Source organism: Saccopteryx bilineata, chromosome 4, assembly GCF_036850765.1.
Source record: "Saccopteryx bilineata isolate mSacBil1 chromosome 4, mSacBil1_pri_phased_curated, whole genome shotgun sequence".
NCBI lineage: Eukaryota > Metazoa > Chordata > Mammalia > Chiroptera > Emballonuridae > Saccopteryx > Saccopteryx bilineata.
The window spans coordinates 171510545-171654723 of record NC_089493.1 but is presented as its reverse complement, the minus strand read 5'-3'; the positions used below and the strand labels follow the sequence as shown (position 1 = coordinate 171654723).

Sequence of the window (144179 nt, the reverse complement as noted above, 5' to 3'; positions counted from 1 at the left end):
AGTGCACACACCCACACAGAGAAGTTACTTCTGCAGGACAACTGAGGGCTGAACCAAGGCGTCTGCCAACAAGGGGAAGAGATGACAGAGAAGGGTGAGGACCCACAGGAGCCCTCAGGAGCTGTGGGAACTCTCCTGGGCCTAAGAAGGCCTTGAGCACCAAGATACACACCCCCCAGGCCTAGTCTGGGCCTTTGTCTTCCCTGCAAGATCACAGCAGCTTGTTCCCGCTACACCACCTAGAGCCTTTTGCTTCCCGAACAAAGAGAGCAAGTGGGAACAAAGGTTGTCATCTCAGGGGCCTGGCCTCCCTGCCCAACAGGCCAGTGTCCTTGGGGCCCTAAGCCACTGCCCCGCTCCAAGTGGCTTCTCACACCTACCAGGCACAGAAAGCCTACACAGAGGTAACATCTAGACAGATCCGCTTTGTCTACAACAAACAGCAGAGACTTTACAGAGATGCCGGGGAACCACAGGAGCGCTCCGGGGCTGTGGGAGTTAGCCAGGGTGGAAGTTGCAGGTGTGTACCAGTTTTTATGTCCCCTTCGCCTACACAGGTGAGTTGGGGCTCTTTCCAGGTGCTCTGGCCTACCTGTGAGGTCTCAGTGTGTTCCCAGACACATCTCCTGAGTCCATTTTGGCCCTGAATAAAGGAGCAAGTAGCATCAATCAGGCATTACTACACCCACTCGGCGCTGCTGCAGGCTCTGTGGGCCAGTGTCCCGGATGCTTTAGGCCCTGCCTGGGCTCCTACTGGCCTGCCCACCACCAGGCATGCAGCGCCTGCACTGCAGCTGCTTGTACAGAAGGCACGCCTCCGAGGCTGGGAGACACAGGTATTTTGTCTAATTCATACAGATAAACTTAGAATGTCAAAATGAAAAGACCAGAAGAACATTTGTCAAACAAAGGAACAAGAAAAAATCTCCAGGAAAAAAACCCAAAAAACTAAGGAAATGGAGATAAGTAATTTGCCTGATAAAGAATTCAAAGAAATGTCTGCCCTGTGGTGGCACAATGGATAGAGCCTCGACCTGGAATGCTGAGGTCACCAGTTCAAAACCCTGGGCTTGCCTAGTCAAGGCCCATATGACAAAGCACCGGTGAACAACTGAAGTGAAGCAACTATGAGTTGATACTTCTCACTCCCCTTACCTTCTCTTCCCTCTATAAAATCAATAAATAAACTCTTTAAAAAAAAAAAAAAAAAAAAGAACCAAGCAGTCCTGAAGAAAACAATAACTGAAATGAAAAACAAATACATTAGAAGAAATCAACAGCACATAAGCTAATATGGAAGAATAGTGAATGGCTAAAGACTTTCCCAACCCGGGAACAGAAACAGACATCCAGGTCCAAGAAGCACAGAGAGTTCCAAACAAGGTGAATCCACAGAGACCCCCACCAGAACATACTGTAATTAAACTGGCAAAAATTAAAGACTAAGGGACAATTTTGAAGGCAGCAAGGGGGAAACAACAAATTGCATTCAACAGAAACCCCGTAAGTCCACCAGCTGATTCCTCAGCAGCACCTTTACAGGCCAGAGAAAGTGGCAGGACATCTTTAAAGTGCAGGAATCTACTACCTACAGTAATTTGCCCAACAAGATTATCATTCAGAATTAAAGAAGAGAGTTTCCCGGACAAGCAGAAACTAAAGGAGTTCCTCACCATTAAGCCAGCCTTACAAGTATTAAAGGGTCTTCTTTCAGCAGAACATGAAAGAAAATAACCAGAAAAAAAAAGTATGAAAAAGGAAAAACATCTCACAGGTAAAGCCAACTATTTAATAAATACAACAAATCTAACATATAAAAAGCTACTACAAGCCTTGGCTGAGTAGTTCAGATGGTCAGAGCATCTTTCCAATAAGTCAATATGGCAGATTTGATCCATGGTCAAGGCACAAACAAGAGTCAACCAATGAATGCATAAATAGGAGGAGCAACAGATCTATCTGTTTATCTCTCTCCCATCCTCTCTCTCTCTCAAATCACTAAATCAATCAATTAATCAAAAAAATTTAAAAGCTACTACAAAGGTCAGAAGAAAAAATAATCAAACTCAACTCAAACTACAATAAGTAGTTAAAGCCCTAAATGGGGTATACGCCTAAACAGAAGATGCAGGTTCTCGGAAATGGTGAGTTCAACCCAAGAAAGAAATCCCTGGATGATGGTGAAAGCAGATCCTAGGGTAACAGCTGCTGGGGGCCTTAGAAAGCACCTAGTACGGCCTGAAGCAGGTCAGAAGAGTTCAAGAGAGGTCTCTTCAAGATTAAACTGATAGAACATGCTGTGTGTTTGAAAGGTGGGAGAGGACGTTCATATAAGTGGGGAGAATTTGGGGCTCATTAATAAAAAAAGCAGAGTACACAAAACAAAGGAGGAAAGTAATCATTATCGATGCAAAGAAAAGTAAAATGTTGCAGAAAGGAAAAGTAACAATACTTTTTACATGGCTCAGCAATCAGTGTTTGAGAGTAAAATACATGAACACTGAATATTGATCTATCTACCCAAAATTATAATTGAACTATATTGGAATGATGAGGAGATGAAAACTAGTGTTGGGAATGAGCATCCTCATCTCATTACAGGGAAGTGAATACATAATGCCTACAATTGAGTGGTCAAGAGGTAGTAATATAAACGCGGTGTTTAGAGATAGTGAGGTAAACAGCCAAAGAATCAGCTAAAAGGGTTGAATATGGTTGTCCTGGAGAATCAGGGTCCGAGCCTGACCAGGTGGTGGCACAGTGGATAGAGCGTTGGACTGGGATGCGGAGGACCCAGGTTCGAGACCCCGAGGTCGCCGGATTGAGTGCCGGCTCATCTGGTTTGAGCAAAAAGCCCACCAGCTTGAACCCAAGGTTGCTGGCTCTGGCAGAGGGTTACTCGGTCTGCTGAAGGCCTGCGGCAGAGGCACATATGAGACGGCAGTCAATGAACAACTAAGGTGTTGCAATGCGCAATGAAAAACTAATGATTGATGCTTCTCATCTCTCTCCATTCCTGTCTGTCTGTCCCTGGCTATCCCTCTCTATCTCTGAAAACAAAACATAAAAAACAAAACAAAACAAACAAACAACAAAAAAGAATCAGGGTCCGAGCTGAGGAGAGATAGAGGACAGTTCTTTATCATACCAAGCCTTGCTAAACTATTTGACTCTAAATGGTGGACATACATAACTTTGGTTTTAAAAATAACCTGAAAAGAAAACGTAATCCTACTCTGATTCTTTAGAATAATGTAAGCATTGTCTACTTCCTAATTATCTAACTTGGTCAGTCCTAGAACACAATCTGTATCCCCTTGTTGGCATCAGATCTCTCATCATTCAGGAAGGAAGCAGCATTTCTTACACTACTCTCCCCCATCCTATGAAACCATTTAAACTGGGTTTACACTCTGAGGAGTCCAGCAACCTACAGGCCAGCAGTTGGTTTGTTCTGGAGAAGATGTGTCCACCTCAATAGATCATGTACAGAAAGAAGGGCTGTGTGCAAGCTGGATTCATGCAACTGGTGGCCCATGGGGAATCAGAGGGGGTAGTTCCATCAGTGTAGTAATCTAGGATGGTTGCCAGGAACACACACTTTTATCCCCAATGACTGTTTCTTCCTCCTGTCTTTAAAAAAAAAAAATTATGCTCAAGTTCCGTAACTTGGTGCTAACTGATATGAAGCTAAATCATAGGGCTTTGAAGGTTATTGTCTGCCTCTTCTTTTCAGCTTCCATGACTTTTCTCTCTGAAGAGGAAAAGGGGAGGAAAAGAACAGTATTCAGTCTGACCTGTGGTGGTGCAGTGGATAAAGCGTCAACCTGGAATGCCAAGGTCACCGGTTTGAAACCCCAGGCTTGCCCGGTCAAGGCACATACAAAAAACAACTACAAGTTGATGCTTCCCCCCCTCTCTCAATCTCTCTCTCTCTAAAAGTCAATAAATAAAGTCTTAAAAAAAATAATATTCATAGGTTATATAGTATGCTAACAGAGATATTCAGAGAGGTTGGGCCTGTCACTGAGTAATAACACCACAAAATTTGTTGAATGTACTCATTATATTTCCAGACCTCAGTTACTTTTCATGAAGCCAGGCATCTACACAGAAATCCGAAAAGATCCCATTTTATTTTCGTTTTTCAGTCAATTTGAGCTAGAGAAGGAAAAATAAATAAATAAGCCAAGTTCAGGCTATTTGTGATCATTTTTATAATTGTATTTATTTTGTATTGGGTCAAATGAAGATCTTGAGGGACATTAAACACTTGAATACTTTATGTGACTCCCTCTTCTCTTTGAAATTAAAAACACTATCTCATAAAGTATCTGGGAGGAAGCCCAGCACAACTCTGAACTTCATTACTAAGATGCTTTTTTATTGAATAAATCCCAAATATTGAAGTCTTCCAAAACACCGTTAGTTATTTTGGGGTGTCTTTGCATTGCAAGTACTCAAAGCACATGCATAGCCTGATTTTGGAAACTGAACTGTAACTCAGAGCTTGCTACACAGTTGCCTCTGAAACACTCAGGGGTTCAAATGAAAAACTTAACAACAGTAACCGGTCCTCCCAAACATGTTGACCCTGTGATCAGGCGAAAGGAGCCAGAGAGGTAAAGAACTGAAGGAACAAAGGAAAAGAAATTTGTTTTTGTTTTTTATTTAACCGCGGCAGTGGGCAAAAGGCAGTTTGGGTCCACAATCTAGTACCCACTCTGCGAAGAAACCATATTTAAATAACAATTCCCCCAGTAACATCCCCATTTGCTCCTGAAGTCTCCAGGGACTCTGACACTAACGCCATAGATAATGGAGTGCTGTTGAGTTCCTCTAATTTACTGCGGATAAACAAAGCAGAACTTAATGTTTTCCTTATTAGTTTCAAGTATGTTTCTAGGTATTCCAAAGGGCAAATGCCAAGATAAAAATATTAAAATAATATTTCTTTCCCAGGTTCCTTTAAGGAAGTTGTAAATTTTGGGGGTGAGATAGTTCCTTTGTGTTTTTCACCAGAGGGATCTAGACACGTGCGGTCATCTAGAGCAGCGCTAGCTCTCATGTTAGCACGTCTCTCCTTCAGCCACAGATCTGATGCTGAAATCCCCCCAGAGTCACTCACTAAAATCTCTGCTTGAATCCTCCAATACAAGGACTCTTAGCTTAGCCCACTCTTTGAGCCATGTTAACTGCCAGAGCCTTTTTTTTTTTTTTTTTTTTATAAAAAACTGAGTTTTTACCCTAGCTGGCTGGCTCAGTGGTAGAGTGTTAGCCCGGCATGTGAATGTCCCAGGTTCTATTCCTGGCCAGGGCACACTGGAGAAGCACCCATCTGCTTCTCCACCCTTCCCCCTCTCCTTTCTCTCTATCTCTCTCTTCCCCTCCCACAGCCAAGGCTTCACTGGAGCAAAGTTGGCCCAGGCGCTGAGGATGGCTTCATGACCTCCTCCTCAGGCACTAAAATGGCTCCAATTGCAATGGAGCAACACCCCATATGGGCAGAGCATCACCCCCTAGTGGGCTTGCCGGGTGGATCCCATTTGGGCACATATAGGGGTCTGTCTCTCTGCCTCCCTGCTTCTCACTTCAGAAAAATACAAAAAAAACCCAAAAACTGATTTTATTTTTTGTCTCTGTGACTTTTATTTCTCATCTAGTTATACCTTTCAGGCCCAATAGAACCAGAGGGAGGCTTCTTTCATGTAAAAGATTTCACCCCTAAAAAGTCCATTCTTTTCTGCAGGAGCAGGCCTGCCACAGTGCAATGAACACAGAGGCTGACAATCCTGGGTTTAACGCCTGGGGTCTATCATGTATTAGTTGTGTGACCTTGGACAAGATGTTTAACCTTCCTGATGTCTTATTTATAAATATGGATTATAATATATAAACTTCACTTAGGGTTATAAAACATCTTAGAAGGGACAGCATTTTGAATATAGGAACACTTAGCTTAAAATTCCCTCCTTCCGCCTGACCTGTGGTGGCGCAGTGGATAAAGCGTCGACCTGGAAATGCTGGGGTTGCCGGTTCGAAACCCTGGGCTTGCCTGGTCCAGGCACATATGGGAGTTGATGCTTTCAGCTCCTCCCCCCTGTCTCTCCTCTCTCTCTCCCCCTCCCTCTCTTCTCTCTAAAATGAATAAATAAAATAAATAAATAATAAAAAAAAAATTCCCTCCTTCCTCCCCTTCACATTTGAAGAGAGTGTGTGGTCAGGAGGATGATAAGCAAGAACAGCTCATTCAGAGACTCAATTTCAATTATTTTTAAATACCTACTATTCTAAAGTGATCGTAGAGGTGTTGCTTGTTTTACTGTTGTTTACTATTATTTACCAAATTGCTTTTAGGTCTCATTTCTGCCCTACGCTAAAGAGGCCACACGAGAATTGATTTCCAAACAAGGCTACTTGTATAGACCACGTATCAGTGAGCAGGGCGTGGTTGCAGCCAAATGTTCTGGGTGCTGTAACCATTGACTCCGTGATAAGTAAACTAGTATAGCAACAGCAGGGAGGGCAAAACACTCACAGATGTGTTGCGAAATGGAATGCAGAACTTACACCACCTTTAATGAACTAAGAATTGAAAAGAAAAACTGTGTTTCAGGCTATATACCCAAACTCCAGTGAGGAGCAGCTACCTGGGGAGGGGGAGGGCTGTAAGAAGCATCTTTCTAAATCTGGGCGAGACATCAGAGTCACGTGGAGAGATTATAAAAAATATAAATTCCTGAGCACCTAGAAATACAACTTCACGTTCTTCAGCCAGGGGACCTCTAAGATCTCTTCTCTGTTCACATTATTATTAAAACTTCCTTATGAAGGGAAACCACTATTGTGACAGTCAAGAGACACAAGTCTTCCTCACAATGAGCTAATAAAATGAGTAGAATAGATAGGCTATCCTATGTGAAGCCATAAGCAATATTAAAATACTATCATTGAAAATATCAAGAAGTCAAAACTATACAACAGGGGAATTAAGTTAGGCTGTTGAAAAGATGCAAACTAAAAAAAAATAAAAAAGAAAAGATGCAAACTTCCAGTTATAAGTGAGTTCTGGAGATGTTATATACAGTATGTGACTATAGTTAAAACAATACTGCATTGTATATCTGAAAGTTCTGAAGAGAGTAGATCTTAAAAGTTCTCACCACAAGGAAATAATTGTCACCACGTAGGATGATGAATGTTAACTAATTTTTTTTTGTATTTTTCTGAAGTTGGAAATGGGGAGGCAGTCAGACAGACTCCCACATGCGCCTGACCAGGATCCACCCAGCATGCCCACCAGGGGGCGATGCTCCGCCCATCTGGGGCACCACTCTGTTGCAACCAGAACCATTCTAGCACCTGAGGCAGAGGCCATAGAGCCATCCTCAGCGCCCGGGCCAACTTTGCTCCAATGGAGCCTTGGCTGCGGGAGGGGAAGAGAGAGACAGAGAGGAAGGAGAGGGGAAGGGGTGGAGAAGCAGATGGGCGCTTCTCCTGTGTGCCGTGGCCAAGAATTGGCCAGGACTCCCGCACGCCAGGCCAATGCTCTACCACTGAGCCAACCAGCCAGGGCTGAATGTTAACTAATTTCACTGTGATCATCACTTTGCAATATATACACATAGCAAATCATTATGTTGTATACCTTAAACTAATACAGTGCTATATATCAATTATATCTTAATGAACACTGAGAGGGGATACTATAAAATAGATAAGAGAAACTGGGAATCTGGAGACAGAAGACTTGAAAATCATCCATCTTCTAATCATTCTACCTGAGCCATGTGACCAGAAATACACAGCTTCAAAGGCTGAGTATTCACAAGCATAAGCCTAGGTCAGAAGGACAGAGAAATGAGCAGAGAACAAGCGATCTGGTCAGCATTCTCTTACCAGTGGATTCCAGCCAGAGCTGGGATCCGCTTGGGAGCCAGGTGCTTCCCAGCCCAGGCCATAGTGACCCCCAGTCCCTCTGCTCCCCACTGGGCTGGAGCTCCTCAGCCCTGCCAATGACCTGCCATGACTGAGCCAAGACTACTTAATCTAACAAAATGTTCTCACTCCCTCCTGTCCCCTAAACCCACCCTGCCTTTAATTTTTAAACTTACACACTGTCGGTGTTTTTATTTTTTCATTAGGAGGTGGGGTTGTGTTTCTGTCACATGGTTTTAGAACCTCCGACGCTGGAAACACAGGAGACATCACCCTCGGCAACCCCTTCTCCCAGATCTACTTTGACTATACAACTATCTGTTTGAAAACAAAATAGGAAAATGAAACAAGCCCTCAAAATATCAACTGTAAGATATGCTGATGTCAAATACGGAAGCTCTCATAATATCACAGCTGGCACCTTCAGAAGTCACCAGGTGCAACCCTCTCATTTTACTGATAAGGAAAGAGGAGGGAAGTCCCCAGATGAAAATCCCAATTCAAGTTGTTGGCAGACTGGTTAAAAAACAAACAAACTAGATTTTGACCCCTAATGTCATGTTTTGGGGTTTGTTTGTTTGTTTTTCACTCCACCACACTGTCTCTTGGGAGTCTGACTATTGATCTGTTAAATAATTAGGCCAAAGCTACTTGAAGTCTTTATTGACAACTGGCTCAAGTCCTTATTTTTTGTCTTTAGTAGAGTTCTTCCCAGTTTGCTAACTGGTTTTAGCGATGATAGGTATTTGACCATAAATTCAGATAGTCACATGAAAAAGAGCCTTTAGATGATGTAGTCCAGGAGGTCTTAACCTGGGACTTATAAACTTATGGGTTGAACCCAGGTAATCCCCGGTTGAACTTCAAAAATTTGGCAAAAATTTTGAATGCCCAGATGTGCTTTTTTTTTTTTCCTGGATGAGGAAAGCAGTTTCCTCAGATTCTCAAGGGAGTCCATGAATCCGCAATAAAATCTAATTCAATTTCCTCACCTCAGATTTGGGGAACTGAGGCAAAGGTGAATAGAGTTGCCCAGGCCACATAGAACAAAACGAGGCCGGAGCCCAGAACTCTGTGCATGTCCCAGGTTCTTCCCTGCTGCACCACGTGGTCTGTGCTGAGCAGAGATGATTCCAACTTTCCTGTCAACTCTCTTCCGATCCACGCTTTCACTGCAAAAGGAATTCACTGAGAGAGTATGCAGGACTCAATATGAGTCAGCCCCATCCCCGGAGCAATGTCTCCCTGTACATCTCATGGCAATCAGTCAGGATTTCCACCTTGAACCTGGCAGAGATACAGTTTACATTCTGAGACTCTCAGCTCCCTCACATGTGGGAGCTCAGCCGGAGTTTCTGTAATCTGGTGTTCAATACGCAACCGTGGGTGGCTTATTAAATATGTCACCCACGTCTTCCGCAGTCTCATCATAGCTATGTACACCAAGAAAAACTCATCCCACTGGAGAAATAGGTTCACTTAGACTAGAGTAAAGGAGCAAAAATCAATTTTTAACAAAGACCTTTTAAAACCAAGTGCTATAGGAACTGAAGTATCCAATACAGAAAGGTAGCTCCAGTAGAAATATAGTGTCTAATTCCATGGCAATAACAGATAGGCTGTCTTAAATTCTATTTGGAAGGAGGTGGGATAGAACTCAAAGCAACTCTTATGTTTATAAATGGGCAGTTTTTACATATTATGGTGCCTGCACTCTCAAATTAATTTTTGATTTAAAAAATTGAATTAGAGTTTTCTTTTTTTTTTTTAAAGATTTTATTTATTTATTATAGAGAGGGAGGAGAGAGAGAGAGAGAGAGAGAGAGAGAGAGAGAAGGGGGGAGGAGCAGAAAGCATCAACTCCCACACGTGCCTTGACCAGGCAAGCCCAGGGTTTTGAACCACGCGACCTCAGCGTTTCCAGGTTGACACTTTATCCACTGCGCCACCACAGGTCAGGCTGAATTAGAGTTTTCAACTGCCATTCAGTTAACATTCTTATATTATTTTTGATTTTTTAATTTTTTTTTTCAGGGACAGAGCGAGAGTCAGAGAGAGGGATAGATAGGGACAGACAGAAACAGAGAGAGATGAGAAGCATCAATCATCAGTTTTTGGTTGTAACACCTTAGTTGTTCATTGATTGCTTTTTTATATGTGCCTTGACCATGGGCCTTCAGCAGACCGAGTAACCCCTTGTTCACGCCAGTGACCTTGGGTCCAAGCTGGTGAGCTTTGCTCAAACCAGATGAGCCTACGCTCAAGCTGGCAACCAAGGGGTCTCCAACCTGGGTCCTCCGCATCCCAGTCCGACGTTTTATCCACTGCGCCACCGCCTGCCTGGTCAGGCTATTTTTGATTTTATACAACACTTTCTAGGGTTCTTGGTGTGAGAAGGTTATTCAAGAGCATAATATCTCTAGTCCTCCAATATCAGAGAAAGAAGTTAATACACAATGACTGAAAATGACAAATCACGTAACAGCAACCAGTAAAATGTCTCTGAAGTTACACAAGAAATTGATAATGCCATCTGCCTTCAACTAAGGGAACTGGGCAACTTGGGTCAAGGACAGGGAAAGACTTTTCACTGCATATTGTTTAGATCTTATGAATTCCAATCATGGTATTACTTAATCAAAATATTAAGAAATGCACCCTGAACTTTAAAAAGGTGCTGCACCAACCTGATCTGTAGTGGCACAGTGGCTAGAGTACTGACCTGGAATACTGAGGTCACCAGTTCAAATACTAAGGCTTGCCTGCTAGAAGCAACTACTATGAATTAATGCTTCCTGCTCACCCCCCACCACCACCGTCTCTCTCTCTTTCTCTTTCTCAAATCAAGAAATAAAACCTTAAAAAAAAGAAATGTACTGTACACCGAAAACTAACACAAAATAATACTGAATGAACTGTAATTGAAAACTAAAATTTTAAGGTCTTTTTGGTAAAAAAAAAAAAAGTGTCAAAAATATATTATTTAAACTGTAGTCAACGTGTATAATAAGAAACAGCTAAAAGTAGTTGAGGCTGGGGGTTGTTCAAGGCTTCCTTCTGTATTCAGTTTTTAACTGTATGTATGAATTACTTTGACAAAATATAAAACTAATGTAAAGAAAATGACCTCCAACCAACTTGTTTTACAAGAAGACACTGAGGCCCAATGATGGCAGAAACTAGTGGCAGAGCCTACATAGATACACACTCAGATTGCTGTGTCAGAGGCCAGAGCTGTCCTTGTCACAGACAAGCATTATTCCTGTGACCAGTGCCTAAATGCCTTCTAATTATTGTTATTATTATTATTAGATTAAGACATGTTTAGACTATTTGAATAAAATTGAGCTCCCCTCATTTTGATCCTCTGTGCTAATAATTGTACCCTTTTTTATTCATTCAATTACAAGCAAATTGACAGGAGACATTTATATGAGGCAGCTTAAACCCCAGCTAATGGAGTGCCTAATGACTAATTGATCAGATCCCAACCCGGAGAGCAGCTCTGAGTGGCCTAAAGGAATTTATGCAATTAGTTTAGGTTTGGTAGAAATTGAGTGCATATGAAAGTAAGCTTTTTATGGTCTTGATTTATGAGGGCTGGACATTAACTATAGCTGCCAAGAAGCTGAGCCGCCTAGCAAGCCCCAGGCATTAGGGGGCTCTTGTCTCAGGCCAGGATACTGGGTTCTGGAGCTAGGCTGGTGTGTGTGTGTGTGTGTGTGTGTGTGTGTGTGTCTAGAGGGGGGAGAGTGGTGAGTAAAGGGAAAAAAAATTGGGATTGAGAGTGGAATTCCACCAGAGACCTCTTGAAATTACGGTGGTTCTCCCTCCCCATGTAATTCAAAATAAAATCAATATTAAATCCTAAAAATATATAAAGAAGTCCCACAAAAGTCTGATTTTCCCAGGATAAACACTAGAATATTGTGTGTGTAAAATCCTAAAACTTAAATGAGAAAGAGAAAGAGAGAGAGAGAGAGAGAGAGAGAGAGAGCTGTTTTGGTGCCACTTTGCCTGCCGGCTGGACGGGGCTGAGCTGGGGGGGGGGGGGGGGGCAGAAAAGAAGCCACGAGTGGAAGGGATTCCGCGGAAGAGCCTGGGCCTAGCTCCGAAACGCTCCTCCCGAAGTCCAGGAAGCTCCCAATCCCGAGTGCAGCCCACGGTAAACCCCCTCCAGAGTCGCGGGGCGGAGCCAGGCGAACCCTGACCCTGCAGGGGAGCCCGGGAGCCCGGCTGGTGCGGAAGCGCCTCCCGGAGGGGCGGAGGGAAACCTGACCCGATCGGAAAAGAGCGATCGAAGGGAAGACTAATTCGTCCGCCGGGGTCCTCGCTGGCTCCGTCTGCCCGCCGGGGCGGGGTTACCGCGAGGGCTCCCGCAGCTCCGCGGAAGAGAGAAAGCGCGGAAGGGGGCTCTGCGCGCCCGGGGGACGTGACTCGCCTCGCTCCTGCACTTTGGAGTCAGAGTTCCGCACTTGTGAGGTTGGAGAGAAACTGAGAGAGGGTAGCGTGAGGACAAATAAACGAACCGAACAAATATGCACAGAGACGTGAGAGGCCCGCCGAGTTGGAGCGCCAGGGCAGGGCCCGAAACCCAGCGGGGACAGTGGGCATCCTGGGCCGCCGCCACCACCTCGGCTCGGCTTCTCCAGCTGCATCCGACCGCCGGCAGCCCCGCCACAGGCGGCCCCAGCCCTGCCCCTGCCGGGCTTCAGTTTCACTTGAGGAGGAGGCTGGGGTTTACCAGATCTCTCCACCGAATTGCTGCGTTTCACTACTTGACTTGGGCGAGTTACATTCATAATCTGTGCTTTCAAGTTCTCATCTGTAAAGTGGGGTTTCAAGTGGCACCTTCTTACTCATTAGATGTTTCGGGATGATCGCTTCGTAAGTTATATAAATGTCTAATTATTATATTGTACACCCGAAACTAATATAATAGTGTATTATCAACTGTAATTGAAAAATTAAAAATAAAAGTAAAATGGTACCCACTCATGGTGTTGTTTAAAGATGAATAAATTAATGCATATAAAGTGCCTGAAACAGTAGCCATGCAAGAAGCCCTCAATACAATACATGTTAGGTATCATTATTATTCATTTATTCGATATTTGTGAAGTCCTCACTCTGCGAGGCCCTGCCTGGGCTCAGAGAGTCAGGGAGTACTGGGAAGACGTGGTACTTGCTCGCCTGCCCCGAGTGCATTTACAGCTAAATAAATAAACAGGGTACTATCAGGGAGTAAGTAAGACTAACAAAGAGATAAAGTGGGGTAGTGTGATCGCGTGGCTGAGGAAAAGCAAATTTAGGTGGAAGGAGCCGCCCTCCTCTGCTCCTGTCTCTCCTTCAGTAATAGAAAGGGGGCTCTTAGACGCTCTGCCCTCCTGCTGACGCGATCTGGCGCCGGGGCGCCACTGAGCTGGACTGGGAAGAACTAGCGGGACACCCGATCCCTCACGCTTCTCTGCCCACTAAAGCTCCGCCCCTCCGGAGAGAGCTTGTGCTGTCTTCCACCCTAGGAGATGCTTGATGCTTGCCAGGTCTTCTGAGAGGGAAGACTCCAGTTGGAGGAGCCGTTTCTGAAGGGTCAGCTTCTCAGAGGGCTCTCTGCATTCGCGCCATAAACTCCTGGAGAGCGAATTCATCGTCCCTCCCATAGGTGGGACGCACAATGTCTTTTATGCTTTCCAGCTTGCCCCTGACAATTACTTCGGAGGCTGGTTGATAGGCACTGCTAACCACCCTTATTTTCTAGATGTACAGGCTGTGGGTCACAGAGGGAAAATGTTGACCCCACACCACTCCAAGCCCCAAATTTGCCCCTGCAACACTACATCTTTCTTTTTCTGAGCATAAATAGTGTTTTTTAATGAAAATTTTTTTGAGAAATTAAATTTAATGGGGTGGCATTGATCAATAAGAGTACATAGGTTTCAGGTAAATATCTGTATAGCATCTGAACTGTCGATTCTGTTCAGTACCCATCACCCCAAATCAAATCATTTTCTCTCACCGTATATTTGTCCCTCCTTACTTCCCACCACTAGTATTTTAAAGAGACCAATATCCATTAAGGCCTACTATGTGTCATGCCCTGGGCTTATGTGACTCCATCTGATCATCAGAGCAATCCTGAAAGTTAGTCTTTGTTCCAATTTTACAGATGAGGGTACTGAGGCTCAGAGCCATAAAGTCACTTACTCAAGTAAGAGATGGAGTGGGCGTCCCACCCCAGGTGTGTTTACTCCAGACCTGGAGCTGTTTCCTTCTCAACAGGAAAGTAAAAGGACTCAAGCACCAAAGCAGGGTCACAAGAAAATCAGGCACACTTAGCAGGGTAGAAGTCACCCCATCATCCTCTTCCCTGATTCTTCCTCTGGGTACCAAGGGCCTCTGTCACAGAGCACCCCTTCTGGACCCATGATCACCACAGAGTGAGGCAAGGTCTCTTCTCATTTAAACAGGAAGGTAACTGCTGCCTTTGAATGGCAGTTTGAGATGCGGACCACCTAGACCCTGACCCCACCCCCAGGAATACTTATCTGTTCTCGGTGGTCTTTGTTCTCCCATACACCTTAGAATATAAAGCAGATTGAGTTAGAAGGGGTCGTTTTATTTTTCATTCATTCATTCAACAGGTATCTATTGTCTGTTCCTCTGGGCCATACCTTGAGCTGGAAGCAGGGTTTGAAACTGAACAAAACTCACACTACCTTAGGCACAAAGAGGAAGCTACTGGCCAGAGATCGCCCTGCTCAGGCTCCAGAAGGGCTGGATTCCTGCCTTCAAGTGCTGCCTGACAAGCTTCAGCTATGTTGGCTTGTGTTCGTCTGGCTTATTGGGGTTCAGGCCTTGGTTCCAGCCAGGCAGATGACTAGAAGCCTTCCCCCTAGTCCACAGATGACTCTCTAAGTCCCGCCATGAGAGGTACAACACAGCTTTCTATTTAAACAGCTCTAAACATTGATCTCACTTTCTCTTGGTATAGTTTAAAGAAATTCCAAGCTGGCCCTTGGCTAGTAAATGCTGCAAGATTGCAAGATTGCAAGATTCCCCATTCCCTGGGGGGATGGGGAATCTGCTCTAGGGTGCTTTTCAATGAATTCATATAATTACAAAAAATGGTTTTACAGCCATCATCAGCAGAGGCTTAAAGAGGTGGTATGACTTGCCCAAGGTCACATGGTTAGGACATAGCCCACCAGGATGCACACCAAGCCTATGTAAACCCCAAACCCGCTAGTACCCCCACCTCATTCACCACCCTCTGTAGACGGGTGTCCTTCAACAGAAGAGTGGCAAAGGCGACTGCACAATTCCAGAGAAACCACAGCTCCCCTAGCTTCCTGAGCTAGCCCAAGTGGAGAGGCTGCGGCGCCGCCGGGCCGGCGCACTCGGGGGCTGGGAGAGGGTGGAGCGCGTCGTGGCCCAGCCGCAGCTCCTGCCCGAGTAGAAAATGGCCAAAATATTTGTGCGCGCCGACAGTCCCCGGCGCCTGGACCGGACCAGTTGCAGAGGCGTGGGTCCAACTCATAGCCCAACCGGGACGGTTCTGACGCAGGTCTTCCACTCAGGCGACTCATCGCGCCCTCTCCAAAAAAAAAAAAAAAAGTCTCCTAAACTTTTGAGGTTATTAATTTTTAAAATAAGTAAATAAATAACAGCAGGGAACTTTTCGAAAAGGAGATGGAGGCGGATATCCGGTTCTTTCCCGGGCCAGAAAAGCCGAAGGCTCTTACCTGCAGGAAATCTCGCAGCCCGCAAAGGCGCGCCTGTCTGGAGCGCTTCGCTTCGGCGCGGGACGCTCGCGGCCGCCTCCTCTGCAGCCCGGCTGGGCTCCGGCCCTGTGTTTTATACCACTATAGGCAATTAATATTGCATCAGCCGTATTTTAAATTTTCAAAACCCACAATATAATGTAATGGCATAAGGGCATTTATTATTAAAGGACACCCGATGGAGAGGGCGGTGGAGGAATCGCTAGGGCTGCTGCACAAGGCGGGAGCGAGGGGCTGAGGCCTCCGCGGTGAGGGCGATCCGCCGGCTGGCTTTTGCAGTGGGGGTTGGGGGCGCACTGCAGGGAGGGGAGTCCTGCTCTGCTCCGAATTTCAGGCTGAAGGTCTGATGACCCAGAGCTCTTTGAAGACACAGTGGGGGAGTGTGCAGACAACTTCTGACTCGGAGCATTAATTTTTAAATCATGAAGGTGTTTCTGCGGCTCACAAATAAAAAGGTTTCCTCCTCTTTGAGAGTGGGAGACAGAGAAGGGAACGAGCGTCTGTTGAGCACCTACTGTGGACTGGACACTACTCTAGGATCTTTGCAGCCAACATCTCATTTAGCGCCCCACACAGAAGCCGAGACAGACCATAGTGTGAGTAACCTCTTGGGTAACAATTTCAAATGAATTTCTGAAGAGACCACCAAGGAGTCCCAACGGACTTCGCCCTAGCAAAGAACATTTTCCTCCTACTTTGCATTCATCACTTCATTTCCTATGTAGCTGTTTGGATGTATTAAAATAATAATGTTTCCTATTAAGTGCCAACCACTACCAGACGCCTTAAATAAACGAACTTAGTCCCGACAATATCAGCATCTTCATCCAGTAGATAAACAATGGAGGCTCAGAGAAGTTAAGAAACTGGCTTTAGGGTCGTTCAGCCAATGAGTGGAGCCAGTGAGAGCTCAAAGAGCAGTCAGGGCTTCAAAGTTTGTGATCTGGGTCAAGTTGAGCAAACCGAGGCTGATAGATTCGCGCGCGGACGCGTGGAGGGAAGTGACTTGAAACATTGAGGTCTGGGCACCAGCGGCTGATCTCCCTGAAGGAGATGTGGGTGAGAAGAAGAGGCTGCGGGGGGAAAGGCGAGGAAACGGCAGAAGACTGGCCTGCCCGGAAGTGACTGCTCAGCCTTTCTGGGCTCTCACTTTTAAATCCTTTCCAAAATGAGTATTCTTTAGCCTCTGAGAAAGAAAACCACTGCGATTCGGGTTGAAAAATAAAGCATTTATTTTAGAAGTTAATTGAAGGGGTAAGGAGGGAAGGACTTAATATTTTATTTGTATCTATTCAGAGAACGAAACCAAAGATCACACAGCAACACGCAAATTACATGAAGCAACGAAAAATAAAATGTGATGGGGCTAACGGGAGTGAGGTGAGAAGGATCCAAGCCGATGGACTGGCCCCTCTTTCCACCCAAAACTATAAGTGAATCTCCACCAGGAGACGCTCATGAAAGGAGGATGGAAAGAGGCGACGTTAAATAAATAATAGGAAACAACGATGTTAACAATAACAACAATAAAAGAGCAACAAGGTTAGACGTGTTGGAAGGACTTGCATATGATTTGGAGAAGTTACAAATTACTTTCGAGCAGCCGCCTCTACAGTGTGCGCTGGGAGTCTGGCTGGAGCAGCGAGCTGGGGTCCGAGAGTTCTCAGTGGGCCCGGAACACTACCAATCCCTCGCTCCCCAGCAGGCGGTAATCATCGCTCCACTGCCCGCAGATAGGAGAGGATGGGCCGGAGCAGGTGTCCGTTGTTGCTGGCAGACACCTAAGCTATCCCAGTATGTGCAGAACCACTCGGAACCCGCAACTCCCGCACACTTTCCCTGAACCTAGCTCATGCTACCTTAGAGAACGTACAGCAAACCAAAGAATGAGATGGGTAAACTTTAGTCTGCGAAGGGAATATAAGGTTATCCTTTGGAAACATACATGATTTTATATACTCTAAATAAATCTCCAGTACATGTTTGTGCCCCAGTTAGACTCTGTAATATTATGTACCCCGTCCTTTTCATCCCTTCATTCCTTGTCAAATCGCTCTTAGCCAAGTGGCCCCTGCACCGCAAAGTCGTGTGGTCAGGACCAACTCTGCGTTTGGGCTCCTGGCCTGAGGTCGAGCAGTCCAGCGCGCAAAGGAGATATCAGCACCACGGACAGCGCCAGTCCCTCAGGGCCTGCCCTTCGTGAGTTTTTTCTTAGCGCCAAAACTTTTCTGGTATGGGAATAGAATGGAAAAGACAGAAAGAGAAGGCCGGGAGAGGACCAGGTGGGATAAAGGGGAGAGTCTGTGGCTTCGGGGAAGAGAGCCTGACCTGCCAGAAAACGTCTTGGAGTTCCCCATAACCGTCCCCCCCGGGACGTACACGGCTTTCCCGGCCCCGGACGCTGCGCCCCGCCGCAGTCAGTGAACAGCCGAATACTTCATTCGTTTCTGTTTCTGTCTCTGGTTGCAGAACCAGACCCTCACCACGTTCTTTTTAAGGTCCAGTTTCTCCGCGATGGCTGCGATCTTCTCGGATGAGGGCCGCGGCTGAATGGCAAAGTAGGCCTCGAGTGAGCGCTTCTCCGGGGCCGCGATGGATGTGCGCTTGCGCTTCCGCTCACTGCCGTTGAAGAGCTCCGGCTTGCTGTTTTTCTCGCGGTAGGCAGCCTCGGCTTCCTCCAGCCAGGCCTGGAGGACCGGTTTGAGCGCGATCATGTTGTTGTGCGAGAGAGTGAGAGACTCGAACCTGCAGATGGTGCTCTGGCTGAGCGAGCCTACGCCGGGGATCTTGAGGTTGGCTAGAGCCGCGCCCACGTCCGCCTGAGTCACCCCCAGCTTGATGCGCCGCTGCTTAAAGCGCTCCGCGAAGGCCTCCAGCTCTCGTGGGTCCGACTCCACGTCGCTGAGGCACGCGGGCATGGCGGTGTGAGGCGCCACGGCGTGTGGGTGACTCATGCCCATGGCCTGGTGCAGGTGGCCCATGGCGCCCAGGTGGTGCGGGTGGATCTGCGCGGGCATCACCGAGTGCTCGGGGGCGCCCAAGCCGCTGACGCTCAGCGTGGGCGAGATGTGCTCTAGCAGGTCGCCTTCGAGGCCCTGGTGCACCGCGTGGTGCGGGTGCGAGGTGAGCGCGGCCGGGTGGGAGATGGGCACTGTGGACGAAGTGGACGTGCAGGGCACGCTACTCATGGTATGGTAGGTGGCGTCGGGCTTGAACGGATGGTTCTTGCCGTGGGAGACGATATCCACCGCCGCCAGAGCTTCGGCGCGTGCCAGCAGGCTCTCATCAAAGCTTCCAAATATATTACCCTGCAGCTGCAAGCGGAAAGGCGCACAGCACGGTCAGTGGGGAATACTGTCAACTCAGGATTAAAACACATTTTCAAGCAACCGAGATGCCTCTCCTCAAAGCCCAGGTCATAAAAATTAATACGGAGACAGAGGCTCTGCTGGAACAGACGTGTGGATCAGAGACATGAATGAGAAAGAGAGAGGCGCGCCGGGAGAGAGCGCGGGGGAGACACGAGAGGGGTTCAGACAGCGGCGATTGTTCTGGGCGACATGAAAAAAACATGAAGCAAGTGCCTGTCAAAAAATGTGCCTTAGAGCGGTAATTATGCTCCACTACGTACCTGCGGGGCTGGGAGACAGACTCGGCGCATGGCCTCGGAGCCGGAGTGCAAGCTGGAGAATTTGGGTTCTTGAAGCACCGGGTGCATGCCGAAAGGCTGCTTAGTGTTCATGGCCATCATCTTCGCGCGCCTGGCAGGGAGGCAGCGAGGGGCATGGATCAGGCTCTTCTCGCTCGCTCGCCGCGCTCCAAGTGAGCGCTGCTCAGCGCCCGCGCTCCCCTCGCCCTCTCGCTCGCTGCCTCCCCTCTCCCCCACCTGCTTCTTCACTCATCTTACAAGCAGCTTGCCAGGAAGGGCCCGGGAGCGCGCAGGCGTGTTCACGCGCCCGGGACTCGCAGGGGCGGCCCGGGAGGCAAGGCTAGGCAGCAGCTCTCGGCTCTCGGCTCTGCGCGGGCCACGACCGCCCCCGCCCCGCCATTTATACCCCGGCCTGATCAGGCCTCTCCGGGTCTGCCCCGCCCCGCCTGGCTCCAGCCCCGCGGACCTTCCGGATTCTTTCTCTTTCTTCGTAGACTTTTTTCCTGCAAAGTCCCAAACCTCTCCATTCTGTTCCAACTCGCATTCCCAAATCGAAAGATAGCTCCGGTCTGAGCGGGACTCAGAAGCAGACCTTACTCCAACCCCCCAAAACACTCTCTCTCTCTCTCTCTCTCTCTCTCACACACACACACACACACACACACACACACACACACACTTGCGCGCAGAGTCCATGTCGGACCGGCTGCCGCCAAACTACCCATTTCCAGGGCACTCCTGGCCCCACGCCCGAGCCGGCCACTCGAGTCCGGCCCCGCCGCGCAGCGGAGAGGCGCCTCCAAGGACCCAGACGGGCTCCACGAAGGGTGAGGGGCTGCCCTGATGAGCCCCAGGTGACCCTCACCTCCCCAGTGCCAAGCGCTGTGGAGGTGGGGAAAGTAGCTGCTTGCCCAGTCCAGAAGGCTGGTGGCTTCCTCCCCACGCTGTCTCCCTTGCCTTTGCTTAAGAAAATTTGGCCCCTTGCCCCTCTCCTCAACTCGACAGCCTAAGGTAGCTTATTAAGTAATTTTTGAATAGCGAGTTCAGGACTGCCCAGCGACCTTGGGAGTCAGTGCACTTCTGCTGGGCTGCCAGCGCTGTAAGACCCATTTCCTATAAAAATAGCTACTATGTTTGAGCTCCTTAATATATGTACTAGGCGGCCTGACCTGTGGTGGCGCAGTGGATCAAGCGTCGACCTGGAATGCTGAGGTCGCAGGTTCAAAACCCTGGGCTTGCCCAGTCAAGGCACATATGGGGGTTGATGCTTCCTGCTCCTCCCTCCTTCTCTCTCTCTCTCTCTCTCTCTCTCTCTCTCTCTTTTCTAAAATAAATAAATAATATATATACTAGGCAACTTTGCTTGCGGTGTTCCCACACCCTGAGGAGTAGGTACTGTTACTCCATTTACAGATGAGGAAAACAAGAGTCAGAGGTGTTAAGTGATTGGCCCATGACTAACGTCGCTGGCTGGAAACAGACATTCTTTCACTGGCTCCTCCCGTTATCCATTTCCCAAATATTTACTGGTGGCCTACTGTGTGCCAGGCACCAACATGGGATTTGCCAGACTCTTAATCACTTAGCTACTTTGTCTTCCTAACCCAAGTTTCAGGCGGAAGTGCTCCGGAGTTGTCATACTGCCCCGCCCTTGCCTCCCCTCTGCTCTCATCCCCTCTCCTTCCCTCCTCTCCTCTCCCTTCCCTGCGCTAGTAAACATCGTGAATAATGGATAGGGAATCCTGGGACTGTGGCCGCGCTGCTCTCCGAAGAGAGCGAACCCAAGTTCTGAGAGAAGCCCTGGGCGCCCAGCTGAGCCCGAATCTAGGAGTTCCTGCCTCCACCCGGGGGAGGCCTTAGGGTTTCAAAGATCTGCCAGCCTATGGGTGTGAGCCGGGTTTCCCAGGTTTTAACACGGTCAGGGGCAGGGTGTTGGAGGGGGCTACCTCTCGGCCTAAGAGCGAGCCCTGAACACTAAGAGGAGATACGAGCACTTGCGGGTTGCAGGTGTGGGAGTCCGCCTAGCAACTATGTAAAAGGGCTCATTCAAGGTACTGGGGGTCAATCAAGGCCCTTTCACCAAACCTCTCTGAGCCTCGATTACTTGCGGTCTAAAATGGAAATTGCACTGGTGGGTGCCTTCTTGGGTTCTGGTGGAGACGTTTTGAGCTAAAGTAGGAAGGAAAGCATTGAGCCCAGACCATTAGTGCTCAGTACATCAGTACACCTCTTCACAACCTGGAGCTTTGGGGCAGAGGCCCTGCCCTCAGAGTCAAAACCCACCTCTGCCTCTTGCTGGCTGAGGCCATGGACCACTTCAACATCTCTGTATTACAGTTTCCGCATCTGTTAAGTGAAGATCATAGCTTCTCCTCCACTGGTGGTGGTGAAGAACACGCCGAAATAAGCATTTGGTGTAGTGCCTGGCACATTGAAATCACAGAATAAATGTTCCTCTCTTCTTCCTTCAATTTAAAGAGAAAGTGTTTGGGAGTGGAGTGGCCTGGGTCATCTCCCTGGAGAACAGCTGGCCTGAGGGTGCAAACTGGATACTTGGTCTCCTCCATTCATCCAGCACCTGCTTGGTGCCAGCTCCTATGCCGAGGGCTGGGGACAGAGCTGTGGACCAGACTCCTTCCCAACCCTCACAGAGTCACCAGCCTGAAGTCCACGGCAGGAAACTGACTGAGAACTTGCACTGCAGTAGAGGGATGCAGATTTGTGCACAAGGCACAGAGCAGGGCTGGTGGGATTCTTGAAATACAGAGTGTGCACCAGAACCAGAACCATGGGCCTCAGGAGGGCTGGGTTTCGGACAACACTCTAACGCTGGGTCTATCCCACAAGGAGAGGGCTGGACTAGATGACTGCTAAGTGCTTCAGCTCCAGCAAAAGATTATCATTCTGGTTAATTTAAGACACATTTTGAGCAAATCAGAGCTTCTCTCCAGGGATGCTCAACTCCCCAGAAACTGAATGCGGTGTTATTTTATCACTCAGCAGCATTCAGGACCACTCATTCTTGTTTTCTGCCCAAAACCAAAAGAGAAAAGGAGAAGGGAAGCTGGGAATATTACATCCTCCAGGGAGAAGAATCTGTAACTAGCCTGGCCCATGGGTGCCCTGAGACCCACACTCACTCCACAATACCCTAGTCATCTGTGAAGCTGGACCTCTGGCAACAGAAGGAAAGGCCCATGCACATCCATCCTTCCCTGCTTTTTCCCCTTGGGGGCCTGGGACATACTAGCCAGGGTTGAGGTCAGGCAGAGGTCAGAGACAGAGCAAAACCAACTGGCCCCTTTAGGCCTCCGATGCTGACCTTCAGCTCACCAGACACCACTCCAGTATCCCAAGGCATTAGGATCACAAATCACATCCCAAACCCGCATCTGGCAACTGTGTTCCCTTGGTTTTTCCCATTCCTCCTTTTAAGAAGGTCTGTGAGCAGCTCTGGGCAGCCTGCAGTAAGATGACACCCATCCTCGGGGACCAGTCTTTCTGAGAAGGCCCTAGAGATAAAGGGCTGGAGAAGAAAGGAGGAAAAGACCATACAGAAAGTGATTATAGCCCTGGCCGGTTGGCTCAGCGGTAGAGCGTCGGCCTAGCGTGCGGAGGACCCGGGTTCGATTCCCGGCCAGGGCACACAGGAGAAGCGCCCATTTGCTTCTCCACCCCTCCGCCGCGCTTTCCTCTCTGTCTCTCTCTTCCCCTCCCGCAGCCAAGGCTCCATTGGAGCAGAGATGGCCCGGGCGCTGGGCATGGCTCTGTGGCCTCTGCCTCAGGCGCTAGAGTGGCTCTGGTCGCAATATGGCGACGCCCAGGATGGGCAGAGCATCGCCCCCTGGGGGGCAGAGCACCGCCCCTGGTGGGCGTGCCGGGTGGATCCCGGTCAGGCGCATGCGGGAGTCTGTCTGACTGTCTCTCCCTGTTTCCAGCTTCAGAAAAATGAAAAAAAAAAAAAATAAGAAAAAAAAGAAAAAAAAAGAAAGTGATTATAAGGAAAGCCTTAGAATTCAGTTGATAACATTCTCTACCCTTTCCAGGATTTACAAACTTCAATTCTGTTAGGGGCAAGTCCAGCAAAATAAATTAGTTGGGTAGGTAAAAGGAAAGATTGGGATTGTGGTAAACTGGAGACTACCTGCCCCCACCTCACCCTTACCTTGAATGAATGAATGAATGAATGAATGAATGAATGAATGAATGAATGAATTTATCATAATTAAATTATAATTAAAACACAAACACCACACAGGCCAAACAAAATCTGTCTGAGGGTCCAAGTAAGAACCACATGGGCACTTATGCAAGGGACACTAAGGGGGCGTTTGTTTCATTCTACAATCATTTCAGAATACCTACTGGGTCTTGTAATCGGTTCTGCAGGTATAGTGCACACTGTTTCGGGGCTCAGAGTCTAGTGGGGACATACAATTGCCAAATGTAAGTCGAAATCAGGACACAGAGCACTATATCCTCCAGAAGGATCAGCCCTGTTGGAATGTTAGGGCAGGAGGCAGACATTTTCCTGGGGGCCAGTGGTTTTCAACTGAAGTATGAACAGGAATTATCTGCAGCCTCTTAAAATACAGCATTGCAGGACCACAGAGATTTTGACTGCAAGGACCAAAGTGATCTTTAATGGACAACCATGCCTTGCACACAGGTGATCTGGAAGCGAAGAGACAGTTTTCCTTCTTTGAGTTGTTTGTATCATTCTCTATTATCCCTTAGTAAGAATGTGCTGTTTTATGGTCTTTGCTACTTGAAAGACTCTGAGACTTCTTTGAGGATGAGTCTTATCAGTCCCTGTGTCTCCAGTGCCATGTCTACAGGCTTAGGCATCATGTAGGAGCTTAATATCATTTGTGTTGAATGAATGCTTGCATAAATAATACTGTCCTTAGGATTCTGACCTATGATGCTAGTGACAACAAGAAAAGCCATTTATGGAGTGGTTCCCAGGTGCCAAGCCCTGGGTTGTGTGCATTAAGAAGTATTATACTCTGATCCCTGCATCAGGCCTGTGAGGTTGATGGTATTATCTTCATTTTTCAGATGATGAAACTGAGGCACAGAGAGATTGACTTGCCCAAGGCCACACAGTTAAGCATGACAGAGTGAGGACTGGAACCCAGGTTTATCTTAACGTCCTGGACTACCATCGGTTTCAAGCCCCGGCCCCAGGTCAGAGGCCAACGAAGAGGGAGGAGCTGGGTTTTACCTCTCCCAGAAGGCCTCGCTCTGGGGAGCTCCGAGGCTGGTCCTGTTCCAGGCACACTTCCGGAGGAGGCCACTTGGAAAAGCCACCAACTACCCCCTGCCACCTCCACCCCTGGCCAAGCCCCACCTCCGACTGTAGGTAGGGGAGGGGAGGGGGGGTGGAATGGGAGATGGACCCGATAGGACAGCCGAACTCAAGATGCCATCGCGGGGAGGCAGCTGGCGGGGCTGCCCCGCCAGGTGTTCGCAGCCGCCTGCCTTGTCTTCCTCTCTCTTTCTCTCGTCTCCTTTCACAAACTTCTCACATGTACCAGCCGCCTGCGCAGCTGCTGCCGGACTCGCCTGTCGGCCGCTCGCCTTGCATTGTCTGCACGAACTCTGACGATCCGAGATGCCCAGAGGGACTCCGGAGCCTGAGGCCAAGGGCACAACAGGGATCAGCACGCGCCAGCAGCCCTCCCATTTCCCTGGGGGCCCTCCAAGGACCAGACGCAGGCATTGGGGCAGTAGGGCTCCAGGCAGGCCCCTAACCCCTCAGAGCCTCAGTGCCTCCTCGGCAAAATGAGGGGACCAAGCCAAGGGAACTCCCAGAGCCCTTCTCCACCGTGCCTAGTGACACACATTTATTGAGCGCCTGTTGTACAGCAGCCACTATGTCAGGATATAGGAATTCAGCTGCAAATAAAACAAACAACCCCCTACTCCCACTTACCCCTACCCACCCCCCACCCGTTGATGCACCCAGTCAACTGATGCTCTAGCTGAAGGTAATGAAAAAAATAAAGATGTCTTCCAGTAGTGGTAGCTGCCACAGAGAAAATAAACCAGGGTGTTGGAATAGAGAATGTGGGGGCAGAAAAGGAAGGAATGACCCTTGAGCCATGGCCTAAAGGACAGAATGGAAGACAAGGGGAGCAGGAAGAGTGAGCCCTGAGGGGGAGCAAGGGGGTGGGGCAGAGGAGACCAGGAAGGCTAGGGTAGTGGGACTATGGGGAGGAGACTGTGAACGTGGGAAGTGACCCAGTCAGAAGGCAGGCCTAGGATATTGCAGGGTGAGGTGTGCGAGGGGGGTTGCTCTATGGAGAGTAGAAAGCCACCCGAGTGTTTAATCAGGACAGCGATAGGATGTGAGACCTACTTATGGTGGCTGTGCAGGACTCGGGTGACAGTGGTCCAGCGTGGAAGAGAGAGACCCCAAGTGTTCTGCGTTTAATCTTCTGCTTCATGGAGAATCAGCGTCCATTGTTCGGGAGATGGCCCAATAACCTCCTACAGTCAGTGCTTGGCTTTTTCATACTCCGCACTCCACCAATGTCTTCATCTCTGAGTTCTGGACCTTAGAACATCTGTGTCCCCAGCAGCATGGCCAGCGCTGTGTTTATCCCCACAAGTCTGGACTCAGTAAATACATGGTCCTATTTCAGGCACCTGAGGACTGGTTTTGTCTTCCTCTGCTCCAGTTCATAGGCACCTTTGAACATAAAGTCATAAAGTCAATCCCTCTGGGGCCTAGTTGGTTGTCATCTCTTCCCTGGCCAAAGGATTCAACCATTTCTCTCACCAGCCAGCCTGGTTGGGAAGAGGCAGCAAGGAGGTGAACAGAGAGCACAGGAGGTCTGGATTCAAACACGGACATGTGGTTAACCTGCTATGTGACCCTGGACAAGTCACTCCAGGTCTCTGGGCCTCATTTTCCTCATCACTACAAGGTAGACAGTCCCCATGGGCCCCTTCATGTGGCCATGTCAGGGTTCTAAGCATAGACCTTGGGGAGGGGTAGAGGCCAAATCCCTCATTAGAGACGGAAACCAAGCTCTGCTGGTTCTGCAGCTGGCCCTGCCAGCGGACCAGGGGCCTCTACTGCTTCAGGGATTTATCGACTGCTTGCTGAGTCCTTCCTCGGTGCTGGGCACGTGCTGGGTCTGAAGGAACAAGATTAAACAGGGCTTCATGGCTCCTGCTTCCCGAAGTTGAGAATCTGTGTCATCTTATTCAGTTTTCACAGTAACTTCCTAGAAGTGTAGATGATCCCTCCACCTTTTCTTTCCAGACAGATAAGGAAACTGTGGCTCAGAGACCGGAGCACAGCTCATTGTTTCTTCAGCTCTCACTCTGCCTTTCTCTGTGCATCCTTACAGCCACCTGCTCTGTGAAATAGGTGCCATTATTACCTCTGTTTCACAGATGGGGGAGCTAAGGCTCAGAGAAGTTAAGTGTGTTCCTTGAGGCCACACAGGAATAAGTGGAAGGAATAGGATTTGAACTCAGGTCTGCAGCTGGAGACTACAAGCTCCTCCTCCATACACACACACACACACACACACACACACACACACACACACACACCAGGCGGCCCCCAGGAAAAGGGGCTGAAACTTCCTGCTACCTGTCCACTCACTCCCCCCTTAAGCTCTGGAGCAGCAAAGAAAAAGTCATTTAACCAGCCTCTGTAAATTTAAAACAACAACAACAACATAAAACAAACAAGCAAAAAGAAAAACAAGAAGAAAAGGAAAGGTAGAAAAGAAAAAGAAATAGGGAAAACACATGAAGGCTTTGCTCCCATCAGGGGGGAAATCGGCGTCTTGTCGCCTAGCTCCATGCCCTGATTTATGATAAAAAATTTAGAGGAAATCATTTATATTTTAAAGGATCTAAATAGCTGCATGAAAGTTTTATCTAAAGTGCCACTGTATTTATAGGCAGTCCTTCCATGCTGGAGGTAATTAATAGATGTATAAATCGCAGGGCTCCCGGCTCTCCTGCCCGCAGGGCTGGATGGCGGCGCAGGCCTGGGCACTTGGGGACCATCCCGGAAGGGGCAGCAGCAATGTGGAGATCTGCACCGTACCTCCGCCCTCCCAGCCCTGTGGTTTGTGAAGCCTTTGCTGGGTAGCCAGAGATAATAGTGGATGCAGCCCGAAGTCAGGCTGCGGTTCCCTGCTGCCCAACTTCTGGTCTCTTTCAGGAGAGGTCAAAGGAGAGCCAAGAGGCGGCTCCATTCCCTCTTTTCGGCCCTGCAGCCGGCACCAGGGAATTGACCGCTTTACTCTGTCGGGTTTATAACTCGGGGAGGTCGTCAGGAATGAAATCTTGAACTACTCTCATCCCCGACCCCAGTTTAGCCAACTCTCTTTCCCCTCTCTGTGGCCCCTGCGGACGGTGCCCACACTGGCCGCTGGGTGCTTGTTTTGGAAAAGGGACCCGTTGAGAGGCCGGCAGCTCTCGGCTTACTTTAATTAAAGCTGTGAAATATTGATGCCTTTGGCTCTCTCTGTGGCCGCCACACCTTCCAAGCAGGGAGAGAAGCCCAGGGATGAACACGTTAAGGAAGGCCAGATGGTTTCCCTTCAGAAACGCCACACAGACCTACGGAGGTGTCACTGCCTGAGATCCTCACCCAGTCCTAAATAATTGATGGAGCATCTGAATTTGAAAAGGAAAGAAATCCACCAAATTGGAAATAACCGTGATGACTCACTGGGGTTGAACCTTTAAGGATGAGGAGAGGGAGTGCTTACCCAGTGGGCTGATGGTGGGCAGGCTGGGGCACGAAGAGCAGCCACCTTGGCCCACCTCCGCCACTGGGTTCCTTCCAGCAGGGCCACGCTGAGCAGTTTTTTGTCAGGATCTAAGGCAGACAGAGCCTTTCCCATCCCGACACCCTCCTTTCTCTTCCTTGGGGGACCGGAGGCAGGCATTTCTTGCCGAGGAATAACTATCCACCTCCGTTTTTAAAGCTTTTTGATTTGCCACGTGCTGATAATGTAGCACCAAAAAGTGGGTTTAAAAGAAACTTACAGAGCCCTGGCTGGATAGCTCAGTTGGTTAGAACATTGTTCCAAAGTGTAGAGGTTGCCCGTTTGATCCCCAGTCAGGGCACATACAGGAGCAGACCAGTGTTCTCTCTCTCCCTCTCTCTTCCTAAAATCAATACAATAAACATTAAGAAACAAAAACAAAAACCTACAGAGTTTCCTATTTACTCCACCATTAAATTTAAGCTGGAGGATAAGTGTATGTGTATTTTTTTCATACTTATCCCTGTGGCCCCAAATACAGCACTACCGATAGAGCTGCCCTCCTGGGGCATCAAGATATTTTGACCTAGTGGATTCATTCACAGGACCTGGAAAAGGAGTAGTGTTGGTGGCAGCGTTAGTAGTGGTGATGTGGACTTCATATTCCAAGACCCAGGCCCTCAGTCTGGTCCAACCCCATTTGGATGAACTGGGGTAAAAGATTATTTCAGCTTTTGATATAAATTTGACCTGGTCATTGACATATTTTAATACATTAGTCTAGAAGAATTTTATAGGCAGTACCTTCTCTACTAAAATTCATCTCTTTACAAATGAAACAAAATACTACAGACAACATTACCTCATTCCATTTCTTCCCATGTATATTTATCTATAATAATTCTATTTACCACACAATTTTTTAAATAGAGCCAATGGGACAGAAAGGTCTGGTTCTATCATTGGTTTCGGCATTTAAGTTCTGGTTGGTTAGAAATACAGAGAACCATTGGACTTTGGGTGATGGGAATGCAGCATAATCAAATGTCAAAATAACCTAGAGCTGTTTTCTCTGAACATATGTACCCTGATTTATCAATGTCATGCCATTAAAATTAATAATAAAAAAATTCTTTAAAAAAATAAAATAAAATAAAAAAAGAAATTCAGAGAACCTGGAAGTTTCTCGACCTTTTTTTCAGATGTGTTTCCTTTCTGTGAGAATGGCAGTTCACCCATTTCTTCCACTCTTGCCTCCTACTTCTTGAGCAGTGTAGATAGTTCTGCATGCATTTGCAGCAGAGCCTTTTAAAATTTAACAGCAGATCTGGCGGTCAACAGAAGGACCTGGAAAGGAATGTCACACTCTAAAAGGCTGTGAGCCTCACAATATGGCAGGTGGGTACTCTGCTCTATTTCATTGAACATTCATGACCTCCTTTTTCGGTGCAGAAGGAAATTACTGCCTCCTTTGTGACCAAGTGGCAAGTCTTTCTCGTTGGTGACACTTTAATAGCTGCTGTGCGTGGGGAGGGGCTCTAAGGCAGGGAATGGCCAGAGGGCTTGAGGGAGTCAGAGAAGCCTTCTCTGAGTTGCTAAGACCCAAATGAGGAGAAGGAGCCAGCCATATGACTACCTCTAGGAAGAGTTTCTGGGCAGAGAGAACAGTAAGTGCTGTTCTCCAAGCTGGGAATCAGCGTATGCGTTCGAAGAGTAGGAACAAGGCTGCTGTGTCTGGAGCCAATGAAACAAGAGGAAAGGGAGATGAGTTCGGAGAGGTGAAGGCATCACGGAGGGCCTTATACTTATTTATTTCATGTCTATTTTGCTAATGAAACTTGAATTTGATGAGAGCAAGAATTTGGTTTTAGTCACTTCTATGCACCCATCATCACAAACCCTTCTTGGACCTCAATAAATATGGATAGAATAAGAGAATGAAGCTGAGCTGGGTTTTGACAACATCTGATTTGCAAATACAAAGCATGACACAAACTGTACTATTGATTTGGCATAGTTTGAAAAGTTTAGCTCTATCTATAGCCCTTCATTCAGACCCCCATGAAACAAGGGGAGGCCAACAGTTTTGGGTGTTCTTTGTTTCTGGTTTTTTTTGGTGGTCTTGGAAGGTCTCAAATTTGCATGTTCAATACAAGCATCGACCCCACTTTGCGCTGTGTTCCTCGTCATTCTGCTGTTGCCCCATGGCTCTCAAACATGCTAATCCCATTCCCATCTCAGAACCTTTGCCTTCCTGGTCCCCTATTTAGAATTTTCTTCTCTCATTTTTTTATTTACTGGCTCTTTCTTGTCTTTCAATTCTTAGCTCAAATGTCACCTCAACAGAGAGGACTTCTCTGGCCTTCCCTAACAACCCAATCAAAATTATTTCCATCTACCCCATTTCCGCATCAGTTACTTTCTATACCGTGGCCACATTTTAATTTTTCTACATCATACTTTCCCCTACTTGAAAATTACTTGTTCCTTTATGTGTTTATGTGGTGCTTGCGCACATGCTATCACTAGAAAATAATCTCCATGAAAGCAGACAAGATCAACCTTGCTTTCCGTGGACTCTCCCGTGCCTCAAACACAGAAAGTGCTCAAATGTGTGTTGAATGAATGCATAAATGAATACATAAGTTAGACAAGCCAAGGCTGGCCTGGAGCTTCAGAGTAAGTGATTGGCATTGCCCAGGTAATCCGATTCCCAGTTCCCTCCTCCCCTTTAGACCACATTGCCTTCCCGATGTATGTGGGAAAAGATACCTGAACAGATAAACACGAGCTGAAATTTCTCTAAGCCCCAAACTACAGGGGAAATGCTGAGCCCTTGTGGAGGAAAGAGGAAGCATGTCCCAGCTCTGGGAGGATCACTGCTTCCATTGTTCACCCGAGCCTTTGGGTCAAGAAAGCAGATTTCTGACATCATAAAACCAATGAATACAAAAAAACAAAAAACACTCGACACTGGCTATGACATGACTGTTCCACTGTACAATCTGATCGAGGAAATGTATCTAGGATTACCCAGACAGTCAATTATTCATGAGCTAAACGTCCAGGCATCAATTACCTGGCTTGATGCTCTTATTCATTAAGGAGATTGAACAGCCCAACTTAACAAAGCAGGAGAAAGTTGCTAAGTAACAGGAGTTACCTGACCAGCCCACAACACGGCAACCTCCACAATATGAGTCCTTTCATGGCAAGAGAGGGCTCAAGGATCACCAGCAGAACAGATCAGGTGGTAAACCCCACTGGGGCTAGTTTCAGCGTCAGCAGAGGAAAGGGGCTTGAAGGCAGAGGGTCTGGATCTAGAAACAGCAGAAGGAACAGGAACAGACAAGAGAGAAACTTAACTTTTTCCAAATGAGGGCGTGGGTGGGTATTTACCATAAGGAATAAGACTATTTCACAACACGTGTTAGTGAATATTTTAAATAAAAGTTAATTAACTATGCTTATCTAGCACATGATTGAGCAAAAGTAAACTAAAATTCCCCTGGGTGATGCAAAGCCCTGGATTTTTCTTTTTGGGTATCCCTCTGAGAGTGAGTCTAGAAATCATTCTAAGGATAGGGAAATTTACAAATCAGGCTACAAAAGTAACTATAGGGGACACAAGTTTTATGTCCTCAACACAATTAACTTTCTCCTTATAAAAGTTTGTTCTGCTATAGATAAAACTATAATCTCCTTGACTACTATGTTCAGTACATGTCTGTATTACTTTTTAAAAATTTATTTAGAAATTAAATGAATGGGGTGACATTGATCAATAGGTATTACTTTTATAATCAGAAAAAAAGATATGTATTCTCAGATTTGAACATACAGATCTCAGGGAAAAAGAATTTGTGTTCTGGGCTTTGGTGGACACAGCGGCTGACACAGATTTATCAAAAAATCAGGATCATACCATATCAAATGTATTGTAAGGGGGCATTGTGATCTAGCCAAGACCAGTTACATTATTTGCAGGGCCCAGTGTTAAATTAAAATGGGGATCCCTTGTTCAAAAATTATTAGAAATTGCAAGATGGTTACTAGCTGCACACTAAACCAAGCACTGCCTGCCCTGGGCCTATGCTAAGTATGGCACAGATGACATACCCAGGAGGCATGAGCCCTGGCTACACTTTTATAAGCCATGAGGCCTCAGTAAGTCTCCATCTTCTTGGAGATAAGAAGAGGAGCAGAGAACTGGCCATATGGCTCGGTTGGTTAGAGTATTGTCCTGATACGCAAAGGATGTGGGTTCGATCCCTCATCAGGGCACATACGGGAACAGGTCGATGTTTCTGTCTCTCTCTCTCTAAAATCAATTAAAAAAAAAAAGAATAGGAGCAGAAAAAGACCATGCCTGGTACATGCTAACCACTCCATGGGGGATAATTATCTTTAATACTGTGGAAATGTTAATGTCAAATATGTGACAATGAAACAGGGCTACTTCAGGCTCCGTACTAAGTGTCTGCCCCGGGTCATGCTACTCAAGCATGCGAATTCCAAAAGCAAGGCAAACCACTTTCTCTCTGCAGTGGGTATCACCTGGCTGCAGGGTCCGGTGGAATTCCTTTCTTCCTACAATTACTAGCACCTGAGTTTGGCCAGGGTGATGTATTTTGTGTGATGTGAGGCTGCTGCAAGTTGGATAACTGAGATTCATTCTAAGCCCACATAAGTGGGCTCATTCATTTATTCAAGAAATACTTTGATGGTCATTTGCTGACAATGGGGATGCAGGAAATTATAAGCAATTCCTAGCATCAGGGTAGGGGAGTGGGCATAGGGACATGCATTCTGGAAAGTAATGCCACAGCCTTTCAGGTGACTGGTTCACATCTTTCCGGTCTCAGCCCAAATGTCAGCTCCTAAGACCAAATTTCCTTCATGAACCTCCTTCAAGAAGACTGCCAATAACTCGGTCCCACCACCCCATGTATTGCCTTCATGGGTCCTGTTGACTTACTTGTAAACAACAGGGACCCCATCTTGTTCATTCTGCATCTCTAGAACACAGAGAAAGGCCTGGATCATCGTACAAGTGCAGCAAATGTTTTTCAATAAATGAATGAATAATGTACTAGAGAAATCTGATGATGCCGTGGGAGCCTAGAGGAGAAGCATTGCATTCTGCCTGAAATTGCTGCTGATGGCTTCCCAGAGGAGGTGCCATTTTAGATCAGTCTGAGGGATGAGAGGTACTTTGACAGCCAAACAAAGCTAGGGAGGGATGCCAGTTGTAGGGGTCAGAATGTGCAAAAGCAAGCAGCCCAAGAGACTTCGGGAACTGCAGATGTTTTAGTGGGACAAAACAGCAGGGCGCAGGAGGGCAGGAGTCAGGCCCGGATGTTGAAGTGAAAACCAGATCACTAAAGACATTGTCTGTAGTTGGAAGGAGGCTGAGTTTCATATACTGGAGGCAGTAAAGCACGGTCCAGTTATCTGCCTGCTCCATGCCAGGCACTGAACTCAGAGTAATGGATACAGCAATGAACAAGTCATACATGATCCCTGCCCTCAGGGCGCTTACCTTCCAGTGGGGAAGAAAAACAGAACTGAAATACACAATGATTTATCATTCAGTCATTACAAAAATAAATAAAAGCATAGTAATTAAATGTTACAGAGAAGAGCAGGGTATGAGAGCCCATCACAGGGACACCTAACCTGGTCTAGGGATTGGAGAAGGCTCCCCTCTCTGATCTCAGATTGATCCTAGAAAAATCCATTGCTTGATGTCAAAAATTAACCTCAACTGCATGTGCTGAATGGGGGAAAAAATCTCACATGTATATATACTCATGAGTGCTGGAATTCTATTCCCAGAACAATATATTTGGTTTGATGCCATTCATATAATATTTTAAAGCATGAAATGTACTATCATTGTCTATCGATGCAAACCTATAGCATAAAGACAGGCATGTGAACAGAAGACACAAGAGTATTGTGGATCCCGGGGGGGGGGGGGCGGGGAAAATAAGACTGACAATGACTGGGAGGTTGAACTGTATTCATGTTTTATTTCTACGCTGGGGATAGATACATGGGTTAACATTATTCTCTGTATCTTTTCATATTTTGGAAGTATTTCACTTTAAAAACAAAAAGTTGCCTGACCAGGTGGTAGCACAGTGGATAGAGTGTCAGCCTGGGGACCCAGGTTCAAAACCGCGAGGTCAACGGCTTGAGCGCAGGCTCACCCAACTTGAGTGTGAGCTCATCAGCTTGAGCGCAGGGTCGCTGGCTTGTCTGTGGGATCATAAGCATGACTCCATGGTTGTTGGCTTGAGCCCAGAGGTTGCTGGCTTAAGCCCAAGGTCGCTGGCTTAAGCCCAAGGTCGCTGGCTTGAGCTGAAGGTCACTAGCATGAGTAGGGGGTCACTGGCTCAGCTGGAACGCCCCAGTCAAAGCACATATGAGAAAGCGATCAATGAAAAACCAAGGTGCCACAACTAAGAATTGATGCTTCTCATCTCTCTTTCTTCCTGTCTGTCTTTCTCTCTGTCACTAAAAAAAATAAATAAAAAAGTTACCTGTAGTCTTTACTAAGTGTTTTTAATGAGTCATTATTATCATTAAAGAGATTATAACACATCTGCCCTCCCAGAGAGTCCAGGAAATGGAAATATGTATGTGGCACCAATTCGTTCCCATATTGCAGGGCAAGTAAACCCCAAGCCCATTAAAAATTTTATTATGTCAAAAACTTTCCCTAGTCCTATCATTTCTTCCCAGAAATTCTGTATATAAAATAAGAAGTAAGTAAAGAAAATAAGTGCTGTTTTTTTTCTGTTTCTTTCTTTTTGTTTAAGTGAGAGGAGAGGAGATAGAGAGACAGACTCCCACATGTGCTCCAACTGGGATCCACTTGGCAACCCCTGTCTGGGGTCAATGCTCAAATCAACCAAGCTATCCTCAGAGCCTGAGGCTGACACTTGAACCAATCAAGCCACTGGCTGTGAGAAATAAGAGAGGGAGAAGGGGGAGAGAAAGGAGAAGAGAGGCAAATGGTCGCTTCTCCTGTGTGCCCTGACCAGATCGAACCAGGGGTGTCCACACACCAGGCCAATGCTCTATCCAATTAGCCAACTGGCCAAGGCCTCTTCCTTTTCTTTTCAATCTGTCCTTGTAAAAGCAATTTATCTTACAAACTAGGACTCTCTGGTGACTGGCTGGACCTCTTGCAAATTCCTTTTATCTTTATTTGCGAAAGAGGCAAGTAAAATGAAAAGCAATCCAGGGGACGCAGAAATGGCTGGGACTTCCAACTCTCCCAGTGATGCCAAAGTCTGGGTGCCAGGGCACAACACCCTGATCAATGGCCAAGTGCATGGGAATGGCTGATTCTCTGCCCCATCATAGATGGTTTTCAGGGGTCCCCATGTGAAGGAACTCCTGGACTTTCGTGTATTCCTGGGCTCTGTGACCTGAGGCCAAAGCTAGTATCAGGGAGGAACAATGGGCTTCCTGTTTCCAAATATTTTCTCATGATTCCCTGGTGGATCTCTGGGGCCATCCTTAAAATAGGCAGGGAGGAGCAACTGAACTGGCAGCCAGTTATTGATCATTCAGCAGAGTGCTAGCAGCTGTCATCAGGCCAGAGTAATAGAGAGACCAGGCACCTGCCCTCCCCTGGCAGAATACATTTCCCCAAATCTTTTTCACAGACCCAGAACTAAAAGCCCTAACCCGTTTGCTACCTCAGCAGCACCATGTCTAATAATATCTTCTAATAAATGGAGATAGATAGGGTACGGAAGGTGGACAGTGCTTTCTCGATTGACAGCCCAATGCTAAGAGACAGAAAGGTGTCAAGCTGTTGTCTGAAGTGAAAGTCCGTACAACCATCAGCAGAAGAGGCTCTTGCCACCCTGGACCTGTTGCTCTGGAACTGCTAAATCCATCCATCCATCCATGCAAACACAGCTCAATGTCTCTCTGTGGCAAGTTCCATTCCAGGTGATGGGATATGAAGATGACCAGGATTCTGTCCAGGGGGAACATACAATTAATGTTAATCACATCCCCACTGGAAATAGGACCTAGCATAAAATTTCTAAGGAAAAGATCCTCCCTCCAGCTTTGATAATGCCAGTGGATTCAGTGATGAGATCAGTGATGATGGCTCGAGAGACTTGTCCAGGAATGGCCAATGAGTTTGTTTTATCCCTGTGTCTCTTATACTTAGCTATAATGGCTGTCTGGAACACTGTGATAAGAATGATTCTGAGCACAGGTTCAGGTTGGAGGAAGAAGATTGTGGCCGATTAGTGATGTCTGTTACAGCTGAAGAATGAGTGGTAGCACCCATCTGCTCTCCCTGGTGCAGTGAAAACCAGTGGGCTAGAAGCCTGTACACAGAGACTCTGATTTCACTTCCATCAGTAACTGTGTGCCTCAGGCAAGGTGGTTGCTTTCTCTCTCTCTCTGGTTCCGTACCCATAGAACAAGGATGACAATAAATGCTCTGCTCTACCTTCCTCCAAAGTTTGCTAGTATTGAATGAAATACAATGAGAAAATACTTCCATATCGTTATAATGACATTGTAGGTTAATGCTGCCCTCAAGGAATTGGGTAGGCTTTCAAGTGAGGGGGAAGAAGAACCAATCAGCTTGTTGCTATTTTCTTATGGATTTAATTTTCTTTTCTGTTCTGTCCATACTCATGTGAAGTAGGTCTTTTTGAAGGAATTTTCAAACTAGGAGAAGGGTAGCCCTGGCCGGTTGGCTCAGTGGTAGAGTGTTGGCCTGGCGTGCAGGAGTCCCAGGTTCGATTCCCGGCCAGGGCACACAGGAGAAGTGCCCATCTGCTTCTCCACCCTTCCCCCTCTCCTTCCTCTCTGTCTCTCTCTTGCCCTCCTGCAGCTGAGGCACCATTGGAGCAAAGATGGCCCAGGCACTGGGGATGGCTCTGTGGCCTCTGCCTCAGGCTCTAGAATGGCTCTGGATGCAACAGAGGGACACCCCAGATGGGCAGAGCATCGCTCCCTGGTGGGCATGCCGGGTGGATCCCGGTCCGGTGCGTGCGGGAGTCTGTCTGACTGCCTCCCCGTTTCCAACTTCAGAAAAATAAAAAAATAAAAAAAACTAGGAGAAGGGTATTGTAGACTTCCTTTAAAATGAAGGGAACAGCTGGACCAGGCAGTAGCTCAGTGGATAGAGCGTCAGACTGGGACATGGAGGACCCAGGTTCGAAACCCCAAAGTTGCTGGCTTGAGTACAGACTCACCAGCTTAAGCATGAGGTTGCTGGCTTGAGCCCAAGGTCACTGGCTTGAGCAAGGGGTCACTTGCTCTGCTGTAGCCTCCCAGTCAAGGCACATATGAGAAAGCAATCAATGAACAATTAAGGTGTCGCAGCGAAAAATTGATGCTTCTCATCTCTCTCCCTTCCTGTCTGTCTGTCCCTGTCTGGAACAGTGGCAGCTCATGGATGGTTCAAGATAAGGAGGTGGTTTGTGATGAAATGTTGCCCTGGGACCTTCCCTCTCTGTGTGTGCAGCAGCTCTGATCCCCCAATCATGAAAATGCTCTCATGGTTAGTGACTCCCCTATGAGATGTTGGTGACAATGGAGATGAAGACAGCTACTGATGCTGTGTCAGGCACTCTACCAAAAGCTCTCCTGAGATTTCTCCATTTAATCCTCCCAATGGTCCATGAGGCATTCATACATATTTTAGAGATGAGTTGAACAAAGTCTTAAGAGCACCCAATGTCACAGAGCTAGTGAGGACCATTTGACAGAAAAATCTCTTGAGGCCTCACTGACTGTGCTCTACTGTCACCCATCCTAGAAGTCCCCAAGAGAAATGATACAAGCACCCAACAAAGAGTAGCTTGTGCACTAGACTAGGAGCTGGATTAACAGCCCTGAGTCCTCAAGAGTTGGGAGTTTTGTGATTCTAGCCCTGTGAACACTGGTGGAAACGAACATTTTCTTAAGTAGGAAGGTTATTTTTCAGGAACAGGAAATCTGATGAGGCCTAAAAGGACACAATTAGCCCAGGAATGTTGTAATTCTATTATTCATGATTTTTTATAAAAATGTACTTTAGGTTAACTTCTAGCAATGCAGCAAAAATTAGAATTTTCTCCCATTTTACTCACATCACTTGCTTCTGTTCCCAGAACTCGTAAAATTTCCATTTTCTAATATCACATTTTACAGAAGCCTTGTCCATAATGCAGACAGACCACATCCTTTTACCATTTACATCCTAGAAGGTAAATAACATTAATTTTAAGACGTTCCCATTTATGCTTCTTAAGAACCAGCTAGAGTCTATATATAGTGTATGCCCAGGCCTGTCTGAACCACCAAAAGGAACTCATCTGCCCTAGAACATTGGGTAAAGCTTGTTGAATTGATAGTCTCCATATAGTCACTGGTTTCAAAATATCTTGTTGAAGCTTCACATCTTAAATTGTGTCCATTTTTCCCACAAAGTGATTACAAGGACTTACCGATGGACACAGTATGGCTGGGTTGAGCTCAGCTGTTCAGTCTCAAATTCAGCTCAAGCTCAGGGGTCAAAAAGTCCTATCCCTGGGTAAGAACGTTACAAAGAGTCATTTATCTGCATTGGTAGTTTACCATAGAATTGTTTCAAGGGATAAAAATAAATTAATGTGTACCAAGTGCTCTGAGTCTGAAACATTTAAGCCTCGTTAATGGTTAGCTGTTACCATTGTTGTGGTGGGGGCAATGGTTACCATGTCCACTTCTCCACATCAACATATAAATCTCTATCCTAACTTTGTCATCACTGTAGAGTAGTCATTCCACTGCAAGATATATGATTTCTTTATTCACCTGTATTTTCTGAATCTCTTAGAGGGATTATAATGTATCACATAAATAGTGAGAAATACACTGCTCACAAAAACTAGGGGATATTTCAAAATGAATATGAAGCTATAAAATATCCCCAATTTTTTTGTGAGCAGTGTATTTTTGGAGACTGATACTGGCAGTCACTCATTCTTGCTTCAAAATAATCAGATATGTAAAGTCCTCATTAAACACATGCATTTGTAGATAGAAGTGAAATACTATTCTAGGATTGTTGAAGAAAGACTCACATAGCTGATCTTGAAATAATAAACAAAAATTTCCCCCCATTATTACTAATTAAGAGAATTAGGTTTCCCAGGGAAACCTAGCACTTGGTGACACCCCTTTAAACCAAGAGAATTAGATCTCTTTATTCTTTCCACTGTTGAGCAGAATTCAGACTTCCAACTTTAATGTTTTTTTAGGCTAGTTAAACTATAATTTCATTAAAAGCCTGAATATAAAGTTTAGCCCCAATCTTTATAAGAAGCACAGTCCTCAACAATGTCTCCTTCTATTCTACAGGACTGGGCTGGGAACTGGGTAAAAATCCACACATACACATGCAAATAAGTACAACTACAGGCCCCCCCTCATTTCGGGAGTTATGGGAGCACTGAAGGGAAGTTCACAAAGTTTTTAAAGGCGGATAATAATTTCAGACCTATTGTAATGAATCTTTTTTCTCCCAATATATGTGTTGTTGTTTTTTAAGACATATAAAATGTATTACGTAGCTGGTTCCAAAATGAAGCAAAAGATTTAACTTTCTTATTGGTGGATTGAAAGCTTTCTCCAAAAATCACTGTGATTGGAACAAGGACACCTGCTTCTCCTCTAACGGTGTAACAACTTTGCTGTACAGTTTAGGGCGTCTTCCTGTTCCCGCTGCTGCAAGGTTTGCTTTGTTCTAATTCCATGGTCGCCCCAAAGCTCCTGGAAGGCAGGGCTGTGGGAGGAAGAGGGTTTATCAGGCAAGTTAACTGACACTTTGCAAAGGGCCATTTTAGTCCACCGAGAGGACCGTGAGGCCAGGAGAGGGGTTTGTGAAATCCATGATGCACCCATCCCAGCCCTTTCCCAAGGGACCAGTTCTAGTCTTCTCTGGATGGAAGCATAAATACACCTGGTCGTGGCCTGTTGGACTCGCATCTGTGAAACTCTGAGCATGACTTAGCTCCACCTGTGTCACGGCATGGCAGTCATGCGTGGTATGCCTCCAGTCTGATCCTTAAAAACAGGATGAAAAAAGACTGATATATCTAATTCCTGTAAAGAGCCTGTGATATGCTAATAACCTCCAAAGAGTCTTTAAATCCAGAGACTTGGAAAACAATGTTGGATAAACCACTCTCAGCAGTTACAGTTGGCCACTCAGGTACCCACTGACCCTGCTTAGCCCAACCGTAGGTACAGACAGGAAAGGAAGCCTTCTGTCAGACTCCAGTCAACAATCCTGGGGTTGGGACACGCCACATCAGGATGTGGGTGCAATAATCAGACCAGCAGATGAGCAGTAAACAACATGCCTCTCCCAGTGGGTGCGCACGAAAGACGCAGTACGCAGGGGAGGCACTGGCTCTGCTGGGAGGCGGTGTGAGGTACCGCTAAGGAGCACCGGGTCCAGGCTCGGAGGGGCTGGAGCTGAAATCCCCGCTTTATCTCTCTCTCATCTATGGGGACACTGAGAGCATCGAACAGGAATCTGACCCATATTTGTGGGAAAGGACGTTTGAGCTGACATCTGAGAGATGTACATCTACGGTGAAGGAAGATGTTTCAGAGACAGGGAACTTCTTGGACAGTGGGCCCGTGGTAGGGGGAGCCAAGGGCGAGAAGAGTTGAGACAGAGCAAGAGAGGTGGGCAGGACGAGAGCTCTGTGCACATTTGAATGAGGGTGTGTACACAAGTATTATTTCTTTTTATGAAGCCAGTATCCTTGGCCTTATAAACATGAATACAAGTTATTTCAAATGACAGCACAGAATACCGTTATATAACCAAATCATAATTCATTTAACCAATCTGCTATTGTTCGGCTCTGAAACAGCTTCATTCTTGTTACCACTGTAAGCAAATGACACTGCAGAGAAGCCCCTTGCCGTTCCATCTTTGCATTCTCCCACCGTTGTTCCCTTTGGATAAATCAAAGCACAATTGCTGGGCACTTGGACATGGGTATGCCCATTTTCTAAAGCTTTTTTTTTTTTTAATAAATCAACAAACCATCCTCTGAAAAGCTTCTGTATTCACATAACATGGCTTTCCTTTCAGCATGAAGGCATTTAAAAGTTATCTTATTTCACTATTTTTTTTTAGCATCACACATTATAGCCGAATCGAGGGAAAGAGTTGGGAGAGAGAGAACTCCGAGTACGCAGGGTTCTCTCATTGAGACAAAACAGCAAAACTCATCTATCAGGCAACAGTTTCCAGTAAGTACCCATCATCATGTCCACAGTATAGATCTCTCTGGCAGCAAACATTTAGGGGCCATATAATTCAGGAGTCCTTGTCGAAACAGATCAATGGGTCCTGCGCAGGATAACAAGCTTTCACCCGCAATTGAGAGCGGGGGAGTCTGCGTCTCTCCCGACCGAGCAACCTGGACGGTGAATGGCAAATCACCATTCAGCCCTCGGCGGAGGCAGCACTTTCCTTTGCAAGCCCAGCCCTGCAGCAGCGGAAGGGGAAGCAGTGTGGCTTTGTGGTTGATGGGGCTGGGCCATTAGAACTCGGAGTTCTCTGTGGGGCTCTGTCAATGACTTCTCTCGAAGCCTCCCTACAGCCTCTCTCCTTTTCGCAGCAGTAAAATGGAGAGAGCACCACTAGCTTCTTCTGCAGAAAGCTTACATCCAAGTGCTTAAAGACTCTTAACACGTTTGGGCATCCATAAGGGAAACTTGGTTGCTCAGAGCAATCAATTTTTTTTTTTTTACACCACCATTGTATCAGAAATTTTGTTGTACCATTTCAGAAAAATCTGGGTTTCATAGTCACCTTCAGAGGGCAAATCAAAATGAAGGCACCAATGAGAAACAAGAAATATGGTGAATTGTGGGTCCTAGAATTATCAAGAAGGAATCACTTTGTAAAATAAATAACTGTCTGACCACCGTGCTGTATATCTGAAACTAATATAGAATAATATTGAATGTCAACTGTAATTGAAAAATTTTTTAAAAATGTGGTAAATTGTCTTCGTCTTCACAAAGAACCAGTAAGCAAAAATAATGTTAAAATATGAAGCTTGCTGGAAGTATTAAAATGATGTAGAAGAAATATCTTTTATAATTATGGAAAATAACTTATTATTGAATGAAAAGGGTAAAATAAGCAACATGGACAACACGATCCCCTTTTTAAAAATTGTGAGCACAGATACTGAATATGTACATAATTACTTTAAACACAGAGGAAAACATCTGGAGGGATACACACAAAAATTATCATGTGGTCATTTGTGGATTCTCATTATCTTACACTTGACCAATCTCTGGTTTGTGATTTTTCTACAATGAACATAAGTTACTTGAGTGTTAAAAGTTACTTTAAAGTAAGTGATGAATATTTTAGAAGACAATGATCTTTGTGAACCTAAATAGAGAATAAACCGGGAAGCTTTCATAGTATGGACACCATCCAAAACCAAGTAAGATGAAATATTTGTTTTCATTGGAAAGAAGTAAATAAATCAAGGGGAAAAGGCACTTCCTGACTTGAAGTAGACAGAATCGGGGAACTGATTAGGAATTGTTACTGACTTTTATGTCACCATTTAGAAAACTGTGTCCAAATGATGTTTCAGATCGGGTTCTCCTTGTTCTCTTCAGATGATGTAGACTTCAGTCACAATCACAGAGCCAATCATCACTTCATATTACCAGCAGTCACAGCCCAACACCTAGCACCATGCAGTCTCATGTAAGTCTGGGGGGCTCTCATGGCACATCACACGTACTTACGTACACCAAGTACAAGCCTACTAAACCAAGTAATGTAGAGCTAAGCAGGGTTGATCGATGGCTATGGTGACAACAAGCCTATATATGGCAGCTCTTTTTATAGACTGCTTGCTCACAATACCACTCCAGGGGAGGGATCAAACACAATCTTGAATGAATAGAATGAACAACTATTTTTAACCTATCATCCATTCCCCTTTCTCCTGTTAATACACTCCAGTTTTGCTTTGGGGAACTAGCCCTTCCTGAGTGAATGCAATCTTGGTGGGACTGTCAATCAAGAGTCCTATCCTCTTCTGGAGGATGTTTTGGTACATGAATCAAGATAGGCCAGGCAGGCCTGACCTGTGGTGGCGCAGTGGATAAAGTGTCGACCTGGAATGCTGAGATTGCCAGTTCAAAACCCTGGGCTTGCCTGGTAAAGGCACATATGGGAGTTGATGCTTCCTGCTCCTCCCCACTCTCTCTCTCTGTCTCTCTCTCTCCTCTCTAAAATGAATAAATAAATTAAAAAAAAAAAAAGATAGGCCAGGCACGTGTTCCTGACAGGGACACTGAATCCTGAATGGACTGACAAGGACTGTAGGAACTCATTCACAACAATTGCTACTCCTGAAAGTATAGTCCCTTCGTTCTTGTTGCCTTGAATCTGGAGCCTGGTTCTTGACGCTCCTTGAGATTTTCAGCCTTTCCTTTGATCCTGTATGCTACTCTCTATTTTCTATTACATGTCTTTGTTGTTGTTTAAATTAGCCGGATTTAATTTTTATTGCTCACAGCCAAAGAGCCCAAAGAAATATAAAGCCTTCTTTCCATGGACCATATTCATATCTATCCCTCTGAGTCTCTGCAAAATCATAAAGTGATGCTGGATAATTACATGTGCACCTGGTGCCAAGAGGACAGAAAGTATCTATTATTTCCTGGAAATAAAAAGAATACAAACCAATACATCCATATCATAATTCAGTGCTCTGTAAATAGTGCCTTTTTGAGGTTAAGATGGGTCCCCACCACTACCATCTGCTATAAGAAGGAAAACACTGTGAACTATAATTAATGCAAAATAAACTGAAATCCTGGGAATCATAACCCAAAGCAATGATGACGTAGCAGCAAATGTTTTAGTGACACCCCCCACCTCCCCCGCACCAGGAAAGAGTTCAGAAAAGGGAGAGGGGAATGAAAGAAGCAAAGATGGAACAACAATATACACAAACTGCTCTAGGTTGACAATCAAGAGAGCACATCTTTAGGAAGCAATTGTGAAGCTGATGTGTCCAGGCATTTCTAAATGTCATCATCACTCAGGTGGCACAGTGGACGGCACAGTGGATGAAGCGTGGACCTGGAACACTGAGATCGCCAGTTCAAAACTCTGGGCTTGCCTGGTCAAGGCACATACAAGAAACAACTATGAGTTGATGCTTTCTGCTCCTCTCCCTGCCTTTCTCGCTCTCTCTCTCCTCTCTCTAAAATCAATAAATAAAATCTTAAAAAAAAGAAAGTAAATGACATCACTCAGATCTAGAAAGGAGACAGCATTATTCCTTGACTCTATTTTTGTCCAAACTTCCATTCTGGCTGATTGTGCCTGTGACTGCTTCCCCTACGTCAGATGTCCACCTCTGGTTCAATCCTTTGAGAGGTCACAGAAGCACTAGGTATGTCATCTTTTAAAAAATGCAGAAGCCAAGCCTTGGAGGGAGAGGAGAACAGTTACAAAAGTCAGGGGCAAGAGCCAGGAAAGGGTGCCACCCTCAGTAGGGCAATTTTAGCACAGGATGGGATTAGAAAACAGGTCCATAGTTCCCCAAACTAAGATTTCAAGTCCCAGATCACATCAGCACTTCAAATACAAGCTTTGTGATAGAAAGGTTCATGTTAGCTAATTTCCAAAGCTCTGCCAGCAACAGAGCACTGTAACAAAGTTGAAGGACAATTTGAAGATGACTTCGTTAGTAAACAAAGAATGCATACTCATGCATGTTTCCACGGGGCAGGCGTATTGCATAGGGGTAGAGCGTAGATTCAGGAGTCGGACTGCCTGTGTTCAATCCTGGCTCTCCAATGCACCTCCAGGTTCACAGCCGCTCTCCAATGCTGCCTTACACGTTTATTATGAGGGATACAGGAAACAACCAATGCAAAGGACTCATGCAATGCCGGGCATTTCATGTTTATGAGATATGCAAAGTCTACTGTTGTTAGAGCTGAAAGAAAATATCTGAACAGAAGCATTTCTCTCTCTCTGCCTCATTTCAGTTTTTAATCCATCCAACACTCATAATCTGATAGCAACCTTTTACAGTATTAATCAGACCTCAGAAATAATTCCTTCTTATAGATGACCTCCTAGGATGAAAGTGGAAGGAACAAAACAGAAATCGCTATTTTGTCATGTGAGCATTGGTGATGGACTTCTCTTTAAGTGATGAGAGAAAAGGCCATTTCTCACTAAACCCTGGTCCACACAGTGAATATTAACACTCACTGCCTCTCCCCTCAGCCCCTCCCCCGTAGCCTCTCCCTCCTTCATCCTTCCTGTTAGCATCTCCCTAACATTGTCCTAGGTCCTGTGATGTACCCTCCCAGGACTATCTTCAATAGAGGGGAAAAAATACACTCTTTATTGATTTCATTTCATATACATTTATGCTGTTGGATGGCTGCTTTTTATGTTACATCCACCCTTCAGAATTCAGGTAGAATATGTCATGCCCTGGCACGCAGGGGGCCTGCTGAGAGAGCGCCCCTGGACTTTAATGGGAGCCAAGTACATTCAAAGGAAGAATTTTGCTTTCAGTGTCTTTAACACTGTTTGCCTAGAGTTCTGTCTCCGCAGGGGCTAACATCTGGTTAAGACAGCAGGGAGAGGAGCTCCTGGCCTTGGCCCTGCTGAGAACAAAGCCAGAGTACCTGGGAATTAAAAGGCTCCCACCCTTCAAAGGCTCCTAAGAACTATCATCCCCTGCACATCCTGACCCTTTTACTAGCTACGCAGGCATCGCTGAACAGTTAGTTCACCAACAGCGGTGTTGTGCAAGTTTATACACAGGATGTAAACGGCATCACGCGGCACGCATCCTATTGTCACTTGCTCTTGGTGATCGGCATTGCATTTCTGAGACTTAGCCACATTTCTTGTGCTCATTCATTTTAATAACTGCCTTGCACTTTATTGCCCATAGTGTTATATTTCTTTTCTTTTCTTTTTGTGACACAGACAGAGACAGATAGGGACAGACAGACAGGAAGGGAGAGAGTCAAGAAGCATCAATTCTTTGCTGCAGCACCTTAGTTGTGCATTGATCGCTTTCTCATATGTGCCTTGATCGGGGGGCTACAGCAGAGTGAGTGACCCCTTGCTCAAGCCAGTGACCTTGGGCTTAAGCCAGCGACCTTGGGCTTCAAGCTAGCGACCTTTGGGCTCAAGACAGTGACCATGGAGTCACATCTATGACCCTATGCTCAAGCCAGTGACCCTATGCTCAAGCCAGTGACCCCACGCTCAAGCCGGTGAGTCCCCCCCGCTCAGGCCGGCGACCTCGGGGTTTCGAACCTGTGTCCTCTGCATCCCAGTCTGATGCTCTGTCCACTGCACCACTGCCAGATCAGGCCATAATGTTATATTTCTTAAGCTGAGTGATCAGTAGGTACCTTTGGGGTCTCTTACAATCTTTTCTAAACATTATAGGAAGTTTGAAATACAGTGATTTTAAAGCTAAAGAGAGTGCCGTCTTTCGGGTTTTTCTAGATATATAATGCTTCTTGCAGCAACACCTGGCCGTCCTGGTAGGTAGTCGAATTCAGCTCCCCACTTACCCATGTTCCTGGTTCTATGGGCTTGAGCTCAGCAGCTAATAGTTTTATGACGATACCTAGTTGTGTTTACTGAACATTTATGCTGCGCCAGGCCCTGTGCCAAGTGCTTTGAGAGAATGATCTCATTGAGTCCTCATAACAATACTACAGGGAGCAGGGGTGTCATTATTACCCTGCATTTATAGCTGAGAAAGCTGAGGCTCAGAACTTTGGTACCAAGGCCAACGTCTGACGGCGAGGGGCTGTGGAGCCAGTATCTGAAAGCAGGCCTGACACCAGGATTAATGTTCCTGCCACCGTCCCATTTTCTACCATGGCGGGAAGAGGAGGAGGGCAGGATACCATCTGCTGGGTCTGAACACTCCGTGTGCCTGTTTCTTCCACAAGACCCTCTCACCGGACACCCCCAGTGGGGAAAACACAAGTTAAGATGGTTTGATCTCCATATTAAAATGGTTCAAAACACCAGACATCCCCCTTGCCCACTTCCTCTGAAAACACAAAGGCTCAGGACCTCACATAGGGGTTGCCACAAGGCTCTTCTGGGTGGGGCCTTTCGGCCTCTGAGATTTTTCTCCAAATGAGTTATTATACCTAAAGTCATTGTAATTTTTCTTTTCCCTCCTCTTCACCTTTCTTTCTTATCTTCTTCCTCTTCTTTAAATGCTAGAAATGTTTATATTATTTCATGTGTAGATTTGTGTGTGTGTGTGTCACAGAGACAGAGAGAGACAGACAGGGATAGAAGACAGGAAGGGAGAGAGATGAGAAGCATCAATTCTTCGTTGCGACACCTTAGTTGTTCATTGATTGCTTTCTCATATGTGCCTTGATCGGGGTGGGGAGGGAGGCTACAGCAGACCGAGTGACCCCTTGCTCAAACCAGATGAGCCTGTGCTCAAGCTGGCAACCTCAAGGTTTCAAACCTGGGTCCTCTGCATCCCAGTCCAATGCTTTATCCACTGCGCCACCGCCTTTTCAGGCTTTATTGTGTGGATTTTAAATATGCCAGTTTCATACTCTCATTTTGTTTTTTTCTATGTATTCATTTTGGGTGTGTGTGTGTGTGTGTGTGTGTATCAGGAGTCTTTAAAACATGGCAGTGGCCTGGACTGCTGAGATGTCTTGCTTGTTCTCTGGGAGAGGGGAAGGGCCAGGGTCTCACAGGTCATTCCCCTGTGTGCTGGGAATTCCCTTGGGTGCCCCAGAGAACCCTGAAGCTATTACGACAGCCAGATAAAATGAAGCCTCTTCTGTATTCACTATGTGTAGCAGGCATCATAAAGGTAGTATGAAAGAGGTCAGGTTTTGTTTGTTTGTTTTTTTCTCATATGTTCAATCCAAACTAGCACTGACTGTGGCTGAATAGTTATTGCAAATTGTTGCTGTAGGTCCAAGCTGATAGGTGACCCCTCTCACCAAAACCTGTCCCCAAAACCTGCTCCCAAAGTCCCGCAGCTATTCATTCCATTCTGCAGCTCTGCTACCAAAATCAAAACCAGTGGGTGGGGGGGGAAAAAACCAAAAACCTTATGCCTCTGAAAACATCTGCATTTCATTCATCAATCATGATTGTTTGGCCAAGACTGCTCCTCGCCAGAGCTTGATCTGCTGTCTTAATAATTGTAAACATTCGGAGGAGGGCCGCTGCTCCTTCTAAAGGACCACGGTGACTTCAGGCGCTGGGGACAAACCCTGGGGTGAGTTATGAGACAACTTCATGCTGGGTTGCAGAGTGATTGAAACAAGTGGCCTTGAATGATAGCTTATGTTATAAAGAGATGGAGCCTTCCCGTTATAAAAGATGTATCAATGAAGGGGAATAAAATCCAAATTAAAGTTTGATGAGCAAGCGGATATTAATTGGTACTAACTCTGCTTTTTTTAATGTTATTTTGATGTGGAGTGGATCATAAACATGGTAAGTGATACCAATAATGTATATTTACTTCGATACAACTTTATGATGCCATTTATTAAAGAAACCAATACTGAGATCGAGCTGCGGGTGCACTGCTGGGCGCGCTTCCACCGCGAGTCTTCGCCTAACTCTCACCATGCATGTGCTCAAGCCTCGGCCTGGGGCACATCGACATCAGCTGGACATCTGAGAGTCATTGCCCACTGTTTTCTTTATGCATCGATTCTGAATTACAGTGGAAATGAATCTTACCACAAATTAGGGCTTCATACTTTTTTCCAGAGGGTTTTTAATTTTTTTTTTTTTTTTTTTTTTTTTTTTTGTATTTTTCTGGAGCTGGAAACGGGGAGAGACAGTCAGACAGACTCCCGCATGTGCCCGACCAGGATCCACCCGGCATGCCCACCAGGGGCAAAGCTCTGCCCACCAGGGGGCAATGCTCTGCCCCTCCGGGGCATCGCTCTGTTGTGACCAGAGCCACTCTAGTGCCTGGGGCAGTGGCCAAGGAGCCATCCCCAGCGCCCCGGCCATCTTTGCTCCAATGGAGCCTCGGCTGCGGGAGGGGAAGAGAGAGACAGAGAGGAAGGAGAGGGGGAGGGGTGGAGAAGCAGATGGGAGCTTCTCCTGTGTGCCCTGGCCGGAAATCGAACCCGGGACCTCTGCATGCCAGGTCGACGCTCTACCACTGAGCCAACCGGCCAGGGCGAGGGTTTTTTATTTTTTACAAGTGGCATGCTCTTTTCGGAAGTTAGCAAGCTCAAGGAAAGGAATGCCATCTGAATGCCATTGGGCAGATGTGAAACAGACATGGTAGTGTGGTCCTATTTAGCCAACGCTCTTACGTCCAATAGAACCCCCCAGATTTTATCTCAAATATAAAAGCAATCTTTTTTCCAGCTACAAAAATAAGACCATGATGCATGATCACTAGTCAAAGAAAAAAATAAAAACTGTCATTTAAAAATAAAAATGAGAGCATATTGGATCATCAGTTTCATGCCATCCTTTCTTTCCTCCTTTAGCAATAGATTGGGACACATATTTCCTCTTGCCTGGATTCATAGCCGACTCTGCCTTCCCTTCACTGTGGGACCCTGGGCAAGTTACTCCATCCCTCTGTGCTTTAGTATTCTCATCTGTAAAATGGGAATCCTAATATGCACCTTAAGGATTATTGTGAAACTTAATGAGACATTTTTAAAGACATTCTGTAAAACTGTTATTAAACATTCAGCACGATGTCTCAGTTATTCAAAAAGTTAGCTAGTTTTAAGAACTATATGAATCCATACATAGATGGGACATAAAAATGAGACTCAAAGACATGGACAAGAATGTGATGTAACGGGGGGGGGGGGGGGGGAGGAGGCAAGGAAGGAGAGAGAGGGGGCGGAGGGAGGGGAGGGGCACAAAGAAAACCAGATAGAAGGTGATGGAAGACAATTTGACTTTTGGTGAGGGGTATGCAGCATAATCAAATGTCAAAATAATCTGGAGATGTTTTCTCTCAACATATGTACCCTGATTTATCAATGTCACTGCATTAAATTTAATAATAAAAATAATTTTAAAAAAGTTAGTTTTATTTTGACTGTTATTTATAATGGGTGGAGTCTGTTCAGCTGTGCTGTCCAACTGTGATTTATTAGGTCAGTCTACTAATGCAGCGCCTTCAGGATGATACTAACATTTCTCATTCATACCTGACATTATTACCTTCGGATAAATCTCCAGGAGCCAGCGTGGCTAAGGAAACATCAAAGACATACAGCCTCCCTTTCCTGAAATGGTTGCATTATTTAGAATTTTAGCACAACCATGTAGGAAATATAATATATATGGCTGCATTTGAGGTACTTATTTCTGTATCATAAACTTATTCTACTAATTTTGTTGTTTTATTTTTGAAATCAACCACAATTTGTCTTTAGTTGGGTCCAGTGTAGGCCAGCTTAGAGCCAGGTTGAAAATGTCTTGAGATCCTTGGGAAGTCTACGAAGGTATTTTGTTGACATTTGGGGGGTTAGCATTGCCTACCCTGGGCACCAGAACCAGGCAAATACTGATGTGCGTATAATTTTTTTCATAGAAGGAAATCTATTAATTAAGCTAAAGCTCTTAAGGAAGCCTTTCACAGGACTACTTGCCTCAGAACCTATATTTTTTTATTGTCTCCCCATTAATTTGAACAGATTATTTAAAGGGGATGTGTATTAATCAACAGCAAGCAAGAGAACTCAAAACAAAACTGGGGCAAGGACTTCGCTGTCTGTATACCCCCAGTGGGTAATGAAACGGGCTATTTTACAAAACAGAAAGGGAGGCGGTCAAGTGCAGAGACAAGAGGGATCCTTGCGTTTTGGATTTGTCTGATTAAAAGGCTGGTTTTTTGTAATATTTTCTAAATCTGTCCACACATTAAATAGTTACTATTTGTGTGAAATTGGAGAGGATGGCAGGTTTGTGTGTAAAATTAAAAAAACAAAACAAAACAGACACCTTGTGATGGAAGACCCTTAGCAAACAAAAGACACGTGTCACATCAAATTAAAAGAGTTTTCCTCTGACTGCCATTGATGGACGTTGAAGTCAACATTTTTCCCTCAGAAGTAAATGGCCTATTTTCAAAATAGGCAGAGTCCGTGTTCCTTATATCTGCTTTTTTTTAGTTAATTTAAAAAATTTTTATTTTATTGTGTTGACATGCTTTCAAGTGTATCTGCTCTTAATTCAAGAAATATATCTAACTGTAGTCTAACAAGAGTCAGTTTCAGAAGAAATTAATGAGGAACATCCATTAATTATTTATGCTCTGAAACAGTAGGTCTGCTAATGTTTCTGCTAATCACCAAAGCTAAACAGATGTATCTTCATAAAGACAACCTTGAAGAATAAAATGAGTATAAAAGAGGTACAAATAAAAAAAAATACATGTATATACTGTGATGACAGGAAGCAGTAACAGTGGGTGGATCACTGCCCCCAAGACAGTGTTTGTTTAAACCACAAGGCACAAGACAATTGTCAGAGCAAATTCTAGTCACATTTTCCAATATTTAAGTATTTCTTTAAGAAATAATAACGTAAATATATAAGGGTTAAAACTAATGTCAGAGAATGAAAAGAATGAGGCGGTTAACATTTAAAACAACATTTAGCAAGTTGCCGGATTTCCACAAGCATTCCAAACTCGGCTTCTCTCCTGGGTGTCAAATGAGTGGTCAGGTGAAAATGTCTGGAATCATCATGTACAGATCTGAGATGATTCAAACCTTCATTTTCGCCTCATACAAATCTGGTCAGAATGAAATCTGTTGGTGCCTTTTTCGATTTGCAAGGTCGTGTTAAAACAGCGCCTGGCAGTCCTCTGACCTGCAGCATGGGGCAGCGGTCTAGCAGTTACAATGGGGCTGTTTCTGCGAGATGGACATTCTGAATTTAAATCCCGGCTCTTCCTCTTTGTAACATGAGCAAGTTAACATCTCAGAACTACAAAATGGGTAGAGGACCCATCTTAAAAGGTTATAAATGAGCTCTTGGGACAACCCAAAATATGTGCTAAGTTTTGTGAGTTACTACGTTATTTCCAAGAAAGCTTTGTGGTGGTCGATTTATAAGTATGACAGTGCTGGGTATCTTACATAGGGTACGCATCCTGTACCGCCGCAGTTTTCGTGACAGAATGACAGTGAAAGGCTTCATCTTGCTTAACTCATATGCTCAGTCATGATGATGGTTTTTCCTGCTCCTTTGAAAAGAACACAGTTCTCTTCATGTTCCAAGAAAGGTTTACAGGATGGTTGGTATCAACGTGTTGACTCAAGCAAGAGCTATCAGAGACCCATTTGCTAACCTTCCAGTCTCTTTCAAGTGCTTTCTCCTGACCCACACTGGAGACGGAGAAGTCGAGCCTTTCAAAGGCACTTGTAGCACTCAGACCTTTATCCACAGTCACAGGGGATGACCCATCTTTGGGAAAGTCACCAAGGTCCATAGTGATCCTAGGAAGCATTTCTCATGCTACATGCTAGAACTATTTGGGGTTTTAAAAATATATATTACACACACACACACACACACACACAATGTGTATGTGTCAGCATATATATTTATTTTTAGCGTGTATGTGTGTGCGTGTGTACACAAGCCCCTTGATAGGACTACTGAATTAGAATCTTCATAGCTGGGAACTTATAGCCCGTATTTGTTAAAGTTCCCTCGGAACTCTGGTGTGCAGTTGGATTTTGGATCTACTGTTCAAAGGCAGGGATTCTCCACATCCTGCATCATGGTGCGTTTGCTTGTCTTGCATCATTTTCTATGATTTAAAGTGTCAACGTTTATGAGAGACGTGTTGCAAGAACTAAGGGTGGGTTGGAGGCCATCCCCACGATGACGTCCCTGTCCCTCACTCTAATGCTTCCTTGCACGGAGAGCAGAGGGAGTTACACTGCTGGCTCCCAGAGCAGCATCCTGTCTGAACTCTGCAGGAGCCTGGAGGGAGGGAGTGCCAACTGGCGGGCCATTAGCACATGCAGTTGAAATACTGCTTTACTTACCAGAAAACAACCGGGGAAAGGGGCTATTTTCAGTAGCTGGTACAATATACTCAGGAGATATTACCCACCAAGTAGGCCAGTGCAGACCTTGCACTAGTCTATACCAGACACTAGGCATAGTCTGTGGGCCAGGATGACTGTCTTACCTTTGAAGCAAGAGCCTCTCACTGGCATGAACCCACTTGCATTCCACTGTCAAGGCCTCTTCAGTGCCCCCACAGGTGTTCCCTTCTGTGCCCGCTCAGCTGGGATGGCTTCAGGCAAGGACCCATAGGAGATCAGAGGAAATAGGCATGAAACAACACAAGAACAGTAGGTACCTGAGACCCTCCATCTTCCCCTACTTCCCACCATCCCCTGCCATACTTTTTTTGCATCGGCAATCCCTGGACCAGTCATTTGGGTGTGAAATTAAAATAGAAATACCAGAAAGGGAGGAGAGCCTGTTAACTAAAATCCAGCTCTTGGAAGTAGCTCGTTTGTCCAAATGTGGGGAACATAGAGAAGGGCTGAACAACGTGTCCAGCCGTTATCTCCAACATAATCAAATCCAACCCGAAGCCAAAGCTTCCTGGGTCCACTCTGTGTTGTAGTAAACGACACAACCTGTCAGGCCGTGGAACTGGCGCTGCTTCCTGTACAGAGACCAAGTGAATTCAAAGGGCCACTCAGGCATGTGGCAACGTTTTCTACCCACACTGGTCACATTTCTATGTCCCTTTCTACATATTTCTAACCCAAACGACATGCTTATTTGCTATGTGATCTGTAAAAACACAAACGCTCACAGAGCAGAATGTAATTAATCTAAAGTAGAATCACAAACACTTTATAAACCAAAAACAATGAAAAGTGGGGTGTGTGAAGAGATCAACTGCTGATGACCAAATCAGCTGTTTTGTGCTACGGTGCAGCAAAATTTCTAATTTGCCGATGAAGATACTCAGAATTACAATTTCCAGACCACTCTTTTATTTAACTGATCTGCACAAACTTTTGCTCAGGCATTTTAACTTTAGGACAGGTACTATTATCACTTTTAAAAAGCAACCTCTGTAATTGTAGCCATTACTAAAATATCTATAGTGTATTGCAGTAACAGGCCAGCTAGCAGAAGAAAATTTATTTTTAAAAAATCTTAAAAATTTGTTTCCTTAATTTGAGAAACATTTATTTATTACTCCACCTTTTATTGATGTATTCATTGGTTGACTCTTGCATGTGCCCAAGTGGAGATTGAACCCACACCTGGGCATTGGGACGACACTCTAACCAATTGAGCAACTCAGCCAGGACAGTAAAGGAAGAAAATTAAACAGCTATTCCAGACTCTCTCTTCTTCCCAGTGTTGTCAGTCTTTTATTGCTCAGGAGGAGGTAATTCTTTTTTTTTTTTTTTTTTTTTTTACATAGGCAGAGATAGACAGGGACAGACAGACAGGAACGGAGAGAGAGATGAGAAACATCAATCATTAGTTTTCTGTTGCGCGTTGCGACTTCCTAGTTGTTCGATTGCCCTCCCATATGTGCCCTGACCGCGGGCTTTCAGCAGACCGAGCAACCCCCTGCTGGAGCCAGCGACCCTGGGTCCAAGCTGGTGAGCTCTTCGCTCAAGCCAGACGAGCCCGCGCTCAAGCTGGCGACCTCGGGGTCTCGAACCTGGGTCCCTCCGCATCCCAGTCCGACGCTCCATCCACTGCGCCACTGCCTGGTCAGGCGAGGTAATTCTTATTAAAAAAAAAAATAGCCTGACCAGGCAGTGGCTCAGTGGATAGAGCGTCAGACTGGGATGTGGAAGACCCAGGTTCAAGACCTCGAGGTCGCCAGCTTGAGCATGGGCTTATCTGGTTTGAGCAAAGCTCACCAGCTTGAGCCCAAGGTCGCTGGCTCGAGCAAGAGGTTACTCAGTCTGCTGAAGGCCCACGGTCAAGGCACATATGAAAAAGCAATCAATGAACTAAGGTGTTGCAAGGAAAAACTGATGATTGATGCTTCTCATCTCTCTCCGTTCCTATCTGTCTGTCCCTATCTATCCCTCTCTCTGACTCTCTCTGTTCCTGTAAAAATAAATAAATAAATAAATAAACAAACAAACAAGCCTGAGCTTATTAGCCTTATTAGGTGATGCAAAATAAACTTGTATGGGGGGAAATGGCAAGGATATCTCCTCTGGGTTTATCACACAATATGCCCTGAAACAAACAGGCAAATAACACTCATTTGTTTCAGATGCAAAGCAGCCAAGTTCTTCAAATATTCTGTACATCGACTTTCCGTATTACTATCACTACACAGAGTGACAAGAGCAAACCTTTTCCTATATGAAAGCCCCAAACTCTCCTGCAAGCTAAGACCCCAGGTGGAAAGTACTGAAACATTGTAATAATGATTTGAATGATGCATGATTCTTGGGTTTGTTGCCTATAAAAAAGCACTGTGTTGGTTATAAAATAGGCTCCTTCTTTTTCCCTGTAGGTGTTGTCTTTAGGGTTACAGTATAGTGTTAGAATGGTATCCACAGATAATATTCAGTACAGTGGAAAAGTCCCCCTCACCTAATGTTCCAGATGTAGTCCAGATGAAGTCATTATCAAAAATTTCACACCTGCTGTTTCGATTTTAAATATGAAGTGCAACTTTGCCTCTGGCTTCTGGATAGTCACATTAAGTTAATCACTCCAATAGTAAGAGAATAAAGCAGAAAACAGAGGCCCAGTGCCTTAAGCATCGTGCCCTTGGCCATCCCTGAGGGAGTCTGCGGCCATAGCGTCCCTTCTCCTTAAGGGGAACCCTTTGCTACAGGGAATGGGTTTAAAAAAGGGAAAGTCTTGCTGTTTCTCAACCAGAAAGAGAATGTTTTATGGAATTGTAAAACAGAGATATAAAAACCTTCTGCAGAAGAGTCTCCCTCTGATCACTTCAATATGGGATGTTAGAAAAAACTGTGTATTTTTGAGTGTTTAAAATATTTTACCTTTCAGAATGTTAGATGAATACATACATTTGCTTAAATGGTTACGATAGAACCGACTAAAAGAAAGAAATGCTTAAGTTTTAAGAATATGATTCTTTTCATGGTATCTTTGAATGACAATTTTATAGAGATGGAGAAAATAACAGCTTGCCTTTTTTTTTTTTTTTTTGACAGCTTGCTTTTAAATATTTTCCTTTTTTCTAGGAACACAAAATCCATGCACAATTTGTGCAGTTACTTCACATACATGTTACTAATAATATATCTATTTAATAGCTCATTCTAGTGTCCCCCAAATAAATCCTATATGTAAAATAGTTTCATCAATTTTACTGGTTTCCTGATGGTCATACTCTATAAAGTGTTAATTCACTGACCACCATTTTACATACAAGTATATACACTGTACAGAATTTTTGGGTTTGTTTTTTAATTTATTTATTGACTTTAGAGAGAGAAGAAGCACGAGAGATAGAAACATCGATCTGTTTATGTATGTGCCCTGACCAGGAATCAAACTGGCAACCTTTGCCTATTGGGACCTGGCTCTAACCAACCAAACCATCCTCCAGCCAGTGCTACACTGTACAGAACTGTTAAAGCAAGGAAAAACCTCACTTTATAAAACTAAGAGATTCGCATCAAAGGACTTATCACACTAGAGCAAATCACACGGCAAATAACAGAACAGCCAGTGAGGGTGATTCTGAAATATGACTGATAAATTAATTCCCAGGTCAAAGAGCTTGAAACTTTGGGGAAATACTTAAGCTTTTCTGTAGTACCATATTTCCCCATGTATAAGATGCTCCTTAATTTTGAGGCCCAAAATTTGAAAAAAGATGTTACATAAAGTTATTGAATTCAAGTTTTATTCATCATAATATTCATACAACTCCTCATCCACACAAAAAAAGGGGAAAATGCAAGTTAAAAAAATCTACAACCACTGTCTAAGACGCACCCAATTTCCAGACCCCAAAATTTTTCTTTAAAATGTGCATCTTATACATGGGGAAATATGGTACATTACATCAGTATGTAAAAAAAATACTAATGTTCTTCTGTGGAAGACTGGAAAGGGGATGCTAGCCAGGAAGAAGTCCCCCTTAAACTGCAGTAAGTGACCTGATTCACCTCCTGGCTACATGTAATATATACACTTTCAATTGGTAAGAATTAGAAAATGTCATTACTGATAGTCTAGTTGTCTTTATCTAGTTGATTAATGTGGCATATTAAAGAAATATAGAAGTGCCAACTCAGGTATGAAGTATTTCCTTCTATTTCCTTCAACATTGCTAAACACTTTAAGGCAGTTCTATAAGATTTAATATCCAATGCAGAAAATTCAATTGTAAGAAAGAATGACTCTAGACAATTCAATGAAGATTAGAAGGTCTGCTAATAGTGGACTACATTTCACAAAGTACTTTCATAAACATTAACTCATTTAATGTTTATGAAATCCTGTGAACATTAAATAGGTGCTAATATTATACCCATTTTATGTGAGTAAACTGAGCATTCAAAAGACTACTTAATTCCAGTTCATACAGGTAGCAAGAACTGGGACATGAACACAGCATCAAACAATGGCTAAAAGCCTTACTTTGAAGTCAGATATAAGGGGGCTTCAAATGTTGGCTTTGCTTTGAGACTATAAGTGACACCCCTGTCTGTGCCTGTTTTCCCTTGCACACAAAAAAGGAAAATCGTAGTGTACCTCATAGAGTTGTTGAAAGGACTAAATTAGAACGTTTGAGCCTGACCTGTGGTGGCACAGTGGGTAAAATGTAGACCTAGAATGATGATGTTGCTAGTTTAAACCCCCGGGCTGGCCCAGTTAAGCCACATACGAGATCCAGCACAGCCGATCACATAAAGAGCACTGAAATGGAAGGCAATGCTATTCTGACCCTAAGGCTGGGGTTCTCCTGACCGCTCTGGCTGGAGAACACCCCAGCTGAGGCAGATGAGCTACCTGCGTCAGACCTGTGATTCTCCAGAGTTCTGCCTACCATCCTCTTTCCCAGACTGGGAATACTGACATTAAAAATATTACACAGAAACGGTACTATGCTTAAGGGAAGCAAGGCTGAAATTTAAAAAAATAAACTCACTGGAAACACACTAGGAAATAATAACAGTCTTCACAATTCCAGTCTCACAATAACTTCTCAGCACCATTGAAATTGACTACGCTGAATGAAATAAAAACTAACCAAATGAAAATCAGAGCTAGATTGTTTATTACCTCTGCTGGTTCTTTATTTACTCAAGTAATTCAAAGGCTTCTGTGTGTAGAATATTTTACCTTGTCTGATCTATGTTATCTTAATTTCTTATTTATGTATACACACCAAAGCCCTATCATGTTTCAGGGCAAAAAAGGTCAGTGATAGCCCAACTAAAATGTTGAACAGAATCAAAACTCTGTACTTTCCTCTTATGTTAAGCATGCAAATTTTTTGTGGATTCTGACTCACTCAGCCACAAATTAGAAAAATGAGTTGAAACCACCTACTGTAACCATTTCTCCCACCCTATGTCTATGAAGCATATAACCAACTATAACCAAGGTTTGAAGACAAACCTCAAAATGAATAATAAGTCAATCTTCCTGGGTTGTAAAAAAAGCAAAAGACGCCATGGACTGTTTCTACAGTGTTTAGTTTTCTGAACACGTCTGAACATACCAGTGAGACTTTTTCCCCAAGATTCAGCCATTTCTGAGGAATTGATAGGTGCCTATAACTCTCAGATAGCTTTCCAAAAACATTAAGAACTCAGCATAGAAGCTTACCATGAAAATAGAGTCCTTACATATGTTTTTGCTCCTAAGTCAATTTTAATCATTCACTTCAATCTTTAAATACTTCTTCTGATTTCTCTGACTTACCAATAATGGTCATTTGAAAATGTAAAACTAAGAGTGGCTAAACTTCTTTGACATACTTGGGGCCTCAGGAGACCACACAGCACCGTACTGTTGAGATGACCCGAAATAATTTTCACATGAATGGCTAAAGTGCAGAAATGTATAATTTATTAGGATTTAAATAAATCACAGGGAGAGAAGTGCTTTAAAGTTATTGGTAGAAAATTGCCAAAAAATAAAAAATTATGATTCTAAGAAATTTCGTTCTATGTATAAAATTCTCCATCTTTAATCTTTCAAAGGAAAACAGGTTGGTAATGCTTTAAAAACAGCACATATACTTGTTTAGCATGTGATGACAGCAAAGCATTTTTCAATGACACAATTAGGGGTAAATACCTTTCTAAAAACGTGCAGTCATTAGGAGAATGTTATAATCATTGTCTCAGCAATTTTCCTACTATAGTTACCACATTGGAAATATTGCCAATGGCTACTAAATTTGTCAAGAATAAAAAAATCTTTTTTTCTGTTGACTCTATTGGAACATGCCTAGTTTCCTCAGTGGTTGTCAAAGAACAAAAAGCCCCCTATCTCCCCAGGACCCTTACATCTTTTCCTTCTTTTTAATTTTTTTGCAGATGATTACTACCATACCATTAGTAGTCAATAAACATTACATAGTTGCAAAAATAGCTAAAATTAGAAGTCTAAACTGATTTAGAATGGCATTACTAAAATAAGAAACCTGAACATGTAAAAACCAAGTAATTCTACAAACAATACAACATGAACATCAGTTCTATTCACTGAGAATATATTCTTTTAAAAAAATCTATGGCATAAACATAACTATAAATGAACACTTGCTATTCTCAGCACTTTCTGCCTAGAAAACTCAGTATACTATATGAAAACATCATTAAGTTAAAGCATGTAACTTATTTATGTACAACCTGGTTTTTTAAATGCCCGGGTTAAAAGGAAGAAGGCACCAGAAATATTGAAAAACACAAAGAAACAAGGTAGAAGTACTGCAAGATTATCATAATTCAGTTTGCCACAGGGAAAATATTTAAGATAAAATTGAAAATAAAATAAACATAGGTTATGACAGAGCCAAATTACTGTGAAGTGTATCAAATTGGCTGGCTGTACATTACAGAGGTCACAAAAAATGACTTTAAAATGTTTCCCCACAAATTAGCATATATAAACACTGTTCACGACGGTTTCCAATATGCCACCTAAAAACACAGTTGCTTCCCTAGGGAGCCTGGTTCCAATCCCGGCAGATGAAACAGATGGAGCCAGAATGGCAATGTATGACAGACACTAATATAAAAGACCAGTGACATCCTACAAACCTGCAATATTCCGTTTATTAGAAGCAGTAAAGCGCAGAGGTTAAAAACAGTCTGGAGTCAGATCTGTGGTCAAATGCTAGTCCCGCCTCTGCAAGCTGCGTGGCCTCTAAGAACCTCGTAATCACTCCAAAACTCAGTTCAAAGCTGAGCAAGGGAGGTAAGAGCAAATATCTTACAAAACTGTCATTCATCAAACACTATTCCTCAAAGGGCTGCTGCAAACACAGGGTGCAGGCCACTGCTGGGCCAGTCCTAGGACTGTCTGCATTCAACACAAGCCAGTAGTCATTCTTAAAAAGTGAATAGTTTAAAATTATCATCCACTTTAGGTGAAAATATTATTTTTAAAAAGTGAATGCCTTGAAATGATCAAACAGTTCAGTTGAAAACATTTACTTGGTACACGGGTATTACAGATAAGTCAGGTTTTATTGCCTAAGGAATCCCAAGAGGAATGCACAAGGACAGGGGACAGAAATACTGAAATGTACAAATGACTTACATTTCCACAATTATGGCTGATTTCATTACCTTGCAGACTTAATGGCTTTCCTTCTGCAGATTTCTGAAGACACGGCGACATTCTCATCAACACATTCCTAGTCTCTTTAGATTTTATTTTATAGAAACTGGAAAAATTCAAGACATGTCAAGATACAACTGATACAAGATTAAGAAAAGAGGCAAACATTAGGTAATTCTTTTTTATACAGGGGTCTATCAGTATCTCTTTTTAAAAAAAAAAACTCCAGGAAAAATGTGTTTGAGAAGGGCTTAGTAATTCAATGACACAGGTTGGAATGTGTACAATTTTCTCACAGAGAAATCAAACTCGGTTTTTGTTTGGATGGCTGATAGCAGAGGTGACTCTACATGCAAAACACAAAGCCACATAATCTTTTATTGATTCAGACACTAAAAAGCTGTAGTCATATGGGCTTTATAAGCAGGTCTTTAAAAAAAAAGTAATTTCTGCAAAGTGACTTGAATTTCATAAAAAGTAGCACCAATAAACAATCCAGTATTGTTCCCTTCCTAGAACAAATACTGATAAAAACAAAACTGCAGACAAGTCCTGGTCAGGTGGTTCAGTGGGTAGAGAATCGTCCTGCACAATGAGGTCACACATGCAATCCACGTTCAGAGCTCATACAAGAAGCAACCAATGGGTTCACAACTAAATAGAACCAAGTAGAACAACAAATTGATGCTTCTCTTTCTCTCTTTGTCCCCCCCCCCCCCCGTCAAACCAATGGAAAAATTAAAAAACAAAAAACACTACGGACAAGTTTAAAGTCACTCACTGTTGCCTATTTAAAAAACTATAATTTCATGTTCAAGAACATCAAGCAATCAAAAGACACTGATGTACACATCTTCACCTTTAATTTCAGACTCTAGACTGCTTTTCCAAGCAAAATACAGAATGTTAAATTATATCATTTTATACTCAAAATAAGATTGATGTCACCGCAAGGAAAGGAGTGGTTTAAAAATCCAGTTTACCCTGTACCTCAATAGGCTAGTGTTTTCCAAACTGCAATTCTGAAAGCCAAATAGAGAATCCTAACAAGAATTAATAATCGGGTGCATACTGAGTACTAAGGGTATTGTTTGGTAACCTTTGTGTGGGGTGTGTGAGCATGTACACTGGATTGCAATGCAAAACATTTTTCACTGTGAGCTGCTGTCAAGATTCAGTCACTGCGCTAAGGCCAACCAAATTTTGCCTTCTAGAGCCCTCTACAGGCTCTAAAGGTTAAAAACTTGAATGCTACAGTAAATAAACCTTCTGTTGGAGGGTGGCTCAGGAGCTAGAACTCAGTAGTTCACATAAAAACAGATGTTTACACAGGCAGTGTTTGGTCTGAGTCAAACTGAACTTGTGCACAGCCTCAACCTTGGGGCCAAATCATCCTCAAGAAACCAAAATTGGGCAAGGTCTGTATTAGCACTTATCTAATTTAACTTAAAATCAGGAGAAATGTAACAATATCTCACACTAATAACTGTTTGGGGCAAACCAAGAAAAGATGAAATCAACAAGGACTCCAGAAAACCGTTAATAAGATACTCACTTTTAGGAGGTTCTTACAAAGCAATATTGAGAACAGAAACAGGGCGAGACAACTAAAAAGGCTAATTTCTATACCTCGACACTGACCAAGTAAAGAACAATTTCAAGTAATCAAATACTAAACCAGTACCTCTATATTAACTCCTTTATTAAATTACTAATGGACCACTCAAAGTAACAGAACTCTATGAAGTGGTTAGAAAACTGCAAATATCTTACAAAACTGTCATTCATCAAACACTATTCTGACCTTAATTTCACCTGTATCAAGTCGCTCATCTCAGAATGCTGGATGGTTTAGTTAACCTAAGGTTGATTGCAGAACCAGGTAAGAGGCCAAATGATAGATGATCCCGTAGAAAGGAGATCACTTGCCAAATAAGATCAACTGAACAGAAAGGAAAGTGATTCATAACACATGCAGTAGCAGTTGATGACCTTACATTTTCGAGTCTGTTCTTTGGCCCCTCAAATAGATCTTTGAGACAAAAATTATACAAAATGTGCAGGTCTGCCTTGCAAGATAATGCTGGTCCACTTGTTTACAGCAACACTGTCATCTAAAGTGATCCCAAGTGCTGACATAAATGCTCAAATCTTCTGTTTACTGCAACATAATTATTGATAGATCCAGAGTAGAAAGTATACTGGGGCTTATGAATCAAAATTTGGCTTTAGAATAACAGCAAAATCAGTAATAAAAAAAAAATCACATAAAACCAATAATTTGGTGAGAGGTCCACTTTAGTAAAATATTTGGCTTAATATTAAACAGATATAACTATGTTCAGAATTAGGCTTGTCCCCACTAAAGTTCCCAGACTAATGTTTATTATAGAGAATTATCTATTCAAAACAAATGGTCATAAAGCTATTTGAATTTGCCTAATTCATAAAATACTAATAAAATTTGAAAAGACTGAAAATAAAATTCACTCCCATTATTTAAGTATTTCCCTTACACTGTATAAGCTGAGTCTGAAGGAATGACTCTTCTTAGACAATGAATAATCCTTTGAAGGGGAATTTTATAAGAAAAGCAATTTTTAAAATAAGAAAATGTGAGTCCAAATGATAAGACTTCCCTTTCTCATCACCTCCCAGGTCTTAGGAGTGTAAGATCACTTCCTTCTCTTCTTCCTTACAAATATCCATCACAATTAGAGGTCACCTCTTCAAGGTATTTCCTCTCTCTGTATTCCAAAAGAAAATTAACCTTCCTATTGTTAGCAGGCATACTGAATATCCTCAAGATAACATGAAAATAATGGCTTTTATAAAATTGTGCTTTGTATCTCAGATACCAAGATCCATTATGAACAACAAATATGGCTATCAAAGCTTACTTACAAGCAATACTTTAATCCCCTTTTCTTTCATTTCCACCCTGTTGAAAGTTCTGAATATTTCACAGCCAGTGATTTCAGTACCCAAATTCAGAGTGGCATTCGCTCATGAACATGAACCCAACATAAAACACACATCCATACCCACTACTCATTCATGCTCACACACAAGCAAGCATACACACACATTTTCTTTCTTTCCAGAACAAGCCAGAATTACAGCTCTTTTGGTGATTGTTATAATTTTTGGAATGGTTCATAAATTTTCCAAATTCTTTTAAATTTGTAATACTTTCATCTTTTTTCTTTTTTTTCCAATTGTGAACCATTCCATATTGCATCTTTATTGCAAAAGTCAACATGCTTCTTAGAAATTCAGATTGTAATTGATAAAACAAACATTACATATATGAATTTAAATGTATAAACAGTTAGAAATCCAACAATATCTCCTATATACTATTACACAAGTTCACAATTTTGTAAAAACTATAATACAGGCATACTATACATAAAGAGGAACTACTATTCCTTTTCACATGATTTTTTTTCTTCTTTTTTGAAATAATGATCCATCACCAGGACCTTTTTCACCGTAACAACACTGTTTTCCAATTTATCATCTTACCTAGTGACAATGTTTTCCCACTGTTACAACATGAAGAAATTGGGGGAAATTCTGAATTCCCTGCGGGTGACCTTTTTTAAGCTTGGGCAGCAATCCACTAGTAAGCCAGGGTGACCTAGACAGATTGTTCATCAGCTACTTAGATGTCATACATATTCAAAAGAACAGAACTTGCCTCAGATGGTACATGTTGTTGCTATAACTGAAGACGCAAAGAAAGCAAGTCACGGTACTTACTCACTTTTAAGAGAAATACTAACGGTTGGGGATTTGAGGGTAGGGATACAAAATCCTAAAGGACAACAACATATTCAACTATTTTATGCTAACACTAACTTAAATTTTCTATTATTATATATATTTAACCCATACTTTGAATTCACTTTCGAGAGTCAAAATTGTTTTAGAAGTCTTAGAACATGTTAAAAGTATTTTAGTCCCATATAAGGTGTACTGAAAAAGTTTTTATACAAAGGATCTCAAATCTTATTCTCACTGTATAACCTTTTTCTTTCACACCATCTCTCCCAATAACTAAAAAGGCAAACAAATCCTCAATTTTCCCTGTACAGAGTATAATAAGATGTCAATTTTGAGGTTAAAAAAAATCATATGAAAAGGAATCTCATTCTGTTGAACTGTCAGTCTACTGAAAATTTTTTTACAGCTCCATTAATTTACTGCAATTTTCAGTTTCCAAATACAAAAATACAACAATTCTTATTGAAATCTATACGCTGGTAGTTTTAGTACACAAAAAAAACCAAACAAATTATTTACAAAATTATACAGTTTAAGAAAAAACTTTGTACAAAAAATATATAAATCCTTTGTTCCCTCTATCATGTTTAAACTGTCAGGACTCAAAATATTCACCACAATGAATCTTTCAAAATATATACCGACTGAGCCACAGACATCGAGAAAATTTCATTAGAGATGATGGAGGAGGAAGGAGCAAGATTGCCTATTCTACGTACCCCACTGTCATGTTTCCCATTCTTTCATAAGCTTATTTTAGTTTCAGTGTTATCAGAAATATAGTAACACCCTAGGAAGAGGAAGTCCTTATTATTATGGAGGGAAAGTTACACGAACATAAAAATGGTCCTGGTTTGACACACCATTCCAGGAAAGTAAATGGAAGAGGAAAGATAATCAGAACGTGGGATTTAACTTCTAGTAGCTAAGTAAATCTAGAATCCTGATGGTTTTAAGTTTCTTAGTGAATAGTTTCTATTTTGAGAAAGTCTTTACCTCAAAGAAACAAAATCCTTGATATAGTGATCACCAAGAACCTTCTGAAGCCAACAGGAAGTTTCAAATTTTCACACCACACATATATAAAAACATAGATGTACATATCCTTGAAAAAGTGACATCCTATGTACATTAATAATTTTATTTCCCCAGGGGTCAATACAGTGTAGTGTTGCTCCTCTGCTTTTCCATCTAACATTCAGGACACAAGGACATAAATTTACATATATATTGTACTTAACAGGTACTCTATACAGTGTACAGTAAAAATGCACACAGTGAAGGAAACTGTCTACTGAAGGATGCATATGTTCATGGATAGCAACAAACTACAAAATTATCAAAAAATAAGGTCATCTGATCAAAGTCAAGTTATGACTCCCATTTATTACTAGCATACCCATATTCCTACTCTATCCCACCCCCTCCCTATCCCATCACCTCACCATCATGGTTTAAATTTAGGGAAAGAATTTCAGACACTTTTTAACCCTTTTGTTTAACTATTAACTAAACTGAAGCATTAAAAAAGAAAAAGAAAAAGCTGGTGACTGGCTCTCCCTCATAAATCCTTCCATTATTCTCATCAAAACACATACTTATCAAGGTGCTGGTTTAAACCTTTTATTGGGGATTGACTTTTGGTGGCCCAAAAGAATCACTTATCTCAATAAGGAGTAAGTTAGGCCTATTAATAAAAAAGCAGGAGAAAGAAAATGGGGATGAGAAAGAGGCAAGAGGTGAAAACTTTTCATATTCTGAGAATTAAAAAAAAAAAAACCACAAAAAACTGAACCAATGTTCAGTAATTTCAAAGCAAAATAAGGATCAGCAGCAACACAAGTCCAGGAGAGTTAATATAATGACAGGATGAAAATCCCATAGAACTAACTACCATTACCTTACAGCATTTAAGAATTCAAAAGTCTGTTATGGTTGACACTAAAATAGTACTTACTACTGCACATAGCCCCCCTCAAAAAAGAAATTTAGACTGAATACAAATTGGACTCCTCTCCTCAGTAAAAAAAAATACAATAAATTTACTTTCCTTTCAAGACAAGGCTTGAAAACATAAGGGGATTTTTAATTACAAATGTCTCCTACTGTGATAACCCACCCACAGCTAAGAGTTAAGAGATTTCAGGCAATTTTGACATTTAATGAAATTTTATCAGCAGATTATAATCAAAAATAAAATTTTTGAACACCCTGTCATTTACATCATAATCCAACACCAACAGCAACAAAAACAGATGGTGTGGAAAATAAGGCTCTAGAGATCATCCATGTCATTCCCACGGGTCTTCACAACTGTGTCCAAGTCACTAGGCCTTTGGTGCTTTAGTATCACGAACAGTTATGAGATGTGTTTAAACAGCAAACTTGCTCTCCTTAAATCTACTGTGTTGAAAAGAAAAATAAAAAAAACTTTTTGGCTCATTGACTTCTTTAAATAATTTTAAAAAGTTGTTCTTCTAAACAATATTCCTAAAAATTATACAGCTTGCTTATACAGCTCGCTTCAGATTTCATCTTCGCCACGAACGCGACTCGTACTCGTCTTCATCTTCGTCGTCATCATCAGGCAAAAACAAATCTGGGGTTTCTGTTTCCTGAAGAGAGAGGGTCAAGTCAGCTCAGCGGTACAAGACAGTTAAATAGAATACTTTTAAGACAAAATCAAGCAAATTAAATATAAAGCCCATGCTGGTTTTAGACCAAAAAAAACCCTAAAACCTTTTGGTAAATGTACAGGGAGGGGCAGAAGCAGGTTTACAGTTGTTCATATGGAAAATAATACAACTAATAAATAAAAACGCAGGAATAAACCATGGGTAGTTAAGAGGAACAAACACAATATATGGTGACAGGTAATGATTTGACTTGGGGTGATGGGCACATACACAACCATTCAAATGCTATAGAAATGTTTACCTGAAACCTATGTACTCTTATTGATCAATATCATCCCATTAAATTTAATATCTAAATAAATAAGGAAGAAAACAAAACAAGAGAGTAAACTTTGTTTTGCGTACTCACAACTAGAAACCTACTTTTGCCTCACACCATATACAATCTACTCCTCTGTTAATTTTGTTTAGTTTTTTCCTTCCTTTTTTCTTTTTTAGTTTATCCACTTATTTTACAGAGAAAGGAAGGAAGAAAGAGACAGAGACAAACACTGATCTGTTCTGGTACATGCCCTCACCAGGCAATGAACCCACACCTTTACATATTGAGTTGACACTCTAACCAACCAAACTATCTAGCCAGGGCAAACTTTGCTTAGTTTTTTGTTGTTGTTTTTTTTAATTATGTGGGAGGCGGGGAGGCAGAAAGACAGACTCCTGCATGTGCCCTGATCAGGATCCACAAGAAAGCCCACTATGGGACAGTGCTCTGCCTATCTGGGGCTACTGCTCCATTGCTCAGCAACTGAGCTACTTTAGCGCCTGAGGTGAGGCCAGGGAGCCACCCTTAGCAGCCGGGGCCAACTTGCTTGAATCATTTGAGTCATGGCTGTGGGAGGGAAAAAGAGGGATAGAGTGGGGGGGGGGGGGGATGGAGAAGCAGATGGTCGCTTTTTCTGAGTGCCCTGACTGGGAATCAAACCTAAGACTTCCACACACCGGGCCTATGCTCTCTCGCTGAACCAACCAGCCAGGGCCTTCGCTTAATTTTAATTGGAAAAGATTTCCAGTCTAATTTCAAAAAAATAAAGTAAATAATATATGAATGTTTAGTAAGAAAAATAAAAAAATCCTATGAAATGGTTTTGATAAAATTAATTTTATTTCATTAACTTCAAAAATAAGGCAAGTAAATGACCATTCCAACTCCTCTAAACCTTTCCTTTAGTATCTGATTATTCATGAGAGAATATACATACTAACTTCCCTATATCACTGACATTTCAAATCTTATACAAAAAATGTAAAATGTTACATAATTAGAAGTGTCTACAAATATTTCCAAAATAGTAAAATTTTTCTTTCTTTTTTTTTTAAACACAGGAAATGTTTCTACTTTTCTTATATAAAATTACCCATATGACTAGAAGACTCTAAACCAGGGGTGGTCAACCTTTTTATACCTACCGCCCACTTTTGTATCTCTGTTAGTAGTAAAATTTTCTAACCGCCCACCTGTTCCACAGTAATGATGATTTATAAAGTAGGGAAGTAACTTTACTTTATAAAATTTATAAAGCAGAGTTACAGCAAGTTAAAGCATATAATAATAATTACTTACCAAGTATAAGTACTTTATGTGGAATTTTTGCTAAGTTTGGCAGAATACACTTGATCTTAGCCAAAAGGCAGAGAAGCGATGGCAGAATAAATCTTTATAAAACAACTTACTATAGTTAAATCTATCTTTTTATTTATATTTATACTTTGGTTGCTCCACCACCACCTACCATGAAAGCTGGAATGCCCACTAATGGGTGGTAGGGACTAGGTTGACTACCACTGCTCTAAACCATAAATGCTAGATACCTTTTAAACAGGGGTCCCCAAACTTTTTACACAGGGGGCCAGTTCACTGTCCCTCAGACCGTTGGAGGGCCAGACTATAAAAAAACTATGAACACTGCACATGTCTTATTTTAAAGTAAAAAAACAAAACAGGAATACAATATTTAAAATAAAGAACAAGTAAATTTAAATCAACAAACTGGGCCCTGGCCGGCTGGCTCAGTGGTAGAGCATCGGCCTGGCGTGCAGGAGTCCTGGGTTCGATTCCTGGCCAGGGCACATAGGAGAAGCGCCCATCTGCTTCTCCACCCCTCCCCCTCTCCTTCCTCTCTGTTTCTCTCTTCCCCTCCCGCAGCCGAGGCTCCATTAGAGCAAAAGATGGCCCGGGCGCTGGGGATGGCTCCTTGGCCTCTGCCCCAGGCGCTAGAGTGGCTCTGGTCGTGACAGAGCAATGCCCCGGATGGGCAGAGCATTGCCCCCTGGTGGGCGTGCCAGGTGGATCCCGGTCGGGCGCATACGGGAGTCTGTCTGACTGCCTCCCCGTTTCCAGCTTCAGAAAAAAAACACAACAACAAACTGACTAGTATTTGAATGGGAACTATAGGCCTGCTTTTGGCTTTGTGGCGTCGCCACATACAGTACTCACTGACCACCAATTAAAGAGGTGCCCCTTCCAGAAGTGCAATGGGGGCCAGATAAATGGCCTCAGGGGGCTGCAGTTTAGGGACCCCTGCTTTTAAACAATGTGATGACTCAGGAAGTCACAGGAGTAAAAGAGCAAAATCAATTCTCATATCTTCTTAGAGGCTAGTTATTTAGTACTTGTACTATTTAAGTCCTTGACTTTCTTAGTCTTCCCCCTCTATGTCTAACTTCCTTATACTATCACTTTAATCAACTATACAGAGAAGGAAAGTAAAAAACTAAAATCTATTATTTACTGAACTAGAATAAATGAAAAGCTAAAACAATCAGCAAAAATATAATTTTTTCATATAATCCGTGCCCTCATTTACCAGAAAAAATACCTATAGCCCAAATAAACACAAATAAAAAAAGAACAGTCTCTCTACAACAGAAAATAATCCTCCAAAGAGGATTATTTTTATATTTCTGTACCTGCTGATACTTTAGTAAACTTTTAATCTTCACTAATTGCATTCATGAAAGAATTCAATATTTATTTCATACAACTTAATATCAAGAAAAATATATAATTGGAAAACAATCTAATTCAAGTTACTTATGTTTTTCAACTCTTATTTTTAATTGTTTAATTTACCTCTTCCTTGACTTCTTCTTCCTCAGTCTCAGTGGATACGGAAGGCACCTTGGCCTTGTGCCATGGTATTTGTAGCCGACGGTCTTTGAATTTTGAGCCTTGGCTTGCAGCCTAAAATAGATTTTAGAAAAACAGGAAAGTTTATACTCACATTTACTAATGATTCTTTCAAATTGCATGCTACTTAAAAAGTATAATGATGAAGAAAAACCTGTTTAAGTAGATCTACCAACACTCTCAAATGAGAGCTAGAAAAAACGATTCTCTTAATTAGTGGACTATAAATTCTAGTTTGCCCAGGAAATGGCTTTGATAATCTACATATTTAGACTGAAACCTTAAAATTTTAAGAAATTATTTTAAAACACTGTCTATTCATCATACGGTATCTCTTAGAGCCCCACCCATATTTGACAAAGCTATTCCTTGCTTTCTGTACTGAAACGCTATACAACTATGACAATACTCCCTAGCTCATCTACACATTAAACAAACGTTAAATACCTATTATCCTAACTTAAGGTAAAGCTGCTCAACTTCAAATTATTCCTCAGTTACTACAGTATAAACATTTCTTCCCCTTCCCAGCAAATTTCAATCATAAGAGAAAGCCAAAGGTTTAATTTTAAAGACACAGAAACATAGGCAAAAGATTAGGAACCCCAAGTTTCACGAAGGGAAAGTTTAGGTGTTCTTATAGCTTTCCTATTAACCGTGCTGGATTGTAAACCCCAATGCTTGGTTCAGTCCTTGAAAATGCGATAGGAGAGGTTCTTCTAAATTTAAGGTTTCACTCTAGTTTTTCTAATAAAAATGTTGATTAGCTACATTGAAGCTTCTGCCAAATGTTTCCAAAGAACACTCAGATCATTGCATTGCAATAGTGAACATTACGCCAGACCCACAGCCAGTTAACTACTGTCTGTATAGATATTGATCTGTGATCTAAGAAAAATTCCCATGATTCCTTGTGGGGGTCCATTGCTTATAATCTGACACCAAATATTTGACTCATGGGACATACTAAACTGAAGTATCAAAGACACATCTTTTAAAAATCAGATACCTGGCAGCTAAGAGAGATCTTAAAAATTCTCATCACAAAAAATAACTATGTGAGGTGATGGATGTTAACTAAATGTATTTTAGTAATCATTTCATAATGATGTATATAATCAAATCATTATCTATACAGCTTAGATTAATACAAACTAATAGTATCTCAATGAACCTGGGGTAGGGGGCAAATCAGGTAATGTGTATAACATATCCCTTTCCCTTACATTCTCTCTTCTTTAACACATAGCCCAACTACAGAGACTGTTTCCGTTTATTTTTTATTTAATTAATAAATTTATTTTTTGTGTTTGACAGACAGAGAGAGGCAGAGAGAGGGACAGAGACAGAGACAGGAACAGAGAGAGGTGAGGAGCATCAATTCTTCACTGCGGCACCTTAGTTCTTCATTGATTGCTTTCTAATATGTGCCTTGACCGAGTGACCCCTTGCTCAAGCCAGCGACCTTGGGGCCAAGCTGGTGAGCCTTGCTCAAATCAGATGAGCCTGTGCTCAAGCCAGTGACCTCGGGGTTTCGAATCTGGGTCTTCTGCGTCCCAGTCTGACACTCTATCCACTGCACCACCGCCTGGTCAGGCTCAGTTTATTTTGTTCATCATTATATTATTTGAATTATTCTTTCCAGTTTTACTGAGATAACTTTGCTCCCCTGGGAGAACTCCTTAATAAAAGTGACAAAAAAGCTGTAAGATATTTAAAGTGTACAGCATGATGATCTGATATATACATCGTGAAAGGACTCCCCCCCATAAAGTTAATTACACATGCATCACCTCATATATTTACCTTTCTATGCTGTTGTGTTGGAGAAAACATTTAAGTTCTACTCTCTTAGCTAATTTCAATTATATAATTCATTGTTCTAAAGTACTGCTTCTATGTTATACATTCTATCCTTAGGCTTTATCTGTGATTTGAATTTTAAATAAAGACATTACTTTAATAAATCAGAAAAATATATAATTTTAACCTATACTAACTGTGTTACCCTCCAAAGAAGGTAGCAAGTTCTGTTCTCCAAAAGGATCTTTAGACATTAAATGCACTACATATCCACAGGTAGGAAAATAAGTTTACAGTTCTAATACAAACAAATAATAATACAAGAGTAAACTGTTTCATATGCAACTGTAAACCTTCTTTTGTCTCACCCTGTATATTACTAAAGAAACAAAAAATTGTATCTGTATGCAATCAGAAACTAAAAATATAAACTCCCACTACCTAATTTATAATTTAGCATACAAATGCACAATTGACACTTGAACAATGTGGGTTTGAACTGCATGGGTCCACTCATACACAGCTTTCAAGAGTCAACTGTATTTTCAAACCATGGCCGGGAACCCAAGTATTCAGAAGGCCAATTTAAATTATATGAGGATTTTTCAACTGTGCAGGTGTTTGGCGCCCCTAATCCTGGTGGTGTTCAAAGATCAAATGTACAGGGGTCCTCGGGTTACAACCCAGTTCTGTTCTTACGACAGTGACACAACCTGAATTTTAGTGTAAGTCGAAGAACACCCTAGCCTAGAGAAGTCACTTACCTATCCTAACACAGTTGTAAAATCATAATCCAGGACATAAAAACACAACTAAGCCACAGAAAAAGAATTCTGTGTATTCTTCTGCCACACACAATCAAAACTAGTTCATCCAGGTAGTCCATAAGTAGTACGATGCTAATGGTGTAAGCCAAAACATGTCTCGATTTTTTTAAGTTTTTATAGGTGAGCGTCATAAAGTCAAAACATTGTATGTCGATACTGTTGTATCCCCAGGACCCCTTGTATTTTAATACTAAGTCAGGAACCCTCACACTACTGGTGGAAATCTAAACTAATAAAAATCATGCAGTTCACTCGATAATTCCACATATATCCTACAGAAATGAGTATGCATACATACTAAAAGACTATAAAGTGTTTACAGCAAAAATGTTCATAAAAATAAAGTGAGATCAGATCCAAGGTGGTGGCAAAGTAAGTGGATGTTACACTCACCTCCTCCGAAGACCAAACTGGGATTACAACTAAAATACAGAGCAAGCAACCTGACTAACCAACTGAAGATGAGCTGAAGAGAAATCTTATACTATAGAGAAATCTTATACCAAGGATTCAGAGAAGCCACGTCGAGACTTGGAAGCAAGGGCTGACACATGAAGAGGGCTGGCCTTGATTCTGGTGGCAGCTGAGACTGCAGAGGGATATCACAACTGCAAAGGTCCCCTCTGGAAAGTGTGGGGTCGCAACCCCAAGCCAGGCTCCCCAGCCCAGAGTAACAGAGCCAGGAAAAGGTGCCCATATAACATCTGGTTGTGAAAAGCAGTGGAGATTCTGTCTGTCAGGTAGACAGTAATCTGCTAGAGACACAGGTGCCCTCTGAAAGGGCCAGAGCACATCTCATTCGCAGCCACTCACCCTGGGCTCCACCAGGAGGGCAGAGTAGACTAGAGCTGTATGAGGAAACTGGGGTTTGTGGCTCTGGGAAGAGACACATGGGGACACCACCAGGAGCCATGTTGAGTGAGTCCATCTTTCTTGGGTGGAGCACCAGCCAAGGGCACCAGCCTGGGAAAATGCAACAGACCCACTTTGGACTCCCTGTCGCCCCATCCTGTGGAGCTCATGCCCTGCTTGATGACCTGGCTGCCTGGGCCGGGGTAGAGAGGTCTAGGCAGACTCAGAGGTGTCAGGAACAAAGTTGTGTGGCTCTGAAGCAGGGGCCATTCCTCCCCCTCTCCTGTGAACTGCCCAGTACCCTCCCCTCATGGAAGATCCATTGGCCCTATCCTCCTGACTCCTGGCTGCCCTGCACTGCTGAGACGGGGCTCCTGGAAGAATCTGGGACAGGTGAGTTGTGTGACTGTAGGACAAGTGCCATTTTCCCCTCACATGCTCAACCCGTACAGAGCCCTCCTTCAAATAGCCAAATCTTGGCTCTGTTTGGTCCTGATAAACCCTGATGACTCCCTGATAACCCAACCCATCACAAAGGTATGCAAGCACCCAGCAGGTAGCAGCTAGACTTGGTATACCCTGAGACGTTTGCTGAGTGGCCTCAGACCCAAAACTGACACTGAGTTTGAAGCTGTATCAATCTGGTAAACATCCTTTGCCCCTAACTGCTGACTCACTGAGAACCTATGTCATGCACTGAGTACCACCAGAGGCTCGTTCAGCAACTGAGCCTTCCAGGCAGCAGGCAGACAGAGGTGGATTTTGGGGTGCCTTGGGCCTTTTGCTGACCTGCTCCCAGGCCCGTGGCTGGTAAAAGCCAGCCTTGGTCCACACCTTAGTCCTTCCCGCGCACATCCAGGCCCAGCAGAGGCAGCAGCAGACTGTAGATTGCTTTGTACCTCCAAACAGGTTGCCCAGGTCGGTCATACAGACAGCATCTGATACTGACCTAGGAAAGCTATCTCACTATTTTTTAAAATGTTGTAAGAAAGGTCCTAGTCCTTATCTGCCTTTGAACACTCTTGCCAGAGGCTGTGAGGTCCGTTGTTACTGCTGCCATCCTTACACCACGAAGCAAAAGGCCTAAGAACAAAAGTCACACTCAGGGAGAGCAGAGGAAAAACAAGAAGAAAACCTGTGTGGCTGAGTTTCTGAATTCATCGATCCTGAATCGATGTCTGTAGCTCTAGACTTCTTGGGGGAAAAAATAATAAATGTCCATATTCAGCAAGTTATTTATTACTTGCAGCCAAATGCATCCTGAGAAGCATGAATTAAATTACCTTCATAATTAGAAAAAAATAAATTTAGTTTCACTCTGTATCACTAACAGCTAAACCACACAACCACAGTTCAAAAATTTAGTAGTTAAATTGATACACATTGCTTGCAATTTTCCCAGTTAAAACCAGACAAACTTCTCTTTAACCAATGGTAAAGAAATGTACCTAAGCACTTGTCCCGTCTGTGCCATTAGGCAAGACTTTGTCACTTAAAATGTTTACCTTCTAGCCCTGGCCGGTTGGCTCAGCGGTAGAGCGTCGGCCTAGTGTGCGGAGGACCCAGGTTCGATTCCCAGCCAGGGCACACAGGAGAAGCGCACATTTGCTTCTCCACCCCTCCGCCGCGCCTTCCTCTCTGTCTCTCTCTCTTCCCCTCCTGCAGCCAAGGCTCCATTGGACCAAAGATGGCCCGGGCGCTGGGGATGGCTCTGTGGCCTCTGCCCCAGACGCTAGAGTGGCTCTGGTCGCAACATGGCGACGCCCAGGATGGGCAGAGCATCGCCCCCTGGTGGGCAGAGCATCGCCCCTGGTGGGCATGCCAGGTGGATCCCGGTCGGGCACATGCGGGAGTCTGTCTGACTGTCTCTCCCTGTTTCCAGCTTCAGAAAAATGCAAAAAAAAAAAAAAAAAAAAATGTTTAGCTTCTGACCTCAACTTTAATATTAAGATAAAGGGAATTCTTCAGGAACGACTTTAGTATTCTTAGACTTCTGTCAAATGAAAGACACATAAATAAGAATACTTTCTTTAAAAGTTCTTTCTAGACTCACTGATTTTAATGTGTAAATATATAAAATTCTATTTATAATTATATTGTTCCATACTTTTAAACTTAACTAACATATACAGTAAGGTAACAGCTTCTACATGTTTAAAGGGAAAAAGGAAAAGGAAGGGAGAGGTGGGGGCAGGGAAGGGGAAAGAAGGAGAAGGAAAAGAAAATGTGCCAAGACTGCATGTAGTCCTCAAAAGCCTAAAACATTTACTCTCTGGGGCCCTGGCTGGTTGGCTCAGTGGTAGAGCGTCGGCCTGGCGTGCAGAAGTCCCAGGTTCGATTCCCGGCTAGGGCACACAGGAGAAGCACCCATCTGCTTCTCCACCCCTCCCCCTCTCCTTCCTCTCTGTCTCTCTCTTCCCCTCCCGCAGCCAAGGCTCCATTGGAGCAAAGATGGTCCGGGCTTGGGGATGGCTCCTTGGCCTCTGCCCCAGGCGCTGGAGTGGCTCTGGTCGCGGCAGAGTGACGCCCCGGAGGGGCAGAGCATCGCCCCCTGGTGTGTGTGCCGGGTGGATCCCGGTCGGGCGCATGCGGGAGTCTGTCTGACTGTCTCTCCCCGTTTCTAGCTTCAGAAAAATACAAAAAAAAAACATTTACTCTCTGGTCCTTTACAGAAGTCTGCTGACCTCTGATATACACTACTTAAATATTTATATATTAGTACATGTTTTATGTTATTATATATAGCTTGCATTGTATATTAAATATTTCAACTTTATATATATTTTAACTTGCACATATTTTTATATCGGTACCTGGGACATAAAAGCCCAAAATGAACACAAATCCTCAAATTTGGTTTTAAAATTTACCATAAAAATGCTGACGCCTCACCTAAAAGTGAATGTGAGGTTAAGAAGTCTTCATTTAAAAAATAATATACATTCGTTTGGAAAACTGGAGGTGATATGAAAAAAATGAAAAACTAACTTGAATTCTGCCACCCACAACTTACTGCACTTTCATTTTTTTTGTTTAATCTTGCATCCCATTTTTTTAGCCTAAAGTTAACCCTGAGAATTTTATGTCACTATTCATTAAAAACATGTCTTTAACTGTAGCAAATACTCGTGAGCATCTAGATTATTTCCATGTTTCACTCACTATGAAGCACGCTATCCTGAGCATACTTACAGATGTTTGCACACAACCCTAACAATTAATTCCCTTGTGCTAAGTTCTCAGAAGTGGATTGCTGGATATAACAATAAACTTAAGGACTCCAGAATAAGGCCCTCATTCTTCAAAAATCCCATCCACCATCTTTCATACAGATGTGGATCATCCATGATCCTTCCAGAATTATTAAAGATAGCAAAGTATACATTTTTACCTTAGGCTTTGTGGGATATGAAAGACCTCAAAGAAGAGTTACCCTTTAAGCCTGCTAACTCTATTTCCACTGATATTATACAGAAAATGCATTTCTGTATTTCTTTCAAAAAAAGCATACTATACTGTCTAAGTCTCTGTTACTAGAGCATGTTTCTAGTACTCAAAACTGTGTGATAAGCACTTTACCAAAACAAAAAACAACAAAACACCATCAAAACTGATGACGGCCTGACCTGTGGAGGCGCAGTGGATAAAGCGTCGACCTGGAAATGCTGAGGTTGCCAGTTCAAAACCCTGGGCTTGCCTGGTCAAGGCACATATGGGAGTTGATGTTTACAGCTCCTCCCCCCTTCTCTCTCTCTCTCTCTCTCCTCTCTAAAAATGAATGAATAAAATTTTTTTAAAAAAACTGATGCCGATGTCTCCTTATCACCTGTCTGCCTCAGCTCTGTTTGCTCCCTCCCCGAATACCGGCCATGCCCCTCTCCACAAACGCAATGCTGTATTCAGACGTATCAAACTCATGAGAAGGAGAGGGACCCATAGGAGCATGACTGTGGGTTAAAACTCAAACGCCTACACATAGTCTCCAGTGACCCTCAGGACAGAGCGTGCAGCTTCCTGCAATTATCTATGTTTTCCAACTGGAACTTTCTGCAGGAACAAATTTATAAAAGTTTTGCTTCACATCACCAAATATCACCTCACCAGAGCTGGCAGTGGGTCTAAACATCCAACTTATTTGGCAAAGAGGTTTTAAATATTTTTTATTGTTTATTTTATTGATTTTAGAGAAAGGAAGGGAGAGAGCAGGAGGGACACAGGAACATTTTATTTATAAATATGTATTTCCGATGTCTTTAGGTGACCCCTGTGTTTGGTCGTTCGACCCCCGCCGGGGTCGCGACCCATAGGTTGAGAACCGCTGTTTTATAACCACCACTGTTCTCCAACAGTCAAGGGAAAAAGGACAAATGGCGCAAATAATAAGAAACTTTGGGATAAAGTCTTGCTCTTTAAGATTTCCCTCATCGTCTTTAACACTTACTAATAAGGCCGAAAATGTTTTCTCTTAAAAAAAGTTCTCTGAGGGGTCTGACCAGGCAGTGGCGCAGCGGATAGAGAGTCACACTGGGGTGCGGAGGGCCCAGGTTCGAGACCCTGAGGTCGCCAGCTTGAGCGTGGGCTCATCTGGTTTGAGCAAAGCTCATCAGCTTGGACCCAAGGTCACTGGCTCGAGCAAGGGGTTACTCGGTCTGCTGGAGCCCCACAGTCAAGGCACATGTGAGAAAACAATCAATGAACAACTAAGGTGTCGCAACAAAAAACTATTAATTAATGCTTCTTATCTCTCTCCGTTCCTGTCTGTCCCTATCTATCCCTCTCTCTCTGTTTAAAAAAAAAAAAAAAAAAAAAAAAGTTCCCTGAGGAATAGGATCCTGATGCTAACAGCCAACTGTGCATTTCCATCATGGTTCCACCACTTACTAGTGGTTTGATCTTGGTTAACTCATGTTTAGGCTTTAGTTTTCCCAACTGTACACACAGGATTTCACATGCACTCTATAGTTATTTAAGATTAAATAAGATCATGTTTGCAAGTGCTCTAGCACAAATAATAATATTTACTGAATTAATTAGTGAGTGGTTAGGGAAAGAAAATACTGTTTATGCATAAGGTAATAAAGACATTTACCTGTATCAAAGCTCTATCTGCACTTGATCTTCGCCAAAAGGCTGAGAAGCAATTCAAATCTCTATTTGCATACTTATTTAAAAGTAACCAAATGTGCCTTACTGGTGGTGACATAGTAGATAGTGTCAACCTGGGACACTGAGGTCCCAGGTTTGAAACCCCGAGGTCACTGGCTTGAACTCAGGCTCACCAGCTTGAGTAAGGGGTTGCCAACATGAGCCCAAGGTTGCTAGCTTAAGCAAGGGGTCACTGACTCAGCTGGAGCCCACTGGTCAAGAAACATATGAGAAGCAATCCGTGAACAACGGAAGTGCCGCCACTATGAGTTAATGCTTCTCATCTCTCTCCTTTCCTCTCTCACAAAAAGAAATTTTACGAAAGTAAATAGTCATACGTGTATATAAAACATAATTAAACATGTCTCTTATCCTAATAAAATTCTTCCTTTGAATTCTGCCTCCATCCCATATTAATTTCACATATTAACTATAAAAACCTGATAAACCATGTAATAACCAAAACAAAAATCAAAGATAGCTTTGGAACAACCTATCACTACAAATACACTTATGAGGATATTAAAAATTACAGAGCATGAGCTATTTCTTGACGTTATAATACATTAATAAAAATTTGCTAATACCCATGTTGTTATAACTTCTAATCTATAAACATTTTCCACTTATACAGAATGCAGCCAGGAAATGCTGAATATAGTGTTTTTAGTGCTGGTATTTGCTACTTTAAAAACTTACTGAGAAATGAAGTAAGTCATCTTTTTCCTCTTCAGTGAGTCTCACAACTTGTTTGGGCCGGTGGTCTACCACCATGTGATTCAGTGAACCCCTTCCTCTTCCTCCACGCCCCCGGCCTCTTCCTCGGCCCTGGGAGGGCATACTCTTTCCATGACCCACAGGCAGGATACCTAGTCGTGCAGCCTGAGTAACAGCCACCAGAGGAAGAATAAAATATACACTATTAGACAAAACCTTGGAAAACAGAAAAAAACAACAACTAATTTTTCATATGTTAAATGTGAGTCAGTAACTCCTCTTAATTCTCACCTCAAACTGTAATTGACTGAGTTTTTTCCGCAACTCTGTCGTGTCTTCTCCTGAGGATAGCCTCTTGTGAAGGTCTAGTTCAGTATCTAATAGTTCTTTCTGGGCCTTTGGAATATTAAGAGTAAAAATGTATTTTTTAGATTACTCCTAAGATCTTATTCAGAATATTATACTTTGAGAATGACACACATCTCTTTTGGAAAAATGTGAGAGGATGCAGTAACTATACTGACAGCATGTACAGAGTACAATGGTATCAGTAAAAGCCATAAGCAGTATTACTGCTTAAAACAGCCTAAAACTCAGACTCTGGAAATAGTTACCTGCAATGAGTATAATTTTCACATAATAAAACATCATAAATAAAACATTTGGAGGCCCTGGCAGGTTGGCTCAGTGGTAGAGCGTCGGCCCAGCGTGTAGAAGTCCCAGGTTGGGTTCAATTCCTGGCCAGGACACAGAGGAGAAGCACCCACCTGCTTCTCCACCCTTCCCCCTCTCATTTCTTTCTGTCTCTCTCTTCCCCTCCCACAGCCAAGGCTCCACTGGAGCAAAGTTGGCCCAGGCACTGAGGATGGCTCCATGGCCTCCACCTTAGGCTCTAGAACGGCTTGATTTACAACAGAGCAATGCCCCAGATGGGCAGAGCATCGCCCCCTGGAGGGCATGCCGGGTGGATCCTGGTGGGGCGCATGCAGGAGTCTCTATGCCTCCGCAATTCTTACTTCAAAAAAATAAAAAGATAAAATAATAATAAAATAACATAATGGGACAAAATAAAATTACATAGCAAAAATTCATTAATAGGACAAACATAATAATTACATAATTGCTTTCAGGTATGACCCTTACACCTATTGCCTTTTTTTTTTTTTTTTTTTTGGTAAGAGATAATCAGTCTTTAGGTATGTGACTGTGAGAGATTATTTTCCTCCCATATGTATTCTCATTCATTTTTAAAATGTGCATATGTTTTTTCTGTAATTGGGGGAAATATTTTTATTATAGTTTTTTTTTAACTATTTTTTTTAGCAAGAGAGAACACTTTGACAGGATTGGGGGGGGGGGGTGAAGGAGAGGGACTCAAGTCGAGCCAGTGGTCCCTGGCTCAAGCCAATGACCTCTGGGCTAAAGCCAGCAACCCAACCATGAGATCCTTCCTATGATCTCATGCTCAAGCCTGTGACTCCCCCACACACTCTAGCTGGCATGCTCAGGTTTCAAACCTCGGAACGTGTCCCAGGTCACAACACTCTACTCATTGTGCCACAACTGGTCAGGCTAAAAAAAAAAAAATACTCTTAATGAAACACTCTACAATTCTATATGAGAAGAGTCACAATTTCAAACATAATATAAAATCCACTGGAAAGTTCTGTCCATTTTTGGAATAAAACAAAATACAAATTTTTCTTGCCGTCAATAAACTTTATTAAATAATATAATTGCCATTATTATTCATGATTTCTTGCCAGCATGAGGGCAATTTGTATATCCCATTTTTGAAAAATGTTTTATCTTTTGATGCGAAAAATTGAACCAGTGCTTATTTGATATCTTCTTCATTTTTGAATTTTCTGCCCTTCAAAAAAATTTTTAAGGACAAAAACAAGTGATAGTCGGAGGGTGCTAAGTCCGTGGAATATGGTGGATGTGACAGAATTTCCCAGCCTAGTTCTGCAATTTTTTGACGAGTCCCCAAAGCAGCATGTAGCCTGGCATTATCATGATGCAGTATTATGTTCTTCCTATTGAACATCGCTGGCCTCTTTTCTAAACTTTTTTGTTTTAGTTAATTTGCTACGTCAGTATGTATATATTAAGTGATAAAAACAGAGAGGCACACATGCGCCAAATAAATATGCGCTTACGTGTCGAAACTTGTTGTGATAGAAACGGAGAGAACTTTCCGGTAGACCTTATATAATAATGCACATAAAAATTTGTGTCCCAAATATCTGAAAAATTTACTACCAGTTCTCAAAGCACTGGAAATTCATCTAAAATCCACTACAGAGCTGTGGTATAATGGAATCAGTGTGTAAACCAAGTATTTACATGTGAAAAAGAAACAAAGAGAAATTAACAAAATTAAAAGTTAAAATAGATCTAGAACTTTCATTTTTCTTTCAAAACAAATACTTTTTTTTAGAGAGTGACAGAGAAAGGGACAAAGAAGCATTAATTCTTTGTTCCAGAGCATTATTCATTAATTGCTACCTTATATGCCTTGGCCAGGGGGCTTCAGCAGAGTGACCCCCCTACTCACACCAGTGACCTTGGACTCAAGCCAGAGACCATGGAGTCATGTCTATGATCCCACACTCAAGCCAGTGACCTCACATTCAAGCCGGATGAGTCCATGCTCAAGCCAGCAACTTTGGGGTTTCGAACCTGGGTCTTCAGCATCCCAGTCAGATGTTCTATCCACTGTGCCACCACCTAGTCAGGCAAAACCCCACATTTTTACGCATTTTAAAGCAAATTATATTTTTGATTAAAAATAATGGTTTTGTTACAACAGTTTAACAGAGTTACAAAAAAAATAAAACTGCTGAAATGGGAAGTAACTTCTTTACTTGCCATCTCTCTAGGAGTTTCATCTTCAGCAGAGAACCAGAACTTTCAATTAAAAAATATACCTTTAGTCAAGAAGTATTCAACCTATTTCAAAAGCATCTATAAAAATATTTTAAAAACTTGTTACTATAGGCCCTGGCTGGTGGCTCAGTAGAAAGTGTCAGCCTGGCACGCAGACATACCAGGTTCGATCCCTGGTTACATATGAGAAGCAATCATATGTTTCTCTTCTCCTCCTTCTCCCTGGATAGATCCTGGTTGGGGTGCATGCGGGAATCTATCTCCCCTCCTCTCACTTAAAAAAAAAAAATAACTTGTTAAAATCGACTCCTCATTAGACTGTTAGCCACCTAAGGGTTTCACTTTACCTTCAAAGTGCCAAGCACGTAACACATGTTCAATAACCCCGTGCTGAACAAAAAAATACAGCAGATACCTCTGTTTTGGTCTTTACTTTAGATGGTGTGGAGATTGCAGATGTTTTCAATTCATCTTTCAGCTGTGAGATCTTTTCACCAAGCTCTTTCAAAGTCTTCATTATGTTTGCTCTCTCTTCTGGTTTCATGTTTTTGTTTTTTTCTAGCTTGGATATTAGCATCTATAAAACAAACAAAAAAGAAAAGGTATGCTTAATAAAGTTTAATAAAAAGAACCTTAAAAAAAAAAAAAGAACCTTAAAATTTTCACCATTCAGGGTATCTTTGTAAAATCTTTTTTTTTTTTTTTTTTTTTTTTTAGCAAGACAGACATAGAGAGACATACAGAACAGATAGGGACAGACAGGCAGGAAAGGAGAGAGATGAAAAGCAACAATTCTTCATTCAGCACCTAGGTTGTTCATCAATTGCTTTCTCATATGTGCCTTGATTGGGGGGGGCGCTACAGCAGAGCAAGCAACCCCTTGCTCAAGCCAGTGACTTTTGGACTCAAGCCAGCGACCATGGGTTCATGTCTATGCTCCCACGCTCAAGCCAGTGAGCCCTCACTCAAGCAGGTGACCTCAGAGTTTCAAAGCTGGGACCTCTGTGTCCCAGAGCAATGCTCTATCCACTACGCCACCACTTAATTAGGTTAAAATCCATTGTATATATCAATTCTAACAGGCATATAATGATCTCGTCTTACCTTCTGGCATTCTATTTGTTTTTCTAACACTTCTTGCCTTTTTTTCCTCATATCTTGTTGTAGCTTCATTGCTTCCTAAATAAACAGGTAAAGAAAAAATTAGTAATGGGTAACAAAATTTGCCAATGATATATAAGGCTACTTTATTCTCAATTAATTTCTTCTGTGCCATCCCTATAATAAGATAAATTTTCCTCCCTACTCAAAAAATAGCTGAAACCAGAAAAAGCTTTTAAATGTATTTTCTCAACACTCCCAATTATGGAAGAGTTTATAACTGTCCTTCAAAAGATATTTAAAAATACTGAATACTAATTAGCTGTACCTATGAGGTTTATTAACTTGAATGACCTGAATATATCTAAGGAAAAACAAGAGAGATTCTCACTTGCCAGTGTAATAAGCCAAATAAAGTTTAAAACTTAAGATGATGCAGTGTGTAGAAGGTGTAACATTGAGCTGCATTCTTGAAAACTATAAGGTTTGGCAAACCATGTCAACGCAATAAATTAAACAATAAATATAAAAAAATAAACAATTTTTTTGCAGAGATCAAAAAAATAAAAAGATAAAATGCACTACAGGTTAGAAACAACTGCAAAGCGTATCACTTTTGCCAGAAAAACACTGCCTTCTACCCTCAGTTAATTAAATCTTGAATTAAACTGAGATAATACATATAAACATATATTTTACTTGAAAAACCATGAGTTTAAGGTGATATGAAACTCAGTCTTGAGTCACATAAATAACTACATTTTATTTTATGCAAAATATTATCTAAATTACAAAACCAAGGAGGAAAAAAGGACAGTAAGTAATAGAATAAGTGTGCATCTATCCCTTAGAGAATGAAAACCAGGTCAGCTCGTATTGTTTACTTTTGTACAGAAAAACGTCTTTCAGCGTTTGATGCAATCACCAGAAGGCAACTGCAAAACACTGTTTGTGTTCACCTTCTGTTCAAGTACACTGCATCAACAGCTACATAAACATGGCAATGGAGTTCCACACAACATCAACTGTAAAAGGCATTATGTGGTAACTTAATATTTTGGTGGATCCTTTCCTCTTGAAGGAAAGAAAAAGCAAAGTTGTACCTGCTTCTTTTTAAGAGCTTCTTGAACATCGTGAGATTTAGACCCTGAACCATGTTTTGCAGGAGTCTTTAAGTTTGAGGAGCTGTACATTTTTGGATGGCCTGTAGATGAAAATATCTGTGAAACACAAATATGATTAAATTAAATCTTAGAAATGCTACAAAGTCATTTTTTATAAAGACTGTATATATTTACTTTTTTGGAGATAAATTTTATATATTACCTTTGTAAAACTAATTATTTAAACATAAATTCAATTGGCAATCAAATATAAAACCAAAAATTAATTTTTAGCAACGTCGTGTTTCTGAATGCAATCATATATTTTCTTCTCTCTCTCTTTTTTGTGATAAAAAGAACAAGACCTGACATCTGGGAGTGAGGTTCTCATAAGCAATTCCATTAAATAGTCACTCTTTCCCAGATTGCATTATAAATTTCTAAATGCATAAGGTCTACCGGAAAGTTCTGTCCGTTTTTGGAATAAAACAAAATAAAATTTTTCTTACCCTCAATAAACTTTATTAAATAATATAATTGCCATTATTATTAATGATTTCTTGCCAGCGTGAGGGCAATTTGTATATCCCATTTTTGAAAAATGTTTTATCTTTTGATGCGAAAAATTGAACCAGTGCTTGTTTGATATCTTCTTCATTTTTGAATTTTTTGCCCTTCAAAAAATTTTGTAAGGACTAAAACAAGTGATAGTCAGAGGGTGCTAAGTCCGGGGAATATGGTGGATGTGACAGACATGCTTCTGTAGCATTTCTTCCTTGTTGAAATTCGTAAAAATTACAGTGGCGTAAATGAACTTTTAGCCATGGGTACACTATTGCTTCACACATAAGACTAATGTGAATCAACTTTGTTTTAATTTGCTACGTCAGTATGTATGCATTAAGTGATAAAAATAGAGGCACACATGCGCCAAATAAACGTGCTTACGTGTCGAAACTTGTGATAGAAACGGACAGAACTTTCTGGTAGACCTTGTATTTCCTATTTGAATTGGGATCTATTAAGGTTCTCACGGTGGAATTAGGTACTATATCTCTTTAAAGTTGCCTTTAATTTTGTTCCCTCTCTCCTTTTCTATGAAAATTATTTGTCAAAGAAACCAGGTCACTCAGTATGTTACCCTTTAACTCTTCTTCTGTCCTCTACATTTTTTAAATTGGTGAGTAGATAGAGCTTTTATGACACTTTTTTTTCTTTCTTTGACAGGATTCTAGTGATCTTTGATAACTTCCTCGCTTTCTGGTTTGACAAGATTTAGGGTTATGTGAAACACTGTCAGCCTCAGGTCTGGGGAGCGCCACTTCCCCGGTTCCTTTGGGTCCTTGGGGGTTGTGGGTGGGGACAGAAGGTCATTACCATTGGGGCTGGTCATTGCTCCTAGACTTTTCAGTGAAAAGAATTAGAAAAGTGCTTTAAAAGTTTATTGTTGCTTATTTGTTTTTTTTAAGATAAAATACTATCTAAATTTATATTGATACTTTCAATTCAAATGCAGGACCACAGTGTTTTGACTTAATCTTACCTTATACTCTCTTTACAACCACAGTGAAAGTCTCTCGTCAGTGACACCAATATAATTCCTCGTTTGATTTATCCTACAATGCTCATGACCCGGTTTCAAATCCAACACAGCCAACAATACGGTTTCTCAGCTTTTTTACACTGCCTTTTGTCCTCAGGGGACATTTCATTAGGAATATACAGTCAGGCTGGCTGTTTTAAAGCACTCTATGCAGACATGCTAGTTCATTTTCTTGTTTAATTTTTAGGGATTACTTTTATTTCATTTCATAATTACATACAGCATTTGTATGGCTCTAAGACAAATCTACAAAACAAGACACAAAGTTGTCTATTTTCTTCCCTCCTTGCCATAGCCACCAAGATTTAAATTATATGACCTTTTTTCTACTACAAGCGCTGTTCACATGTATTCATTACCCCTTTCTTATACTAATAGTGGTTGACAATACATTTTTGTTCCACTTTGCCTTTTTAACTTAACATATCCTGATGGTCACCACATAGTGTGTGTGTGTGTATATATTCCTCATTTCTTTGTAAAAGTGCACATACGTCACTGTGTAGATGTATTACACAGTGAGTAACCGGTTCCCTACTGAGGAACATCTGGGTGTTTCCAGTCTTCTGCTATTACAAAGAGCCTACAGGTGCTGTACATGTCTTTTCATAGTCTGACTAGCATACCCTTGGCACAGACTCCTAGAAGATAAATGGTTTCAAGTTATGTATACATGCATACATAACTGCCAGATACCGTCAAATTTCCTTTCACAGGGGATGTAGCATTTAGCATTTCTCTCAGCACCTAAATCTCTGATCCCTAGGAAATTACCCTGCTTTATCAAGCAATTTTAGAAACGAATCTAATTTTATCTTTTCTACATGGCTACCTCATTATCCCAAAACCATTAGCATCGAGTCCATATTTCCCCCACTAATCTGAAATACAGCTGGCAAGTATAGATTCCTATTTGCAAGTGAGCCTATTTTTCGATCTTCTATTCTGTCCCAGTGGTTTATGTCTTCATGTGCCAGTATCAAACTGTTTTAGTTGTCCAGACTTCCTAGTATTTTTTAATGTCCAATAGAGCTGTCTCTGGTCTTTTTTTCAGTTTTCCTAACTCTCTGAAAAAAATCACCATGCTGCAGAGTCACTGGTTGCAGATACTGTCCTAAACACACACACACACACACAAAAAACTACTTCAAATATATTTCAGTGTCTGACTTTTAATTTTAACAGAATCCCCTATGTTTTTAAATGTATTAAAGAGAAAAAAATTATAAAAGACATGAACTAACAAAGACATCTACCTATTAATAAATAGCTAAAATTCTCAAATTCCTGCTTAGCTTTGAAAAGAAAAACAATTTCACAAATTTCTGGCTGAATCATGAAAATGAGGGAAGTATATCCACTACACTTAGATTAGTTGTTGCACTTATCTGAGAAAAACAAGGCATTACAAATCTGGATGATAATCAACACGTTAACTCTGAACGTGAGGGTCACAGCAACACACACCTGGCAGTCCTCCCCAGCAGCGCCGGACTGATTCAGCAAGTGGGCTGCATCGCTCTGGTTAGCACTTGCGTGTCCCAGACGATGTTTCACAGGAACTTTGTTAAGAACATATGCACCTGGTGTCTGTGGTTTGTTCATCTGTATACACAAAATAAACACATATCTATGTGGTAAAAGTTTTTTAAATGCTCAGGAACGATACAAACAGGATAGCGGTGGCTACCCTGGAGAGAAAGGTAAGAAAAACAATGGGAAGGGAAGGTGCTTTAATTATCTATAAGATCTCATTTTTTTAAGTGAAGTGGTAGAGACACCAATGATTATTATGTTATTACTCATACTTTTGTGAATGTCGGAAATACGTCACAAAAAATGCATGCATATATATGTGCACAAATATATAAAGAAAATTTTCTAATACTTTTCTTTTTTTTTTAATTTTTCTGAAATAAGAAGCAGGAAGGTAGAGAGACTCCTGCATGCACCCGATCGGGATCCACCTGGCATGCCCACCAGGGGGCGATGCTCGGCCCATCTGGGGCGTTGCTCTGCTGCAACTGGAGTCATTCTAGCACCTGAGGCGGAGGCCTTGGAGCCATCCTCAGAGCCCAGGCCAACTTTGCTCCAGTGGAGCCTTGGCTGCGGGAGGGGAAGAGAGAGACAGAGGAAGGAGAGGGGAGGAAAGGTGGAGAAGCAGATGAGAGCTTCTCCTGTGTGCCCTGGCCAGGAATCAAACGTGGGACTTCCACACGCCAGGCCAACACTCTACTGCTGAGCCAACTGGTCAGGGCCTCTAATGATTTTTAAATGTTCCCTTCAATATCTAATACTTTAACATACTTAAGGGTTTTCACTGACAGTGGCTTAATATGAATAATAAACTCCAAAACATAATACAATCCTAGACTGCATTACCATAACAGGATTTAGTAATCACAGAGGTAACATCACATCACTCTTTTATATACCACTCAGCCAACACCTGGAAGGGGGGGTGTGCATTTGGGCCTTAATATAAAGTGGCATTTACTAAAAAAAGGTAGAGATAGGTGCAAATAAGCAGGATGATGAAGTTAAGACTATGTAAAGTATATATGTTTTAAAATCTGAATTCATTTAATCCAAACAAGAGAACACCTAAAAAGAGATGACCATCCTCATCAGTATCTAAATGGCTCTAATGCATGGTGGTTTGTGCTCTCCCTCCTTCATCTATTCATTCAAATGTATTTTGAGCACAGTGTGCCAGGCCTTGTTTTATGCACTAGGGACGGAATGAATACAACAGACAAAATCCCACTCTTGCAGCTTCCATTTCAGTTTAAAAAGGAAGAAAATTTTTCTACATGGAAAAAGGACAAAAGGATGACTACAAGGGTGAATGAATGAGAGGAGGGGAGGCAGAGACACTCTTGTATACGCCCCAACCAGGATCCACTTGGCAACCCACTAGGGGTTGATGCTCTGCCCATCTAGGGCGTTGCTCCTTGCTCAGCAACTCAGCTCTTTTCAGCACCTAAGGTGGAGGCCATGGAGCCATCCTCAGCTCCCAGGGCCAACTTGCTCCAATCGAGCCAGGGCTGCAGGAGAAGGGGGAGGGAAAGAAGAGAGGGAGAAAGGGAGGGAGGGAGGGAAGAAGAGAGAGAGAGAGGAAGAGAGGGAGGGAGAGAAAGAAGGAGAAGGAGGGAGGGAGGAAGAAAGAAAGAAAGAGAAAGATACAGAGAATAGAGGGGTAGGAGTGGAGAAGCAGATGGGCGCTTCTCCAATGGGCCCTGACCAGGAATCAAACCTGGGACATCCATACACCAGGCCAACACTCTACCACTGAGCCAACCGGCCAGGGTCAGGGTATTTCCTAAACGTGAAGATTTATGGGTTCTGGATCTACAGACTGACTATAGGTGTGGAAAGACAAGGCCCAGAAATTTGTACCCAGGTAAGTGATTCTAATGTACAACAGTGAAACAGCACTTATCAAACTTTAAGGGACAAAGGAATCACCTGGAGAGCTAGTTAAAGCAGATTCTTGGGCTCCACCCATATTAATTCTGATTCATTAAGCTGAGGTGAGGCCCAAGAAATTGGTTCCAGATCAGATGCTGCTGGTGTGCAGATCAAACTGAGGGGCTCTGAGAAGACCAAAGGACCGCAAAAGAAGTAACAGTGATGTAGAGGGTGGGACCAGAGGACCTCTAATTCCCTCGGAACCAGCTGATTACCTTCTGGATACCTCCATGTACCGCTGCAGGAGAAGACTGCTGATGAAGGTGCTGTGTCAGGTGGTGGTGCTGCTGTGACAGGTGACTAAGCGTTTGCTGCTGCTGCAGGAGCAGCTGTGCTGGGGACTGCAGTGCTGGCTGCTCGTTGTTTTCTCTATGCCACAGGACCCGAATGAATCGGTTGTTCAGGACTGCTTCTGTGCTGGAAATGGCTTTCCTGGCCTCTTCATTGGTAAGGTACTGGATGAGGGCTGCTTCTGGATCTCCCTTAAAAGCAACCTGTCAGAAAAATCAAAAGCAAAAAATAAAAGCACAGGTGTTAACAAGTAGTCAAATGCAAATAAACTGATAAAGAATTCAGAGTATAAAACAGCATGCTGAAATCCACTGTGAATCCTTTGTAAAATATAGTTCTCTATCCCCAAAGATGATACACCTATTTCAAAACTATATATATGGAAGAATGTTAAATTTTAAATTACTCAATAAATAATCCTACTGTTACCTAACCACTTGGGAAAGAGTAGTTAGATCCCTCCATGGTATCTCACATTCAAATAAACTCCAGAGAGAGAAACTATTTTACACTAACAAAAAAACAAAATACCCCATAATAACTCAGAAGAAAACAGATGAGTCTCTGCATAATCACAGGGTTGGAAAGCCCTTTAATGCATACCTATAAAGTAGGATCCACAGAGACAACATAAAACTTAAAAACCTCTGTTGCTCCAAACATGCCATAAACAAAATAAATGACAAATGGAAAAAGCAATTTAATATATATGACAAGTAAAAGCTTGGAAAAGCATTATTATAAATGCCTTCATAAAAAATGGGCAAAGACAAAAAAAAAAAAGGGCAAAGACAATGGATAAGTAAATGCAAAAGAATCATAAACAGCCTATATAAATTAATCTACACAATAATAAAAAAAGCAAATTAAAACAAGTAATTTTTCACAAACTCATTTAAAAAAACAATGAATCCATATTACAGTGTCAATGAGGTTTTAGATACTGCATTTAGGAGTATCAATTGGCACAATCCTTTCGGAGAACAATTTGGTAATTCAAATAAAAGGTCTTAAAATTCCCTTTAATTCAGCAACACATTATAAAAAATAAAGAGGCCCACCACAGTGTTATTTTTATAGAAAATTATAGAAAAAACATAAGTTCCCCAAAACAGAGAAGAGTTAAATGAATATGGCCTATTGCTATGGATTGAGTTGTCCCCCTAAAATTATTATGTTGAAGCCCTAGCCTCAATGTGAGTATTCAGAAATAGCTTTTAGGATAGTTTTTTAAGAGGAAACTGAGGCCTGGCCAGGTGATGGCGCACTGTATAGAGCATGAGACTGGGACTCAAAAGACCCAGGTTCAGAAACCGTGAGGTCACCAGCTTGAGCATAGGCTCATCTGGCTTGAGTATGAGTTCACCTGCTAGAATGCGGGGTTGCTGGCTTAAGTGTGGGATCATAGGCATGAATCCATGGTCACTGGCTTGAGCCCAAAGGTAAGCTGGCTTGAGCAAGGGGTTACTCGCTCTGCTGTAGCACCCCCAATCAAGGCACATATGAGAAAGCAATCAATGAACTAAGGTCCTACAACAAACTGATGCTTCTCATCTCTCTCCCTATCTGTCTGCCTGTCCTTATCTGCCCCTCTCTCTGTCACCAAAAGAAAAGGTTAAATGAAATCATAAAGGTGGAACCCTAATCAGTTTGGATTTGTGGCCTCACAGGAAGAGACCTCTCTCCTACTATGTGAAGACATAGTAAGAAAGTGGCCACTGACAAGCACAAAGACTGTCCTCACAGAAACCATTTGGCCAGAATACTGTTCTTGGATTTCCCAAAGATAAATTTTTGGCCCTGGCTGGTTGGCTCAGTGGTAGAGCGTCGGCCTGGATGCAGGAGTCCCAGGTTTGATTCCCGGCCAGGGCACACAGGAGAAGCGCCCATCTGCTTCTCCACCCCTACCCCTCTCCTTCCTCTCTGTCTCTCTCTTCCCCTCCCGCAGCCAAGGCTCCATTGGAGCAAAGCTGGCCCAGGCGCTGAGGATGGCTCCATGGCCTCTGCCTCAGGCGCTAGAATGGCTCTGGTTGCAACAGAGCAACGCCCCAGATGGGCAGAGCATTGCCCCCTGGTGAGCATGCCAGGTGGATCCTGGTCGGGCACATGCGGGAGTCTATCTGACTGCCTCCCTGTTTCCAACTTCAGAAAAATACAAAAAATTTAAAAATAAATAAATAAATGAAATTTTTGTTAAGTCGCCCAGTCTATGGGATTTGTTACGGCAACCTGAACAGACCAATACACCCATCCTCACTAAGCCATCTATTTTTTTCTAAATGTCAAAGAATGATGATCTAACAAGAATTTAAGAAAAAAAGGTAGTTAGAGACTTTTTTTTTTCTTTTTTTGTATTTTTCTGAAGCTGGAAACAGAAGAGACAGTCAGACAGACTCCCGCATGCGCCCGACCTGGATCCATCCGGCATGCCCACCAGGGGGCGATGCTCTGCCCCTCCGGGGCGTCGCTCTGTCGCGACCAGAGCCACTCTAGCGCCTGGGGCAGAGGTCAAGGAGCCATCCCCAGCGCCTGGGCCATCTTTGCTCCAATGGAGCCTTGGCTGCGGGAGGGGAAGAGAGAGACAGAGAGGAAGGAGAGGGGGAAAGGTGGAGAAGCAGATGGGCGCTTCTCCTGTGTGCCCTGGCTGGGAATCGAACCCAGAACCCGGGACTTCTGCACGCCAGGCCAACTCTCTACCACTGAGCCAACCGGCCAGGGCCGAGACTTTTGGTACAATCATATCTTTTGTATTTTTTAAGTGTATAAAGTACTTTCAAAGAGAAAAGGTGTGTAGGTGTGTATATATATTCTCCCATATAAATAAATACAGTATGTCTTTTCATTAAGATTAATAATTATCACTGCTAAGTGGTGAGATTTGAGTGATTTATTTACTATATTCCCAATTATCTGTAAAATTAAACATGTATTACTTTTTTTTGCATTAAAACATTTTTTAATTGAATTTTATTGGGGTAACACTAGTTAACATAGTCACACAAGTTTCTCGTGCCCAATTCTACAATGAATGTATCTCTGTACATCACACAGTGTGTTCACCACCCCAAGTCAAGTCTTCATCCATCACCCTATCCTCCACCTGCCAAAATGTACTACTTCTGCACTCAGAGGGGAAACTTGCTTAAAAATCTCTCAAAAAGAACAGTCTGCCTCCAAGTCCCGCACTATGACCTTCTTAAACTCAGTTATATAGATTATATTTTGGTTTGATAGCAACACTAAAGATCAGGGGCAACTGACTGAAATTCCAACTTGAACGGGTCTCCAAGTACCTTCCATTACAGCATAACTCCCAACCACAAATTCATAATTTCAAAAATCTAGTAAGTAGACAGCAAAAAAAAAAAATGCCACATGTTAGAAAACATGTTATACTGCCTAAAATTCTCAAGATCAGAACCATCCTTAACCAATAAAGACTTCATCCCATATAGAAAAGTCAGTCAGTACACAAAACGACAATCTTGGAAACTGGCAAGAATCTGACCCACTTAGAACGTTAAAGTAAGCAATCAAGTCATTTGTCCAGAGATAGAACTATAGAGATACAGTAACTAGCCCAGAGTCTTTCAGGGAGAGGTTGCAGAAAAGAACCAAATCAATATAAAAGAATAAATTCAGCTTAACAATTCCAAACTCAAGTTGGGCGTACATAACACAGTGTTAGCAGAGATGATCAGACTCTCATAGCTCATTGAAGCAAGGTGAGCTGGTAAGAATATTTTCAAAAATGCATAAAATATGTGCATTCTGTCACCAACTAAGCCACATTTACCTGGATGTTAACGATAGTTCCAAATTTGCTGAAGTGTTCATTGAGCTTGGTAATGTTGTTCAATTCCTGAGGGATTTTCTTGACTTCTAATTTGGTATTCGTATACTGATTCTTTCTCAAGAATCCTGGTTTACTCTGATTGTTATTCCCTTGCCTAAAAAGAAAAATAATAAATATTGGTTAATTCTTTACCATATGCCTAGACAAGAAATATGTCAGCAAAGAATGTAAAGTTAATTTACTAAAGTGTCTTTTGTGAGCACTTAATATTCTTCAGAAAGTACTAATTCTCATGTTCTTATTAAATATGAAATAGAATAGGTGGAGAGATAGAAGACTGAATGGCAATATGACAAAAAAAGAGGCCCAACTAAGGTTAAAAATCAAAACTAAAAAGATCCACCACAATTATCAAAGATTCTAACATTAAAGCAAAAATAAAATATATTTTATAGTGCATTTTTCAACTGCAAAGTATAGAATTTTTTTCTTTCCTGTTCATTTCCAGAGTCTAAATTCTTTTTTTTTTTTTTTTAATTTTTCTGAAGTTGGAAACGGGGAGGCAGTCAGACAGACTCCCGCATGCGCCCAACCAGGATCCACCCAGATGCTCTGCCCATCTGGGGGGTCGCTCTGTTGCAACCAGAGCCATTCTAGCACCTGAGGCAGAGGCCATAGAGCCATCCTCAGCGCCTGGGCCAACTTTGTTCCAATGAAGCCTTGGCTGCGGGAGGGGAAGAGAGATAGAAAGGAGAGGGGGAAAAGTGGAGAAGCAGATGGGCGCTTCTCCTGTGTGCCCTGGCCGGGAATCGAACCTGGGACTCCTGCACGCCAGGCCGACGCTCTACCACTGAGACAACCGGCCAGGGCCAGAGTCTAAATTTTTAATACTAGGTCAGGTCTAGAAATAAGTGGGTACAAATGACTAATATCTATTATAAATAGTTAGCTTTTCAATTTTTAAGACATTCTAAGGATGCCTCTGGGAACTCTAACTTTGAGACCCATAGTTTGATAACCATTAATTAATGACAACCCTTAATTATACAAATTTACTAATGCAAGCAAAAATAACAAAAACACCAATTAGATGTTACTGATTAGCTTATTAACTTACTTCCCCAGCCATGGTTTCTTTGTGAGTGGCCCATCCAAACCGCCCACAGCTCTTTTCCGGCTATCTGGTTCAAGAACTACTCGGGTTATGTTACTATTAATTGACACAGGAACCGGTGGTTCAGTCTGGATGACAATGTTAGCAGCTGTTGGAAACAAAAATTAACATTACTGACAATGACAATTGGGGAATTTCAATTAAAATACTTAGTCCAAAAGCTAAAAAGCACTGTGAACAGCACCCAACTACTACCACTTCCTTTTCAGAAACACCTAAGCAACAAGAAAAACTTGTTTCCTTTTCTTCCTTTTAAAAAAAATACAATATCTACCGTTAAGTGTAAAAATAGGCAACCTCAATGTCACAAATGATCCAGGCAAAGATTATTAATGGATGCAAAAAAAAAAAAATCAGTGAAAGGTTGTTGGAAAATATATTACTTGGCCCCAAAGTATCACTCCACGAATTATTTACTTTACAAAGGAGAGACGGAACAATTATCACCTTAGGCAAGCAAATTAGTACCATAAACTCAGTGAAATTGTTTGTCTCCTGATATAATTAAAAAAGTTCACCTTGATAGAATATTACTATGGAATTACGATTTTCTTATATGTGACAATAATATTTTGCTTATTTACGACTATGTCTTTTTCTTAGATGTAAACAGAAATAGTCACAATCTACAATTTCATATGGTTCAAAAAAATAAATACGTGGGTGACGAAGAGGGTCAAGACAGCCGGCCTGACCTGTGGTGGCGCAGTGGATAAAGCATCGACCTGGAAATGCTGAGGTTGCTGGTTCGAAACCCTGGGCTTGCCTGGTCAAGGCACATATGGGAGTTGATGTTTCCAGCTCCTCCCCCCTTCTCTCTCTCTGTCTCTCCTCTCTCTCTCTCTCTCTCCTCTCTAAAATGAATAAAAAAAAAAAAAAGATAGCCAAGTACATGGTGACGGAGGGAGACAAGACTGGGGGGCGAGCATACAATGCAATATACAGATCAAGTATTATAGAACTGTACACTTGAAACTTGCATAATGTATTAAGCAATGTCACCCCAATAAATTTAATTATTAAAAAAAGATGTGAGGAGAGAGGGGAGGAAGAGAAAAAGAGTGTGAGCGCATACAAGTATTCGTGCCCAAAGGTGACAAAACATTAACAATTGGTGAATATAACTGAAAGTATTTAACTGTTTATTGTACTTCTTTGATTTTTTCATAGGTTTAAAAATGTTTTAACTTAGAAGTTAAAAGGAAAGGTCCACAGCCAATATTATAAATTGGCACATTTCATTCACAACAGGTATGACTAAAATACTGTAAGAAACTGACCTTACACTGGATTATCTCTGGGTGGACAGAGGTAATGAACAAAGAGATAAACAACACAAAACTATGCCTATTTACTCTTGAGTATTCTCCCTAACTTTAGCAACTTCACCAAAACTAACACTAGCATGGGCCCTGGCCAGGTAGCTCAGTGGTAGAGCGTTGGCCTGGCGTGCAGGAGTCCCAGGTTCAATACCTGGCCAGGGCGCACAGGAGAAGCACCCATTTGCTTCTTCACCCTTCCCTCTCCTTCCTCTCTATCTCTCTCTTCCCCTCCTGCAGCCAAGGCTCCACGGAAGCAAAGTTGGCCCGGGCGCTGAGGATGGCTCCATGGCCTCCATATCAGGTGCTAGAATGGCTCCGGTTGCAATAGAGCAACACCGAAGATGGGCAGAGCACTGCCCCCTGGTGGGCATGCTGGGTGGATCCCGGTCAGGTGCACACAGGAGTCTATCTCTCTGCTTCCCTACTTCTCACTTCAGAAAAATACAAAAAAAAAGAAAAAAATAACACTAGCAGCAAAGAGTAACATATGTAGGAGTGGATGTTGGGATAAGAATGGGGGTTGCTGGTGGTATGTTCCATTATATCTGTGTGACAGAAAAATTATGATGCGGATTCATTCAACATCTAGTTCTTGAGCATGTGCTACAGCTTAACAACTGTAATATACCTGGGGTATAAATTAGTGAATAAAATAAATGATTCCTGCCCTTGTAGGGCTTGTGTTTTCAGAGGAGAATGGATGAGAGAACAAGTGTGAGAACATAAAGCATTCACGAGATGCCATTATGTCTTCCTTAGAATAGTTATCACCACCTGTCACTGCCTAATCCTTTTCCTTACTGAACTACTTTATAATAAAGCAGAAACATAGCTAGAGGTTAAGTGACATGCCTAAGATGATAAAGCAAGACTGTTGTATAAAAACCACATAACTTCTACACTAAGAGAGGCTAATGGATTGCTGTATATAACTGTACAGACAGATCAGGCTAGTGATGAGAAGACTTGAAATTCTCTTCCCATTAATTTCAACAATTTGGTAACAATATATACTTTATAGCAGCCGTTCTCAACCTGTGGGTCGCGATCCCAGCAGGTTGTGAACCGCTGCTTTATAGCATAGAAAATAAAAGCATATTCTTTGGAATTAGATACACCTGGATCCAAATTCCAGTTCTGCCATTAATAGCTGTGTGACTTGGGGTGAGTTCTTTACTCTCTCTAAGCCTAAGTGTCTTTATCTGTAAAAAGAGAATGAAAATGTACCTCTTTAAAAGAGTTGTAAGAAATATGAGAAATAATACATATGAAAGCATTCGGCTTACTTGACACAAAACTGTTGACCTGATTTGGTGGATAGTGTCATTACTGTCAATAAAAAAAAAGTTAGCCCTGGCCAGTTAGCTCAGTTGGTTAGAGGGTCATCCTGAAACACCAAGGTTGCGAGTTTGACTCCCCGATCAAGGACATACGGGAAGCAACCAGTGAATGCACAACTAAGTGGAACAACCAATGAGTGTTTCTCACCCTTCCTCTCTCTGTTTCTCTAAAAGAAATCTGTCCATTAAAAAAAATAAAAAAGGGAAAGTCAGTAAAATCAGAATAGAAAGAGTAAGAAAATATTCACCACATAATTAAAGCAGAAAAATACTGTCAGGTTGGCCCATGGCCAGTCAAATTAAAATTAAATACTAAAAGTCTAATTATAATAAAAAATTGAAATCTCATCAAATTCTTCATCCAAACATTTTCTGAGAGAAGGGGAAATGTATCAACCCATATTAAAGGTAAATGATTGCATTTAATCTTTTAAATATAGTCACATAGTTTGTGACTAAGCTTTGTAAAAGTTCTGGCACATGGCTGTAATCATAAACATTAAAAATGGTCAAATAATTATACTGCAAGATTTTAGGTTCTCAATTGTTACTAGTGCAAAGTATAGCTCTTATGATACAAAACAGCCCTTAAACGATCAGTTCTTTGATAGCAAGGGACCATGTCATTTCTTCTTTCTATGCCTAATATCTACCAGCACAGTGTCCTGTACATACCTAAACAGCCTAAAGTTCTACAAAAAGACAATTAAATACCATTAATATTACTTTTACTGAAAAAATGTTTTCTGATTATAGCTTTAAAATAAACTTTGGAGGTAAAGTTATTCAAAAACATTTATTTGAGGTGATTTTATAGCACCCTTTAGCAAAAGTGTACTTTTATACCTCAGCGAGGTCAGAATGTTATACCCAACTCTTGTGCAACTCTTAGCCTCAGAAGAAGTCCTCGATGCTCTCACCTCTTGGATTTGCATCCATATCTCCAGAGGTTAGGCCAATCAGGTTTGGGCGCTGTGTCTGTGTTCTTGAAAAGAACTGTCGGTACTGAGATCTACCAGAACTGGTAATACTAGGAGCTTCTGGGTTATAACCATCTGGTTCATACGTATCTAAGGAAAAATAAAACACATAAGAAATCAGAGACTATTTAAATAATTTGTCATTATTAAAAATAACTGTAAAAAGTGAACGTTTTTTCAATACATACAATCAGCCCATATATATTTCTCTGAGTAACAGTATACAGATACACTTATTGTAAGTGAAAAAATAAAAGTACTCCATCACAAAGACACAGAAGACATACAAATTTATTCTTCAATACTGATATATTTTCAGATTCATTTAACTAGCCATTTTTATCCTATATGTTAATCGCCTGATCCAAACTTTAACACACATTTTCAAGAGAACTTTTCACATACATGGAACACCTTATATCTATATAAAAGACTGGTTAAATTTCCTGTTATGTCTCACCAATTTCTAGATGCTCTTTTAATTAAGGGGAAAACATATCTATAACTAGGTTATCTGCACTTTAAACTGAAGAGATAATAGCTGTTTTCATAAATAACACAAATTCCAAATGCTTTATTTCAAAAAGCTAAGTAACATGAATTTTATATTTATCAATGTAATCATTATCCTGGTACCACCCACCCAAGCAGTGCCACTTTTATCATGTCCCTTGTGTTTTCTCTACAACTAAAAATTTAATTTTTAAAATTCTAATACTAAATAGTTATTTTGTTAGTTAACAAAAATGCTGAATGTGTTTATGTCCAAATGGTATATATCTGCTTCATCCTACATAAAAGGGTTAAAATTAAGTGAAGACACTGATTTTTCACAATTGTGATTTAGAAGTCCTTGTGTCTTTTTTTTCCTTACTAGAAAAGTCCTTGTGTCTTTTTTTTCCTTACTGGAAAAACTCTTTATGCCATTAATATTAAATTTCAGCTACAAGATCTTTATTATTGGCCAATCAGTTCTATGATTCAGATATAAGACCAGGAAATTATGATAAAAAGGTTTCCTTTACTAGTTGGCTCTCTTGACAGAAAATTTACAGTTAAACTTGCAGAAAGTTTTAAGGACGTTATATACTCAAATGACCTTGTTCTAGAAGTCCTGGGATACACAGAACCCAAGAAACTTTAAGTCCTTTAGTTACTTATAATAAATGGAAATCTAAAGGCAAAGTGAGAAATACTAAAACCTTCATGAGACACCCACAAAACACCCATAATCATCAAAACATACATGTCAATAGGGAAAAAGAGTATTCCAGAAATCACTACATTATACAGCCAGTACACACAACAAAGGTCTGGGGAGGGAAAAAAGACATGTTTATCCACAGTCAGCAAGAAGCCAGGTTTTTTAATGTTAAGCATAGTTTTTTTTGTCATAAATAACTGACTAAAAACATGCAGTAACTATTCCTCTCTATAAGATTAGAAACTAGTTTAAAGAACAAGCATGACTTTTGTTACCGAGGCACTGAAAGTAAATATAGAAGACACCAGAGATGACAGACACAAAGGAGGCCTAATCACGTAGCAGCCACTAGGGACAAACCAAGGTAAAGAACAGAAAAAACAACTCCCTGAGAGCATTAATGGGAATCTGTGACAGCAGATCAGAATGTCAGGTCATCTCTTAGGCTGGCCAGCTTATGATACAAAAGATCAGTGAGGTGGACAGCCATCTGTAGCAAAGCTTACCTGGGACCAGAGGGGTGGGGCTGGAGACTGAGGTATGGTACCCAATGGAGGATCCCATGAGGTTTCGAGGTGGCACCAAACGAGCTGCCAACAGAGGAGGTGGTGTCCCCAACTGAAGTCGCTCAGATGCAGCAGCACCATGTTCACGAGAGTACATGGGCTGTCCTACAGAGGAAAGAATAGGAGGGCAGCTGGGATTGAGAGTCACAGCTTCTCTTAGGTCATGATGCACTACTTCCCAAGACTCGAGCCAAGAACAGAGAAAGTGCACCAAAAGGAACGGTGGTCAAGAAAGAGATTACTGAGATCCTTTCTAACTCAAGAGACAGACATACAAACTGGTTAGGATGTACTGAGACCTAAAGAAGAGTTAGGGAGTATGACTGCATACTTTTCATCTTTTATAAGCTTAAATGGAGTAACTGTATGTGCTAATTTTATCCAAAACTGAACAATCAACCATATCAAAGTATTAGACAAAAGAACCCTCAGCTATTACTATTATTATTATTATTCATGTAGAGTTTTTTTTATCCAATGAGACATGTGGTTATAAAGGCTGTCACATTCACTGAAAAACAAAAACAAAAAAACACTTCTCCCTCAAACTCACATAATTTCAGGTTGACACAAAATATACTACCATGTCTGAGAGCAAGAAAAAAAATAATAAAATAACTTTAAAAAGAAAAAAAGGAAACATATCACAAGTATAACCTCACAGAAAATAAGAAATGTTCCAAACAAAAAATTAAGATAGTGAAAATTTGTTATCCCATGAGCAGATGGATAACAACTAGAGAAAGAAATAAGGAAATACCCTCAGATAACAAAATAAACCACTGTACATATGAAGTTATCTCAGATATTAAGAAGCACTTTATGAAAGAAAGCTTTTAAGAGTGTGTGTATGTGTGTGTGTGTGTGTGTGTGTGTGTATATATATATGCAAGAACGTCAGACATGAAGAAGCCAATATTTATAGAACAAGATTTAAAAAAGACAAGGTTATCAAGGAGCAAAACCTCCCTTTGGCTGGTCATTTAATACTATCTTTTTCAACGACTATCCCATATGAGACCTATTTATTAGATTTCCTCAATATTTTATATCTAAAGTCAGACATTTACAATGTGACACAAGACAAAATAAAGTGAATTTAGAATCTTTTTAAACACCTGATGAAATTTCCTTAATATTCAATAGTTATAAAATTCCAAAAGATTTTTAATACACCTTAATATGACAAGCCACAGAGCACCCACTTGATTTCACAGTAGAGGCAGAATAGACGTGCTCAACTTCCTTCTCTTCCTAAACACAGAATGAAGGAGGAGGTGGCACACCTACTGTACGGCAGACCACACTGTGCACTCAGCACCAATCCTTTCAAAATTTACATTAGAAAAGGATCAATCATTACATTGCAAAAACAATTTAACACATCCTCAATGATCTAAAAAAGTTTTGAGAATGACCTACTGTAGAGAATTTCTTACAAAATGAGCAGTGTGCTAAAGAGAAAAAAACGAGTATCTAAGTTCACGTGACTAGTTTAAATTTATGACAGCATTCAATGTGACAAGTATATTTAATCAATATCTGAAAGTAAACTGGAAACTAAAAGGTTAGTTTATACAATGTATTTTATTTTTCCAAACAAATGACAATGAATATGCATTCAAACGCTTAAGAAAGACAGCTGTTTATTCAAATGAAGCCTAATTTTCTTCAACACTTACTGAAGTCTCTAAATACTATTTCAAAAATAAAGTTCTTTTGACACAAAAGGCTGATACTAGGTCTAGGCAGACAATTTATAGGTTGAGCCTGGTAGTGCACCTTGGTATACCTTATCCTTCCAGAAGAAAGATGGCTATCAAACACTAGCATGTCAAAAATAAAACCACCTATAGTAGCCAACATGAAGAAGCTCCTACTTGTCAAAGGTGAAATTTGGATATCAAAAAGGGCTATAAGGGAATAAAACATATCAAGTGTTAAAAATCCATGAGTTCATTATGATACTTAAAAAAAATACAGCAGTCCCTTTTGGAAGATAATAGAAACCAACTCATTATTCTGAAACTGGTAAAGGAAAGAAAACAGCATTTATCCTGTCTTTCCCATAAATATTACATTTCTGGTAAACCAGTTCATACTGCTGAGTTTTACTTTGCAGAATCCTAGTCAATAAATGAGAAAGAAATTACAGAATTACAATATCACAGTGGTACACTTGACCTTAGCCAAAGGCTGAAAAGTGATACAGTATCACACTTTTATAAACCCTAAAGAAACAATAGGCAATAATCACTATCACTGCTGAAACCATGAGCACCGTTTAAAATGAATAAATCAGGACAAAAACACCTGTACACACTGATGAATATTTATAACACAGAAAGTAGACAACTTGCTATAATGTACAAAAGGATGCATTGCAGCAGGAAGCATATAATCCAATCAATAAAATATTCACGTCAAAAAAAGGAAAAAGCCAAACTGTGAACCTAATTAAGTCTCTAGATCTAACCTTTAATTTTCAGGAAACACAGGTAATAGAGGAATGTTTTAAATGACACCAGGAGATGCAATGTGCCAAGTCCAGAATGTAAACAAAAAAATTCTTCAGGATAAATTATGTTTCTTCGACACAAAAATATCAAAGGTGGGGAAAGAAAGGTAGGGAAAATTGTTATGGATTTAAAGATTTAAGAAACATATCAAGGCCCTGGCCAGTTGGCTCAGTGGTAGAGCATCGGCCTGGCGTGCAGAAGTCCCGGGTTCGATTCCCGGCCAGGGCACACAGGAGAAGCGCCCATCTGCTTCTCCACCCCTCCCCCTCTCCTTCCTCTCTGTCTCTCTCTTCCCCTCCCGCAGCCAAGGCTCCATTGGAGCAAAGATGGCCCCGGCACTGGAGATGGCTCCTTGGCCTCTGCCCCAGGCGCTTAGAGTGGCTCTGGTCACAGCAGAGCAACGCCCGCCCGGAGGGGCAGAGTGTCGCCCCCTGGTGGGCGTGCGGGGTGGATCCTGGTCCAGCGCATGCAGGAGTCTAACTGTCTCTCCCCGTTTCCAGCTTCAGAAAAATACAAACAAAAAAAGAAACATATCAACTGGCCCTGGCCCATTAGCTCAGTTAGAGCATCATCCCAAAACACCAAGGTTGCGGGTTTGATTCACAGGGCACATACGGGAGACGATCGACAAACGCACAACTAAGTGGAACAACAAACGAATTCCCCCCATCTGTTCTCTCCATGTCTCTAAAAATCAATTTTAAAAAATTAAAAATAATGTGTAACTTTGGATCCAGCTTCAAATGAATCAGCTGTAAAAGGACATTTATGACACAACTGGGAAATATGAACACTAATTACACACTTGACAAAGGATAACTGTTACAAGCATTTTGAAAAGTGTAATAAGTATTGTGATTGTGTGCATTATTTTTTAGAAATACGTGAGCGATTCACAATTTATATGCATTCAAGTAGTTTTAATCAGTGCAGTGTGTACCTGGATAATTCCAAAGTTCATGTTCCTATGTTAAACTGTTCATATATCTTACAGATCTGATAGTTGTTCATATATTTTACAGACAGGCAGGGAGAGAAATGAGAAGCGTCTACTTGTAGTTGTGGCGTTCTAGTTTTATAGTTGTTCACGCATTGTTTCTCATATGTGCCTTGACTAAACAGGCTTCACCCAAGGCAGTGACCCCTTGCTCAAGCCAGTGACCTTGGGATCATTTCAATAATCCCATGTTCAAGCCTGAAACCCCATGCTCAAACTGGCGACCTTGGGGTTTCAAATCTGGGTCCTCAGCATTCCAGGTCGACACTCTATCCACTCCGTCACCACTGGTCTGGCTCTCAGATAAGTAATTCATTATCATATTTACAAGTTCAAAGGTATTAAGAAATGATGTTTGCCTGACCAGGCAGTGGCGCAGTGAATAGAGCATCGAACTGGGATGTGGAGGACCCAGGTTCAAAACCCCAAGGTTGCCAGCTTGAGCACAGGCTCATCTGGTTTGAGCAAGGCTCACCAGCTTGAGCAAAGGGTCACTTGGTCAGCTGAAGCCCCCTCCCCCCGACCTCCTCCTTGTCAAGACACATATGAGAAAGCAATCAATGAACTAAGGTGCTGCAACAAAGAATTGAGGCTTCTCATTTCTCTCCCTTCCTTTCTGTCTGTCCCTATCTGTTCCTCTCACTGTATCTCTGTCTCTGTAATAAATAAATAAATAAATAAATAAATAAATAAATAAATAAAAATAAATTAGATTAAAAAAAAGAAATAGTGTTAAGAGCTTATTCAGGGGCAACAGATGAAAAAGGATTGGCAACTGTTAAAGCTGGGTGACAGGTACATGGAGTTCATTAAACTATCTAATTTTATATGTTTTAAATTTTCTTAATAAAAAATGAGTGATGCAGTAAAACATTCACTATAAAAAGACACTACAGTAAATCAGAAAAAACTAAGAAATATATGAACCTGCCTGACCAGGTGGTGGCACAGTGGGTAGAGCGTGGGACTGGGATGCAGAGGACCTGGGTTCGGGACCTCGAGGTCGCCAGCTTGAGTGAGGAAAAGCCCACCAGCTTGAACCCAAGGTCGCTGGCTCCAGCAAGGGGTTACTCGGTCTGCTGAAGACCCGCAGTCAAGGCACATATGAGAAAACAATCAATGAACAACTAAGGTGTTGCAATGCGCAATGAAAAACTAATGATTGATGCTTCTTATCTCTCTCCGTTCCTGTCTGTCCCTGTCTATCCCTCTCTCTGACTCACTCTCTGTCTCTGTAAAAAATAATAAATAAAAATTTTTTTTAAAAAAGAACTATATGAACCCATACATAGATGAGACATAAAAATGAGACTCAGAGACATGGACAAGAATGTGATAGTAATGGGGGGAGAGGAGGAAGGAGAGAAGGGGTGGGGGGAAGGGAGGGGCACAGAGAAAACCAGATTGAGGGTGACAGAGGACAATTTGACTTTGGGTAAGGGGTATGCAACATAATCAAATGTCAAAATAATCTGGAGATGTTTTCTCGGAACATATGTACCCTGATTTATCAATGTCACTGCATTAAAATTAATAAAAATAAGAAAGACACTATAGAAAATAGAAAATTGTGAGATACTAAGTATGAAACAGGAAAAATTACTTATGAATCAGACATGGTTTCCGTTTTAAAGAAGCTCAGCTAAATATTAGATTTACATTTGTGAAAAGAAATCAAATAGGTCTGTATACAATTATACAGCATTATATAATAAACGTTTTTTCATACTGTAGTTTAGAACAGAGCAATCATGTTCTCCATGTACTTAGAAGATTTGGGCCTTAAAAGATTAGGAGAGCGCCTGACCAGGCGGTGGCGCAGTGGATAGAGTGTCACCAGCTTGAGCGCAGGATCATCTGGTTTGAACAATGTTCACCAGCTTGGAGCCAAGGTCGCTGACTCAAGCAAGGGGTTACTCGGTCTGCTGTAGCCTCCCAGTAAAGGCACATTTGAGAAAGCAATCAATGAACTACTAAGAAACCGCAACGAAGAATTGATGTTTCTCATCTCCCTCCCTTTTTATCTGTCTGTCCCTCTCTCTCTGCTATTAAAAAAAAAAAAAAAAAAAAAAGTTTGGAGAGCATATTACTAGGAATGAAGACAGAAAAAGAAAGTTCAGTCATCACAGGGACATACACAGGGCATAACTGAAATGACCAGGGAAGGTACATGTTAGGGAATCATGAGAAAACATTACCAACAAGGGAAAGATAAATTAGGAGCCATAGAGAGAAGTTCGTCTATGATTCAGAAGGAAATTAAGTGACCACTGAAGACTTCTCATGAACTCATTGTTAATTTTCTCAGGAAAATTACTTTAGCAACACTACGTGATGTGACTTAGGGCAGTGGTTCTCAAACGCCAGTCCACCAGAAATTTCGTGCCAGTCTGCGAAAGAGTTAACCACCCTTTCATACAATCTTCATACAACATCAGAGTGGTTAACTCTTGCAGACCAGCATGAAATTTCTGGTGGACTGGCACCAGTCTGCCGACCAGAAGTTGAAATACATCGAAGAAGTGAGGTGAAATATAAAGGACTCCAGGAGACAACAACAATAACCTGAATGTGAGGTGATTCAAGTGTGGATGAGGGCAGAAGCCATAGTAGTAGTAATAGACAGAAAGGGCTACTTCGAAGAAAAAGAAAAAAGACTTTTTTGATTGACTAGATATAAAAAAGCAACCAATGAGACAGGTATGTCAGAGTTTCAATTTCAGCTGGTTAGATGGATGGTATTCCCACAGACAAAGACAGGAATGGTGGAGGTAGAGACTCAACAAGAAAATAACAGGTTTGAGTTCAGAAAGGCTGAAGCTTAAGAAGGCAATAATAACTACAATAATATAATAACTAATCCTTACGTATACTGACTAGATGTCAGGTACTACTCTAGATGCGTCTTAAATGTATTAATTCATTTATTCCTCAAAGCAACCTTAATGAAGTGAGTAATCCTATGATCTTCATTTTACAGAATAAGAAATTGAGATACAGAAAGGTTAAGTAACCTGCCTAATGTCACAAGGACAGTGAAGGGATGAAACCAGGACTCGAACCTTGGCTTAATTACTTTGCTGAATTGCCTTTCCATAATATGACAGAGATTAAAATAAATGTTTATGACAAACAGTTACATAAAAAAAATAGCCCCTGTAAAAAAAAAACAAACACCATCTAACATTTTTTAATAACCAACTACTTTGTTTTTGAAGAAAAAATTTTAAACCTTAGTAAACCAAAAAAGAACAAAAAACAAAAAAAATACCCAATAAAAAAGAATTAAGATTCAAGAAAAATACATTACTATAGTTAAACACAGACAGTCTAACCATCACAGTTTAAATGATGCTCTGTATTCTTACTTCAGTGTCCAAGTTAAATAAATTAGGCTTATTTTAGCAGACCTTTTGTATATCTGGAGGAGCTAAGCCTTAGGTTTTAGACACTCAATCAGAGGAATAATTTTTTAACAAGAATTTCAAAATGAATTTCCTTCAGAAAATATTAAAACGTTGCTACTGTATAGCAGAGAAGACTTCTCCAAAACAAGAGGCCTGCTCTTTTCTCCCATTAAAGTCCCAAAATCAAAATCCAGCTATAAAGTATAACCACACAGTAAGCTACCCAGTAAATACAAATATAAATTAATTGTATTTTAAAAGGTGTAACACTGAGCCTGACCTGTGGTGGCGCAATGGCTAGAGCGCCTGGAACGCTGAGGTCGCCGGTTCAAAACCCCTGGGCTTGCCTGGTCAAGGCACGTACAAGAAGCATCAAACAAGCAATGAACAACTAAAGTGAAGTACCTATGAGTTGATACTGCACACTTCCCCCCTTCTCTCCTCTCTTTGTAAAACCAATAAATAAAATCTTTTTTTTTTTTAAAGTGTAATACTGGTATGAAAAAACTTGGCTTCCCTACACCCTAGCAATTTTAAGTCAAACAACATTAACTTACGTTCTGACACGGTGTAAAGGAGGTTCTGGGGTAAAGGAGGAGGTAGTCTTGCTCCCACTGGTGTAAGATTGGGTACTGCACTTGTCCCAGGCTGGTCACGGTTGTTTATTAAGCTTGACTGTGTTATAGGTGGTCCTGAGGATAACAAAAAGTCAAAAAGCATTACTATTTCCTAACTAATAAAAATACTTATGATAAAAGTACTAATTTGGAATATTCATACTTAAAATACCTACTTTGGCTTGGAACAGAATTAAGGAATATGATATATAGAAGCTTAAGCGCTATAAAGTTACAGAATTAAAATGGCATTTAATTCTAGAATAGACAAAACTGATCTAGTGTGAAGAAAGCAGAACTGATTGCCTCTGAGGGGTGGGAGTGAAAAATGACTAGGGAGGGACTTGAAACTTTCTGAGGTGATGGCCTAGTTCTACAGAGTTCTTTTATATATATATATATATTTATTGGTTTGGGGGGGCGTGGAGAGACAGAAACATAGATCTGTTTCTGTATGTGCCCTGACTAGGGATCAAACTAGCAACCTGTGTACCAGGATGGTGTTTCAACCAACTAAGCTATCCGGCCAGGGCTCTACAGAACTCTTAGGCAAATGATAAACATGTTACAAGTGTACTAATGACTGCAACATACTGTGAAATAAGTAAAAAATGGAGATGAAAAGGTATATGATACTACAAATATAGTAAAATGTTAACTGTAGAACCTAGACAGAGCCTGACCAGGTGTTGCTACAGTGGATAGAGGATGGACTTGGGGACGATGAGGACCCAGGTTTGAAACCCCGAGGTCGCCAGCTTGGGCGTGGGGTCACAGACATGACCCCATGGTCACTGGCTTGAGGCCAAAGGTCACTGGCTCGGCTAAAGCCCCTCCAGTCAAGGCATGTATGAGAAGCAATCAATGAAAAACTAAAGTGCCTGATGCTGCTTCTCATCTCTCTCCCTTTCTGTCTGATTTGCAAAAAAAGAAAAAAACCTAGATAGTCAGTATATGGGTGTTCTGTGTATAGTTCCTTCAACTTTTCTGTCTGCTAAAAATTCCTCATGGCAAAGCCCTGGTCAGGTAGCTCAGTTGGTTAGAGAGTCATCCTGACATGCCAAGGTTGAGGGTTTGATCTCCAGTCAGGGAACAGAGAGATCTTTGTGCCCCCACTTTCCAAATTCTCTCTAAAATCAATAAATTAAATAAAATTTATTTTCATAGCTAAGGACAGTCTTGGATTTAACTTTTTTTTTTTTTAAGTGAGAGGAGGGGACACAGATTCCCGCATGCGCCCTGACCAGGATCCACCTGGCAATCCCCATCTGGGGCCGATGCTCGAGTCAACAGAGCTATCCTCAGCGCCCAAGGCTGACAAACTTGGACCAACTGAGCTATCCTCAGCACCAAGGGCTGATGCTTGAACCAACTGAGCCACTGGCTTCTAGACGGAAAAAGAGAGAGAAGGGAAAGAGGGAGGGAAAGAGAAGCAGATGGTCACTTCCCATGTGTGCCCTGACCAGGGATCAAACCCAGGATGTCCACACACCAGACCAAAGCTATAGCCACTGAACCAACTGGCCAGGGCTGAATTTAACTTTTTAAAATGTATACTGAATTTCCAGCTCAGTTAGAGGAATGCTATCTATAACCTCAGTTAGCTATCTATAACCAACTAGATAGCTCAGATGGTTAGAGGAATCCTCAGGATTCAAGGTTCAAGGTTCCTGTCTCTACCTCCTTCTTTATTTATTTATTTATTTATTTTTGTATTTTTCTGAAGTTGGAAATGGGGAGGCAGTCAGACAGACTCCCGCATGCACCCGACCAGGATCCACCCAGCATGCCCACCAGGGGGCGATGCTCTGCCCTTTAGGGGCGCCGCTCTGTTGCAATCAGAGCCATTCTAGCACCTGAGGCAGAGGCCACAGAGCCATCCTCAGCGCCCAGGCCAACTTTGCTCCAATGGAGCCTCAGCTGCGGGAGGGGAAGAGAGAGACAGAGAAGAAGGAGAGTGGGAGGGATAAAGAAGTCACCATCCACTGACGTGAGGTGGTGCAGTGGATGGGGTGTTAACCTGGAATACTAAAGCCACCAGTTGGAAATCCCAGACCTGTGCCATGAAAGCACATATGAGAAACTACGAGTTGATGCTTCCCACTGCTCCCCTCCTTTTCTCTCTCTTTCTCTCAAAAATCGAGAAGCAACCATCTATTTCTCTCCCCCTACCGCTCCCCCTTCTCTCCCTCTTCCCCTCCCATAGCCAGTGGCTCATTTGGTTTGAGCATCAGCCCCAGGCACTGAGGATAGCTCAGTTGGTCTCATCATGTCAGCCTCATGCACTAAAAATAGCTTGATGCTCAAGCATCGGCCCTAGACAGGGCTGCCAGGTAGGTCCCAATCAGGAGGGCATGCAGGAGTCTATCTTCCCTCCTCTCACTTAAAAAAAAATTTTTTTTGTCTTTTATTTCTGATAAATTAGCAACTGTTAAGGTTTCTTAAATGTTCCTTTTCAAACATTTCTTCATCCTAATTTCCACAGATATGATAAGAGCATATTAATATAATAACAGTCCTTTCAGTGAAGAGATTCATACAGACATATATACTGGTAAAATAAGACACTTGACATTTACTCCAGCAAAAATAACTAAGCCAAAAAAAAAAAGGAGGGTGAGTGGGAGGCATAAATGAAACAAAAGATGAATACTGATAATCCAATGAAATTAATGACAGTATATGTGGTATATATATTATTATTCTACCTCTGTGTACACAATATTTTCCATAATAAAAGGTTTTTTAAAGTTATTTCAATATTCTTAAATAAATTTTCTTTAAAGACTGGGAAATTTCATTAAACTACTGGTATGCTCTTTTTCTGACATCTTCAGAACATTAGCTTTCTTAAGATGGTATTAACTAGCAAGATTTTTACTCCAGGTCAACGTAGCTTAGGCCACTACTGAAAAAATGTACACTTCGAGGTACTACAAATGCAATACAACAATGTATGAAAAAAAAAGAAAAGAGCATCTTAATTATAGAATTATAGTCTAAGTTCTATTATTAATTGACTTTCCAAAAACTTTAAATGTAGTGTCAAGTTAGCTGAAAGAGATGGGCTCTTCAAAATACAATTCTGTGCTAAAGAAACAGTCAAACATACACTTACTTGGTATGGGAAGCACGACAGAAGGTGGAGGCTGGCCATGTCCTTGGGGAACAGGAAGTCTCATATTGTGACCAGGACCTGGACCTGGACCTGGACCTGGGCCTGGACCGGGCCCGGGGCCAGGGCCTGGGCCTGGCATTGGAGGCATTAATATTCCAGGAGGAGGTGGAGGAGGAAGCCCAGGAGGAGGTGGAGGGAAAGGAATCATGCTTGGCAGAGCAACTTCATCAACAACCAGGGGATCATTTCCATGATCAAACTGGCAAAGGTCACCAAGTACACAAAATCCTCTTTCTGTAGGAAAAAAGGAGACTCTCATTAAGATTTACTTAGAGTGAAGAAAATAACCAATCTGATTTATAAAGTGTTTTTTTTCTCCAAGGAGTCTAAGCCCTTAAGTGTTATCTCGTAATCATCACATATCCCTGAGGTCAGGGCAGGTACACTCTACTTTCTACACTATGAGACTATGATTTATTGAGTTAGCAAGTAACAGAGCCAAGAACAGGCTATTAGACACTATTAACCCATTTGTTATGAAATGTTCATAATAAATATTAAGATATTTTACGGCCCTGGCCGGTTGGCTCAGCGGTAGAGCGTCGGCCTCGCGTGCGGGGGACCTGGGTTCGATTCCCAGCCAGGGCACATAGGAGAAGCACCCATTTGCTTCTCCACCCCCCCTCTCCTTCTTCTCTGTCTCTCTCTTCCCCTCCCGCAGCCAAGGCTCCATTGGAGCAAAGATGGCACAGGCACTGGGGATGGCTCCTTGGCCTCTGCCCCAGGCACTAGAGTGGCTCTGGTCACGGCAGAGCGACGCCCCGGAGGGGCAGAGCATCGCCCCCTGGTGGGCAGAGCATCGCCCCTGGTGGGCGTGCCGGGTGGATCCTGGTCGGGCGCATGCGGGAGTCTGACTGTCTCCCCGTTTCCAGCTTCAGAAAAATAAAAAAATTAAAAAAAAAAGATATTTTACAAGATGAAAGGAGTTAACAGAAGGATAGTTAAACATGGAAAATCAAGTGTAACTCTGATGCTCTGAGAGAGGTTTAGAGCAAAAGAATAATTAACAAAAAAAAATTGAGGCATTTTAAACAAAAATCAATTTAACAAAGGGTGGGGGAATAAATATTTGAATTGGATAATCTAATCTGCACTACCTAGTTTTATATTATTCTAAAGCAACCAACCGTTCTTGCTGTATCTGCAAGCTGAAACTTTATTTTAAAATATTCAAGTGGACATCATATACTGGATTTTTCACTGCAGCACTGTTTCTAACAGGAAGCTATCAGAAACATCCCAAAAGTGCATCAACAAAGAATAGGTTAAACAAACAAAAAAAAGGATAGGTTAAATAGCCTGACCAGGTGGTAGCACAGTGGACAGAGAGTTGACCTGGGACACTGAGGACCCAGGTTCCCGAGGTCACTGGCTTGAGCGCAGGCTCATCCGGCTTGAGCATAGGCTCACCAGCTTGAACACAGGGTCACCAGCTTAAGCATAGGATCACAAACATGACCCCGTACTTGCTGGCTTGAGCAAGGTGTCACTGGCTTGGCTGGAGCCCCCCAGTCAAGGCACATATGAGAAAGCAATCAATGAACCACTAAAGTGCCACAACTATGAGTTGATGCCTCTTATCTATTTCTCTTCTTGTCTGTGTGTCCCTACACCTCCCTCTCTCTCTCGGCAAAAAAAAAATAGGGTAAACACATTTTTGTACATATATAATACTAAAAAGCCTAAAAAATATTGAGAAAGCTCTTTATGTATTAATATGACTGCCAAGAAATATTTATTATTAAGTGGAAAACAACACCATAAAGAATGTGAATAGTATACTAACATTTATGTAAAAGAGTAGGGAAAAGATATGTATCTGTTTATGTACATATGTAGAGATTATGTTTGAAAAGATACACAAGAAATGAGTAACATTAAGGTGGCCTTGGGAAGGAAAGCTCTGTGGCTGGGAGACTAGTGCAAAAGTAAAACAACTCTTGAATTATGATTCGATTCAATTCCTTACTTTTTAAAAAAGTGTGTGTGTGTGTGTGTGTGTGTGTGTACACACACACACACACACACACACATACATACATAAAATTCTATATTTATTAAAAAATAGATTATAATGTCTGCGATTTGCTTCAAATAGTACAGGCCAGTGAGAAGTGGTAGGTATACAGATAAAAATTAATCATTATTGATGTGAGGTCATGGCTACACTAGGGTTAATTATATTATTGTCAACTTTTATAAGCATCTAAATATTTTCTTAATAAAAAGTTAAAACACACAGATTAATTCATTCAAATGGAAAGTCAGCATATAAAAAATTCCCAGCACCAACCGCCACAGAAAGAAGTTAAATTCCTAGTGTCTATCAAATTTTGTGGCATACTTATAGTGTTGCAAGTAACAAGAACAACAAAAGACAAGGATCAAATTTGAGCATTCACTTCACAAGAGCCAAACTACTAAAACAAACAAGTAAATAAGCATATGTCAAAAGAAATTCACCTCATCATTCAACCCTTTTTAAAAAAACTGAACTACAATGAGAAGGTATGCAATATTAGTAACATCTGCTTCACTAGAACTTTTGCATATAGCATAAAAGAGCATTTTTACCATCATAATCTCTGCATCGCCTCTTTGGTGGTGGGTTACGACCAAAAGAATTGGAAGAGCTATGATTGTTGTAGTAATTAGACCAGCTCTCCGTTGTGTTCTCCGAGTGGTGCGCAGGTGCGATCACAGTAACAGTGCTGGGAATAGACTGTGCCCCAGAAGAATACTGGTCGGAAGAGTTTGGAGGGGGTGCAGACACAGGCACATAAGAACTCTCCAAGTCATTCCTTTCACTCTTAAACTTGGATCTTTCTCTGTGCTCTGTATTAGAAACAAAATAAAAAACAAATGAGATCAGACATTTATTCTTAAAATATGGTTGTTTTTTCACTTAAATAGGAAAGATGAGACTACTGAAGTAAATTTACTGAGCTATCAATATTTCAAAGTGCTTCCATTATTAATATATCCTAAAAGCAGGAACATAAACAATGTGACAGTTATGACCAGAAACTTGTGTAAAATGATCTTTTATAACATCAACACCAATAGTGAAGAAAGGCCAGCTTCTCCACTGACATTTAATAAGCTATCCAAGAAATGACTTCTGAACTGACAACCAGGGAGATCAGTGGTTGGGATCCCGGTACTTAAATGTTTTTCTTTTTAATTTGATAAATTCTAGGAAACCTTAAAGCAAACTAATTCTTTTTGGGGCAAAGCTATCCTTCAGTGATAGCTTTGTTGATTAAAGGTCATTTGTTTCAATTATACAAAATAACTTAAGTCTAGATGTGTACCTCCTATGATACACTTACAAATAGCTTTTGAACCAAACTCCTTGACACTATCCTGAGAAAAGAGCCATGTCTTTGTAACAAAAGCAATACTAAGGTTTTGAAGACAATTACAGATTTTACACTGGTCAGACATATTAAAGGTACATTTAACTTTAAGAGAAGTTCTGGTGCTCTTGTGATACAGGAAGATAAGCAACCACAGTGGCTTCAGGGGGAAGCCTCATCCACTCACCAACATTCCTATTTGCATCCCGGTCTTTGCTGCGCCCCCTACTTCGGCTTCGGCTTCGACTCAGGCCTCGGCTCTTACTCCTACCTCTTCTCCAGTCATACTTCTCACGGTACAATTCATTCCGCTCAAAGTACCTGTCATAGTCTCTCCACTTGCCATCCTCTCTTTTCTTCTCACGTGTCCTATAATACACAGATATAAAAGCCATAAGTACACTATAGAAACCAAGTCTGCAAACAAATCAGTGGTATAAAATACCGTTCTGATGCATCAAAATTCATAACATCTATGCTTTTTTAGAAAGGCATAAGACTACCACATAATCTCTCTAATCCACTATAAAAAAGAAACAACATTCCCTCAGGCACACTGGTGGGGAGAAATGAAAAAAGAGGTGGATCCAAAGGATGGGGAGAGTGAGAGGGAAAGCAGATATTTAAACCTAGAAAAGAAAAAACACTCAAAAGAAAGTTTTCCTAAACAAAGACTAATATTTTGATGGCAGGCTGATGATTCAAGCTTTAAAATGCACTAATTGCAATACAAAATGCTATGGATGATTTTAATACTAAACACCCCTAACCAAATGGAACATTTCATTATTATTCTCTAAGGAGAATGCTGCCCCCACCCCTGAGCTCCTGGGGAAAGCACATAATGATGACTGTTTATAAATGAAAGGCAAAGTATGACAAAGACAAAAAAAGAATGGAAGAATGAAAGGTAACTTTCTTTAATCAGTTCAGAGAAAGGGAGAAAAAGAAGTCAGTTCACAGTTTAAAAATCCCTTTAATGCCCTTCTAATGTAACTGAAAAGTTCGTTATCAATGTTTTCCTAATTAAAAACATACACAAACCTTCGTTCACTAGATTCTGAACGAGTCTTCTGGGGACTAGGATATTTCTTTTTTCTGCCATCTCGTTCTTCCTCTGCTGGCTCCTGAAATATCTATTATGAAAACACTTATTAGAAACAGAAGAGAACCTCTCCAAATTACAAAACATATCCACCTGGTGATAAATCTTTCTGGCACAAAGAGAGCACAAGTAAATAAACAAATACTAAAGTCAAATCATATCGAAAAGTTTGGAAACAGGTAGAAATAAAAAGATGCTGGAATTATTTTTCCAACAATATGTTAATTTTTAAACATTAATTTAACGTAGAAAACAGTGTAAGAAGAAAACAGCAGAAATAGCAAGTTTCTATTTGTAAACATCAAATAGTAAAATGACGTATATTTTCCTAATTATAAAATACACTTGTACATATAATCCATTTGAGGAGAACTGTAATTTATTTCATAGGAAAGGGTTCAGGAACACAAAGTTAACGAATGCTATAAAATAGCAGCCACAATATGGCAGCCATATGGTGCTGGCAAAAGCACTACAATCGTTAGATCTGGTTTGAAAATCGTTCTCTACCAATTTACAGGAAATACAGAGGATATATTATTCCACTGGGATGCAATCAGCAAAATCCAGACAGTAAAAAACGACAGGATGAATGACTAACTTTCTTCAACAAAATAAAATTTAAGGGAAAAAAGTGGATGAGGAAACCAACAAGAGACAAAGGTAGAAGATTTCGATTTAAAGACTGAGACTTAAAAATCATCAACTTGGAGATCTTTTTCCTTCTTTTTCCTCTTCTGCATTCCCCAAAGACTTTTTTGATGAACGTGTATTAATTCCTAATTGGAAAAACTGTTCTTAAAAAAAAAAAAATCAAAGGATCAGGAAGAAATAAAAACACAAGGCCACACAAAAACTTGTGAATGAATGTGCAGAGCAGCATTACTCACAACAGCCAAAAAAGTGTTAACCCCTTCAATGCCTATCAACCCAAATAAACATCAAGTGATGATGGAACAAAGAAAATGGGATATATCCAGACAGCCCTAAAACAAGAAAAAAAAGCGTAGTATACTGATACATGCTACAAACTGGATGAACCTTGAAAGCAGTATGCTAATTAGGTGATAAGAGCCAGTCACAAAAGACCATCTATTTATGACTCCATTTATATGGAATCTGAATACGCAAATCCCTAGAGACAGAAAGTAGATTAGTGGTTGCCTAGGGCTGTGGATGGGGGGGAAGATTTGGAGGGTGATGGCTAATGGGTACAGGGTTTCTTTTTTGGACAATGAAAATGTTCTAAAATGGATCGTGGTGATGACTGCACAACTCTGAATACAATAAGAACCACTGCATTTGTACTCAACTGCCTGTAATGAGGATACATTTTTCCAAAATTACTTTAGACATTTATTCTAAAATGAGTGCTATATTATATTGACTTATATTTCTTGAATTTGTGATACTTGTGCAGACTTACTACACTGAAACTTATCCATTTTTCATCCCACTATGGAATATTTCTTTACAGATCAGATTATGACCAGGCATGCTCATTTTAAAAGTTGTTCTACTTTGGTCCTGGCCGGTTGGCTCAGTGGTAGAGCGTCGGCCTGGCATGCAGAAGTCCCGGGTTCGATTCCAGGCCAGGGCACACAGGAGAAGCGCCCATCTGCTTCTCCACCTCTCCCCCTCTCCTTCCTCTCTGTCTCTTTCTTCCCCTCCCGCAGCCAAGGCTCCAGTGGAGCAAAGATGACCCGGGCGCTGGGGATGGCTCCTTGGCCTCTGCCCCAGGCGCTAGAGTGGCTCTGGTCGCGGCAGAGCGAAGCCCCGGAGGGGCAGAGCATCTCCCCCTGGTGGGCAGAGCATCGCCCCCTGGTGGGCGTGCCAGGTGGATCCCGGTCGGGCGCATGCGGGAGTCTGTCTCTCCCCGTTTCCAGCTTCGGAAAAATACAAAAAAAAAAAAAAAAAGTTGTTCTACTTTGCCTGAGCAGGTGGTGGCGCAGTGGATAGAGAGTCGGACTGGGACGCAGAGGACCCAGGTTCGAAACCACAAGGTCGCCTGTTTGAGTGTAGGGTTGCTGGTTTGAGTGTGGGATCATAGACATGACCCCATGGTTGCTGGCTTGAGCCCAAAGGTCACTGGCTTGAGCCCAGCGTCTCTAGCATGAGAAAGGGATCACTCAGTCTGCTGTGGCCCCCAGTCAAGGCATAGATGAGAAAGCAATTAATGAACAATTAAGGTGCCGCAACGAAAAATTGAAAAATCGATGCCTTTTTATTTTTTTTTTTGTATTTTTCTGAAGTTAGAAATGGGGATAGACAGTCAGACACACCCCCGCATGCGCCCGACCAGGATCCACCCGGCACGCTCACCAGGGGGCATCGCTCTGCAACGACCAGAGCCACTCTAGCGCCTGGGGCAGAAGCCAAGGAGCCGTCCCCAGCGCCCAGGCCATCTTTGCTCCAATGGAGCCTCGGCTGAGGGAGGGGAAGAGAGAGACAGAGAGGAAGGAGAGGGGGAGGGGTGGAGAAGCAGATGGATGTGCCCTGGCCGGGAATCAAACCCGGGACTTCTGCACGCCAGGCCGACGCTCTACCACTGAGCCAACCGGCCAGGGCCTCGATGCTTCTTATCTCTCTCCCTTTCTGTCTGTCTCTAACTCTCCCTGTCCCTGTCTCTCACACACACACACACACACACACACACACACACACACACAAAGAGAATATCATTATTCTTTTCAAAAATATGTATTTATTGATTTGAGAGAGAGAGAGAGACACTGATATGCTCCTATATGTGCCCTGACCAGAGACTGAACCTGTAACCTTTGCATATCAGTAAAATGCTCTAACCAACTATCCTATCTGGCCAGGGCAGAGAAATTCTTAGTCTTATGAAATACACACTGAATATTTATAGATCAAGGGGCAAAATGTATCTGACTTTTATCAAATGACTCAGAGAAAAATAATTCCGAGTATGTATAAAGAGATAATGGAGAAAATCTTCAATAATTGAATCTAGGTGGATGGCATATGGATATCTGGGGTACTATTCTTATAATAATTTCTATATGTTTAAAGCTATTCCTAAATAAAGGTTTATTAAATAAGTATTAATAAAAAAAGTTAGAAAGTATTTCTGGTTTTCTTTTTTTATTAAGATTTTTTCTTAATGATTTGAGAGAAAAGTACGAAGGAGGAACGCAGAAAGCATCAACTCATAGTAGTTGCCTCTCCCATGTGCATTGACCAGGCATGGCCTGGGCTTTGAACCAGCAACCTCAGCATTCCAGGCCGACACTTTATCCACTGCACCACCACGGGCCAGGCAAAAAATATTTCATGTAATAACCAACATTTATGTGCCAGGCAGTAAATTGGGTGTGTGTGTATAAAATCTCATTTAATCCTCAGTCAGATAAGTATTACAATGATCATCATTTCGCTGATGTGCAAATGAAACAGTTAAGTAACTTCGTTTAGTGCTACTATTTTAACTTATGTAGCCTGATTTCAGAACTCATATTTTATCATAGTACTATGTCATCTATATATAAAAAGAATTACAAATGGCCTGAGCGGTGGTGGTGGAGTGGATTGTGTATCAACTTAGGACACTGAGGTCCCAAGTTCAAAACCCTGAAGTCACCGGTTTGAGCACAGGCTCACACCAACTTGAGCACAGGGTTGCCAACCAGAGTGTGGGATTATTGACGTGATTCCTAAGTAGCTAGCTGGCTTGAGCAAGGAGTCAATGGCTTGGTTGGAGCCCCTTACTTAATACATGTATGAGAAGCAATCAATGAACAACTAAGTGCCACAACTATGAGTATCAACTTCTCATCTCTCTCTGCTCTTCTCTCTCTCACTAAAACACACACACAGAAATAAACTTTCTAAAATTTCTTCCGTGATTCAAATAATTCAAACCATCTATAATCACATTTTTATATTTCAATATTATAAAAATATTTTTCCCTTTTCTCCTATGAATGATGTTTATAATTACATTAACTATAAAAAACTATATGTGGCTAAAAGAGGGAATGATTTCTCTATTTACATGAAAATGTATACCTAATGAGTTCTCTTGAGGTTTCATTAGTACTTTACTTTTAGTAAAACCTCCATATTTAAACAAGTTGTCTTTTTCTAAAAGTCACTGGATAAGATATTTCTAATTTCCTCAATATTACTAAAATATTTCTTGAATCTCTCTCCCTCTCTCCATTTTTAAGCTAGAGGAGGGGAGATGAAGACAGACTTCCGCATATGGCCCAACAGGGATCCACCTGGCAACCCCCATCTGGGGCTCATGCTTGAATCAACCAAGCTATCCTCAGCACTCGGGGCCGACAGTCAGACCAACCAAGCCACTGTCTGTGAGAGGGGAAGAGAAAGAGAGGAGGGGGATAGAAAGAAGAGAAGCAGATGACTACTTCTCATGTGTGCCCTGACAAGGGATCGAACCGGGGATGTCCACACACCAGGCCGGTGCTCTAACCACTGAGTCAACCCGCCAGGGCCACTATTTTTTGGATTTCTAAACAAGCTATCAGAAATTCTTCCAACTCTTCAAGTCCAAGGAACTAAAAGCCCTGAAAAAGAATCTGCACCATGCCCAACCCCCACTAATTTCAGTCAATAGAGAATCATTTCTAAAAATGTCAACTTCCAACTAAGAATGATATTGGTAATAGGAACTAAGACAGTATTTTTCAAATGCTGGTCTACCAGAAATTTCATGCTGGTCCGTGAAGAGTTAATCACCTTGATGTTGCATGAAGGTTATAGACCCAATGATTTTAGCTGAATTCACTTACGCTCAGGGTGACTTCTGCCTTAGGGGTCCCTAAATGATTCTCCTATTTTTACCGGTTCCCAAGTGTAAACAGGTTGAAAACCACTGACCTAAGATGCCCTAAAACAAAAGAAAACTTTGCATTACCTCCTCTTTAATTTCTTCTTTTTCTTGGACTGATGATTTTGGCTCAGGCTTAACTGGTTCCAAAGGTGGAAGGTAGTTCTTAGTATAGAGACTTTCGAATAGTTTATCCACAAAACCTGAAGTTTCTAAGGAAGAGAAGTAGTATTTAAGCGTTACATAAACAGGAACCAAAAATTTGACAACACACCATTGGCAAAGCTGAGGAAAATGGGACATCTCATACTGTTTGTTGGTGAGACTAAAAATGAGTCTCATGAAAGTAGAATCTCACTATGGGCTTTTATTATGATATATTTTTTATTTTTAAGATTTTACTTATTGATTTTAGAAGTGGGGAAGGAGCAGGAAGCATCAGCTTATAGTAGTTGCTTCTCATATGCTCTTGGACCAGGCCTGGGGTTTTGAACCGGCAACCTCAGCATTCCAGGTTGATGCTCTATCCACTGCACCACCACAGGTCAGGCTTCTGGCCTTTCTTATCCTTTGGACAGTGCACATGTATAAAATGATATATATGCACGATTATTTGAGAACATAAGAGTAAATAATTGGAAACCACCCAAAGTTCCATGAATAAGAGACTAGTAAAATAAATTACGTGACAAACACACAACAGAATACATAGCAGATGCAAAAAGAATTAGTGCTGATAATAATAAATCTCAAAGACAGAAAACTAAATATCTGTATGCTTATATTTGCGTAAAAACTCTGAAAGGACATAACAAATGACAAAGTTGTGTACTGGAGGTGGGAAGAAAGCAGATGAACAGATGAGAGACTTTTCAGAGTATGCTCTTACATTATGGAGTTAAATGCACTACCTACTCAAAAATTAAAAACAGGCCCTGGCCGGTTGGCTCAGCGGTAGAGCGTCGGCCTAGCGTGCGGAGGACCCGGGTTCGATTTCCGGCCAGGGCACACAGGAGAAGCGCCCATTTGCTTCTCCACCCCTCCGCTGCGCTTTCCTCTCTGTCTCTCTCTTCCCCTCCCGCAGCCAAGGCTCCATTGGAGCAAAGATGGCCCGGGCGCTGGGGATGGCTCTGTGGCCTCTGCCTCAGGCGCTAGAGTGGCTCTGGTCGCAACATGGCGACGCCCAGGATGGGCAGAGCATCGTCCCCTGGTGGGCAGAGCATCGCCCCATGGTGGGCGTGCCGGGTAGATCCCGGTCAGGCGCATGCGGGAGTCTGTCTGACTGTCTCTCCCTGTTTCCAGCTTCAGAAAAATGCAAAAAAATAAAAATAAAAACATTTTTATATCCGTTGAAAACAAATTTTGTGTGAGCACAATATGAAATTATCTTTTTGTGTTTTACTTAAAGGCTGCTCTAGGCCTGGCCAGATAGCTCAGCTGGTTCGAGTGCTGTCCTGCACACAAGGTCACAGGTTCAATTCCTGGTCAAGGCACATACAAAAATCAACCAATGAATGGATAACTAGGTGGAACAACAAATCCATGTTTCTCTCATTCTCTCTCTTCCTTCATCTCTCACTCTCAAAATCATTTTTAAAAACTTAAAGGTTGTTCTATTTTGTAACTTTTTCAGATGGAGAGGAACAGATAAATTTATTAAAAATACAAAACTCAGCTCTGACAAGGTAGTTCACTTGGCTGTAGCGTTGTCCTGACATGCTAAGGTAGCAGATTTAATCCTTGGTCAGGGTACACACACGACTAAACAAATGGATGCATAAATGAGTGGAACAGCAAATCGATGTCTTTCTAAAAAAATAGTGCTCACTTCAGCAGCACATATACTGAAACTGGAATGATGCAGAGAGGATTAGCATGGCTCTGGGCAAGGATGGTGTGCAAACCTGTGAAATGCTCCATATTTTAAAAATTAATAAAATATAGAAATGTCAAAATATTTGTACTCAAATCAAATTTAAGTAACTTTCATTAAACTTATCCTAAGGAATAAAGAGCATATTAAAAATACAACACAGATTCCATTTACATTGTAATTATCACACACTGTATATAAATAGGTTATTTCTAAAACATCCATTTAATTTTCCTTCAAAAAAATATCTGGCCTGATCAGGTGGTGGTGCAGTGGATAGAGCGTCGGACTGGGACACGGAGGACCCAGGTTCAAAACCCTGAGGTCGCAGTTTGAGCGCAAGCTCATCCAGCTTGAGCGTGGGGTTGCTGACTTGAGCAAGGGGTCACTGGCTCTGCTGTAGCCCCCTGGTCAAGGCACATATGAGAAAGCAATCAATGAACAACTAAGGTGCCGCAACGGAGAATTGATGCTTCTCATCTCTCTCCCTTCCTGTCTGTCTGTCCCTATCTGTCCCTCTCTCTGACTCTATGTCAAAAAAAAAATCTGCATGATATTATATATGTGGTCATTATTTTTAATGATTATAAAACTGTTATCTCTTGTTAAGTGCTACATATAACTTTTAAGAAAATAATCATACCCTTCAAAAATCTTTATTTTTATCATCAGTGTTTTATTCTCTGGTGGCAAGTTTATGGCAATTAGTTTTCTTTTCTTTTTTTCTTCTTTTCGAAGTGAGAGGAGGAGAGATAAAGAGATAGATTCCCACATGTGCCCTAACCAGAGTCCACCTGGCAACCCAGTATGGGGCCAATGCTCTGCACATCTGGGGCAATGTTCGCAACCAAGCTATTTTTATCACCTGAGGTAGAGGTTCCATGGGGCCATTTTCAGCGCCCAGGGCAGATGCGCTTGAACAGATCTAGCCATGACTGCAGATAAGGAAGAGAGAAAGAAAGAGAAAGAGAGGAGGAGGAGGGGTGGAGAAGCAGGTGGGAGCTTCTCCTGTGTGCCTTGACTGGGAATTGAACCTGGTACTTACTTCTACATGCTGGGTTGACACTCTAACCATTGAGTCAACTGGCCAGGCCCTGATTTTGTAATTTATTTATTATTATTTTTTTACAGAGACAGAGAGAGGGATAGATAGGGACAGACAGGCAGGAACAAAGAGAGATGAGAAGCAACTATCATCAGTTTTTTGTTGTGACACCTTAGTTGTTCACTGATCTTTCTCATATGTGCCTTCACCACAGACCTTCAGCAGACTGAGTAACCCGTACTCCAGCCAGTGACCTTGGGTCCAAGCTGGTGAGCTTTTTGCTCAAACCAGATGAGTCCGCGCTCAAACTGGTGACCTTGGGGTCTCGAACCTGGGTCCTCCGCATCCCAGTCAGATGCTCTATCTACTGCGCCATTGCCTGGTCAGGCTAAATTATTTTTTAAAGACTTTATTTATTCATTTTTAGAAAGGAGAGTGAGAGAAGGGGGGGGGGGGCAGGAAGCATCAACTCCCATATGTGCCTTGACAGGGAAAGCCCAGGGTTTCAAACCTGTGACCTCAGCATTCCAGGTCAACACTTTATCCACTGCGCCACCACAATTCAGGCCTGTTTTTGTAAATTTTTTTAAAAATTACTAAAAATAAATAAAGCTGGCCCTGGCAAGTTGGTCCAGCAGGGGAGTATCAGCCAGAGTATCGACATGTGGAAGTCCTGGGTTCAATTCATGGTCAAGGTACACAGGAGAAGCACCCATCTGCCAGCCATGGTTCAAATGACTTGAGCAAGTTGGCCCCAGGCACTGAGGATGGCTCCATGGCCTCACTCAAGTACTAAAATAACTTGGTTGCTAAGCAATGGAGCATCGCCCAGTAGGGGCTTGCAGAGTGGATCCCAGTCGGGGTGCAGGCAGGAGTCTGTCTCTCTGCCTCCCCGCCTCTCACTTAACTCAAAAAAAAAGAAAAAATTATTTAGAGCTATTATAACAAGGAATTCTTAGATGCCTAAACATACATTTATCCTCTTATCCATGTTTTTGCAATGTTTTACTTATTATTTTCTGGCTCTACATTTTATATGACTCATCTTTAATGGAAACTGGGTAACATACATTAATATACTTAGAAAGCACTCTACTGGGGAAGAATTTTGTCATTAGTTATTCTTTTTTTAACAGAAAAGCCTTAAAATGCACAAAAAGATATGTAATCCTTTGTTTTAGATTGAAAAGCCACAATTACTATCTATTCTTCTCCGTAAATATTTGAGTTAAAGAATGTCTTCCCACCAGCAGTAGTTAGATCCACCAGTAAGTGTGTATTATTCACACTTCTGTTCTATTCAACAATATTTATTCAATATCTTCTATGTGCCAGGCACTGCAGGTTTTAAGTCTTCACTCAACAAAGGGAAAGGCAAAACTAGGTTGGAGGGGGAGAGAGACATTTAAATAGGCAAATCAACATATAAAATGACACGGAATGGGAAGTGCCATGAGCAAAATAATAAAGCAAGGTTGGGAAGAAGAGAGAGTCACTGGGGGCACGGAGTATACTACCGTGTTTCCCCAAAAATAAGACATCTCCTGAAAATAAGACCTAGTCCAATTTTTTTCAAGCTTAGAAATATAGGGCCTCCCCTGAAAATAAGATCTAGCACATCTTTAGGAGCAAAAATTAACATAAGACACTGTCTTATTTTCAGGGAAACACGGTGTATTGTATACAGGGCACTCAGGGCAACTACTGTAAAATGTCATCTGAGAAGAGAGCAGAAACCATTAAGGGAAGAAACCATGTTTCAAGAAAGGGTAAAAAGAGTTCAAAAGCTCTGAGTTGGAAACACGTTTGCTATGTTGAAAAACACAGCAGGGTAGTCAATGTGGCCAGACTAAACAGTGAGGGGGACAGGTAGGAAATGAGGTCAGAAAAGCAGCAAGAGAACTGCAGGAATCTCAGTGGACTATGCAAAGGACTGTGGTAAGAAGATGTGAAGTTAAAGACACCAAGAGAAGAGGATCAAGCCCATCTCTTCTCAGACATCAAAAAGACCCAGTCAAGAAAAAAAAAAAAAGACAGCTTTATTCATTTCCTTAATAAACACCAAAAATAAGCAGCTTTATTGTCCTTAAATTGTTAAACACACACACACACACACACACACACACACACACACAAGCTCTACCACAAGCCACAATGAATCCATTCACCTAAAAAGCTCAATACAGGAAAGAAACAGAGAAGAGAAGGGAAAAACAGTTCTCTAGAACAGGTAATAATTAATAGAATAGGTATATTCAAGTATTAAAGGACTCTGAGCAATTTCTTTCCTTGCAAGCTTGTCTCTTCCAAGACTTTATCAGAAAGCTTTAAACTGAAAATCTTAAATACTTGATGAAAGGCCCATAATAATTACCTTTTTGTAAAAAGACGTCAAGTTGATCAGCACAAAAGGCTTTCAATTCTTTCTCAGGTTTGTCCTTCTTGACCAGTGCTACAACATAATTAGCTAAGGCTGAAGGGTCAGCATCACATCTAGTTAGAGAGAAAACAAAAAAATTTTAACTTTTTTTCTTCAAATGTGGTATCATTAATGAAGTCAGCCCTATTTTGGAAAGTTAAAGGTTAAAAAAAATTATTTTAAATTAACTACAAACCTAGGTGACTATTATAACAAACTATACACATACTTCAAAATTCAAGTAAGATTTTCCTTTTCTGATTTTCATAAAAGTTTGTCTCCCATTTTCAATGTTCTAATTATACCCAGAATTTTTACCCAAATCTATGATTTGCTTTCTCAAAGGTAATAAGGAAAAGGTGGCAATTGACCCTTAGCTTGCAATTTGATTCCCAGCCTGATGAAAGTGTCCATGTCTTCAGAAGCTACAGTTCCATGTGACCAATGAGGAAGAAGGACGGTTGAACAAACGTGATGGGGCAGTTTCCCCATTGCCTACAACATCAGGCATCAGAATCCAAAATGGCGGTCACCTCCACTGTTAATCTCCTCAATAACATAAAGATCATTTTTAAAAAGTGAGACTACCACAAGGATGGGACCTTCCTTAACTAATACTGGCAAACATTTTAATAGCTATAAGCAAAAAAGAAAAGACCTACGAGTTAGAACAGAAAGGTTAAGAAAAGTGGTGGAGGAAAAAAGTAGTGGAAAGGCAACAGAGATAACCTTTATCTACTTCACTTTTTTCCCCTCTAGTCTGTAGTAACCTGACTTTGACAACCAAAATTACCTCCTATGCCAGGGCAGCACAGGATCCTTGAGTTGCCAACTCTTACATACAGTAATCTGACAGACTTATCATTTCATCTACATTACATGAAACAAAATTTTATGTCATAAATGTATATATTTTAATATTCTATTTTCCTCATGAATGTACATTTAAGTACCACATTATCTTTTGTGGCTCCACAGTGTTGTTGTAAAGGTAAAAGAATTCAGAATAACAGTGATTAAAATCAATATGCAAGCAAAAAGATCATATCCCTGTAAAACTAATTTTCAAATCTAACTCATCTTGTTCTCTAATCCTTGGGCCTCCACTGTCTCAACCAGAAAGTTATTAGTTTCAGCCTAACTGGTGGTGGCACAGTGCTTCAAGTGTCAACCTGGAACACTGAGGTTGCTGGTTCAAAGCCCTGAGATCGATGGCTCTGAGCAGGGCATCATCCACACCAGTGCTGGTCAACCTGGTCCCTGCCGCCCACTAGGGGGCATTCCAGCTTTCATGGTGAGTCAGTGGAGCAACCAAAGTATAAATAAAAAGATAGATTTAACTATAGTAAGTTGTTTTATAAAGATTTATTCTGGCCCTGGCCGGTTGGCTCAGCGGTAGAGCGTCGGCCTGGCATGCAGAAGTCCCGGGTTCGATTCCCGGCCAGGGCACATAGGAGAAGCGCCCATTTGCTTCTCCACCCCCCCACCCCCTCCTTCCTCTCTGTCTCTCTCTTCCCCTCCCGCAGCCAAGGCTCCATTGGAGCAAAGATGGCCCGGGCGCTGGGGATGGCTCCTTGGCCTCTGCCCCAGGCGCTAGAGTGGCTCTAGTCACAGCAGAGCGACGCCCCGGAGGGGCAGAGCATCGCCCCCTGGTGGGCAGAGCGTCGCCCCCTGGTAGGCGTGCCGGGTGGATCCCGGTCGGGCGTATGCGGGAGTCTGTCTGACTGTCTCTCCCCGTTTTCAGCTTCAGAAAAATACCAAAAAAAAAAAAAGGATTTATTCTGCCAAACTTAGCAAAAATCTGACATAAAGTACTTGGTAAGTAATTATTATTATATGCTTTAACTTGCTGTAACTCTGCTTTATAAATTTTATAAAGTAAAGTTACTTCCCTACTTTATAAATCACCATTACTGTGGAACCGGTGGGCAGTTAGAAAATTTTACTTCTAACAGCGATACAAAAGTGAGCGGTAGGTATAAAAAGGTTGACTACCCCTGATCCACATGATCCCAACCCTCACCAGCTTGAGCTCAAAGATGCTCTGGCTTGACCAAGGGGTCACTGGCCCTGCTTGAGCCCCCAGGGTCAAGGCATATATGAGAAAGCAATCAATTGAAAACTAAGGTGCCGCCAGGAAGAAACAATGCTTCTCTCTTCTTTGTCTCTCTCTCTTTAAAAAAAAAAAAAATGGCATAAAGAAGCAATGTTATTTTCTCTGGTGTTATGAGAACCTTCAAGGAGACTCATGACCTAATGGTATAATGCTAGGTGGTAAGGATGTAAGGGTTCTAGTGAGAAACAGGTAAAACATTAAGATGACTGGATAAATGAGGTGGGTTTAACATATCCGGATGTCATACATTTAGTATTCAGCCGCTGAAAAACAAATGCAGAATTAGGTGTACCTGATGAAATACATTTTGATGTGATGGTGTTAAAACTCAAGATGAATAGTTACAAGGTGAAAGAGTAAAAAAAGGATTAGACACCAAGAAAAGAGAGTGATTATAGATTCTAAATATTTATTTAATGCAAGTGAACTAATTTTTAACAACTGATAGAATTCTGTACCAAACATAAAAGCATGTTTATAGCCAAAGGAATGAGACCAAATATTTACATTAACAGCTCCAAATATGTACCCATAAAATGCTCTAGGAGGAAAACTGCCAGTCTGAAATATTAACTGACACTAATTGAATGGTGAAACTTAAATATATTGGGGGGTTTTATATTGTAGTTTTCTGTACCTTTGTCCTTATTTTCATCATCCCTCATTATACAATCTTTAAAAACTTACAATACTGTAGTAGCTATGACAGCATGCTAACAGTAGCCGAACGAGATATCCAGAAGTGTGTCACAAAACTCTGAGCATGACCAAGAAGATCCTTGATAGATTACAAGTGCAAGGCCACTTCTTATTTCTCTTACCCAAGAGGTAATACCTAAGAAGGGTAAATTCTTTCAGCTATTTATTTGCAACCAGAACTTAAGAAAATTCATTTCTGGGCCCTGGCCGGTTGGCTCAGCGGTAGAGCGTCGGCCTGGCGTGCGGGGGACCTGGGTTCGATTCCCGGCCAGGGCACATAGGAGAAGCACCCATTTGCTTCTCCACCACCCCCTCCTTCCTCTCTGTCTCTCTCTTCCCCTCCCGCAGCCAAGGCTCCATTGGAGCAAAGATGGCCCGGGCGCTGGGGATGGCTCCTTGGCCTCTGCCCCAGGCGCTAGAGTGGCTCTGGTCGCGGCAGAGCGACGCCCCGGAGGGGCAGAGCATCGCCCCCTAGTGGGCAGAGCGTCGCCCCCTGGTGGGCGTGCCAGGTGGATCCCGGTCGGGCGCATGCGGGAGTCTGTCTGTCTCTCCCCGTTTCCAGCTTCAGAAAAAAAAAATACCAAAAAAAAAAAAAGAAAATTCATTTCTGCTTAACTATACAAACAAGTATATTTTAGAGTAAAACAGACTTGAATATTTTGGATCCATGGCTACATTATACACATTTCTAGACAAAAGGGGGCTTTTATTATAACAAAGATAAAAAGGTGATAATACCTATCTAAAATTCCTATTCTAGCCCGACCAGGCAGTGGCGCAGTGGATAGAGTGTCGGACTGGGATGCGGAGGACCCAAGTTTGAGACCCCAAGGTCGCCAGCTTGAGCACAGGCTCATCGGGTTTGAGCAAGGCTCACCAACTTGAGCCCAAGGTTGCTGGCTCAAGCAAGAGGTCACTCGGTCTGTGGTAGACCCCCCCGTCAAGGCACATATGAGAAATCAATCAACAAACAACTAAGGAACGGCAACGAAAAATTGATACTTCTCATCTCTCTCCCTTCCTGGCTGTATGTCCCTCTCTCTGATTCTCTCTGTCTCTGCCACAAAAATATAAAATAACTCTTTAAAAGGCCTTAACAGCATAATCAATGAATTAATATTCATTTCACAGATAACTAAATGTGCCTATTAGACAAATTAAGTGACCCACTCAAGATAAGGCAGACAGCACATCTGTAGAACTAAAAATCAGCTGCAAGTCCACACAAGTAAAATCTACTTCACAGCACATACATTTTTCTAATATATATCTATATGTCAAATTAATGTATTCTAAGTCTCAACCAAGTTACCTTTCATTAAAAAAAAAAGCTCCTAAAGTTTAATGAAATTACAAATATAAGGACCTTAAAAATGAACATCTTGCATAATAATGTTCTAAGAACATATCTCAATTATCTTTAAGTTATTTAAAAAATAAAAATCAATTAGTATTATTAAGTTTTATCAGGGGAGGTAAACCAAAATATCACCCTAAAAATTTCTCACCTGTAAAAATCTTTCATTAGTTTTTCTCCTCCCTAATGAATCTCCACTGCAGACATGACACCTCTGCTAAGCTAGAGCATCACTTCACAGTTTCAGGCATATACCCAACCCCAAGACCTAAGAGTAAAGGTGCTTCCTTACCGCAGGCCCCAAACCAAGAAACACTATTAAACAACCACTACAGCCCTGGCCGGACAGCTGGGTTGGTTAGAGCATTGCCCTGATACACAGAGGTTGCCAGTTCAATTCACAGTCAGGGCACACACAGAAACAGATCAATGTTTGTCTGTCCACCTCTCTCTATATATATAATATCAATAAATTTTTAAAAAGTAAAAAAAGAACACTATGTTTAGGAAAAAGGACTACTAAACTATTTTTTACTTTCAGAAAAATTCCACACATTTCTGAATATGGGCTCAATTTTAAGTTCTACTCTTCTTGTATGACTTTTGTTTCCAAAGACAATTAATGAATATACTACTGGGCCACAAGGGTGTGGAAGTGGAGACATACATCCCAATATGTATCTACAATTATTAAAAATGTTCACATTCTTGCCTGACCTGTGGTGGCGCAGCGGAGAGCTTCAATCTGAAATGCTGAGGTTGCTTGTTCAAGCCCAGGGCTTGCCCTAGTCAAGGCTCTTATGAAAAACAGTGGACAACTTGGAGTGAAACAACTATGAGTTGATGCTTCTTGCCTTCTCTCTCTCTCCCCTCCCCTGCTCTCTAAAAATCAGTAAGTAAAAATGTTACCCAAAAAATGCTCACATTCAGCCTGGCCTGTGGTGGCACAGAGGCTAAGCGTTGACCTGGAACGCTGAGGTCGCAGGTTTGAGGCCCTGGGCATGCCCGTCAAGGCACATGCAACGAGCAATCAAAGAACAACTAAAGTGGAGCAGCTATGAGTGATGCTTCTCACTCTCCCCCCTTCTCTCTGTAAAATCAATAAATAAAATCTTAAAAAAAAATGCTCACATTCTTTGAATTGCATAGTAGTTGTATTTAAGGGAAACTAGCCTCAGGATAAAGCCAAATACAGAAAAAAACTACTAGTACCTAAAAGACACTAAAATATGTAAATGTTTTATATAAAAACAGCATTATTTTTAAGAGAAAAGGTAAAATCAAGGTAACCATTCTTATTTTTGAATGTTTATGAAACAGGCAGCCAAAGTGATCATTATAAAAACAACGCATAAATATGTAAGATATTTCTGATGTAATGTCAATTGAAAAAATTAAAATAAAAACTATAAGTCTGATTACAGCTACAAGCTCATATACTGAAGAGAAACTGGAAATAAATATACACAAAAATTTTATTCTTTCTGTATTGGCTGTAATGCAATAATCCTTTTATTTTGACTTTATATAACAAGTCTGCTTCTGATATGTGTGTTCAGATTATTCCTTTGATAAAACAGTACTGGAAAATAAGTAAAATCTGAGCTTTTCCTCATGTTTATTTTATTGATTTTTTAGAAAGGGGAGGGGAAAGGGGGGAGGGAGAGAGGGAGGGATAGAGAAAGAGAGAGAAAGAAAGAGAGAAACAGGAACATCAATCTGTTCCTGTATGTGCCCTGACCAGGGGTCAAATTGGCAACCTTGCCTGACCAGGCGGTGGCGCAGTGGATAGAGCATCAGACTGGGATGCGGAGGACCCAGGTTCGAGACCCCGAGGTGGCCAGCTTGAGCGTGGGCTCATCTGATTTGAGTAAAAATTCACCAGCTTGGACCCAAGGTCACTGGCTCAAGCAGGGGGGTTACTCAGTCTGCTGAAGGCCCATGGTCAAGGCACATATGAGAGAGCACTCAATGAACAACTAAGGTGTAGCAATGCGCAACGAAAAACTAATGATTGATGCTTCTCATCTCTCCGTTCCTGTCTGTCTGTCCCTGTCTATTCTTCTGACTCTGTCTCTGTAAAAAAATAAAATAGGCCCTGGCCGGTTGGCTCAGTGGTAGAGCGTCAGCCTGGCGAGCAGGAGTCCCGGGTTCGATTCCCGGCCAGGGCACACAGGAGAAGCATCCAACTGCTTCTCCACCCCTCCCCCTCTCCTTCCTCTCTGTCTCTCTCTTCCCCTCCCACAGCCAAGGCTCTACTGGAGCAAAATTGGCCCCAGCACTGAGGATGGCTCCATGGCCTCTGCCTCAGGTGCTAGGATGGCTCTGGATGCAACAGAGCGACGCCCCAGAGGGGCAGAGCGACGCCCCAGAGGGGCAGAGCATCGCCCCCTCGGGCGCATGAGGGAGTCTGTCTGACTGTCTCCCCGTTTCCAGCTTCGGAAAAATGAAAAAATAAATAAAATTAAACTGGCAACCTTGGTGCTTTGGGCTAATGCTCTAACATGCTACGCCACCCAGCCAGGGCAGATCTTTGCTTACTTTGTCAGAGTATAAGTAACTATTAGGTTATAAGAAGCTATCAACACATATTAAAGATACACTAATAGTGGTACTTCTACTCTTTAAATAAAAGCTGTCATCTTTCCCTTAATTACGGGCTTTCATGAATGAATACGATGTGAAATAAAATACCCCTAGATTTATTTTGGGAAAAAATATATATACATACATCTGTCAGCTGCAAAAATATCATTTTGATTTTGGGACTATGGATCCTAGATCACTAGTCACCAACTAAGCATACCCAGAAAACTGGACTATTAAAAAATGCCTTACCTTAGTGGCACAGTGGATAGAGCGTCGTATTGGGATGTGGAGGACCCAGGTTCGAGACCCCGAGGTCGCCAGCTTGAGCGCAGGCTCATCTGGTTTGAGAAAAGCTCACCAACTTGGACCCAAGGTCACTGGCTTGAGCAAGGGGTTCCTCAGTTTGCTGAAGGCCCACGGTCAAGGCACATATGAGAAAGCAATTAATGAACTAAGGTGTCAAAACGAAAAACTGATGATTGATGCTTCTCATCTCTCTGCATTCCTGTCTGTCCCTATCTATCCCTCTCTCTGACTCTCTGTATAAAAAAAAAAAAATGCCTTGCCTTACCTTGCCTGAACAGGAGGTGGTGCAGTGGATAGAGCAGGGGTCCCCAAACTTTTTACACAGGAGGCCAGTTCACTGTCCCTCAAACCGTTGGAGGGCCGGACTATAAAAAAAAACTATGAACAAATCCCTATGCACACTGCATATATCTTATTTTAAAGTAAAAAACAAAACGGGAACAAATACAATATTTAAAATAAAGAACAAGTAAATTTAAGTCAACAAACTGACCAGTATTTCAATGGGAACTATGCTCCTCTCACTGACCACCAATGAAAGAGGTGCCCCTTCTGGAAGTGCTGCGAGGGCCAGATAAATGGCCTCAGGGGGCCGCATGTGGCCCGCGGGCCCTAGTTTGGGGACCCCTGGGATAGAGCATCAGACTGGGATGCGGAGGCCCCAGGTTCAAAACCCTGAGGTCTCCAGCGTAGTGCAGGTTCACCAGCTTGATTGAGCGTGGGATCATAGACATGACCCCATAGTCTCTGGCTTGAGCCCAAAGGTCGCTGGCTTGAGCAAGGGGTCACTCTGCTCTGCTGCAGCCCCCGGATCAAGGCACATATGAGAAAGTAATCAATGAACAACGAAGGAGCCGCAATGAAGAACTGATGCTTCTCTTCTCTCTTCCTTCCTGCCTGTCTGTCCCTATCTATCCCTCTCTCTGTCTCTCTGTCACACACACACAAAATCTTATCTTTCTGATTATCCAACAACTTAAATATACATACATATGCGCACATGGATTCATTTAAACATTTACTGAATATTTACTGAGTGCCAAGCATTTTGTTGGGTAATGGAATTACTCTGAGCAAGACAGACTTTGCTCAGCAGTCACAGGCCAAAAGATGGATGTGAAAACAAATAATTACAGTACAAAACAATAAATGGTTAAAAAGGGGATAAATAATGACATAACAACACTGTGAGAGGGTGAGAGAAGAGAGTGGTAGGAAACACAGGGCTATGAAAGCATCTTCTGGCTTCTAGCCCATAGCAACTGGGCCAGGAAGAACAAAGTCAGACATATTTAGGAAGCAGACCAAAAGACATAAGAACAGATATGTTAACTTAATATACTTGCCAAGAAGTCTTCTAGTCAAAATAAGTCCTTTTCTATGAAATAGTGAATGGTCCCCTTAAACAAGTCCCACAGAACTTTAGAGGCACACTAAGTATACTTTATAAAGTTATCACTACTTCTCAACCTTAAGAATATACCTCCAGCCTGACCAGGCGGTGGCGCAGTGGATAGAGCGTCGAATTGGGATGCCGAGGACCCAGGTTCAAGACCCCGAGGTGCCAGCTTGAACGTGGGCTCATCTGGTTTGAGCAAAAGCTCACCAACTTGGACCCAAGTTTGCTGGCTCCAGCAAGGGGTTACTCTGTCTGCTGAAGGCCCACAGTCAAGGCACATATGAGAAAGCAATCAATGAACAACTATGTGTCGCAATGCGCAACAAAAAACTAATGATTGATGCTTCTCATCTCTCCATTCCTGTCTGTCTGTCCCTGTCTATCCCTCTCTCTGACTCTCTCTCTGTCTCTGTTAAAAAAAAAAAAAAAAGAAAGAAAGAATATACCTCCAGGCCTGACCTGTGGAGGCAGAGTGGATAAAGTATGGACCTGGAATGCTGAGGTTGCCAGTTCGAAACCCTGGACTTGCCTGGTCAAGGCACGTATGGGAGTTGATGCTTCCTGCTCCTCCTCCCTTCTCTCTCTCTCTCTCTCTTTCTTCCCTTACCCTCTCTAATGAATAAATTAAATCTTTTAAAAAAAAAAAGAATATACCTCCAAAATACTCATTTTACCCTAATAGTTTATTTATCAGGGAGGTCAGGTCTAACAGCTGCAAGGGGATTAATTTTCCTACCATTTGAGCAACTGCAGAGATTACCCATCAGAGTTTAACTTGATAAGGACTACCAACCTATAGCAGCATATAAACCCTCTATAGAGTTCAACCAAAGTATACCCCCCATGACCAATAAATATGAACCATAAAATATTCTCAGTCTGTGAAGCTTATTCCTGCCTTTTCCATTCGAGATGACAATATATTCAGTCTCCTACTATGCTTATAAAGACCTCAACATGGCCTGTACTTACAGAAAGCCAAAGAAGGTCTACGGCTTTCACTAGCAATTCCTGTTCCTGCCTATGCAGCTTGCAATGAGACTCGAGACAGATTATTTTGTAAGTGGCAGTGATGCTTAACATTAGGAAGTAAAATATTTTTTGCAGAAAGAGTGTAGTATATTTTCATATTTCAAACCATAAGATTTCATTTATATTGAATGTTTCAGGGGTACACAAAGCACTCTTAAGTCTACATCATTAATATTCAAACCATGTTTGTGAGGCAGGTGAAAAGGTAATAAAATAACTGCAAGAAAAATAAATAAGACAATTTCTGCACAGACACACAGTGAATTGGGAGACATGAACCTAAATGCCCTGATTCACATAACAACGTTTTACTAGGATAGTGGATGGACAGGAGCAACTCTAAAAACTATTACAAATCCAATCACTCTTTTTAAAAAAGAATAATTTTTACCATGAGCCAAAAGCAACAATGAAGTGCGTGTTTAAATATACTTACTGTATGTAATATAAATAACTTAAAACATTCCCCATTAAAGATATTTTTAGGCCTGACCTGTGGTGGTGCAGTGGATAAAGCGTCAACCTGGAACGCTGAGGTCGCCAGTTCAAAACCCTGAACTTGTCTGGTCAAGGCACATGTTGATGCTTCCTGCTCCTCCCCCCTTTCTCTCTCTCTCTCACTCTCTCTCCTCTCTAAAATGAATAAAATTTTTTTTAAAAAAACCTGACCAGGCGGTGGCGCAGTGGATAGAGCGTCAGACTGGGATGCGGAAGACCCAGTTTCGAGACCCCGAGGTTACCAGTTTGAGCACAGGCTCATCTAGCTTGAGCAAAAAGCTCACCAGCTTGAATCCAAGGTCACTGGCTTGAGCAAGGGGTTATTCAGTCTGCTGAAGGCCCACAGTCAAGGCACATATGAGAAAGCAATCAATGAACAACTAAGGTGTCACAATGCACAACGAAAAACTAATGATTGATGCTTCTCATCTCTCTGTTCCTGTCTGTCTGTCCCTGTCTATCCCTCACTCTGACTCTCTCTCTGTAAAAATAATTAATTAATTAAAATTTTTTTAAAAAGACATTTTTGGTAGAAATGCATATTAAAAATGTTTTCCTGAACTTTTTCAAAACGTATAGAAATTTCTTCAGTAATTCATTTATCCCCAAGATTTGCTGATATATATATATATATATATATATATATATATATATATTTTTTTTTTTTTTTTTTTTTTGTGACAGAGACAGAGAGAGACAGAGAAAAGGACAGATAGGGACAAACAGATAGGAAGGGAGAGAGATGAGAAGCATCAATTCTTCGTTGCGGCACCTTAGTTGCTCATTGATTGCTTTCTCATATGTGCTTTACAGGGGGGCTACAGCAGACTTAGTGACCACTTGCTCAAGCCAGCGACCTTGGGCTCAAGCTAGTGAGCCCTGCCCAAACCAGATGAGCCCACGCTCAATCCTGAGACCTCGAGGTTTCAAACCTGGGTCCTCTGCATCCCAGTCCGAAGCTCTATGCATCGCACCACCACCTGGTCAGGCTATAATTTTACTTTTAAAGGGGTGCACATACTTAAACAGTTATTTCTTATTGAAAGAAACCACGATATCTCTTAATTATGCATAATCCCTATACAGCCTCTATGACTAGGCTATCTATGATTATTATTTTTGTGTGTGTGTGATGGATACAGAGAGAGGGACGGACAGACAGAAAGGAAGGGAGAGAGATGAGAAGCATCAAGTCTTTGTGCGGTTCCTCAGTTGTTCATTGACTGCTTTCTCTCATATGTGCCTTGACTGGGGGGAGGGGGCTACAGAGAGTGAGTGACCCCTTGCTCAAGTCAGTGACCATGGGGTCATGTATATGATCCCACACTCAAGCCAGCAACCCCATGCTCAAGTTGGTGAGCCCGCACTTAAGCCGGTGATCTCAGGGTTTTGAATCTGGGTCCTCTGCGTCTCAGGCCAACTACCCACTATGCCACCTCCTGGCCAGGCATATCTGCAATATTTTGAAAGTGAGGAAAGATAAGGACCCCAAACAAGATCTGTGAGTTCAGTCTATTTATGTAGCAGTAAGAAAAGAGAAACTTCTTGAGTATGATGATTTTTCTCCCTTTTACTGCATTGCCAACAAAAGTGGTGCTGGGTTTTTCCCAGCTAGCTAAGGAGTCATTTCTTCCAGGCTCTCTCGCCTTCTGTCTTTTCTCTAAACAAAAAGATATGCCCCACATCTACAAAAGTGGAAAGTAACTGATGAACTTTTAACAGCACATGACATTTCTAATTTGTCTATAGGGAATAATCACATGTAAATTGGATTGGTTTAGAAATACCCCATTACATGCCATTGTTTCACCAGCGATAAGATGTAATACACTTGCCCGACCGGTGGATAATAAAGCATTGACCTGGCACACAGAGGTCCCTGGTTTGAAACCCCGAGATCACTGGCTTGAGCATGAGATCATAGACATGATCCCATGGTCGCTGACTTGAGCAAGGGCTCACTGGCTTGGCTGGAGCCCCCCAGACAAGGAATGTATGAGAAGCAATCAATGAACAATTAAAATGCCACAACTATGAGTTGATGCTTCTTATCTCTCTCCCTTCCTCTATCTTTAAAAAAAAGTAACATGCTTAGAACCCCTAAACATTAAAAACTTTTATAAACAAACAGTTAATTGGAAATCAAGTTTAATAATAAAGTGCAATGGGAAGTCATGTGCCACAGAATGATTCTAACATATCCATGGCAACAAAGTCAAACAACTGCTCTGAAATGCTATGTTGTAGCAACATGTCAATCAACCATGAAAATTTTCTTGAATCTGGAATATGCAAAAAGTAAATTTACAAACACAACCCTCTTTAGCATATCATTTATTACCTTTTAGAGTGTCTAAACAAACAAAAAATAATCTCCCATGACAACACACTAAGAATGAAAATAGACATATCTGCATTTGCATTTACTATTTCTGAACACTTCCATGCAAAACCATTACTTAATGTCAGTTAAAAATAAATATTTTTATTTTCTAATTCGACAGACGCCCCATATTGTTCAAGTCCAAGTTGCAGTAATTCTAGATCTTTTTTAATCCTAGAAAAGTAACAAAAATTAAAGAGATTAGAAAGAAAAGAAGCATGATGTGTGCTTTAAGTTGAACATAAACTCAAAACAAGTGGGAAACTAAACTCAGTCATTTGGAAAGATAATTTTACCCTAGCCTGATAGCTCAGGTGGTTAGAGCTTCACCCTGAAGCACAGAGCTGTGGGTTCAGTCTCCAGTCAGGGCACATACAGGAATAGAACAATGTTCCTGTTTCTCTCTCTCCCTTTCACTCTCCTTAAAATCAATATATTTAAAAAAAAACAAAAAAAACAAACCCTACTTAATATTTATGAACACTTATCAATATAAATAGCCAAAAAAGCCAAGCAGAAAAGATCCTTAGATTTAACTTCCTACCCAAACTAAACTTTGACATTAAGGGGGGAAAAAAACAACAAAACACCCTCCAATTTAAGGAGTTTTAAAATGTTCCTTAACATGTCACCTCTACCTAAGACATGAAATACATACTTAAGATTTTTAAAAGGGAGCGTAGGACTGGGACACGGAGAACCCAAGTTCAAGACCCTGAGGTCGCCAGCTTGAGCGCTGGCTCATCTGGTTTGAGCAAAAGCTCACCAGCTTGGACCCAAGGTCGCTGGCTCAAGCAAGGGGTTGCTCAGTCTGCTGGAGCCCCAGGTCAAGGCACATATGAGAAATCAATCAATGAACAACAAAGATGCCACAATGAAGAATTGATGTTTCTCATCTCTCTCCCTTCATGTCTGTCTGTCCCTCTCTCTCTCTCTGTAACCAAAAAAAAAAAAAGATTTTTAAAAGGATCTCTACCAGCAAACAAAATTAGAGCTTGTGTGAAAATCTGTCACACACACAGGCAACATGAACAGCAGGCGTACAAAAGCAAGATAAGTTTTTGGTTTTATTTTTTAAATGTTAAGTAACATAAAGAATTTTTAGAGTTTTCTTTTTCAGCCTTTTCTATATATGGTCAATTTCACTAAATCAATTTCATTCTTTTTTCCCCTTCATTATAATCCAACTCCATCTTTGTGCTCCAAAACTTTTTACTGTAGAAATGGTATGATGCACACTCAAGGAGGTCCATATTCTTTACAAAACTTTCAGGTATGTCCATAAATCATCTTCAATTTAGCTAGCCCATCACTAATGTAAAACTCAGAAGCCCTTAGTGTACATTTACTCACACCTGTGCTCTACCTACATACTCATTTTCAGAAGCAAATACCTCTCCATACATCAAGATTCCCCTAATGCTGCCTCTCTTCACAAGGCTGACACATTGGACTACAGACCACTCTTCCTAGGTGTTACCCTCCCACCTCAAGAAACCAAAGTAGCAGAAATTAGTTAACAAGGTTTCTCAGGAGACCAAAAAACAAACACCTGCCAAACTACCCCTCACTTCCACCTCTGAAGAACTCAATTTTTCCGCTCAAGTGATGTGATTTAGTGAATGGAAGCTTGCCCATCTCTTCTTGTATCCCTTTTCTTGCAGCCAGAAAGCCCTCACTTCCACAGGAAGACAAGCAGCAGAAAAGAGGAGGCAGGAAACCATCCTTTTTTTCTTTTCCACGCCTTCTTTCCCCTTAAGAGGGTTAAAGGTATCTCTCCCCAACCCTCCCTCCAGATGTGCTTCAGAGACCAGCTAGATATACTTCAGTATTCCAAATATACACTCCTATCCCCTTTAAAAGGGTCATAAAACTAACAAAAAGTTGCCACCTCTGCTCTCCCTTTCATGGGTCTCTAATAATACTCCAAAATTTAATTTTAACCAAGCCCCTCATTCTTTTCAGTCCCTCAACAATAATCCTCCACCTCACTATCTTCAGTTGTCCTCTCAAGCTTTCAACAATATTTACAAAACTTTTATTCCTCCTACTATTCTTTGTATTCCTCCAATACCCGTACCTAAAAAACTCGAGATGCTGCAGGTATACACCTTTCAGTCCCTCCTCCGTAATAACACAGATACCAGGGAAGCTAACCCTTACAAACCCAATAAAGTGTATTTTTTAAAATCCCCAATTTTCTCCCAACCCGCAATGGTATTTAAATTCATCGGTTCCCCAGTACTCTTAACTCCTCAATATTACTAAATCCCTTAAAATCCTTGTTTATCATTCATACTCACCAGCTCCCCAATAATTCCTAAAATACTTCAATGCCTACATTTCCCTTTGAACTACCCCATATTTTTCAAATACTTTAACATACCGGAACTCCCGGAGCTCATCAATCGTCGCTATAAAGCCCTCAGCGTCCCTCCCATCCCCTTCTGCCCTCCTGTTTTGTAAAGGCTGCCGATCCTCGCTTTGCATCTAGTTCTTTTAGTCCCGGAATAAGATTGTAAAGCCCTCGAGAGCCTGCTGTTCCCCTCAAAACCCTAATATTCACATTTAAAAATCCCTCGATTGCCCTGCTACCCCTCGCAGTTCCCAAGGAGCAATGTTTACCATTCTCTCTCAGTTCCTGCCACCCCTTCCAGCACCCCAAGGGTTTACACTTAAAGAGCCCTCGCCCCCCCCCCCCCCCGCCCCAGGCCCCGCAGCCACAAACCCCCGGCTCTCCCTCCTCTCCTCTCCCCTCCCCTCCCCCCCACGATGGTGATAGTACTCCAGGGAAGGCGACGCCGGGACCTCCGGACCGCGGCCGCTTCGCCGCGCCCTCCCTCACGCCGCCTCCCCTCCCCCTTCGCCTCCGCGGGCCCCCAACGCCCACGTTCGCCGACCCCGGCCCAGCCCGGTCCACTCACATCGGCTCCAGTAACTTGGCTAGCCAGGACTTGAGGGCATCCACATCCTCTATGAGCATGGTGCAGGGAAGGCGGGCTCGGCCGCCGCTCTCGTTCCGGCCTGCCGCGGTCACCCCTCCTCGCCTCCTCACGTCTTCCTCACAGCTCCCGGTGCCCTAACCCACCGGGCATCTTACGAGACTTCAACCTACTCCCCCGGCCGGGGCCTAACAGGAACTAACCCAAGAGCCCTCACTCAACCCAGCACAACGGCTCAGGGGGGCGGGAGACAGAGCCGAGTGGCGGGCGCAAGAGCCAGTAGAAGAGAGAGGGTTGTGCACGCAAAGCCAATGAGAACGCTCGCTTGCCCCGCCAGCCAATCGTACCCACTTAAGGAGGAACATAGCAAGGTAGGTGGAGAGCTTACGTGAACTCCTGGTGCAAGATGGTATCTTGGAGAAGGTGCTGTGTCTCTTAAAGGGGCCGCAGCGGCTTTTCTGACCACGCCGCCTCCCGCCGCGGAATACTAGTGTCTGCTGCTTGGGAGTGCCTGGGGGAACCCGGCGAGTCACTCAACCTGCCTGGTTCCTTCCTCTCTTTTTTTTCTGGAAGCACACACTAATGTCCCAAAATGACTCAGCTGTAGTAAATCTGCAACACGTTCACATTGCAAGGCATGCAAAATTTTACGTTTCTTCCTTACGCACTCGTTTTGTTCGGCACACATGCTTGCATTTTTTTTGCCGCTGTGCTTAAATTACACAGAATGTTTCTGACAACCATGCCTTGGATTCCAATAATCGTCATTTTTAAAACGTGGCGCACGGATGTAAAAGGCTGAAGCCATTTCAATTTAACCAATGTGTTTCATATATGCTTTATTTAGGCAGAAAAACTATTCCAATATATATTTTTGCAATTCTCTTTACATTGCACATCTAAAATTCGCTGGGGATTTTTTTTCTTTTTCAGGGAGAATTTTGGTCAGCAAAACGTTCTTTAAAAAAAAATTTTTTAATCTAAATTACCTAAATAGGCAACTTATTTTTTACTAGATGAGAAATTCCTTTTGGAGTTTTGAAATTGGCTTGGCAGTGGTGTTAAAATGTATATTCAACAACAAATACTGAACACCTGCTATAAATATGTACTGTGTTAAGGCACTAGGATTCTAATTGTGAACAAAACAAACTGGGTCCTTTTGCTGAAGTAGTTGAACAGTTTATGGGATTATGCATTATAATAACATTTTGAAAAACACCTAATGAGCACATATGTGGTACAAAAGAGATGAGTCAACCAAAGTAAACAGGCATACCATGTACACATTGAGGAGGTGTAGGCAGACTTTTCTGTAAAGAGCTAGATAGTAAATATTCTTGGTTTTGTGCGCCATGGTGTGTCTCTGGCAACTCAACTCTGCCATCTTGGCACGAAACAGGCCATAGGTAATACGGAAGCAACTGATTGCAGCTGTGTTCCAATAAAGCTTACATGAAAATTTCAATTCAAATGTCACAACATTCTCTTCTCTTAATTTTTTACTTCAACCTTTTAAAAGCGTCAAAAAACAGTGGATAAAATGTTGACCTGGAATAATGATGTTGCCAGTTTGAAACCCTGGGCTTGCCATGTCAAGGCACATAGGACGAGCAATCAGAGAACAACTAAAGTGAAGCAACTATGAGTTGACACTTCCTGCTCTCCACTCACCTCTCTCCTCTTTCTGTAAAATCAATAAATAAAATCTTCTAAAAATAAAAGTGTAAAAGCCATGGTCACCTCACAAGTGTACAGAAACAGGTGCTGGCCCTGGCCGGTGGCTCAGTGCATAGAGCTACCGGCATATGGATGTTCCTAGGTCTGATTCCTGGTCAGGGCCCACAGGAGAAGCGACCATCTCCTTCCCCCTTCCCTTCCCTCTCCCACGCTCTCTCCCTTTTCCCCTTCTACAGCCAGTGGCTCAATTGGTTTTGGGTGGGCATTGAGGATAGCTCCATTGGAGCACATCAGCCTCTGGTGCTAAAAATAGCTCGGCACTTGATCATTGGCCCCAGATGAGGTTGCCTGGTGGATCCCTGTTGGGATGCATGCAGGAGTCTGCCTCACTATCTCCCCTCCTGTCATCTAAAAAAAAAAAAAAGAAAGGAAGGAAGGAAAGAAGGAGGCAAGGAAGAGAAACATGTGCCAACAGAGTTTGGCATGCTGGCTTCATTTTGTGCACCTTTTTACATAAGGATAAAAAAAATGAAATACACTAAGAAATAATCTGATAAACCACCTTCACTAGCATCGCTCCCCAATTTTGCAAATGAGGAAAAAAGCACGAAGAGACTGAGTGCTCTATCCATCTGTAGATGGAGCAGAGTAGCATCCAGGTCTTCTGACAAGCCAGAGGTTGCTCACATCTGACTGCCGCTTCTCCTTCCCTCTCTCCTCCTCCCTTCTTCCTTCATGTTTATCTACATTTACTTATTTCTCCTAAGGAGATAAAATGCTACTCCAAAACGACACTAATTTAAAAGAGAGAAATGTAAAAGTAATTGATTAGGTCTAAGGCTAGACAGGTACGTGATAGTACAACAGAAACGGAGCAGGAATTGCCTTTGTCACAATAAATCACTCCTCTGCAAGAATTTCAAAGTACTTTTCTTCTCCCCCCACCCCCAATTTTTTATTTACTGATTTTAGTGAGATACAAAAGGAAAGAGAGAGAGACAAGAACATCAATCCATTCCTGTATGTGCCCTGACCAGGGACTGAACTGGCAACCTCTGCGCTT

The 144179-nt window shown here is 42.0% G+C and overlaps 2 protein-coding genes, 2 non-coding genes and 1 pseudogene across 5 annotated transcripts; 2 read left to right on the top strand and 3 right to left on the bottom strand.

Moving 5' to 3' along the window:
- Positions 1-18136: 18136 nt before the first annotated feature.
- POU4F3 (POU class 4 homeobox 3) lies at positions 18137-19942 on the bottom strand. The gene is made up of 3 exons (XM_066272887.1): positions 19835-19942; positions 19351-19480; positions 18137-19033 (listed from the first exon to the last, which is right to left on the bottom strand). The coding sequence occupies exons 2-3, from the start codon at positions 19468-19470 to the stop codon at positions 18137-18139; spliced, it is 1017 nt and encodes a 338-aa protein (XP_066128984.1). The 5' UTR covers positions 19471-19480; positions 19835-19942.
- Positions 19943-61798: 41856 nt separating this feature from the next.
- RBM27 (RNA binding motif protein 27) lies at positions 61799-141657 on the bottom strand. Of its 2 annotated transcripts, XM_066272885.1 has the most exons (21): positions 141419-141657; positions 126071-126189; positions 120866-120990; positions 115902-115993; positions 115045-115226; positions 114073-114333; positions 111439-111732; positions 108261-108395; positions 100721-100885; positions 98951-99100; positions 95312-95456; positions 94195-94348; positions 90323-90601; positions 88104-88241; positions 85034-85150; positions 83934-84008; positions 83245-83406; positions 80229-80333; positions 79920-80102; positions 70537-70647; positions 61800-67385 (listed from the first exon to the last, which is right to left on the bottom strand). In XM_066272885.1, exons 1-21 carry the CDS (start codon positions 141475-141477, stop codon positions 67302-67304), a joined length of 3135 nt encoding a protein of 1044 aa, XP_066128982.1. In that variant the 5' UTR covers positions 141478-141657; the 3' UTR covers positions 61800-67301. The 2 variants fall into 2 exon arrangements, with proteins under 2 accessions (XP_066128983.1, XP_066128982.1); XM_066272886.1 differs by lacking the exon at positions 100721-100885 and having other exon boundaries at positions 61799-67385.
- Positions 68953-69107, bottom strand: LOC136336824 (U2 spliceosomal RNA; annotated as a pseudogene).
- TRNAA-CGC (transfer RNA alanine (anticodon CGC)) lies at positions 112011-112086 on the top strand. Its single transcript has one exon. It is a non-coding gene; the product is annotated as a tRNA-Ala (tRNA).
- On the top strand, positions 122599-122704 carry LOC136336995 (U6 spliceosomal RNA). Its single transcript, XR_010731722.1, has one exon. It is a non-coding gene; the product is annotated as a U6 spliceosomal RNA (small nuclear RNA).
- Positions 141658-144179: the final 2522 nt, after the last annotated feature.

Excerpts from the sequence above, each read along its gene's own strand:
- RBM27 (XM_066272885.1), bottom strand. The coding sequence starts at position 141,477 with ATGCTCATAGAGGATGTGGATGCCCTCAAGTCCTGGCTAGCCAAGTTA. Across the intron at positions 114,334-115,044 it reads GGATGCAAATAGGAATGTTG|AGCACAGAGAAAGATCCAAG; the intron begins GTGAGTGGATGA and ends TTTCTAATACAG. Across the intron at positions 83,407-83,933 it reads AACAAATAGAATGCCAGAAG|ATGCTAATATCCAAGCTAGA; the intron begins GTAAGACGAGAT and ends TTTGTTTTATAG.
- POU4F3 (XM_066272887.1), bottom strand. The coding sequence starts at position 19,470 with ATGATGGCCATGAACACTAAGCAGCCTTTCGGCATGCACCCGGTGCTT. Across the intron at positions 19,034-19,350 it reads TCTGTCTCCCAGCCCCGCAG|CTGCAGGGTAATATATTTGG; the intron begins GTACGTAGTGGA and ends TTCCGCTTGCAG.